Genomic DNA, 137688 nt, shown 5'->3' on the forward strand with positions numbered 1-137688 from the left:
AAGGTATTGTACTTGTTGAAAGTGAACCGAAATACCAACGCGTTTGTTGATCTAGCGGAACCTAACGATGATAGTGAATATAATAAGTGAATTTTCACTATTTTTAAAAATCGGACCTGGTATAACGACAGTTATTTCTTTTGCTCACATATGGGCGTTGGATCGCAATTTCTATTCCGGTGGATGCATTAGGACCGCCACTTATAATATTTTCGACGTAGAGTTTTCCGAACGCCTGGGAGATTTTAGTCTTCTAAGCAATCTCTTTAGGGAATGCATTTTCTGCAATCCTTTGGAGTAGTATTTTCGATGAAAACCCTTAAGTTAATGTATTTTACGTAACCTCTTAGGTTGGTGCATTAGATGTAACCCCTTGGGGCTATGATTTTGTATAGTCTTTAGGACTTGGTGAATTTTTTTTATGATCATTATGATTTGATAAAATTTTTATAGTCGATATGACTTCTTCTGAAAAAATATTTATAGTCGATGTGACTTTTCCTGAAAATTTTTTTATAGTCACTATGACTTCTTCTGAAAAAAATTTTATAGTCTAGCTCTATGAATTATTGGATTATTTATGATCGCTATGACTTTCTTGAATTGTTTATAGTCGCTATGACTTTTTTTGAAAAAAATTTATAGTCACTATGACTTCTTCTGAAAAAAATTTTATAGTCTCTATGACTTTTTCTGAAAAAATTTTTATAGTCGTTATGAATTTTTCTGAAAATTGTTTTATAGTCTCTATGACTTTTCCTGAAAATATTTTTATAGTCAATATGACTTTTTCTGAATTTTTTTTTATAGTCGCTATGAATTCTTCTGAAAAAAATTTTATAGTCATTATGACTTTTTTTGAAATTTTTTTTATAGTCGCTATGACTTTTTTAATTGTTTATAATCGCAACGACACTTTTGAATTGTTTATAATCACTATGACTCTTTCTGAAATTTTTTTCATAGTCGCTATTACTTTTTGAATTGTTTATAGTCGCTATGACTCTTTCTAAAAAATATTTATAGTCGCTATCACTTCTTCTGCAATTTTTTTATAGTCGCTATGACTTTCTGAATTATTTATAGTTGGTATGAATTTTTTAAATTGTTTATAGTCGCTATGACTTTTTGTAGCGCTCTAGGAGAAATAACGTAGTGCTTAACATGGAGTACTTAGGAGTGGATCAATTTCTTAAGATTTTGTCTTAGGGGAAAGTCCTGAACCCATTCTATTTTTTAGGTGGTGAGGTATCCACTGTATTTTTGTCGTCTTGACCTCTTACAGCATCGTGGCTTAGGTAGTCCTATAGGGCTGGCCAAGTCTATGATGGATGAGTAGCCTTAATGATTGCATGGGTCGTGACGTATGAGTTAAGCATTCATGATGTGAATCTTATGTATGAAAGGCAAAACGATTACAACGAATCGCACCTCAATTCGATAACAAAAGAAACAACGATTTTTCCCTATCTTTGAAATAATTAAGTTTGCAAAATCCACCTCTAGTTGAACTTGTAACTAGCAACAAATAATTGCGGAATAAACAATCGATCACAACGGGACCTTCAAAGGAACCTGTCTTTGACAACCCACGAAGATAATCAACCGACAAACGCCACAAAGTTGTTAAACTTTGATAAGTTTGATTTTGACAAAGAAAAAGCTTCAATAAAATTCTATAGAGAATTTTAGACTGATAAAAATCAATAATATGAACTATGTTATTCAATAATGAATAGTCTTGTTGTATTTATAATACAACTACAAAATAATAAAAGATATCGCAAAATAATTCAAAATATATCTAAAGATATCAAAGATATCTCCTAGAAGTTTCCTAGTATGCTTAAAAGACTCAAAAATAGGAATAAAATATCAAAATAATAAAATCCACCGAAACACACACAAACACGCCGCACTGTGTGTGTGCACGGACGCGCGGACGCGCGGTTTATGGCGCGGGCGCGCTGGCCTTGCGCATGAACGGCGCGGGCGCGCGACAAGTTGGCGCGGGCGCGCTGCAGGTTCGCAAATGATGGCGGGCGCGCTTAGGCTTCGAACCAAGGAATTCAATTTCGTGATTTCTTCAATATTTCCTCCATTTTCTTGCTTCTTTTGACCTCCGAAAACATTACAATAATTTTCAAAGTTAGATCCACGCTCTCCAACCAAGTTTTCATGGATCCCAAATCCTGCAATCCTTGATGGCAAATTAAGAGACATCCCTTAGAACAATATGAATCGTTGGACACCTCCTAGATTCATATCAATTCATTTACGAAGCTGTATTCACCTTTTGATTATTTATCTAATTTAATTTAATTATTATCTACTAGACAATAATACGGCCTTTTAATTGTTTTCCTTATATATTATACCATTTTTATTTATCTTAAATTACTTAAAGCTATATTTTGTGTATGTCAAAAACAAAATCTAATATTTAAAAAATTTATTGTATCATGATATTTAATCGCTAGCTAGCCGCCTCACACTGTATGCATCTGCCCTACCGTCATGGGTGGAGCTACATATTTAGCTCGGGTGGCACACATTTTTTTTGAAATATTTTATATATTGATTTTGAATAATTTTAGACTAATTTGATATTAGTTCGGGTAGCTCGATTAAAAAGATTAAAGCATTAGAGGCCTTAAAATTCTAGCCCGGGTAGATTAATATTTCTGACTCCACCGGGTTATGATATTAATTTGTTGATGTTAGTGTAATTATTTTGATGTATATAATCAGTTTTTCCCTAAAATGTGCTTGTGTACAACGATATTTCGTGACCAAACTGTTGGCGGGCAACGATGAGGGGCAGCGGTTCATTAAGGAAGTGTACGAGGCATTGACATCGAGTCCCCAGTAGAACGAAATATTATTCGTGATCGTATATGATAAACACGGTGGATTTTACGATCACGTGCCGACGTATCATCGGTGTTCCGAACCCAGATGGCAACGTTGGTCCCGAACATACAAGTTCAAATTCGATCGACTCGGTTTCAGGGTTCCTTTATCTTGATATCTCCTTGGATTGAACCCGGAACATGCAGGTAACTAATTAATCAAGATTAGGGTCTTGTCGATAATAGCACATGTGCTACATTCTAAGGTTCTTCTTTTTTCGCATTTGAGATGTGCATGTGAATATTTTGCGTGCAAAAAAATGATCCTCATTCAAGCACTGGACTCTGGAGTACTGCCCGAATGGTGTAGCATCCACAGATCTCAAGATTTGTTCTCGTTATGATTTTTAGTACTTCTGACTTGAAATTAATGTAATGAAGAGTAATTTTAATGAAAATGCAGTGTTGCATGCATGCGCCATCGGGACCTTATCGTACGTTAGAATACGAGCACTCATCGATTCCAGCACCTGTCAAATTAAAAAGATTTTCGATTTCATGTGTTTTGTGTTGAGAGTTGTGAGCAGTGTTTTAAAAACCGGACCGGACCGGCCGGTTCGATCGGTTCGACCGGTCACCGGTCACTGGTCCGGTCCGAAATACACCCTAAAAACCATTTTAACGGTTCAACCGCTCAGAACCGGTCAAAACAGGTCGAATCGGCCAAAAATCGGTCAAAAACCGGTCCCAAGAACCGGCTAGAAAACCGGTCGAATCGGTTTTTGAATTTTTTTTAAAAAAATTGGTTTTTTTTTAATTTTAAAATCTTAATTTAATATTTTATTATATATATACATGATCATTTGAAATTTGTACTTCGTTAAAAATATTATTTTTTATTATTATATTTTTTAAAATTAATTTATTTATTTTTTAAAATATAGTATATATAACTATAATTAATATTTTGAATATATTTATATAGTTATTTATTTTTTAAACTATAATAAATATATTTTTGTTTATTTATTACATCTTTTAGATTTTTAAAATTTAAAATATATTATTAATTATATTATATTATATAAACGGTTTTTCGATCCGACCGTTGGGTTAAAACGGTCGAACCGATTGGACCGTTTTTTTAAGATAGACCGGTTTCATCACCGGTTCGATTATGAAAACATTGGCCGTGAGAGTTGCTATTTGATTTCATATTATAAATTCAAATTGTTGTCTTGTACTTGTACGTCTTTTGCTTCAAATGCTTTGTTGTTTCTCCATAATGTAATAGTAATTTTGACATTAAGTTGTCCGAGACTCCCAGTTGATTGGTCGTGAGCGCGTAATAAATAGTTAGGAGTTCGATTTTTTTAATCAACTTCATCCGGCGAGCTGGTATAGTGTTCGCCCGATACAATTTAATTATTTGATTATCATGATTTGCCATTAGTTAGTCCGATAGTTTATGTAGTGCAAAGCGAATATTGTTTGTGGGCTCCCAAGTCATTCAAAACAGAAAGCTAATTGTTTCAATCTTGTATTTCGAAAAATACTGATTCTTCTTCTTAGCTTCAAGAAGTTGTAATTTCTGATTCTGACTTCGGAGTGATATATTTGGTTTCATCTCTCAAAAAATAAAAAGAGATCTTTATATAAAATATAATTAATTCACACTTCCAGAAATTGATTTTATAAATTTACCATTGTCTCGTAAAGATTTCAATTAACTTGTAAGTTGAACTAAATGGGCTCAAAATCAACATTTATATATATCTATTTCCTTGGAAATATGGCCCGAGTGGGTATTTAAAATTTTAAACTTTATTAAGAGGTTAGAAAGCCCAAGCCCACGACGACTTTATAATAGAAAGAATGTGGAAGAAACAATAATTCAGGAAAGTGACTAAAGGTTAGGAAGACCAAATCCCACTATGATTCTCCCTCATGTCGATTAACCGAGTAATTGGTATATATGCAGAATTTTTTTAACTAATATCCATGATAATATGCACCCAAAAAAATAGAGAGAATATAGTGAATTGTTTTGATTTAAATTTAATGTTATTAAGGTATTTTCTTATAGTTTCTGGGTTAATTAATCGCCAAAAAAAAAAAAAACTTGATGAAAATTGTCATGGGTGTTGAATTTAGAAATTATTCTATTTTCACTAAACAAAAATTTACTTGTACGAGCCTAAAATTTTTAAATTGTGATAGCCTAGAAACATCGCAATTATGAATCGAAAATATTAGATGATAATTAGGTAGTGTTTGGAGAGTTTCTAGGGAGCACTGCTCAGTTTTTTTTTTTTTTACAAAATTTTGAAATTTTGTTAAGAAAAAACTGACAAGTGCTTTCTAAAAGCTGAAATTTTGAAATTTAAAAGCTAGGTGTTGATCACATATCAATTACACGATATATAGTTTCCAAAACAATATTATTGTCTAAACGGGATCCTAGAGTGTGCCAATCAAGAAATTAACAACTTAACTCGTCTATTTTATATGGCGACTTGAACCAAGTTGGCGAAACATAGTCATTGTTTAAAGTAACAATTGATCAAGACCATATACGACTGCACTTTAATTATCTTTGTAACTTCATGCGTGATAAACTAATTTATATATCATTATTTTTCCCATGAGCTAAATTACATTATACTTGGCATATTGACTTCTTGAATAATGATATCTCAATCATTATTTCTCAATGAATTCGGAATAAAGAAATTACAAAAATACTTGTTAATTACGAATTTTATAATTATTTTAAGTTTCGAGCATGTTCTTGAGTTGAATTGGGTAAATTCCCTACAAAACAAGCTGGCACGGTATAGTTTGGTTCGGGGCAGGTTACATCGATCCGCCCCCATTGCTCCTACAAGTAACTAAATTACACGGGGTTTATAGAAATTATGTAGAAATGAGAAGAGATTTTATGTTATATCGACATAAATATTTATTTATCCTTTTTCAAATGTTCGAACGAACATCGTGTTTACAACAAAATAAAAATAGAAATACTGACAAGATCCATACATTTTTTTCAACATGAAATTCTTGCAAACATTTGGAAAAAAATATGTAAAAAGAGAGTATTTCTTACTTATTACAAGTTACAAATTTACAATATATATAGATATAGAATATCCCAAAAATGAGTACTACACACGGACAACACAAAATGACGAAATAATGGAATTTCTGCTTTCTAGTGGGAAATTAGGTTTATAGGGCCTACGTAACAGGATACCTGTTCTTTGTAGGACCATACAAATTTTCTGAATTTACGATTAATTAAAGTGCATGCCAAATTATGATATTGATTTGAAAAATAATACATGTATAATGAATGTTACACACGATCACATGTTAACTTTAAAATTATAAACTACTCTAATGAAGAAATCCTTCAACACACTTTAATTTGAGATATTTTTTAAATTTTAAAATAACATATAATCATATATACACCACTCATTGTGTATATAGCATAACTCTGATAATTTTTGTTCAAAAATAAGTTTTTTATATTCTAAAAAAAACAAAAATAAAATAAGTTTTTGAAACTTTAAGAATTGTGTGAAAGTACGAGTGCTTTAGACATAATTTATAATTTTCTTTAGTTGTTTGTTTATTTATTTATTATTTTTCGAGTTTATCCAGTTATATGGCATTAGGCGTGAGTTTGCTAGTGGACCCCAAATATGGATATATATTCCTTCAAAATTCAAATGCACAACGGAGAGCACATAAAATATACGAAATAATAAGACTAGTTGATGAAAACGGCGAAGAAAGCAACTCACCACCAATCAGATTCTACATCCCAATTGGCCCATCTTTTTTTTAGACAAATCCAACTGCAAAAGGAACTATCATCCATCCTAATAATACATTAATATATATATATATATATATATATATATATATATATTGGGAAATTTATTAAAAATACTATATACATATGAGTTACCTTTTCGATTATGCAACCACATAAACCTGATCTATTAAATTGGTAGAGTCGATAAGCATGAGTAAGGTCATCTCCAGAAATTTGGAGATCCTTATACTAATTGTTAAGAAAAAATTTCATATAATTTTTTTATTAGATAAAAATATTACATTCATGCTAATAATTAAATGAAACATAATTATCATCCATATCTAATTTAATAAATCAATATTCAACATTTTATTAAATCATAAGAAATTACATTTATAAATTAAATCCAATAACAAAATATTCATATTCTTTGCGCTTTTTTGTTGCACAAAATTATCAAATAAATTAAATATTCGTAAGCAAGTTTGGAAAAATAAAAGAAATGAGAAGAAATAAAAGTACAAAATTGACCACTATTTCAAATTTTTAACAAAATAAATTAAAAATTCATCCAAGAATTTTTAAAAAAATGTGAGGCCCCACTTAAGGAAATGCCCTGGGCTACCCACCTAGGATGCCTCCCCCTAGAACCGGGCTTAAGCACAAGTTCAATTATCTTTATTAATATTTTTTCAGTTGCATATGTCACACATGATATGTCTAGTACTGTTATTTACTTGGTAGGCGTTGATTATAAACAATTGATCAAAGTAGAGGGTTTTACTCAATCAAGTGCATACTTGAAAAATAGCGATTATGGATTATTATAGAAAATTAAATAAATAAAGAAGAAGAAGAAGAAGAAAAAAGATGTGAATGGATTGATACGTAAAAAATGTGACTATAGGATTCTTCTAATTTCAATACCCCGTTTAATATGAGATCGATGAAAAATTTGTTATATTTTCTAACGATTTGTATTCATCACGATAAAACATCAAAGACGACGACGATTCATTGTTTGCGATTTTGCTCAAAGGGCCTAAATGAATTCGAGATATGGTATAATTAATTATCCTTCTTAATTTAATAAATTTCACACATATAATCGGAGGAAATTATTCATTGTGATCATATGAATTTTAGTTGATTACAACCTCGTCCACAATAAATAAATCAAACCATTGAACCAACTCAATTATTAATCTTGAATTTTCATATCTTTCTTACATATTATCAATTGCTCAGTTGTTAATTAGTTGTTGTAACCACTGTATATACCTCAAAAAAAATTTCAGAGTACGTATCACGACAACAAGACATTACATGGCAAATTGTTGTACCGAGTTTATATTATCTTCCAATGAGATGATAAAATGTGTCTCTTAATTCCTAGCTTTGCCATGAATGGGGATATTTTATATTTAATATTTGTGTCCGAAGTTTAGACTTGTTGAGAAGTTTTCGAATTTGACCTAATGTTCTCTTTTTATTACAAAAGAGGGGGTGTGGAAGAATTTATGTCACTGTATCATATAGAAGATGGCTACGAAATAATTACCTTCTAGCAAATTAAATTTAATATACTTACATTTTCGTCTCGAGGGCGTGACAATTATAGGGTTCATACCGGCAATGACATACAAACCTATTCCAAACAAAACACGTACACACACAAAATATACAGAGAAAAAACTGCAATTTTTATGTTGTATGCTTTTTTTATTTATAATTTTGGTACTAATTTTATCAAATTCAGTTTTTAGAGGGTTTGGCTAAACTTATTAAAAGAAGCTTATATGCTTCTAGAGCTTAAAAGCTGTTTTACGAGCTTATAAGCTGTTAGAACTTATTTTAAAAATAAGCTGTTAAAGTGTTTGGATAAAATTATTTTAAATAACTTAAAGATGTTAATGTGTTTGGTAGTATAAGATCTTTTCATCGTCGAAATTACCAAAAAAGGTATAATTATATGAAAATAATATTTCGAGTTATACATATATGAAAATAGTTTTAGAATAAACATATATTAAAAAATAAAATTGTTATAATATTTTATTTTAGAAAAATTTATGTGATTTGAAATTTTTTTTAAAAATAATATTTAATATTTAATGGGTGGAGGATATGATGGAGATTTATTAAAATATTTAAAAATATTTTAGAGAGATAGAATGTTAAAATAAGATCTTTTTTAAAAAAAGTACATACCCTCTTATTTTTTAAAAAAACAGCTTATAAACTGTCAAATAGCTTATTTTGACAGCTTATAAGTTGTTTCTAAAAAAAATTACCAAACAGATCCGGAGAGCTTTTAAGCTCTAAAACAGCTTAAAAGATATTTTTAAGAGCTTAAAACCTCTCCCAAACACCCTATTAATCAATTATATGGTTTTTTTGTTTTGTTTTTTATATATAATTTCAGTATTTTTTGATGTGGTGTTGAAATGATCAAATATCACTCAAAACTTTCAATGAAAAATGATTGAAATTGACAAATATAAAAAAAATACAAAACTAAAATTAAAATTTGATTATATATATAATTGCAATTTTGGTCATCTACTTTTACAAATAATTAAAAGTATATGACCAAACTTGCAATTTCTAAAAAAACAAACACTTATATATATATATATATATTCTGTATCTAAAATACTGACATTCATAATTTCTCGTCCATGTTAATCATCCTTGATAAGGCTCGGTTTCTAACTTCAGATGTCACAATTGTACAACTGAGATTCATTTGTCTCGTAATCAATAATATTATATTAACATACTTTGCGTGTGAGAATGAAACAAAACCATCAATATTATAGCGACTAAGGCTATTTTTTTGCATGACAACTGTACTTGAAGATTATATTAGATTTGTGGTTATTATAAACTAATGGCATGCAATTATCAATACTATGATGAAAATAATATATATATATATATATATATATATATATATATTTGAACTCATAATATATATTTTCTAAAAAATAAAAAAAATCTAGCAAGTTGCATGCAAGATGGCGTGCCACGTGGACAGATGATGTAACTGTATAAAGAAAATTTGCTTTGAAAAAGTCATAGCCACCATCGATGAATTTTAATAGCCTTGTTAATTTAAGTTAGCAATACAGATAACCATCACACCAACACTTAATTTAAATAATTAATGCAATTAAATATTGTTTAGTATGGGGAGAAAAAACCCACCAATTTCATACTACTACTACACAATATATATTTCGCCGGTGATTTTTAACTTATATAGCCTCAATAATTTTTTGTAAGCCAATCAATGATTGCCTATATAGTGCTACGTTGAACACTTAATTTTTACGTGTTTAATTAAATCATAAATTTGGGTCAAACTAAACATCCACACAGTTAAGAGAAATCAATCATATAACTTGAATTATATATGAATGACTCGTAGCTAGCTAGGTAAAGGATTTATATTTGCAAAAAAAAAAAAAAAACAAATACAATATAATTTGAGTGATAATGGAATAAATTAATTTTGACTCAATTGTTTTTAAAAAATAATATGGAATATATAAGGACTCAAATTATGATTCGAATTTAAAACTAAAGGATAATTTTTAACCCAATTAGTAAATCTTGTCACAATCTTTTCTCTCCTTTTGTGTTGGTTTTAGTGAAAGTTGGCGGATTGGTTTTCTTCACAATAATGATTGATTGTTGTTCAAACTCATTTTTCAATCGATAATTGTCTTAATTTCCTTTTAATATAGGACATTTAATTCAATCCATTAGTGACAGTGATTAAAGCTGATATTGGCACGCTAAGTTGTTCAATGGTTTTCTGATATATTTGCCAAAAATTTGGATATTCGAAAAGATTACTGAAATTATATCATTTGGAAATTAAATCGAGTTAATTAGCTCATTTGGGCACTTCTATAATCAGCTCAAAATTTAATAGTGCTGGTGTAATTTAAAAAAGAACCTAAAAAGTTAGAGAAACAAATAGTGATATGTAGGTGTGCATAATTCCTTTTATTTCGTCTTTCAAAAGCAACCTTTCTTGTTGGGCATGTCACCCTTTGGTTTCCACGCCCTTTTTTTTTATCTTATGTGCGAAAACCTCTTTTCATTTTTTTTCCTTTTTTTTTTTTTGAAAAAAGGTTGTAACCCACAATACATCAATTAAATCATTAAACTTCCCATGAAGCATGTCTTAAAGATTACATATAAATTTTCATTTGCTTCCAAGAATTCTCAATACGAGTCCATTGAAAAGGATGGATTTTTGTTTAAAATAAAAAAAACAAAAACAAAAACAAAAGTTGAATTATGCAAAATGGGGTCAAAGACATTGAATGTATCGAGTGATGGAGTTTGAATTTGTAACAAAAAATTAATGACATCTACAATTTCAATTGATTTTCTTTTGTATATATTTTTTTCCATAGTGAAAATGTTTCCGTAAATGACCACGCTCATTTCTTCGATTCATATGAGAAATAAAGGAGAATCTAGAAATTAAAATAAATTAAATAAATATCCAAATATACGATGAAATCAATGGAACAAGTCTTTTAATTTATATTTCCCCATATCAAATAATTTCCATAAACACCCCGTAATTCCCATAAATACCCTTGATTGTAACTCCGATTTTTCTAATGTCCACTGATTAAACAAATGATCATTAGACCCAGCTCATATATCCTCTTACCAATTATTTTTTAACACAATAACACACGCAATTCTTTCATGACACACACACACACATATATATACAAGAAACTTGAGAAAGCAAAACAGTTGTAATAACACTACAAGACATGGATAAGTTCCCCTATTCTATGTCTTTCTTCCTTGTTCTAATTCAAGTATCATACATAACATTCGCTGCTGCAGGCTTCAACGTATCCACCATCCCGTTCAACAGAGGCTTCACTAATTTATTCGGCGATTCGAATATCGTCCGCTCCGCCGATGATCGGTCCGTTCAACTCCACCTCAACCAATTCACAGGCTCCGGTTTTAAATCCTCCGACCTCTACAACCATGGCTTCTTCAGCGCAAAAATAAAGCTCCCGTCGGATTATACCGCCGGAATCGTTGTCGCGTTCTATGTACGTATAAATATATATATATATATATAAATTTTTCAGCTGCCCAATTAATGATATTCACCAAAAATAAAAAAACAAAAACAACTAAAATCCGGTACGTCGGGAACGAGTTGGAAAAATATTGTTGGGCAGCTGAAATGTTATATATATATAACGTGTAACAATTTACATGGCTTTACGTACATATATACTAAATAGTATATAATTGATCATTATATATATGTATGCAGACGACAAATGGAGATATATTTCGAAAGACGCACGACGAATTGGACTTCGAGTTCTTGGGGAATATAAAAGGAAAAGCGTGGAGGTTTCAGACAAATATGTATGGAAACGGGAGCACAGATAGAGGGAGAGAAGAGAGATACTACCTTTGGTTCGATCCTTCCAAAGAATTCCATCGTTACAGCATACTATGGACCACTAACAAAATCATGTACGTAATTTTTTTATTTTTATTTTTTTAATTCTTATTTTTTAACCAAAAATTTCAAAACATATACATCTCCCTCTTGCAACGGACACTTTTAATTCACTTGTATAATTGTCAATTGCTTCCTCGCATAGAATTTGACCCATTCAAGGTTAATTTATACACTCGGCGTAATTAATAATTTCTGTCAATTAATTGTGTTCGTCATCTACTAACCGATACTAGGAAATAAAGTAATTACTATTAGATATATAGTTTAAAAAAGTATATTTGAATCAGAATACAACGATATAAGGAAACTGTCGCACAATCGATAGTACTTGAGTATAGACTCGAGATTTGCTTATTTCGATCCAAAAAATTACAAATAAACTACCAAATTTATATATCGAACACTAACAAACTCATGTACGTAAGTTTTTTTTTAATTTATTAAATTCTTATTTTTACCAAAAAAATCAAACATATACATCTCCTGCTTGCAACGGCCTCTTTTCACATGTATAATTGTCAATTGCTTCCTTGCATAGAATTAATTGACCCATTCAAGATTAATTTATACACTCAGCATAGTTAATAATTAATTTGTGTCAACGAATTGCATGTGGTCGTCATCTAATAACCGATAATAGAAATAAAGTATTTACTATTAGATATATAATTTAAAAAGTATATTTATGTGTCGAGATAAGGCAGGAGATGGTGGTTAATTAATTCAAAAAAAAATTATTTGAAATGAATCGAAAATAATGGATGCTCACATGCAAAAAGGGATAATATATATATGGGCATATCATTAATCAGCCTAAAAGGTGTTTTTTAGGTTTGATGTCAAAGGAAAACGTATGTGGTTCCATGTTTTAGCGTAATTAGGTGGTTATCATAAGCTCCCATCACCACTCATATTATATATAATTCACATTTTATTTCAATAGTTTTATTAGATTAACTTTCATATAATTTTATAATAAAGAAAAGAATATGTTGAGAATACATATAGATATAAAACTCATTTCATTCTTATTGTAGCTATTATGATTAATATTTGGAAAAGAAAATATTGTATATACTCTTATCATTACTGATATATAGGATCATTCATGGCAAATCACAATATCAGAAAAAGGAAGATATACACTCAATTATGATAGATTTTTTTTAACCGAGAAAGATAATTAATAATTAATATAGAAATACAATAATTTATGATGAATTTTCCACCTACGATCCGATCTTCTTGGCTTTTTCCCAAAAGTTTTATAAAGATGAAATAATCCAGCTATAGTGTTATAATTAGAGTCAAAAGTTGTTCTCTACATCAACCACACGCAAAATCATATGATGTTTTTGGGTCGGATATTAAAGTAGCTTGTAATCATAGTTGGTCACTATACCCCTTCAATTAATTCATTTCAATTTTTTTATAAAGTAAATATGTGAAACAGATCAATCCGATTAAATAAATATCCAATTCTTATTCTTGCAGATTTTATATAGACGATGTCCCTATCCGGGATATGGTACGTAACGAGGCCATGGGGGGCGATTTCCCGTCGAAGCCTATGGGATTATACGCGACCATTTGGGATGGCTCCGACTGGGCTACTTCCGGCGGCAAGTACAGGGCTAATTACAAGTACGCGCCGTTTGTGGCGGAATTTAACGACCTCGTTCTCCAGGGATGCGTGTCGGATCCGCTAGAAGAGGTGATCGACGCGGGCTGTGCTGAAAAAGATAGACAACTTGCAAATGCTGATTTTGCTAATATAACCCCTAAACAGAGGTTGTCCATGAAAAGATTTAGGAGCAAGTATGTGTATTATTCCTATTGTTACGATATCGTGAGGTATCCGGTGGCTCCGCCGGAATGTGACGTTGATCCGGCGGAGAGGAGACGGTACAAGGACAATGGACGGTTGAAGTTCGACAAGTTTCATAGGAGGAGTTACAAGAGAAGAGGTGAGATTTTGAGAGCTAAACGTTATGATCAAAACGAAGACGACGAAGATTGAATTGAAATTCATATCATACAACAAATTAAGTTCATGTATAGCGGTATATACACATGATTTTTTATGTTTATTTCTGTCTTTTTTGATTTTTTTTGTATTTAAAATTTGTTTGGGATATAAATTTACACGTGGGAGCATTAGATTGGAGAGAATATTCTTTTAGTTGTTTTTTTAGCTTGTAAAATAAAAGTATATTGTTCAAGGGACGTGGAATAAAGTTGTGTGCTATTTATGGAAGTTTTACAATATGGTCTCTAATATAAGAGTGTTTGCTCTTGCATTTGGGGGCGTGTCACCTATGCAAAGTACAAAATTTTAATATGAAAAATGCTGAATTAGTGTTTGCAAATTTTAAATATAAGTGATTATGAGATTTTTCTTCACAAATTTATTAAGAAAAAAAATTCATAATCACTTATTTTTAGAGGTTGCAAACATTATCTTAATCTAATTTCTAAATTATTCAAAGACGTGAATCCTGACTCAAACTTTACTGAAAAATGAAAAAAAAATCAAGTGGTAATGCTACTAAGGTAGTGTTTGCAACCTCTAAAAATAAGTGATTATGAAGATTCTTTTCACAAAATTATGAAAATAATATCCATAATTACTTATTTTTAGAGATTGCAAACACTACCTAAGAATTGAAAATAACAATGGCCACCACTTTCCTTTTGTCCCAATAAGCTGGAAACATTTATTGGGCTTTCACGCATTTGGTTGTGGGCTGAAATTTAATCTTTTTCTAGGACTAACAGGGAGATCCTTATTTTGAAAAGCACATAAGCTCTTTTTCCAAATTTCACAATAAAAATAATAATTAGATGTTTGAGGCAAGGCAGATAATTCCCGGCAGGTTAAATATTATTGGGCTGAAGCCCAGTCTAACACACACACAAACGCTGTGTAATTTCAGAAAACAGTTCTGAGACCCAATCTAACAACTGGGACTGAGTTTTATACACAAACATTGTGGGCTTAATTATATATGTATTGGGCTGATTTAAATAAATGTTTTTTTGGCCCATACAACTTTCTTTTTGGGTTTTTGAAATATGCCCAAAATTTATCCAATTATAAAGTGACGCATTTTGGAGAGTTACTACTGTTAGGGATGTAAATGAGTCGAACGGTTTGCGAGCTGTTCAAGTCTCGACTCGTTAAAAGCTCGTTCGAACTCGTTTAATGAGGTTCATTAAGGCAAACGAACCAAGTTCGAGCTTTACAATATTCGGCTCGTTAGCTCATGAATATGATCGTTAACAGGCTCGTTAACAAGCTCGTAAGTCATCTCTTAGACAGAAATAATAATAATATTGATATTTAATTTATAAATTTACATTTTACTTATGAAAAATATTGAAAAATCTATAAAAATAAATTTATTAGAATAAAATTACAAATTTTAATAATAATATTATATTTTTTTTCAAATATATAATTTTATTTTTAATTAATTTAATAAATATTTAAATTTATAATTTAAATATATTAAGCCCGTTTAGGCTCGATAAAAAATCGAAAAAACTCGCGAGCGATAAATATATTCGTTAAATAAGATCGGGATCGACTCGGTTATAAATAAACCGAGCTTGACTCACTCGGCTCGGCTCGGCTCCTCGGCTCCTCGACTCGAATCCTCGACTCGACTCCACTCGTTTACGTCCCCAGTTCCTGTCCTGTCCTCAGGTTCCCTTTGCGAGGCAGCCGAAGTTAAAGAGACACCATCACGGAAAAATTGGGAGCTTGTGATGGAAATTTACCCAAATTCGAAGAGAAACGGGAGAGAAATCAAGAATGGGGAGGGAAATTGAGATCAATATATTCGGTTTCGATAAAGATCCGTGTTTTGTGCTTCCAATGTCACTATCAATCAAAGAAAAATAAATATCCGAATCACACGCTTGCTTCTTCCGCCACCCATTTCAAGATTTCTAGTTTTGTAAGATTTTCCATTGTGTTCTCCGACTGGTAGCCTTCCCGAACCCATGGGACAGATTCTTGCTAAATTCCAAGGTAAATTTTCTTTAATCGCGCTTAATTGTTGGATGTCCCTCTTGAAATTACAAGGAAACTGGTAAAATTTGCGGGTTTCCATAATCGTTAAAGCTTTTTGACTTTTGTTGATATAAGTAGCGAAATTCTTAATGGGATTTTACTTTTCCGATCTAAGAGCTGTCGGATCCAAATTTCGATGCTTTCAGTCTTGCCTATTTAATTTTCAAAATTTCAAACCAAAATAAAGCAAATGGCCATTTTCTAATCCTTGGATAGTTGAATTCAAGCAGACTACAATGTTGATTTATCTATCCAAATGACAGAATCTTGTTAAACACAAGTCCCTTCAAGATTTGGGAACAAGATGTGAACTTGTCTTGTGAAACATCACCGAGCGGCAATCGTAGTTGTTCTAACAAAATCGATTGAATATTATGCTTATGCAGGAGAGGATTGGAAAGAAAGGCAGATACGAGCAATATCCAACAAAGTTTTTGATCGTGTGAACCGAGATTCCGATAGGGCTAGTCTGAGTTTTGAGGAGCTTTATATAGCTGTGTTACTCGTATATAAGTGAGAAGCTTCATCTGCTTGATGTCCTATCCATATCCATTTTACACAATAGCTCTGTTAATTTCTCCATTTTCCAAGTCTTTTACATTGTGGGGTGGTTCTGAAATTGTTAGATTCCATCTTTGCAGTGACATTAACAAGCGTTTGCCTGGTCCGCATTTCGATCCCCCCACAAAGGAACAAGTGAAGAATCTGATACTGGTAAGTTATAGACTTTCCATTTTCACATACATTGATGCTCTTCCATTCGTGTTTCGAAACGCTACCATGACTCCGTTGTTCCATCCATAACAAAACTGTTTCAAGTTCGCGTTAGACTTATATTGGAAATTATATTTTTTGTAACTTGTAGGAGTCTGATATGAATCTTGATGGTGAACTGGACCGTACAGAGTTCGTGAACTTCATCCAGCATATAACAAGAGATACATTTGTGACAGTGAGCCGGGGACTGATCATTGCTTTGGTTGCAGCTCCTACTTTGGCTTTGTTAACTAAAAGGACAACAGAGAACGTCCCCGGCGTGGGAAAGGTGGTGCAGAAAATACCCACTTCTGTCTACGCATCACTCGTGACGCTTGTGGTTGTTGCATTACAACAAAGTTCAGAGAATGTGTGAGGGGTTCACCTCCTAGCAAACTTGTTATTGCATCATGAATACTCATAAACTAGTACAGAATCTCAAAAGGATATATGCTTGAATTTAGCTATTTGGTTATAGTAGTCCTATTTTGTGGTCTAGGAGTCTGTAATAACTTCTGAAGTACTTTCCTCAGAACACTCTTTACCAGAAACAGAGAGTATTTGAACTAAGCTCACCAGTGTGCTTTGTAAAGTGAAATAATACGTTTGAAGCCGGTCTAGTCCTTGGGCTGAATTTCTATACATATATTGTGGGCCTGGTTGTTTTTTTATGAATAATATTTAGCCCAGATTGATCCAGCATGAGTTCAGCCCAAATTTGATCCAATCATTAATTCATGATGTGGATGGTTTGTAGAGATAGTGGTGGGCCGTGACCCCAGCCATTGGAGGGGAGAGCGACTGATATACTCATTAAAGAAAATAATTGCTAATAAAATTATTAAAAATCTAAGCACAACATTCCTGAGTGGCAAGGACAAAATACTCTGAAATAATAGTAAATAGTTTTTTTAATTATTAAAAAACAAATTTCACAAATATCTCCCTATAAAATCACACAAAATGCATGATCTTTGGACAGAAAAATAGACTCACATCCAAAATATAACGAAATTTACATAAATATCCTAAATAAATTAAAAATTAGACAAAGTGAAGATTTGATGATTGGTTCATGTTTTTTAAAGATAAAAAATGATATACTGATTTCAATGTTTCTTGTGGTTAGTGCGCACATCACTCTCAAACAAAAATGTATCCCAAAATTCCAAATCACGCGCTTTGATTGTTCCGACAATAAACTTGAGCCCATTAATTTCAAGTTTTGGAAGCTTCTTTTTCATTGTGCTCTCTCACTTGTAAAACTTGTGTCTTAAGTCCTCAGAAAGAAAACCATGGGACAGATTCTTGAAAAATTCCAAGGTAAATCATCTTTAATTACCATTCAATTGTTGAATTTCCCTTTTCAAATCACTTGGAATATATGTATTATATGGTATAACACATCGGTTTCTGGTTTCTTGCGTGGTTGAAGTTTAAGTAAATCCACCCCCAGCTTTTTGAGTTTTATTCATGTATATGTAGAAATTGAATTTCTAGGAGCTCTTGAATCCAAATTCCGATGCTTTTTTGTCTCGATCAATCAAGTTTCAATGTTCGACCCAAATTACAGCAAGTTCCCACCATCCAAATTCTTGGGTAGTTGAATCTGAAGCTGATTGTAACGTTGACTTCTACATTGAAATGAATTCAGTGATCCCATCACATAATCTTTATAGCTTGTTTGTATAGAGTCCTGTTAAAATACGAGTCCCTTTAGGATTTTGGAAGCCAAAAATCTAAAACCAGATGAAACTTCTTGTAATATCAAGCATCGAAGTTATGCTATTATGCTTATGCAGGGGAGGATTGGAAAGAGAGGCAGATTCGGGCGATAACCGACAGAGTGTTTGATTATGTGAACCAAGATTCCGACAGGGCTAGTCTAACGTTTGAGGAGCTTTATATTGCTGTGTTACTTGTATACAAGTGAGAGGTTTCATCTGAGCATGATGTCCTATCCATATATTTTGACAGTAATTTTGTTAATTTCTCCATTTTTCAATTTCATTGGGCTGTTATTCGGAATTGTTTTCATCTTTGCAGTGACATTAATAAACGTTTGCTTGGTTCACATTTCGACCCCCCAACAAAGGAACAAGTAAAAACTCTGTTGCTGGTGAGTATAATTTTTCCATTCTCACACACGCTATTATCGACTTTCCACTGCACTTGCTGAAAATGATGTTTTTTTTGTGACGTATAGGAGAGTGATATGAATCTTGATGGCGAACTGGACCGTGCAGAATTCGTGAATTTCATCCTGCACGTTACAAGAGATACATTTGTGACTGTGAGCCGGGGATTGGTCATTACTTTGGTTGCAGCTCCGACTGTGGCTTTGTTAACAAAAAGGACAACAGAGAATGTCCCCGGTGTGGGCAAGGTGGTGCAGAAAATACCCAACTCAGTCTACGCATCGCTCGTGACCCTTGTGCTCGTTGCATTGCAACGAAATGCAGATAAGGTGTAAGGGATCACTTGTGACTTGCGTTAATGTTCATAAACTAGTACATAATCTCAAAAAGGCATAACGCTTGAATTTAGCAATTTTAGAATAGTAATCATGTTGTGTGTTTATAAGAACTTCCAAGTCACTCAAAAGTAGCTCACAGATGGTTCGATCAAGCTTAGTCAGGCTACTGAAATAATTGTTCAAATAGAGCTCAAGAACATATAATCCAAAGTTCAGTTGAGCCAGATTTCTAATGTATATTAAGGTAGTTTTTGCAACTTCTAAAAATAAATAATTATCGATTTAAAGGTTGCAAACGCTACTTGATATTTTTCTTATCATAAATTTTATAGAATTTTATTAATACTCGAAGGAAAAAATACCCATTTCAGGGGGGTCACAGGCGGTAGTTGAACACATCTCGGTTCCGGAAAGAAGCCATTTTGTGATATCATGGGAAACTTTCGAGCACTTATCAAGGAATAGTTATTGCCTAATTCACCAAGTACATCATCTTTCATGCTTGCTAAAAATGGATCTCAGCAGATTACCTTGTACTATTCTGTAAATATTACAAGTTCCAAATGAAGAACGAAACTACAAGGGCCAAATAGCGATCTGCTCAAACCAAAACAATTAGGTACCTTGAATAAATGAACTTCATTCAAATAAACTACGAACAACTGCAAAACCTATAGGTACCGTTTGGTACATGAGATGAAAGTGGGATGAAACACAAATTTTTACTCATCTCATATTTCTCTCATTTTTTTTATTAACCCAATGATATCTCATGGTCCGGTATGAGATTAAATGTAGGCTTGATGACAAATACCTCTTCACCCATGGTATTAGTGGAGGATGAGTGTCATATAAGTGAAATTGTGTGAAATTGACAATGATAATTAAGAGAATAAACACAATAATCCTACAAAATCAAAAACATACAAAACAACATATTATTCATAACTATGTCTTGCTTATCCATATCTCATCATGTTTTTATTCATCTATCGTACATCTCATCCATGATACTATACAGTATCATAGAGGAAGTGTCACAAGGGTGGTTCTACATAGTAAGACAAAATAACAATATACAAAATATTTGATCATCCTTGTCACCCTTGTGATCACTGCTGATGTGGATACAGCACTCGTATTATGATGATAACAAGAGAGAGAGACACAAAGGGCGTTGATGACAGATACCCATAACACTCTTGAAATGGTTATACAGTTACCCATGACACCATTCGCCATGGGCGGATATGAACCAGGTTAATGGTATCAAGATGAACCCAGCTTTTGCAGCCTAGCTTTAGCAGTATCCAATTGTGCTGCTCAAATAATCAACATAGACAATCGCATCACTAGACAACATACAAAGACACAGAATATTGACATGATTAAGAGGACACTTACTTTGTTCTAATGCCGTTGCTTTTTCAATGGAGGTTCGAAAAAATATATTCCCATTTTTGTGATATACAGCCTGCATGAAGAACAAAATTTTTCTATAAAACTACCGTTTCTTGGAAAATTGTATGGTAATATTTTCTTCCTAGGAAACTAGAACTAATCAACTAATGCGAAATTGAAGTCTAGCTTCTAAAGTTATCAATGGAAAAAGTCGTGGCTGTCAAAATGGTACTAGACATAAAACAAACTTTTAAATACTAATATATTACCCTACAACTGCATATGGCACAAGTCTGAGTATCAGTATCTAGAACAAATAAATCTCAAATTTATCGAATTAAAACAAATCTGTTGGGGGGGGCAGATAATGTAATTTTCTCCCTTTCCTCCTGTAGTATCGAAATAAATTAAATAATCGGACCTATAATTGACTACTGACTACTCTAAGAAAGCATCCTGCAATGTGATTATTCTCCCTCTCCTACCACTTCATGATTTTGTTTTGGGCACTCTGCTTGTAAACTCACACAAAGCATTAAAAGTGACCTGGGTATGAACTAAGGTTCCCGAATAAATTTTGAGGATGATTTGAAAACCAGGCTCATGAAACGGGGAATAATTTGAGAAGGTGCAGAACTTGGATTTATGGAGAATAAATAACATGAAAATGTGTTCGTAGAACTACTCAACAGGTGGAACCAAACACAAGGATAACCAAAGTTCACATTCACTAGTCAACATGTATGCAATTAGGCACCCATAAAATTTATGCGAGCCTAGTTAAAATCAATAATAACTTTTACACTGAGGAATTGCCCAAGGTTTAAGATCAAATGCAGCTGGCAAAATGCGCAAGTGCATTGCCAATTATAAGCTGGATCAGAGTTCTTACTTTAATATTCCCTGTTCTTTACAAAAATGTTTCTCTTCATTCTCACACAATGTCGCAACCTTCTCCACATAATCAGTTAAAACAGTTTTCTTCCTCAATAATAAGTTAAGAATCTCTAGGGGCTCGAAACATCTTGGTCAACCAGATAGGTCCAAGAAGTCATTGAAGCAAATACCATAACTAGTACCACTGAATCTCACAAACCTAAACAACCGTGGACTCTGTTAAAAGATTAAGCTACTTAACGAGTGCCCATTCAAAAATAACAACCCAACATCATCGAACTGAGATAAAGATTAAATTTGTAGAATTCAAACCCAATTACAACACGTCGTTATGCGTCAATAATGCACAAAGAACCAAAATCAATAGAGTTAAACGACTTGGTGGATAAGAGAACCATACCCGAGAGGAAGAAAGGTTATTTAGCTCGGCTAAAGCAACTTCATGACTTCTAACCTGTGAGTACAAGTACACTATAACCCATTAATATTTCATAGACACCGACACCGGACACACAGGAAAAACCCAAAAGCTGGATTTACCAGAATTCAGCGGCAAGACTTATTTTTTAAGAAAATATTGTGAAATTAAAATTATTTCATATTTTCATTTGTGAGTTGATAGAGAAGTTGCAGAAGTGTGAACAAGATTTTTATTTTTATTTTTAAAAAAGGGTAATTTATACAGCCAATGTCAGTCCCCCACGCCACCAAAAAGCAAAGGAAAACAAAAAATTGATTCAGCCACGCCACAGCCATCTAAAATAACAGTAATCTTATGCATAAACGATACACTTTCATGCATAAATTGGGCTAATTGATTGAGATACCTGCTTGAGAAGATCGGAATAGGACGATGGATTTGGAGATGCTGGAGACGACATGACGAAAGGGGTTTTGCCAACGGAATTGTGATTCACTCGACTTTTTAAGGACGGGAACCCAAAATAATTGTTTTTATGTTAAAAGTATTACTTATTAGTATAAATATGGATAGGATTGATCCACTTCACGGATAAGACCGTCTCACATCAGTGTTACTCAAATAAATATTACTAACAATCCATATATGTATATTAGTTTGATTTATTTTTAAAAAAAATATCATAAAGTTGTACAATTTTACAAATTCCTATTAATTTTTTTAACCTGAAATATATACTCAAATTTGGTCAAGTTTGATAGGTATGATAATATAAATAATAAATTAATAAATAATATAATATAATAAAAAATAAATAAAAAATTATAGTTAATATAATATTTGATTTGATTGATAGATTATAAGTTTATTTGATTTGATTGATTAAAATTTATATAAAAATGATAATTACTATTTTGTTTTTTTAACAATAAATAAATATGAACAATATTATTTATAAGGAGCAATATAGTAATTTCAATTCAATGATTTGATTGATGTAAGATAAATAATTAAAATTAACATTCCTGATGTAAGATAAATAATTAAGATTAACACTCCTGTGAGACGGTCTCATCCGTGAGACGGGTCAACCTTACACATATTTATAATAATAAGTAATATTTTTGACATAAAATATAATACTTTTTAATTGATAACTCATATAAGAGACCCGTCTAAAAAAAATAACCCTTAAGACCGTCTTATAGGAGTTTTTGTCAATAATTAATGATTTGATTGATTTAAATAAATAATTAATATATGGATAAATAATATGACAAGAAGAATGTGAGATTGAATAAGATAAATTATAAATAGATTACTAAACTATCGTACCAAACGATAACTAAAACCAAAAATATTACTTTTTATTTTATTGATGCGTTAGTTTTTTTAACACACATGGAATTGTTGCAGGATTTTCTTCAACTCTTTTGAGACGGTCTCATGAATTCAAATATAAAATAAAAAGTAATATTTTTGGCTTAAAATATAATACTTTTTCACAAGTCAGAATTAATATAATATCTGTATCACAAAATTAAACCCGTCACATGATCTCACAAAGATTTCAATGATCTTTGTTAGTCCCTCTTGTCACGTACCACTCTTGTCATTTCGTTTTTCTATATATCTATATATATTCAGTTATTTTTTAAAAGATTTTAATTTATAATGAATAGCTAGCTAGCTAGCATGTTGCCATATTTAGCATGAAAATTGGCATATTTTGCATGAGAACAATAAATGATGAAACAATATATTACCATCCGTTTTGGACGTCTTTCCCCTCGTCGAATCCGCAGCCCACCATTTCATCCATCCTCCGCAGCTTGCCTGAAAATTAAACCTCGGAAGATTGCCAGAAAAGAAGTTAATTCAAAAGAAGATCATATTCATCAGAATCAAATTAAGATGCAGATGATCAAAATCAATGCCAAACAGAAAAAGATCAATTAGGATATTACACGTACAAAAGGAGACGACACAGAAACAACATTATAGACTAATTATATTAAATGGAGGATGGGAGGGAAGGAGACATCAGGGTCCCGTTGATCTCTTTCCTCTTTTGCCTCTGCCTCATCACCGGCGGAATATTCCTCGCCTTATACGTCTTCGTCCCCAATCTTTCCCAGCCCTGGTACCCCGTCGCCGCCTTCGTTCTCATCGGATTGCCCTGGATTTTCTGGTTCTTAACCTACATTTACGCCTGCATGAAGGGATGCTTCGGCCGCAGGGATGGTGGCGCTGTAGACAGCCGACAGATCTCCCGGAGGCAAACCACCCGGAATATCTCCAACACCAACTCCAACTCCGCCTCCGCCACGCAGAATCATGCAGGCGGCGGCGGCAACCAACAGAGCGGTGCAGGAGTGAATCCATCCGTCGCCTCTTCCAGGGAATCCGAGATGCCGTTGACATACTCTGTGTAATTATATATTCCAGCTGGTAAATTATTTTCTTCAGTTATATATGATCATGATTAATTTATGCATGCATGGACCAATCTTTTTAATCACACAAAAAGAAGTGAAAAATATTCAGTTTTTTTCTGAGGCAAAATCATAATCCATCTGACAATGTTTTAATTTCTATTTCATTAATTTTCGAGGAAAATATGCCGGTTGTTATCATCTGCAATCAGCTTGATGTGGATGATAAGATATTGATTGATTACGCATCCATGATCAACTGAGTGTATCATATCAACATAGTATTCTCTTAAAAAAAACTCCTACCACATACACCTTCCGTGCAAGTTATTAAGGACTAAATAATATGTCAAGAAAATGGATTTTAGTGCATTAGAATGAATAATAAACGTCATATATATGTCAATGTTTGACACAAAAACATTGATGTGAAAATATGTCTAAGCTTGGTGCATGCATTCAGCAGAAATTTCCATGTAAAATGGAGGACAAATACTAGTAGACATCAATGTTGGAAAGTGGACAGCAAATTAAATGAAGCAGAGTCGAAGTTTTTAGCATGATGTGGTGGGTCTGTGGAGTGGAGGCTTTATCTCCCGAAAAGGCAAGAAGTTAGCTGTATTTGGATGCAACTTGTGGAATTCTTGAACCCATGCCAACTAATAATTACAATTATTATTGGTTGTCTCCTATGTCTCCCAGCTCAATTTGCAATTTAGTTGTTTTGGAGGTCAATTATTATTGACTAAACAAGAATTAATTTATATTCATTCGATCATACGTAGTAAACTGTAGCAATTATTAGCCGCTGAAGCACACCAAGACTTTTTTCAAGTAAGGTCAATTGTAAACACTATGTACGTATACGTATTTGGATAATCAAGGATGATGATTATATCTGCATTGGGTAATACTAATACACAAAAATTATTCAAAGAAATACAAAATATATATGTATTTCATATAAACATTTTCTACGCATAAAAAAATTGTATATATATATATGTTTTCATGGAGCACCAATATAATTTAATGATTGCATGTCATGGAGCACCAACATAATTTAAGGATTACCTTTACGTCATAATATAATATTCAATACGCAAATCAAACATCCCACATGTACCTAACATGGTTGGCAGATTCTGAGCAGGGGGAATTGGTCTTCAAAAAGATGATAAAAGAGCACAAAAAGTAGTTTACTTTTTAAGATAAAGATGGCAACAACTCTTGTTCTTTCAGGAAAAAAACTAAAAAGTAGTAATCTGATGTTATTATAACTTAGTTGCTTCACTCTAAAGCACTTCTCCCAACAGATTTTAATGGTTAGTATTTGTCCTTCAATCCCTTTTACCATATTTCTATTCAAAGTACTGATAAACTATGATGTCCGCATTTGTTCTTATGTAAACTACTCCACTTGCCAATAAAAAGGTCCCATGCTTGCATCCCTTTAGGCTTTAACCCCTCGGACTAACATATTAGATCGAAATTCAATAAATACAGCATTACAAAATACAACTGCAAATTCAATATGAAAATGCTCATTTTCTTTACCAAAAGTTTGCGCCAATCATATTCAAAATAGTATTAGGTGAAATTGGGACAAAGGCACTGATGAGTTGAAGAGGTAACAAAGTGAAGTACCTGGTCCGTGGAAACCACTCTTATATATACTCCTGGTGGATAGCATGTTTCTATATTCATAAACAACATGAATATAGTTACAGAAAGCCACTACAAGAACAAAGATAAAGATATCGTTGATGAAAATGATGAAAACCTGCAAATAAACTTGCAAATCAAGTCGGTCTTACTACCCGGCTTACCTGACCACCTAGCTCAGCAATGTCTTTCAACTCTCCAACCTTCACTTCTCTACGACGTCTGTCTTTCATGGCGTCGACTCATATATTCTCCCTCCTTTCCTCCCTTCTTCTCTCTTTATGCAGTCCTTTGCGAAACTACCTCAACCAAGTATCCCTTCATAAAATCTGTCCAATTAGGCAGATGGCAATGCCAACCAAATTCAATTGCCTTCTTCTCTTTTGATCCCATTTCCTCAACATGGAAAGCACTCCCAACTCCTCCAACCGATCCACCCATGTGCATCCTACGTCAACATCCTTCTTTCATATCAAGAATTCTATCCATTCAATCTTTGACTGTGTCGGGGCGTTTGGTGCTTATAGCTGCAACCACCCACAAGCTACTCCCAGCTTTAACTCATCCATTAGTTTTCAACCCTTTGTCCGGTAAGTGGTACCATGGACCTCCATTCTCTAGTCCTCGGCGCTGGTGTGTTGCCGGATCAATGAATGGTGGAATATATGTGGCAAGTGGTATAGGCGCACAGTATAACGTTGAAGTAGCACGGTCCATGGAAAGATGGGACATGTCAAAGAAGGATGTAGATTGGCATTGGGAAACAAGAGTTCCGTTCAAAGATGGAAAGTTTAGTCGAGAGGCTGTCGAAGCATTAGGATACAGAGGTAAGCTATGCATGGTAAATGTAAAAGGTAAAGCGGTAAAAGAAGGGGCGGTTTATGATGTTGTGATGAATCAGTGGCAGGAAATGCCAAAGGGAATGCGGGATGGATGGAATGGGCCAGCAGCAGTAGATAATGATTCCATGTATGTAGTGGATCAAGAAAATGGGTCGTTGAGCCGGTACAATGCCGATGGTGATTGCTGGGAGGAGGTGATTGAGCCTTCCGAGCTTCTAAAAGGTGCTGAGCATTTATCAGCACATAAAGGAAAAATCTGTGCTGTTTTTGCTAATGGTGGAAAGATCATCGTGGCTGATATTTTGGCAAAACCGGCTAAGGTTTGGGTGGTGAATCCTCCACAAGGAATGGAAGTCATTTCAGTCCATGTACTACCAAGGATGAGTGTTCCTGAATATTGATACTCAATGTCAGGATAAAAGAGTCCAAATTTCTGCAACAATTTTCATAACACAATAACCATAATCTCCTTTCCAAAATTATTAATAATAACTATCATCTATTCAAAAGGTATCCAGCATTGTGCACTAATAGGACTCAAACATTTCTGGAGTTTCAATGCTTTCTGCTTCCTTGAGCTTTCAAATCCTGTTAAATCATCACAAAATTAAACGCTCGTTATATTATGATCTGTGGGAAAGTTTCAAGAAAATAAGCCAAGATGAAACCTCCACATCAAAATGTGAAAAAGAAAGTGGCTTTAGGTGCCAATTCGGAAAGTTAAGTTCTTTTTTTCCGTGAACTTTTTAAGAAAATTTTTTCAATCAACCCAGACTTGAATGATTTATGCTCAAACTACTCCCACTATAATGGGGCCAATACGAAAATCAAACTGTACTTATTTATTCAGAGAAGGTTCTAGGATGACTTGCATGGATACAAAAAATATATATATTAGATACCTTAATCTTTTCCACAACCAGAATCTTGATAGATGCTACAGTTCGTATTCTTCGCTTAAATTTTTTGAGAACATATGCTATTGGAATATAGCACTGGGCAACAACTACAGCTACATGCAATCCATTTTCCCAAAAGACCGTGTCATAGAACCTCATGTCATCTTCTTTATAAACTGGAAGGCTTGCAAGGACCCTTGTCCAGACAAGTGTGAATAGAACTGAAGGCAGAGGTAACTTAACTGCTTCCTACCACAAATTGGCAGCCCAAACTGTTTCGATGCAAAAGTTTCTTATTAGAACCTAGACTTTTACTTGTGATCATAGTTTTATTTCCTCAACTTCAACACAGGTTATTATATAATCTGATACATTAACAACATGAGGTCCCCTAACTTTCACTGGTTTCTAACTATATCCATGCCCAAAGATACTTCCAGTAGAAATTACATTCCAAGAAAAAAATACAGATAAAGACCTTTTTTTCACAATAAAACCAAAAAAGAAGCAAGTGTGATCTATGAAAACAAACAAAACGAACAGTGAACTGTGTTACTTATGTTTAGCTAATAGAATATAAAGATCAATGTTTTGTTTTTGAAAAAACGAAGTACATATCAATCATCTGCTCACCAGAATATCATCATTTGATCTCTGCAATTGCTTGAGGATATTACTATGCAACGATTCGAAAGACGTATGGTTCAGTATTATCTAATCTACCCAATTATTATTCTGTTTAAGTCAAAACTTTCTGTCTTTTATACGGCATCTCTTAGTTCACCAGCAGAAAGCATTCCACCATCCGATGATTGCTCTGTCTCAGACAGCACAACAGGGCTGTACTGAGCTTGAAAGAAGACTTGATGAGCAAATGCTAAATAAAATGAAACAAATTAAAGCCTCCTACATCAGGTGGTGTAGCATCTTCATTAAACAAAATCATCATTTTTACATTGGAAAATCTTATGTTTAGCAAGCTATCAATGCACAAGAAGTTCGTGTATCAACATTTCTCAGTTTCCATAACAATAACATGATGTCTCATCGACATGAATAAAAAAAATGATACTGGCTTATATCATATTACAAGACACCCATGAAATTTTTAATTTTTTCTTCCAAGGGAGATGGAACACATTTCAAGAGATTTTAGTCTTATTTCGCACAAATTCAATTAATCAAGGAGCCTCGTGAATCACCGCATTGTAATGTACCAAAAACTCATGCAGTTCCATATGCCCACACATTCTTCTGCGGCATTCTATCGAACAACTTGCGCATGTTTCTTGAAATGTACGCATTAAATAGATAAAGTCATGTATTTCATGAAACCGATAAAAAAAAAATTCAACGGATACTATCAATTAGGAGAATGTAAAGATGCATTACCTCTTCTCTCGGGACCATATTTATATTAGTCGAGAAGCAACATCGCGCATAACGGCAGCCTTTGTAGTTAGAAATTAGTTGTGTGAATCATGGAAAATGTGTGCAAGAGAAAACAATCAAAAATCTCGATGCAGAAATTTTCTATATATAAACCAAGAATTGCTTTAAATCATCTTGCAAATCAAATGGGTTCGGTTGGGAAGACAGGTGACAACACTCAAATCCTCCCTTCACAACGGTTGGTACAGAAAAAACTTTTGATCGTCTGCTGACATCAAACATGTGTGGCCTGAGTAATGGCTACATTTGAGTAACGTATGCTTCTTATGTTCTGAAATCTTCATTTGTTCGATTCATTTGCAGGTTATACGGCAAAGTCGCCGTCATAACTGGTGGAGCAAGGGGAATAGGAGCTGCGACGGCAAGACTATTTTCCGACAATGGTGCCCATGTCGTCATTGCCGACATACTAGATGATTTAGGCACAGAACTAGCCGATGCAATCCAGGGCAAGTACACCCACTGCGACGTTTCGAAAGAATCCGACGTAGAACAAGCAATCCATCTCGCCGTTCAATGGAAAGGACGCCTGGACATCATTTTCAACAACGCCGGCATATCCGGGCCAGAAGGAAGCATCACCAACCTCGAGATGGACCAAATGATGACCCTTCTAGCCATAAACCTGAACGGCATAGTACACGGGATCAAACACGCGGCACGCATCATGATCGAAGGGAAAAAAGGAGGCAGCATCATCTGTTCATCGAGCTCGGCAGCAATCATGGGAGGCCTGGCATCTCATGCATACACGGTGTCGAAAGAAGCCATCCTTGGACTGGCAAGGAGCACCGCATGTGAACTGGGCGTTCATGGGATTCGGGTGAACTGCGTTTCGCCGCACGGGGTGCCATCGGAAATGCTGCTGGGTGGGTACAGGAGGGTTCTTGGGAGGGAGGATTTGAGTGCAAAAGATGTGAGCAGGATGGTGGGGGAAAGGGGTAGTCTGCTGCGGGGAAGAGAGGCGAGGGTCGATGATGTTGCTCGAGGTGTGTTGTTTCTTGCCAGCGAAGAAGCAGGATTTATCAGTGGGCATAATCTGGTTATAGATGGAGGTTACACTTCTGGTTGCAGTCATATGAGTTTCATGTACCAGAACAAAGGCTGATGCTACAAGAAAGTGTATCTATCTAAAATCATATCCGACGAAATTATCTTCATCTTTTTTTATGAATAGTTGATGTATCAGTTAATCTATTATAATAATTTGTTAGGGATGTAAATGATCCGAACTGATTGCGAGCTATTCGAAGTTCGGCTCGTGAAAAAATTTGTTTGAGCTCGTTCGTTAAGCTTATCGAGCCAAGCCCGAGCTTAATTTTGAGCTCAAAAATATTCACGAGCCGAGCTTGAGCTTAAGGATGTTCGGCTCGTTAGCTCGCGAACATGTTCGTTAATAAGCTGGAAAGCTCAAGCTCGGTTCGTTTAGGTGGCTCGTTTAGTGTGTTAGCTTCGGATTTATGCTTTAGCTTTAATCGTAGGTTCAGTCTACATGCAGTTTATATATCGAGTTGAATGAGTTTGATTCATGCAGAATTTTAGTGTGCACTACAAACAAACTTGTTGTGCTTTGTATTGTCTTCCATTTGACGTTGGAATAACTTAATTTGATAAACATATAGATTATATATGATTTTCTGCTTAAACGTGTCAAAACTATATCCTGTATTTAACTTTGCGAAGATGTTTATTGTTTTTAGGCTTTACGAGTTCGAAAACGAGCCCACTTAACGAGTTAGAATACGAACCAACTAAACGAGCTAACGAGCCTAAAAACCAGCTCGTTTAACGAGCCAAAATCGAGTCACACTCGTTTAATACAATAAATGAGTCGAGCCTGAGCCGACATATGTAGTAAACGAGTTGAGCCGAGCTTTTATTGCTTTATGATAAAAGCTCGGTTCGGACTCGGGTACCAAATGAGCCGAGCCCGAGCCTAATCGTTTACATCCCTACCCGAGCCGAGCTTGAGCCTGAGCCTCGACATATACTTAACGAGCCGAGCCCGAGCCTGATGTTGTTCGGCTCGACTCGACTCAACTCGACTCGGCTCATTTGCATACCTATAATTTGTATTAATTATCTATACAAACCAGAAAGTCAAAAACGATTGGCTCAAAAAAAAAAAAAAAAAAAAAAAGTCAAAAACGATGGCGGGCCGCGGACCCTTGCGCTCTTCAATACATATATTCCTTCAACAGAAAATCAAAGGGAAATGAGAAACAAAAATGGCAGAAGATTTGAAGCTTTTCAGATCATGGTCAAGTCGATATAGTATGAGAGTGGTACACGCACTCAAGATTAAGGCCATAGAATACCAAACAGTAATGGAAGATCTTACCAATAAGAGTGCTTCACTTCTTGAGTACAATCCTGTACACAAGAAAGTTCCAGTTCTTGTGCACAACGGAAAGCCAATATGTGAATCCCTTGTCATTCTTGAATACATCGATGACACGTGGAAGCAACGCCCCCTCCTCCCTCGAGATCCTTGGGAGAGAGCCATGGCTAGATTTTGGGCAAAATTTGGAGATGAGAAGGTACCAAAACCACTCTTTACCTTTATGTACATATATGATCTCATCTACCATATTCATGGTCTAAAGTATAATTTCTGGGGATACATTTGAAATGCAGGTTATGCCATCAATATGGAGGGTGTTCATCTCTCAAGGAAAAGAGAAGGAGGAAGCCATTACTTCATCAGTGGAGAACCTGAAATTAGTTGAAGATCAGCTAAAAGGGAAAAAATTCTTTGGTGGTGACACAATAGGTTACCTTGATATAGCATATGGTTGGATGGCCAATTTGATCAGTATTCTGGAAGAGGTAGCTGAGTTGACAATACTTGATGCAGAGATATTTCCACTTTTATCAGCCTGGATGAACAACTTCTCAGATGATCCTGTAATCAAAGAATTGTGGCCACCACGTGACAGGATGGTTGAAAAATTTAAGGTTGCGCGACAACCTTATCTGTCAAAAGTTGTTTGAAAATGGATCTCGTGTGATTCAGTAATAACTTCATGGCAACTCTAAGTTTGATCATGTAATCTGTTTTCTAGTAAGTCTGCCCACTTCTTCACAAGTCCCTCTAATGTTGACACTCAATGTGCTTAAACCATTTAAGATATGGAAATGGTAGAAGAAATGCAGATGCTAAAATGGAAAACCAAATATATTATCCCTCAAAACAAACATATGTGGGGAAATGATGTCACCAATGATCTCCACAATTACAGGCTCCATCTTTAAATAGATGAAAACGATTTGCATCCCTGACTAATATTTCCCGATGCATGAATCTTGATATATACTTGGTCACAGTGGGGCAATCCCCACAAACCCGAAGATTTTTCATTACCAGCAAACTAGTACCAGGTTTTGTATGTAATAAGGCGTAAGCTATGGCCAGCCTTTCACTATGTCCACAAAGCATGTCTAATTTTTAATCCTCCTCCCATCATACAGGACATATTTGACATCAGCAGCATATCCTTCCTTAGCCATCAAAGAAGAGAGATAGTTCAGTAATTCCATCACTTCTTCGTGTTTTTCAAAGAATCGATCACCAGCTCCAAAATAGTATACCCTATTTTGAACCTCCACCCAACTACATCCCGGATCTTTTTTGAGTTCTCTGACTTTTAAAGATGTTCTTATCATTTCCACTTGATTCCACTTTCCCAAGGCAGCATAGGCATTTGATGTTAAAACATGATATCCTGGATTGTCCACATTTAGTTCAATAATGTGGTTAGACACATGTTCGGCCATCTTCATGTCTCCACTTGCTCTGCAAGCACTAAGCAACGCTCCCCATATACTTGCATCAGGCTGCAATGGCATTGAAACTATGAATTTCTCTGCTTCAATTAATAGGCCAGAGCGTGAAAGAAGATCAACAACACAGGCATAATGTTGAAGCCCAGGTTCAATATTGTAGTCTTTCTTCATTTGTTCAAAGCAATTTCGCCCTTCTTGCACCAAACCAGAATGGCTACATGCATATATTATGGCAATAAAGACGATGTGATCCATATGAATACCAGCTGCCTTCATATTCTCAAAAATTTCAAGAGATCTCCTATCTTCACCATGCATTCCATAAGAAGCTATCATCGTTGTCCATGAGACCACGGTAGTGTTTGGGAGAGCTTCTTAGAAGCACTTCTCGGCTTTTCCGTTAACAAAAGTTTGAAATTTTGTGAAATTTTGTTAACGACAAGCTCATAAGTGCTTACTAAAAGCTCTTTCAAACACTACCTACATCTCTTGCTTTCATCTGCTTGAAAACCGGCACTGAATTCCTTAAATTGCCTGTGTTGGAGTACATTTCAATCAAAGCATTTCCTATTGGAATAATGGACTCAAATCCCAATCTGAAAATGTAACCATGCATCTCCTTCCCTAAAAGTCTTGCAATGAGAAAGGAAAACAAAGGCACTTAATAACGTTGGTGCATCTGGAAACATTCCTTCCAATCTCATCCGTTTAAGTATGCTAAAACCAAGAATATCATTATCAGATTAACCACAAGCAGCGATAATAGAATTCCAAGAAACTTTATCTCGAATTTTCATGTTTTCGAACTGTTTCAATGAATCCTCCAATTCTCCACACTCGGCATACGTATCTAAAAGAGCATTACCCACAATCTGAACAGAATCAAAACCTTGTTTTATTATACCACGGTGGAGTTTTTCTGCCAAATTCATATTTATTAATTTTGTACAAATAGAAAGAAGTGTCACATATGTGACAGAATCAATTTCACAAATCATCCTCATCCTACTAAAGAGTTTTATTGCTTCCTCATAAATCTGGTTTTCAACATAACCTTTAATTAGAGAGTTCCATGATACAATATCCGGGCTTTTCATGCTCTCAAACAATTTGCTAGAACCTACCAAATCACCACATTTGGAATTGAATTTGGAATTCGTGGAATTGAAAGTCCGTTTTGGTGTTTGATAAGAATTTAAAATATAGTAGTGTGAGTTAATAATATAATTTTTAGAGAAATGATATTTTGTAAAATTTGCAAAGAAAACTTGAAATCTACGATTAAGTTATATAAATATATTTTTTAAAAAATTTATTATAATTTTTAAAACTCAAATCTTATGAAATCTTACGAAATTCAACCAATTTCATAAGAATTTCATTTAGTTAAATAAAATCTTATCAAATATCAATCTCATTTCGAAATTATTTTATCAAACACTAATGATATATGTAATTCCGAATCCTATCAAATTCAATTGAAATCCTGCATTCCAAACACACTAGTAGTGGGGGAGATTGGATTTGATCCAATCTTTGTTTTGTCCTTCTGATTTTAGATCACAAAAAAGAAAAATAGTGACAATTTTGTCCGTTCACATTTTTAATCAAATTCAATTTCTCTAATGGCTTTGTGCATAATAATAATAATAATAATAATAATAATCAAATGATATCTTATATAATCAATTAGTAAGATATAAGATTTATTAGCATAAATTTACATAAGTTCTAAGTTGGGGGGGAAAAAAAATTGAAATCGTGTGAAATGATTGAGGACGAAGAATAAAGAAACGTGGGTGGGAAATGGGTAGTGGGGGAGGTTGGGTTTGGTCCAATCTTTTAAGTTGTAATTTGATTAACATATGCTTCTTATGTTTTGAAATCTTCATTTGTTCGATTCATTTGCAGGTTATACGGCAAAGTCGCCGTCATAACTGGTGGAGCAAGGGGAATAGGAGCTGCGACGGCAAGACTATTTTCCGACAATGGTGCTCATGTTGTCATTGCCAACACACTAGATTATTTAGGCACAGAACTAGCCGATGCAATCCAGGGTAAGTACAACCACTGCGACGTTTCGAAAGATCCGACGTAGAACAAGCAATCCATCTCGCCGTTTTCAATGGAAAGGACGCCTGGACATCATGTTCAACAACGCCGGCATATCCGGGCCAGAAGGAAGCATCACCAACCTCGAGATGGACCAAATGCTGACACTTCTAGCCATAAACCTGAACGGCATAGTACACGGGATCAAACACGCGGCACACATCATGATCGAAGGGAAAAAAGGAGGCAGTCATATGAGTTTCATGTACCAGAACAAAGGCTGATGCTACAAGAAAGTATATCTAAAATCATATCCGAAAAAATTATCTTTATCTTTTTTATGAATAGTTGATGTACCAGTTAATCTATTATAATAACGTGTGGATTAATTATCTGTACTAACACAATAATTACTCTAAATTAAAATAATTATCTATACAAGACAGACAAAAAATAAAAAACGATGGCCGGCCGCGGACCCTTGCTATTCACGCTCTTCAATACATATATTCCCTCAACAGAAAATCAAAGGGAAATAAGAAACAAAAATGGCAGAAGATTTGAAGCTTTTGAGATCATGGTCAAGTCCATATGGTATGAGAGTGGTGCACGCACTCAAGATTAAGGCCATAGAATACCAAACCGTAATGGAAGATCTTACCAATAAGAGTGCTTCACTACTTGAGTACAATCCTGTACACAAGAAAATTCCAGTTCTTGTGCACAACGGGAAGCCAATATGCGAATCCCTTGTCATTCTTGAATATATCGATGACACGTGGAAGCAACATCCCCTCCTCCCTCAAGATCCTTGGGAGAGAGCCATGACTAGATTTTGGGCAAAATTTGGAGATGAGAAGGTATCAAGACGACTCTTTACCTTTCTGTATTTTTCAAGTTTCAATTTCATTCTGCTTCCAGAAACTTCTGACACTGTCTTTATGGATGAGGGACCCATGCTCCATCCCTGTGATACCGAGGATCTTGATTAGGAAATAGCATAAGAAGCTTTATAATTCATGGTCTAACGTATAATTTCTGGTGATACATTTGAAATGCAGGTTATGCCATCAGTATGGAGGGTGTTCATCTCTCAAGGAAAAGAGCAGGAGGAAGCCATTACTTCATCAGTGGAGAACCTGAAATTAGTTCAAGATCAGCTAAAAGGGAAAAAATTCTTTGGTGGTGACACAATAGGTTACCTTGATATTGCATATGGTTGGATGGCCAATTTGATCAGTGTTCTGGAAGAGATAGCTGAGTTGACACTACTTGATGTAGAGATATTTCCATTTTTATCAGCCTGGATGAACAACTTCTCAGATGATCCTGCAATCAAAGAATTGTGGCCACCACGTGACAGGATGGTTGAAAAATTTAAGGTCATGCGACAACCTTATCTTTCAAAAGTTGTTTGAAAATGGATCTCGTGTGATTCAGTAATAAGGAGGACACAACTTCACTCTAGGTTGAAGATGAAATTCCCAATGGGTTCTGAAATGTAGGTCTGATGGTGAAACGTGGTTGAAATAATACACTTTTCACACCTCGATTCCAAACTTACTGTAAACTATTTAAGTGTGAGAGTTAGTCAATCTGAATAACTTCATGGCAACTCTAAGTTTGATCATGTATTTTGTTTTCTAGTAAGTTCGCCCACTTCTTCACAAGTCCCTCTAATGTTGACACTCAATGTGCTTAAACCATTTAAGATATGGAAATGGTAGAAGAAATGCAGATGCTAAAAAGGAAAACCAAATATATTATCCCTCAAACAAACTTATGTGGGGAAATGATGTCACCAATGATCTCCACAATTACAGGCTCCATCTTTAAATAGATGAAAACGATTTGCATCCCTGACTAATATTTCCCGATGCATGAATCTTGATATATACTTAGTCACAGTGTGGCAATCCCCACAAACCCGAAGATTTTTCATTACCAGCAAACTAGTACCAGGTTTTGTATGTAATAAGGCGTAAGCTATGGCCAGCCTTTCACTATGTCCACAAAGCATGTCTAATTTCTCATCCTCCTCCACATCATACTGGACAGATTTGACATCAGCAGCATATCCTTCCTTAGCCATCAAAGAAGAGAGATAGTTCAGTAATTCCATCACTTCTTCGTGTTTTTCAAAAAATCGATCCCCAGCTCCAAAATAGTATACCCTATTTTGAACCTCCACCCAACTACATCCCGGATCTTTTTTGAGTCCTCTAGCTTTTAAAGATGTTCTTATCATTTCCACTTGATTCCACTTTCCCAAGGCAGCATAGGCATTTGATGCTAAAACATAATATCCTGGATTGTCCACATTTAGTTCAATAATGTGGTTAGACACATGTTCGGCCATCTTCATGTCTCCACTTGCTCGGCATGCACTAAGCAATGCTCCCCATATACTTGCATCAGGCTGCAATGGCATTGAAACTATGAATTTCTCTGCTTCAATTAATAGGCCAGAGCGTGAAAGAAGATCAACAACACAGGCATAATGTTGAAGCCCAGGTTCAATCTTGTAGTCTTTCTTCATTTGTTCAAAGCAAGTTCGCCCTTCTTGCACCAAACCAGAATGGCTACATGCATATATTATGGCAATAAAGACGATGTGATCCATATGAATACCAGCTGCCTTCATATTTTCAAAAATTTCAAGAGATTTCCTACCTTCACCATGCATTCCATAAGAAGCTATCATCGTTGTCCATGAGACTACATCTCTTGCTTTCATCTGCTTGAAAACCAGCACTGAATTCCTTAAATTGCCTGTGTTGGAGTACATTTCAATCAAAGCATTTCCTATTGGAATAATGGACTCAAATCCCAATCTGAAAATGTAACCATGCATCTCCTTCCCTTGACGTCTTGCAATGAGAAAGGAACACAAAGGCAATGCACTTAATAACGTTGGTACATCTGGAAACATTCCTTCCAATCTCATCCTTTTAAGCATGCTAAAACCAAGAATACCATTCTCAGAATAACCACAAGCAGCGATAATAGAATTCCAAGAAACTTTATCTCGAATTTTCATGTTTTCGAACTGTTTTAATGAATCCTCCAATTCTCCACACTTGGCATACGTATCTACTAGAGCATTACCCACAATCTGAACAGAATAAAAACCTTGTTTTATTATACCACAGTGGAGTTCTTCTGCCAAATTCATTTTTATTAATTTTGTACAAATAGAAAGAAGTGTCACATATGTGACAGAATCAATTTCACAAATCATCCTCATCCTACTAAAGAGCTTTATTGCTTCCTCATAAAACTGGTTTTCAACATAACCTTTAATAAGAGAGTTCCATGATACAATATCCGGGCTTTTCATGCTCTCAAACAATTTGCTAGAACCTACCAAATCACCACATTTGGCATACATATTAATAATGATATTAGCTGACGATGTGTTACACTCGTATCCATTACTAACCATGTAGTCGTGGACATATCTTCCTGATTTTAAGTCCCTAAGGTAAGTACAAGCACGGAGAACTGATGTAATTGTCAAAATATCAGGCTCCAAATGGCCCACCATATTTGTAAACAACCTAATTGACTCTTCATACAAAGCAGATTCACAACATCCACAAATCATAGTATTCCATGTAACCTTGTCTCTATCAACCATCTCATTAAATATCTTCTGGTAATTAACCAACATATCAAACTTTATGTACATCGACAACAACATATTATTGACAACCACATAACTACGCACTCCTATTTTCTCTACCAAGCCATGGACAATCTCACCCTCTGTAATCTGCCCAAGTCCACCACAAGCAAGTATAACACTCGAAAATGTAGAATAGTCCAGCACTGAACTATTCATTCTCAATTGAAAATATATTTCCAAGGCTTCGCTGAAGAATCCATTGGAAGTATACCCCGAAATCAAACTATTCCAAGAAACAATGTCTTTGTGAGGCATTTTATCAAACACTCCACGTGATCGATGCAATGCATTACACCTGGAATACATATCGATCAGAGCGTTATTGATATACAAATCAAACTCAAAACCCAATTCCAAAACATGCTCGTGTACAAATCTCCCCTTCTCAAAATCCGCCAAACCACCGCAGGCGTTGATAACAGAAGGGAAGGTATATTTATCGGGTTCAACATTTGACGTCCTCATTTTCCCGTACATTTCCAGTGCTTTTGCAAATAACCCATTATGTGTCATCGCCCGAATAACAGCATTCCAGACGTATGCATAGTTTGTAGAAGAATTGACACGAAATACTGACAACGCATAATTAGGATATTTGAATTGAGAATATTTAGAAATCAACTGACCTGAGAAAAGCAAAGACTTTTGTAGACCAAAAGTGATAATTTGGGAATGAACTTTATGGAGATCTTTTAATTTTGCAGCTGAAAGTAATGATTTTGAGAGTGAAGAGTAGAGCCCTTCGCTTCTTAGGTGTAAATTACTGCATAGCTTCTGGTGTTTCAGTTTCATGGAGGATAGAATTGAATTGCAGGCTTCATTTTGTTTGAATCACGGGTATAAATACTTCAATTTTTGTTCACAAGTTACACCTCGTAATTTGTCGAAATTGCAAATTACACCTTGAAATAAATGATAATTTAAAATTCGTTGTAACTAATACCCTATTTCCCTTGTGAAAAATTTGGTGTGTTAATACGATACCAAAATTTATTTCCAATTAATATTAAAACACTGTTTCAAGAACGAATATCCGATCTTCATGCACAAGCTAAAGCAATTGAAGAGAATTCACGTAAGATGATAGAAGAGCATAATTTAAAACTTATTTAGGTATTCTTACTCCAAAGTATTTTCTTTCATCGTTTATATTTGAATGTACAATGTTTTTCGCATTGACATTTACAACATAATTCGTGTTCTTATACTCTTATATCTTTTATATTTAATCATTTATAATATCAAATGAACATGGTACTCTTAACATAATATATATAACACATAAAATCAATATATATAACTTTAGCTTTGCTACAACTCGGAGACAAAATCCACCAACTTCATCGATGCTCATGCACCTATTGAAAGAGTGGGTGCCCGGTGAGCCAACTTGTGGCTAAGGGCTTTTATGACTCTATGTATAAATAATCTTTTATTTAATATAATTTACACTTTTATAATGACATTGACTTTATCTTTCTTCATACTGTTATATTATGATATACTATTGTTGTTTTGATAAAGACCTTGAATATACTATAGTGTATATAAGATGTGATAGGACATGGGGATGACTATGATGAAACACATCTTATAGTCACTGTATATTCTAAACAGTTCCTAGTCAATTGAGCCGTCCGATAATAAGGATAATGATCGCTTGAGATTGAAACTAGCATTTGCGATGCCGAGTACCACGTTTCATTGGTATGTAACATAGAGATGTTCAAAGCATGCAAATGGATATTCATATGATGAATGATCGAACTACCCTATCCGGACTTTCCAAGTGGTTATCATTTATCGAGTGGATAAAGTCCGCGGTTTTGGTTGTACACCATTAGTCCTTACTACTTGAAACATTATTGAGACTCTATATGCTAGTACTGTGCTTTGACTCGTTTACCGACTCTATTGGGGTCATCAGATGTCGGGATTGGATACAGTTACGACACATATAGGAGTCAATGTTTTGTTGTCAAGGATTCACCACATACTTGCGAGTGTGGATATCCTATGCGATATGAGGAGATATTAGTGTGACGAATCTCTGGCCAGAGTACATGATGTGTTTTAGGTTACTCGGTGTTCCTAGTAACACATGCGATGTCACTATTTGATCTCCAAGATGTAATGCATAGTTATCGAATCTCGAACGACTCTCGATTTACCAATGGTTGTTGATTCGATCGGGATATATGGATAAAGGAACTGTACTATACGCTAACCAAAATCTATTGGTTCTTGCAGGCACTATCAGTGATACCTAGGAAATCATGGGGCGATGTTGCTAGACGCTCTTACCATGATTCGATGGGCAAGTCGGAAATGGTTGTTCCGAGTCACAAGGAGTTGTGAGCCCACGGCTAGCTGTATCCCTGAACCATTGAGGGTTACACAAGTAATGGATTTCTAATCCGCGTTGAGATAATTAAATTTAAAGAGTTAAATTTAGTGAATGAAGAAGTGGGACTTCTTATTTAAGAATAGAGGGAGTAAGATTTCCTAAAATGACATAGTGATGAACACTTTTGAAAATCACTGAATTCGGATTCAGAAAATTTATCTTGACTTTAAAAGATGCAGAAATGGTTCCTGTGCACATTGGTGAAATTGGTTTATTAATCTGAGTCACGATGAATTTTATATTAATTTCTGAACATGTGAGCTTTGTTTGTCAGGCTTGAACTTATGACTAATGGGCCCTAAGCTGTTAGCAGCCCACATTATAAATAAGTTATTGCAGTGCAGAAATTACACAACACAGTCATAAAAAATTCAAAAACCTAGAGCCTCCTCTCTTAGGGTTTTCGGCCGCCTCTCTCCCCTATAGAGTTCGAAATTCAGTCTGCAAATTTCTAAATTTGCAGTCTGATTTAACAGATCATATTTGTTCTATCTCATCGTAGAAACTTCTGATAGACTTTTTAGTGCAGTCTATCAGAGGGATTAAACTTCTGTTCGTGGACCTGATTGAAGAAACGTTCGTTCATCAGTTCTTGGGATATACAACAAGAGCAGATTATTCTGTTGGTGTTCATAATCTTGCTTCGAGATTTCAAGGTAAAATTTATATTGTTTAAATTTTATGTTATCAATTTTAATCGTAGGAATTTGATACCCATGATATGGAATCGTTCCATATAAAATTTTAAAATTTTCGCTGCACCGGGTATCACTTTCTTTTTCGATCCGGAGAACGACAGTGTTTCAACACCTATAACGCGATCTCAAGATACGAGTGTACTCTCCATAAAAGCATATATATAGAAACAATATGATCCAATGATTTTGAGATCATGTCATGTAGTTCTCCATGAGTATAAAAGTCTGGCTCCGAAATGGAACCAGACAATAAAAAAACTTTACCTGGATTTTAGATCTCATATGTGTGATTATTGACACTTTTTGCCCCGTTTGCCAGATTACCGAATTCTCCATTTCAGCCGTGGTCGAGCCTAGAGTGATCGTCTCGGCCGCAAACTCACCCACACTATAAGAGTCATCAGTCATCACCATACAACACTTCGTAAGCAAAATGTGCTTAGTTATGTCGCAAGAAGATCTTGGAAGCTCGTTGCATGGAATATCAGCCACAGCTAGCGTTTCGACGCGTGGCTGCCAAGGTAGATCTCATGAGGTACTCCCCATTGCCGGGAATAACATCACTGGAGGGTGATTGTTTGTGATAAAATCACAGCACGCTAGAAGGAGATTGTAAGGAGTCTCTGTGAATGAGATCAATGGTGAAACCGGTTGCTTCACTTGCATCAAATGCGGCAATGGAAATTTTGAGGATTTTTGACATACAAGCAATGGGCCCATTTATAGAGCACATTCAATACATTTTATTTTTAGGGAGTGTTTGCAATCACTAAAAAAAAGTGATTGTTAGCTTTTGACTTAAAAAAATCATTTTTGTGTGTTTCTTAAACCTAAATTATGTGTTAGCTTATGCTTAACTTAATTAAAATCCAAAAGCTAATCATGTGATGATTATAATTCTCCAAAAGTGATTCTAATAAAAAAGTCATTGCTAAAATTATTCTAATCACTTATTTATCAACCACTACCCAACTTTAATTTTAGATTTTCACATTTGTTTTCAAACACTACCAACTTTTGATTTTTCTTAACTTTTTTATAATCTATAAATTAATCACTTCTATAAAATCACAATCTATTGCAAACACTCCCTTAATTTAAAAAAAAATCATTTTATACGTGTCTTAGGATAAATTGATTATAATTTTCATTGATTTTGTTATTTCATTATAACCAATTCGATTGTTTTTAGAATTAAATTTGATCAGTTGAATTTTCAGGTTTTGATTTAAACTAAAAATGAATGTGCCCATTTATAGAGCACATTCAATACATTCACCACTCAATGTTTTGACCCCACCAAAAAAATGGAAACTAAATAATCGAAAAACAAGAGCGGCACGCATGTTCTCCCTTTCACTTTCAGACAATAGCCTCTTCGCCCTTCTCACGAGCGATGGAAGCAGAGAGAATCGCAAGATCTCGGTTCAAGAAGGTTAATGCACTTTCACATTCAGAAATAATTCTCATTACAGAAGATGGCTCGCCAGCCACTGTTTCTGAAGATCCAATGGCAACTGCTGCATATGAATCTCGAAGGTTCTTCAAGTTACCCAGAAACTGTAAAAATTAAACGAGAAATGAATGTCTCACAATTATCTTCCAACTACTAACTAAATAATAGGGCTACTGTAAGAAAATACAGCCTTTGACAACACACATAGCGTTAGGACTAACAAATCTGTGTACTCCCGCAAATAACACAATTTTAGGCACTCAATCTATAATCCTCGGATCATCTTAGCTGCAAAGTGAATGCTTATGGATTTCTTTAACTGACTGAATGTGCAGTCATAAAAGTTGCACAAAGAAAATCCATGATTGATAAGGTAAAATTTAAACAAGTACAATAGCCTTCCTTTGCATTATGTCATTACATTACAACAAACTAAAAATAGGAGTTTGGGTAGTTTGGGTGCAAGTTTTAAGCTATAGGTAAGAGGTGAGAAATAATGACACAACACTAGCTGTGATCGATAATTCAACATGTACGAGTTTGAGCTAGCTTGTAAAGCAAAAGTAAATATGGATGATTCTGATCTTTTTTCCAGGCTAGAGATATGCTTAAAAAGACATCACATACTGCAATTTTATGTTTTTAGTATTTGAATAAATAGAACTAAGACCAATGAAGCAAGTCATTCAAACTCTAGAGATATTAAGAATAGTATCTCTTCAATCGAAGCACGAGGAAAGCGGTGAGTGTTTATATTTGTTAAAAACACATCAAAACTCAAAAGCGTGCCAGCAATGACCAGTCAGTTACTTCCCAGATGCAAATTAAAGTTGGCGCACCTTCAAAAGCATCTTATACGCTTCCAACAATCTATTTGCAGCTGGTCCAAACCCATGAAGTTGTGGTACCTCCATCATGTGTGTCCAAGGACGTATTTCCTGCATACGACGTGGTAAAAAGGACAAGCTGATACTTTAACAATGTATGACATAATGTTGAACTGAATTGAATGTATTTATACTTCCGTTCATCTCAAGCATTTAATGTAGAACATAGAGGTTGCAGCCTTTTAGGTAAAAACGACAAGCTGAAAGTAAGTTTATCCTGGGTCTAACTTGTCGAGGGACATTAATTTTACTTGAAACAAGCAAATCAGTTCAAGAATCATATATCTGAGCTATGTGATAAAACTTGGAGAAAACTGAGAACGAACCTTGGTGTAAATTGTATTAAAGGATCTCGCAGTTTCAAGAAAAGATTCAAGATGTTTCCGTAAATTTGATTCGGCTTCAGTGTAATCTTCATCAGGATTGTATGGATGCTAAAAATTAAAGATAATAAATGACAATTGATCACAACGATGTATCCAACGGCAATGGTTTAAATAGTTGAAGTTTAACTTTATATGGCAAAACAAGGTAGTGAAGAAAGTGTCTGATAACCTTTGAGGCCAGATCATCAACCATCTCTTGAAGGTTCAGAAGTCGATTTGATTGATCGAACAGCTGTTTTTCCAAATCAGATATATCTGGCCTACAAAAGAACCTTTATTAAGTGAATATAAAATAAATTTTCATGTCATCCGGAGATATTTTCTGTATAAAGATGCTCTCTTTGAAGAGGACTTGTAAAAATTTGAATTATAAACAATAATCAAGCTTATTGGTAAGAATCTAATATGAAACCACGAGACACCGAATTGGTATTGAAGACTCAACTAGGTCAATAACAGATAATACAACAAAACAAAACCAATTGGTGCCTGGTGTACGTGTCCAAATTAAAATACATTATAAGCAATCTCTTGATGGCATGATAGCACATCGTAAAAACAGAAGGTCATACATAAGTTCCAGGAAGACAACTTAACCAGATGTCTGCCATAAATAATATTCTATGCTGAAATATGAGCCTAAAGAAAAAGATTTAATAACACTCAAAGCAGCATAAACAGGAAAACAATTACTTCTTACAATGGATAAATAGATTGAATCTGCACATCTGCAGGAAACAACTTGCACTCTTCAGAGAATATCTGGGCTTGTCTTTCAGCAATGGCATCTATTAATTGTATGTCTCTAGCCACTTGCATATCTAAACTAAGAAAGGCAACAAGCATTTCATGCAGTTGATAGATATTTTTAAATACACAGTAGACTGCTCAAATAAATTTGTTATTGACATTTTTCTATAAGCACCTCCACTCAGGATTATCAGCATAGATGCTTGCCTCCACCAAATCCACAATAAGACGCAACATTTCCGTCCGATCTTCGTAGCTTCCCCGACCCTGCAATGAAAAAAAGGTACAACATGTAGTTATTAAAATCCCACAAAGTATGTACGTAGGCCAAAGATACAACAAGACTCGGCCCCTGCGGTCAGCCTGGCTGATTAAGCTTTCGTAGCATAAAAAATAATCTCCACACCTGGTAATAGTGCATTGAGAAAACACTAATCACAGTGCCCTTACATGTGGAGAATGGGAATGGAAGACAGTTGGAACTTGGAACACACATAAATTTTTGTCTTTTTCGTTTAGATTAAATTAAACCTGTATATATCTTTACTTTAAATTTTTTTGTTTATTTCTTCCTTCAGCAAAGGAAATTCAAAAGCACGGTCATGAGATGAGGTTTCATGTCACTGTCTCACTGAAGTTTAAACTTTTGAAAAACATACTAATTGGCACAACCCATAATTAAATATAGCATTTTTTCCGATAGTAAACAATTTGATGATCGAGATGCCATAATTTAAACTCACTTGGATGGCTTCGGTGTCTATTGTAGTGGTAATACCCAGAAACTTTGCTATTTCTGCCAAATCTGCAAAATTCATAGAACAATTTCATAATTAGTTCACAGATCCATTCAAAACCCAAATCAAAAGGTCGCTTCGAGTCGCAGTATAAACTGTAAAGGCGACATTTTATACATTAAGGCCCAAGTAAAACAGAAAATGCCCGCGGAGAGTTTAAAGAAGCCACATTCTCACAACGAAAGGTTCCAATTTTAATATCGACCAAAACAAAAATGTCAAAGCCGACTAAATTAGACACATATCCTACCACATAATTATTAATCTTTACGACACAGAACAAAGAGAAAGGCAACCCGAAGTCAAAAGTAGGAAATACATTGTATCCGAGAGGTTTCCTCGTCCCGATCCACGGCATCCCCTTGTAGATTTTGCTGTGAAAATGGAGACTTGTCTCCTAACAATCTGCAAAATCGGCAAAAAGATTAAACAACCATTCACGTTCCAGCTTTTTTACAGACAAATATTAAAAAAAGACAACATTTTACTTGAAGAATAGCCATTCAAGTAGAGCATAGCGTTCCATGCCAGCGAAAAGGAGTGACTGCGCTGGAGCATTGGCTCTCGAGTAATTCAGCATCGCTAGTTTTCTCTGCACTTCTTCCATTTGCTTCGACGCCATTCTCTTGAGCGCAATTCCGACGAATTCAATTACCGTAATTCCTAATTTTTAGGGCTTGAATTTTAGGAATTTCTCCCTACAGTACTTATTTGAATTCTTTATCAGTAATTGATTGTGGGTATAAGAAATGACAAAGATAGAGAGCCGCCCATATATATATTTTAGTAAAAAAAGTTGACTTAATAATGGAAAGTGAAGTTTGCCAAAGAAAGTGAAGGATTGTTTTTATAATATTGTTTAAAATGTTTGAGTTTAAATATGTCTATATTAAAAGTTTTTTCTCTTCAAAATCCAGAGGGAAAGATATTCGAATTAAGGACATATTTGAGTATTAAAGTAAATTTCAACTTAGTATATGAGTAATACCTCAATAATAGATTTAATGTCTCATGATTTGCATGTCAACAATATATAATTAATTACGCTTATGTGTAAAAATATAAACCTTTGAATCCATGATTTAGGTATTACCCATATGCTATGATCTCATCTACCGAATATTAATATCGATTGATGCAACATTTTTTTTGTTGAATAAACAAAAACCACGTAGAGAAATTCATTTCAGAGATAAATTGATGTTCACGAATGTGTTCATCATTGATTTTCAGGAAATCCAACCTTATATAGTAAAATATTCCGATCCATATGCTTTCTTTTTTATATTATATTATATATATATATATATATATATATATATATAAAACAACAATGGGGATAAAAATATAGTATATAGTTATATATAGACTATGGCAAAATTCGTGTACCAAAGTGGAAATCATTTGAAAATATAGTACCAAAATGTAATTTATGCTGTTATGAAGGAAGAGGTGCACTGGATTTTAATACTGAAGCGGTAACCTCAGCTGTACGAAGTGAAGTGGTGACTCGTAAGTCTGTACGCGAATCTCTTCGAGATAACGAAGCTCTATAAAACGGCTGCGTCTGATTCTCTCTGTCCTTTTTTCGATTTCTAGGAGTTGAAGAAGAGAAAAGTGCGCCGAGATGTTAGGGTTTGAGGATTCCGGGAAGCTATTGAGACTGTTGAATGGCGGAGAAGAAAGGACCTTGGAACAGATCGTGGCGGATTTCGACTCCAACTTTCCCCGCTCTCTCCACTTATATGCCTGCTCCGCCCTCGAATTTTTGTTGTCAGACCCCAAGGTTAGGGTTTTTTTGTACTTTATGATCTCAATTTTCTCTGTCGCTGAGAATATTGCTATTGAAACAATGTTTTCAATTGCCGTTGCTGCAGGAGAAATTGCTCAGTCCAACTCAACGGTTGATTGCTTTTGCGATTATTTATCATGCATATGCGTCTCAGCAGCCTTCTTCCAACCCTTTCATCACTAAGCTTGTGGATGTAAGCACATAGTTCGTTGCATTCTGTGATTCTATTTTATGATTCATAGTTTTACAGCTATGATTTAGGATGTGGTTACAAAAGACTTCTTTTTTATTGAACGCATATGACTTTTGTTTTTTTGCTCATTGACTTGCCAACTCGTTTCGACATTCTGTTTCCGTTTCAATCCTTATGTGTTTAATTTACTTTGTTTCTTATACTGTAATTTGTTCTTAATTAATTGATAACATTGGTGTCGGAACTTCTGTTTGGTTTTGCTTTACTTTTTTTTCCCTTCATTATTCGTAGGCAGCTTGTGATGAAGAAGCAGAGAAGTTTGAACGGGCATTTGTTCTTCAGTTATTAGGCGCTTCCACAACCGGGAAAAATAGCAGAGAGGTTTCATTTGCTTTTCTGTTTCTCTTGTTTCCCGTTAAGATCAACCATTTGTTGCTAATACAGGATGGCAACCATCCAATACTACAAAATATCAGTTCTAAACTTCTATTAGGTCTGAAAAATTATGGCATGCTTATGCTTGAAAAATTATGAACACGTCTGAAGCATGAGAAAATGCTTGAGCTTATTCAAATTTTTTTTTTTTTATTGAAGTTTCACCTGAGCAATTAAAGCTGTTTATACTTGTGTAGAAAGCCAAGTTCAACTCCTTTGCAGGCCTAGAATTTATTGATATGCCGCCTTTAGTAGTTTTATGCAATTAATCATTACAAAATGCATGATGCGGTGTAATCCAGGTGACTGTGATGATTTGAAATTCATGCTCGATTTTGGGCTATTTTGTCTATTTCCTGAGTAGGAGCCTTAAGTGTAATTTTATACAGTTCAAGCTCACTGCTCACATGTTTCTACGGTTCATCAAATTTTTGATGGTGTCCTCTTACCTCTTTTCATTGCCCACTGTTTTGTATCAATCATAACTTCTGGTGACCGTATTTTCTTCCCTGCAGCTTCTCAATCACTCTGCAGCTGATTTCGTCAAATCTTTTGACCTTTCATTACATGTAAGTTATGCATATATTGAATTTTCTTACATGTGCAAATGGTAATTGCTTGCATTTTCTAACATGCTTTTTGCTTGCCCTGTGTTGTGTTGGCCCAAAAATATGCTTCAATTTTTTCCGTTACTTGTGTGCTTGAAGTGATCATTCTTGTTTTGACCTTCCAGTCTTTTCCACAACATGAGCATATGCAGCAACAGTACTGTCCCAAAATTCAGCCAGAACCATTGAAATGTTCATTGAAGGACAACTCCGTGAACAATGTGATACCTGATCCTGATGTGCCCGATGGATGTAATAGCAATTCGTCAGAGTATGTGTTATCTTCACATTGTAGAGTTCTTTGACAATTTTGTCATTTCTTCTCTTGAAACTGGGAATCGAATTTCAGGTTCGATGGACCCGGAGTTACATCTAAAATTGGATCTGGGAATAGGGATGAAACTATTGCTGGGTTGTTGCCCTCTATCTCATTGGAGGGATTAACTCCACAATGGATCAGGCCTTTCCCACCAAGGCTTCCCATAACGGATGGAGAGGTAAGGGAATCAAGCACCAACTGTAATTAGCCAATGAATAGACATTGGAAACTTTCAGACGTGCGAATATTCCAACAAAGTCTCCAATGTTTTCACAGCTATGTTGGCTGAACCCGGATTTCAACCATGAGCTTTTATGGGACTACGGTATGTGTGCTGATACAAGTAGAGGGGCAGCGGTGAGAGATTTAATTGCAAAAGCTTTAAAGGGTGCACTTGTCCCTGTTCAACAAGAGGTAGCATTTTTTAGTTGGTCCTTGGTTATTACAGTAAGGATTTCCAACAAGGAATTTTAATTATAGAATCAATACTCTCAATGGAACCATGTAGTAGGATTCTAAACTCCTCCAGGAATCAATGTGATGTACTGATGGCAAAAGGGGGAAAGAAAAAATGAGCATCCTTGATGATTTTATCTGAGATATGGGTATGAAACTTATAAAATTTCTAACGGGGCAACATAAGGTTCTAAAGAGTCGTATTTTAAGTGGATCGTGGATGTACCAATCATGGCATTAAGGTTATACAAAGACGTGACAAAGAGTCGTATCTTTAATTTCCAAAATAATTTTTTTCTTAATTTACAATACTGGTGTGGTTTGTCATAGAAGATCTGGTGGGTTAATGCTGAACATTTAGACAAATTGGTTACTCTTTGGTTGTCGTATATAGAACTTAACCCTGGTTATAAGATTTCTGAAAGTTGAAAAAAATAATAATAGAAAGAAAGGTTTCATTTCATATACGAATTTCATTCCACACCTCATGTTGTGCTTGTTTTACGATGCATGACGGGGGTAGTCCTTGACCTTCACGTGCATTTTCGCTTTAATATTGCAACTGTAAATGTATCACTTCCCTGGTTTCTGATCATCGAAATTTTTGGTTGAGTATCGAAATTCATTCTAGTGGTATTCATAACGTTCTTAGCTTGTTCATATCTTTAGAGAGTTTTGGTGGAGTTGGCAAATGACCCAAAGCTGGTATATCACTGTGGACTGACCCCCAAAAAGCTTCCAGTATGTCAATTTCCTGCTTCCATTTATTTTCCATTTATTGTTAGGAAGTTGTGGCCAGGTTTTTTTCTTATCTATATCAATGGTGTCAGGAACTAGTGGAGAATAATCCTATGATTGCGGTTGAAATTCTCATTAAGTTAATCAATTCACCTGAAATATCAGAGTATGATCTTGCGTGTTTTGTTTTGGCTTTTATTACGGAACCAAGCATTATTGTGACCCTAATATTGCAGATATCTTTGTCACAGATATTTTACGGTTCTTGTTAACATGGAGATGAGTCTTCATTCCATGGAAGTAGTGAATAGGCTGACTACTACAATTGAACTTCCCACCGAGTTCTTACACACCTACATTTCAAACTGTATAAGTGCTTGCCAGGGTATAAAGGTTAGCATCTGCATCTTTATTCCCTTATTAGTTTCCATATTAATCAACTCATTGTCTTTTTCTTTTCGTACTGGAATAATACTTGCCCTTTTTCTCTATCTTCTTTTCCAGGATAGATATATGCAGAATAGACTTGTGAGATTGGTTTGCGTTTTTCTGCAAAGTTTGATCCGAAACAAAATAATCAATGGTAAGCAATTTAAAAGTTGGTTTATAGAATTTGATGGCGCTATCGGATGCTTTTCCCTTTTTACCATAAACTGAGTATTGCTTGATTGCCAAAGAAAACGAGTTAATTAACCTTGTATTGTTGGTAGACATTGACATCATTAAACAACTCATATATGAGCAGATTCTAGAAACTTTTCTCTTTGCTTATTTATGGAGAACATTTAAATCTTCAGAATCGGAGATGAATGCCACTGTTTTCAAGTTTCAACTCCCTTGCCAGTATTATTTGATACTTATTGGAAACTGGAAACTGGGTTTTAGAGGAGATTATAGAGTATTTGATGGGGTAAATGATCTATTTTTGTTTCTGAACGACAAGAATTTTTTTTCTGATGCTTGATAGCTATTTCTTTGTAAAACGTGATTGGCATCCAAAGGTTCTTATTGCTTGGTTTTCCTGCTAACTTTCTGAAGCATGTCAGATCAAATTACTTCTTTCCTTCTCTATTACAATTTGTATCGATTTTAAAATCAACTGATCTTATATTTCAACGACGACCCTATATGATGTGAAACTGGATGCAACATTGTAGTTGAAATTATACAAGTTGGTGGAATTTTCCTGAATTATTGCCGCTGTGTTTATGTGTGCCAATGTGATACTCGGTGTGGTTGTCTTTTATGAATTTAGCACGCATGGCATGTATCAGTATTGCCTGGTTATGTGCGTGTTACTCTAATATTTTTGTTGTTTTCAGTTCATGACATATTCATTGAAGTGCAAGCATTCTGCATCGAGTTCTCCCGGATAAGAGAAGCAGCGGGATTATTCAGGCTTCTCAAAACTTTGGAGTAGATGTCTATTTTTTATCAATCTTCTCCATCCCCTTTTTGAACATTTTAATGCATCGGTTATCTGTATATCTTCTTGTTTCTCTTCAACTAGGCGTGGTTTTTTCCTTTTTGTGATAAAGGAGGATTTTCGCCAACTCACGATTAAGGTGACTCGAACCCCTGACCAGTTGTGTGCTAGGTGTTTGTTAATAAGCAACTTTGGTTCAACAATTAGGTGTTTATTAGGGAGAAGACAAGTGAGACTAGCGCTGGCAAACTTTATTTTCGTCTGGATTCCTCTTGAATCACAGTATGCTCTCTGTATCATAGTTGACTGACAAGCGACAAGCTTGGGTTATGGTTACTCATATTTTTAATTTTTATATTTATATTTGTACGAGATTTTGATTTTTACATGTCTTTTGACTTAGAAGTCGATCTTGAACTTCATGCTATACACAATCATATTAAAAGCAAGCAAGCAAGCATTTTCAATCATTTCTTTCATGAAAGCAGAGGGTGTCATTGGGTTGGAATTTGAAAATGAGCCCAACACTTCGTTCTAAATCCTTATAACGGAATGATAATTATCACTGAAAACACGATCAGCGTATTCAAAACCAATTGAAATGTAGAGGTGAAAATATTTTTTCTTTTTTAATTATAAATTGTCTCAGGCTAACCATGTGTAGGTTTCGCGTCTCCTCTGTGAAGTAATTAGTTTTTCGAAACTATTTAATAGCAAGTGAATCGATGTATTGAATTTTTAGAAATCATGCATAAAAAGATTTTTATCTTTTTGCAGAAGTATAAAGTAAAAAAATTTATTTAGAGGACCCGAGTTTTAAAACTTCGGGCCCTATTTGTATTACAATTTGACAACTATCATTATATATTGATAGGGGCCAAAATAAACATGTTTCAAATAGGGCGAGGCTTAAACTTTAAACCTCGAAAAAACATTCTTTTTTAAAATATTATTTGATATTTTATTATTATTATTATTATTATTATTATTATTATATATATATATATATATTTTTTTTTTAAAAAAAATCCCTCATTCCGAAGGTCACGTGTCAACGTACTTTTGTCAGAAGACTCGGAACTCAAACGTCTATGCTACCGCTTCGGTCCGAATCTTAAATTTAGGCTGGTTTGATTTGATGTATGCTATAAATAATATATAGATAATTAATATAATATAATAAAAATAAATAAAAAATAATAGTTAAAATAGTATTGACTTGATTGATAGATTATGATTTATTTGATTTGATTGATTAAATTTTATATAAAAATGTTAAATAACTATTTTGTTTTTTAACAATAAATAAAATAAAAATTATATTATTTATAAAAGATAATATAATAATTTGAATTCAATGATTTGATTGATATGAGATAAATAATTAATGATTTGATTGATGTAAAATAAATAGTTAATATATGAATAAATAAAATGAAAAGAACATGGGATGAGATGTGATGAGTTATACATATATTAGTAATACGGTGAATAGAAAAAGGTATTAAAATGTCTCCCTTTGCTTTCCCTGTCCTTCAAAATGGATTCACTCTCTTGTTGATGCCAAGGAAAAGGTTCGTATTATTTCCTTTTCTTCATGTATGAATTGAATTGTGCATTTGTGGAGATAAGTGGGTGTGTTCGGGGAAACTGAATTTTTGTGTATAGGATATGCATTGTTTCAGAATAATAAATTTGTTTTTATATATATATTTTTAGGTGTACACAAATGCAGTAGTTGTTGTTATATGGTTGTACTCCGAATTCTGAAAAAACTTTTACAGCAACAGCAAATAGTCGAGGCGAGAGAATTTCTCTATCCGCAAGACGAAATTGTCCGTTAACAGTGCTAAACGTTGGCGGCAATCGTCTCTAAGATACAACGACTTCTGAACGAGATATGGCAGCACAACGAATATCTCAAACTTCAGCGAACGAAAATATGTATGAACTTGACTTTTGTGAGAGTTGGGAGAATTTGTAGAGAAATCAGAAATCTAAAGTTCAGATGTTATCTCTATATATTCTGCGTATATCATCAGATATATATATACACGGACGCCCAAAGAACATGTCTTAAGGCCTAAAGATGCACCCCATGACAGAAAAGGCCCAAAAAGAGTCGTGACTTTTCATTGCACAGAAGGCGCGCTCGGGCGGTAATATTCTACCGCTCGAGCAGCCAACTTTTAGGCAGCCTACTGTCTCGCACTTTAAGTGTCGCGCGCGGTAATATTTTACCGCTCGGGCGCAAGCCACTTTGAACGATGCGCTCGATCGGTAATTTATTACCGCTCGGGCGCCCACCTTCTGCCAAGTTTCTGTTCCGCATATGAGGTGATGCGCTCGAGCGGTAATTACCGCTCGGGCGCACTCAATAAAATAATAAAATATTATTTTAAATAAATTTTTTCCAAAAAAGATAATCGGATCAGAAGACCTCGCCCCGCCGCGCCGAGCCGGCCGGCCGCGCGTGTGTTTGATTCATCGATTAGCGTTTTGCCCCTTTACAAAATATTCGATGCCCTAAGGGCCCAATCTCATAAACCAAACATGGGTTATTTAAGATGAGCAATACATTGAAGTTGTTCCAATGTGGGACAACTTTCCCTCCAATATATTTCACCAAATTCAAATATTTGGGACAAGACTTTGGACAATCCCAAAGGCTTTGAACAAGGCTTTCAACAAGGCTTAATTCAATCTCCAAGGCTTTAAATTCATTCAATCTTTTTCCAACAGTTGTTGCTTCTGGAAGCATATTGAGCCATCTGAGGGGGAAGCAATGCAAGGCTTCGTTTGGATCGACCCCTCAATCACCTCCAGTTGAAGTAGAAGATGAATATGTAGATGAAGATGAAGATGAATATGTAGAAGATGAAGCAGATGAAGCAGAAGAAGTTTCCCATCTTCTGGGTGTACCATTTTTTGATGTTATTTTTACAAAATCACATGTTGAGAAATCATGTGCATTGGTAAATAAATATCATTCACACATTTCATTTGTTTCAACTATCTGTTTGATCGAGGTATTATCGTGAATTCCCCTTTGTTCCCAACAGTACGTACCTGCCCACATGGTTCAATTGCTTCCTCTGTCGACTGTCCCAGTGATTCTCACAAATAGGGGCAAGGATTGGAACATATCTTACCAATGAGACCATGGTCACCTTTCGTTTGCGTTCGACTCCGAGTGGAGAGGATTTCTCTCGGATAATGATCTCAAGTGTGGAGATGGTTGTGTGTTTGAACTGGTGCAGAACAACAAAAACAATCTCAGATTCAAGGTGCATATCTTTAGGGGTGATTTGCCACCTGAGCTGGTGGCCGGGGAATGACCTTCGATTCTCCCATAGTTGTTGATTAGATTATAATGTTCATGGACCCAAGTTTCTCCTAGTTTCATCATTCTGTGTATGAGCCGCCACCTGAGATTTCCTTGTTTGGTTATCCAAGTATGAATCTGGTATCTCATGCATTTATGTTTTCTTTGCATTTCGACCAGTCTTCTTGCTGCTAGGATTATGTCCGTATATTAAGTAAATTTTATTTTTAAGTTATGCTACAAACTAACCAATCATGTATTATGTAATATGTTTGCGATAGATCCAAACAATTTAATTACAAATGAATGTAAAAGCAAGAAAATTGGTGTAATCGAGTACTCACATATCAGCAACAGATTACCATTGAAGCAACAATTATTTTTACAAACCCTGGAGGTGGTTCAACAAGGCCTCTGCTACAACAGCAGATGCAACTTGTTCCATTACAAAGAATTTGGTACATCGATCGTAAATAAAATGGAGCAACAAGCCTCCGGACATCGAGGAAGTACCGGAATGAAGAGCTGGACGCCTCCAGGCTTCAGCAAATTGCCGAATCTTGAATAATTGTTAAGAGGGTCGCCTCAGCTCAACATAGGCAAATCTTCAAATAACATTGAAGAATCATTCGACTACTAAGGACGCAATAACATGCATGGACCATGATGTCAACTGTAAAAAACATGAGAAAAGTAATAGCCACCAACCAATATCTGTCTGTCATGCTCATGCACAACTGCAATGCCCTTAGTCATAAGGTTATATACCAGTTATCCCTGTCTCTGGTACATTCTTCGATAAATTCTAGCACCTTCGAATTCTGCATGGATCTCTCGTTCAGTTCTTATTCCCATTGGATTGCTCAACAACCATCCCTCATCGTCGCACGGCATGTTAGGGTCAATTCTGTCTATGTGTATGAGTTTGTCCGAGTTGCCTTCAAAATAGTCCCTCATGTCTACTGCCACTTCCAGAACATCAGATTGAATGAAGACCTGTCCAACAAAAATGTGTCATTCAAGTGAAATGCACACAATCTATAAACATGCGGTATTATTGTTAAGTGATACTAAACATCAAAATAATTCTGAAAACAGAAAAGGAATTCTAGGAATATGGTGGAATACATATATCTTGTATATATAGACACACATATATGTATAACCTTTTTTCCTAAAAATGAAGAATCTGACTGTTTCACAATTTAACCAACGGGCAAGTTTTTGAAAAAATTAAAGGTTCCTCATCGGTTGGCTTGATTGATAGGAAATCTAGCCTGAAGATGATATAAACCTCTCGAAAGTAGCAAACCAGAAATATCATATGAAGCAAGTCATAAAACGCTGATCATATGTAAAATTGTAAATAGCTGTTGAAAAGCTCAAGGTGCAACCGTATACAAGAAACTGAAAGTTTATACTCGTACCTGACCCCCAGGCACTAAGCCATCTACAATAGATTCAACCAGAGGCTTCTGCACTACCCTTCTTTTATGATGTTTTTTCTTGAAATGGGGATCTGGGCACTGCATAGAGCGATGAATGTTAACTGTTTAACATATTTCAAAAGATAATTTATTCTAAACGAAAGGAATATCTTTCTTAAATCTTCACGTCCTTATAAATATATAGAGCTGAAAAGATGATCTCACCAAGATAGACACAAAAATCAAAGGGCCTGGATATGTGGATACAAGTTGTTTGAAGGAGATAGTCGCATTAGCAAAAATAAAATGTCTGCATTTACATATACATCAGGCACCAATTTCAGTGACTTCCAAGAGCCGTAATAAACTAAAATTTTGAATACCTTACATGTTCCTTAGAGCCAGCTCATTCACCCAATGTTCAGCACGTTTGGCCAACTGCACAAGAAGATAACTGCAGCTTATGATAATCGATTTCATGTTTTTGAGTTTCCACATAGGAAGAACTGCACTTTAAGTTTATACATATAGATATACATGTATACATATCTGGGTGTGCATGTGCAAAACAACTGAGGAACCTGTTGCCTACTTTTGGCCGTATTTCCAATCCCAGGTAATTCCTCAATCCTGAATTTCTTCTAGCAAGCCAAATGAGAAACCTGCCACTACCTGAAATTTTCATTATCTGTCTTAAGAAGACAATCACCAAATAGAAAATTTGAACTGAAAAGTATCACGTTACATTTATTCAGAAGGTCAAGCTCATTTTGTATTAAAGAGGTGATAAAGATCAATATCTTCTGTGACTAAAAAAATTGGTTCCCAAATGGAAAGACCATAAAACTTAATGTAATGCACGTTGTCAGTGATGCTGACACCAGTGTATACAGTCGGAATAAAAATATGTGTCGGCTACCAAAGCATAGATTAACATCCACACAAGGGTTACTGACATTGACATGCCCGTGGAAAACAAATCGATAATAAAATAAGAAGCGAACAACATGAAGGGCTAACTGAAGTGCAGAATAATCACTATTTAAACATAAGGCAACTTTTCCAACATTCATGACACTTCACCCCAGTATATTTTGCTCCAAAAGCTCAAGGTGCCTGGCCTTGCACCAATTAGGTAACTAATGATTAAAGTAATACCACAACTAGCAACTAAATGAAGACTGTGCTAATTAGAACATTGCAAGCAATTTGGAAGCATTGTATATACAAACAATGAAAAGTACAGTATTGACAGATAACAATACTTGTTGCATATCACATAAATCATAGATTAAAACAAAGCAATCAATAAATCATGGGAGGACATTGCATTAGATGAATAACACGTCACAAAAATATTTTACAAAAAATGTTTAGATGTCAAGAGAGGTAAATAAGGTCCTACCACTACCAATATCCACCATCAAAGGCAACGTCGGATCATCATACACCATACTCCAATCAGGCAATTCAACAGGAATCTACACACCAAAAGTAAAAGGTTAACTTTTTTTACCGAGTTGGAGAAATCATAAAATTTTTAAATACCAAATCGACAACGGTATAACTCAGAACCTCTCCTAGTCCCTATTCATTACTCATCCCGCGCACAAGCACTCAACCAACACAAAAACAAAAGGGCGTGAGCAAAAATCTGCTCCCTCTCAGAGAAATTACCATGAGTGTGGAACGAAGAGGATTGACATGCTGGCGGATTCTCACATGACCCACCTCCTGCAACAGGCCAATTATATCAATAGAAGTAGTGATTTTTTTTTCTCGGGCAAATAACAAAATTTAATGATAAACGATATAGAAACTTAAACACATAAACCCCAGCTGAAACACCCCGCAAATATTCAGCATTACGCGCTAAACCAACATAAAAGTAAACGAAACTTAGACACAGCAAGGTTATAAGAATCAAGCGCAATATCACAGGGCCGCATACACATGAGTGCGTATAGGGTCCAAATATACAGAGTACAGGCCTGGCAGAATTTTTCAGAGAGATCAAGATCCGCGTATTCCCGAGCGACGAGTTCTGGGCTTCTGATTTCCTGTTTTTCTGATATGGATAAGGGAGTAGACGCAGCCGTGCCCGCCGCAGAAGCCGAAACAGCAAAGTTGTGGAACGCGGGGAAAGATAACGTCTTCGGTGGGGCAAATGAAGCTAACAATGTTTTCTCAATACAAAGGGCAGAGCTTGGTCGGAGACATCTCGGAATTCCGGAAAATATGGAAGCCATCAGCGATTTCTGAAAAATCTACAAAATTCCACAAATTCGTATTTAGATTTTCTAAAGCATTTAAACATCCAAACATCAATTATTAAGCACTAAAACTGAAAATTCTTAATTGATAAATCTGAAATTTCGAATAATACTTACATAAATTCCGAAAAATAACCAATATGTCCAATCGGCTCAAATATTATACTTCAACCAACAATTTAACGTATATCAATTATAGGAATTCAAATGAACCGAAATACCCAAATTTCAAAATGTACCTCAAAGCTTCGAAATAGAGCTCCAAACAACCTTCCTCCTAATCTAGGCGACGGTCGGCGACGAAAAGGCGGCGAACGACGGCGGATGGGAAAAACGGGTTCGACGGAACGAGCTCGAAACTTATGAACATAGGTATCAATAGAAAGCTTACGTCGTTTGCTTTCAGAAACTACTATTATTTTCGAAATCTAGCCACGGACGAAGAAGTTATGGGCATGGTAAGAAACGTAAATGTTGAAGGAAAAAAGAAAAAGAAAGAAGATAGGAGAAATGTGCGGCCAAGAGGGAGAGAGAATATGAATGTATGTGTGTGTTTTTTATTTATTGATTAAAATATATTTTGATACACTAATTATTGAAAATGTTTTAATTTGTACATGATAAAATAAAAATTCAATTTTAATTTTAATATGAATTATTATTATATTGCTTAATTTTAAAATATGATATTTATTAAAAATTAATATATATATATATATTAATAAAACCACAAACTTAATAAATAAATCATATATGCATGTAGGACTAAAAATACTTATTAATAAATTATTTATAATTTAAAATATAAATAATTTATTAATAAAAAAACAATCATTAATAAATTATTTAAATTTTAAAATAAAATTTAAATAATTTATTAATGAAAAAATACTCATTAATAAAATTATTTATTTTTTTTAAAATATAAATAATATATAATGAAATTATACTTTTTCTATCAGTGTAAATAATTATTCATTTAAAAATTTGATATAAATTATATATTAATAAAACCAAAAAGTCAATAAGTAAATTATATGTATGTAGGACTAATATATATTTAATAACGATAAAATATAATTAAATAAATATTTATTAATTAATATTTAATTCAAGTGCGATTAAAAGTACAAATTTATAAATTATTAAATCAAGTGAAAAAATTTTGGGTTATTAAAACTACGTAAATCGAAACAATGAATGAAGTTTTTTTTTTTGAGATTTGTTTTTTCATGATCTAATCTGTAATGTTGAAATTTTTGTATCAAATATTAAAAAACTAAAATGGTGAATATGTTTGTTTCAATCATTTAAACACGAGATCAGCATACTTCGGCGATCTATATTTTTATCATAACAATATATTACAATATTTGTTGTATAATTTGAGTTGACAATTATTTATCATTATATATATATATATAGTTTTGATATTGTGAGCACCTATCATGTGCACTTATGTGTACATCTGATGATGTGACGTTCACCTATTTGATGTAGAGGATGTCACGTCAGCGATGCACACAAAAGTGCACATCATGGGTGCTCATAATATCAAATTTATATATATATATATTTATTAATTTTTAATAAATATGATATTTTAAAATTAATCAATATAATATTAATTCATATTAAGGGTAAAATTGACCTTTTATTTGGATCATATACCAATTAAGCCATTTTCAATAATTCGTGTTCCAATATGACATTTTACCAATAGTTCATGTACCAAAATACATTTTACTCTTTATTTATTTGCGCCATCAACTTTGCTGATCTATATTATTTCAACACTGCTATAAAAATTAAATATATATTTTTGTATTATTTATTTTTATTAATTCATATGTTTAACATGCAAATATATTATTTGATTTAATTATTATAATTTAACACTTTAAAATAATTAACTAAGAATCAACAGTCCTTACAATTTGCCTTCACTTGAACAACTTCTATCTCTATGCTTACGCATAAAAATTGATACACGTTTGCACAAGTACTTGTACAAATGAAATTTTCATTTATTTTAACCATTATTAAAAAGAACATCGACTTCAATTTTAAAATTATTGCAAACACTTATCAACTTATTTAACATTTTATTTATTATTTATTTATTTATTTATTATATATGGAAAAGCAAGTGGAATTTAATATGTAAGCAAAGGTCATTTGCAAAGAAATATACTTTCATTTCAAAATTTACACATAATGCACTTTAGTATGTAGATCTATTATTCGCCTTCGAAAAAAAAATGTAGATCTATTATTCAAAATCATCTTGCAAAATGTATTCTCAATTTCACAGATTTTCTAGAAATTTTATTTATTTAAGCGTATTGTTCATATATTTATGAAATATAGAATAAAATAAAAATTGAAATAAGTTGATGGATATTTTAAATTTTAGTAGTCTATTTTGTCATAAGTTATCAAATCAATTGATGTGATGATTAATCTAAACATATATTTAATGAAATAGAAATAGAATATAATAAAAATTGAAATAAGTTGATGGATATTTTAAATTTTAGTAGTCAATTTATCATAAGTTATCATCAAATTTAAATTTTTTTTTTTTGAAATAAGTTATCAAATTTAATTGATGTCATGTGATGATTAATCTAAATTAAATTGATATATATATGTAGTGAAATGTTTGGAAAATGCCAGATGTAGGGTTGAGTTGACTGGTGACTGTATTCTATAGTCTAGAGAGAGAAGTCGAAACATTGTAGAGAGAGAAAATGAAAGGAGGGAAAAGGAGAAGCAGCAGTGCTGAGCCCGTACAATCCCCTTACCCACCCTCATCTCCCACCCCAACCGACGTCAGCGACGGCGGAGTTGCGACTGAGTGGGTGGAGGAGAAAGAGGGTCTCCATAGTGGAGAGGGGAGCGAGAAATTCGAAGCTGCCGAAGATGCTTCCGAAGAGAGAGCAGGAGAAGATGACGATTCGGCAGCTGAGAAAGATTACGAGCCGTCGGAACCCTTTAGTATTGCAGAGGAGGCCGAGGGTGACAGGGTGAAGCTTGCTGAGGGATACTATGAGATTGAGAGCGTCCGCAGAAAGCGCGTCCGAAAGGTGAGATTTTTGGATTTTAATTTTTAGATGTTATCGATTTTTTTACTGAAGGTCATTGTGATTGATTTTGGGTTTTCTGTTGTTACGCTGGGGCTGATTTGGAATGCGGAAAAATGAAGGGTCAAGTTCAGTATCTCATTAAATGGTGAGTAATTTTCAACAAGAATGTAACATGTGAAAATGGGATTTTCACATCGTCAAATTGATATGAGTGGGTGGGGTTTCTTTTGTGTCCATGACCTGGATATGGTTTGTTGCTAATTGATGTTCGATGTGTGTTTGGGAAGGCGAGGCTGGTCGGAGGCGGCAAATACATGGGAACCTCTCGATAATTTGTTGCAGTGTTCGGATATTATTGATGCATATGAAGAAAGGTTTTTTTCTAAATCTTCTTCAGTTCTTGCTGTATCTCGTATACCATTTTGTGCTAATGAGGTCTTTGATCTGCTTGTAAACTAATAACTTGGTGCTATTTTAGCAAATCATGATTGCTGATTTATCTTATCAATTTTTATTTATTTTGGATTCTTTGTGGTTTTGTTGTGTTTCAAGTTTGAAGACCGGAAAAGGTAGGCCAACACGCAAGAGGAAGCGCCAAACTGGCATTACCCATGCTCAGATTAGGAAAAAGCAGCATTTCCCCAAGCAGAAGTTGCCAAAGCAGCAGCAATCCCCTGCAGCCGCCACTTATAATGTGCCTTCTCATGTTGTCAGGATCACTGAGGACCCTATTTCCTTTCCCAGGCTGAATGACTTTAGCAGCATACATAATAGTGGGGAGACAGACGTAAGCGGTGGAAACAGCATTGAAGTGTCCAAGTGGATGAATGAGAATGATGAGAGAGTAGTTTCTGTTGAGAGGGGAGAAGAAAAGGAGCTAAATGAGTTGAATTTGAAGCTTTGTGAACTGAAGGGAGCAACATCAATCGGCATGGAAGATGCTAATAGGATTGCTATTACTCCGGAGGAAGGTCAACCGAAAGGAGCAGATGTGCTGCCAAATGGATCGAGTAAAGCTGATGCTCTGGATGCTTACCAATCAGGTCGTTGTACCGGGGCTAAAAAGAGGAAATCTGGTTCAGTCAAGAGGTTCAAGCAAGATCTAACATCATACTCTATGGATGGTGCACAAAATGCACTGGCAACATGTACTGAAACAGAACCCGTGTTTGTTCAACATTCAGATTTTCTAGGGAGTTATACGAATTGCCAGAATAAGTATGCTGATTCCAAAACAGCTTGCTTCATTACTCAGATTCTCAAGCCCATAAGCTACAAAGCTTCCATATCAAACAACGTTCAAGAAGTCTTGGTAGCCTTCGAGGCAATGAGGTTTGTGATCAAACTCCTAATTTTCTTAGCGAATCTTTATCTAATGATTTATATAAAATGTTGATATTGAAGATCCAACATGAAAGTGAGTTTTTTTAAATATAAGAGGATGTACGACATTGGAAGAATAAGATTGTCAGATAGCAATTTATTGATCATCAGACCTTTGAAGGGTGTGGAACTATTTTCTTCCAATTTTTTTATTAGTCTGAAAGGGTTTTAAAAACTATCTTATTGTCCATCTCAGAGTTAATCATGCCCTAGAATTGTGGTTTCGTTAATTATTGTGTGCATTCTATGGCAAAGGTTATTTAGTGAAATTGATGGTTTGGAAAAGGTAGAAAGAAAAAAAAATATAATTTTGTCGTAACTGAGTTTAAACAGCATATTTGTTTTTTCAAACGACAAGTTGACTCAGGGGCCTGGAAAAAGATTGTAATAGATTGGAAAATTTCATCCCAAAACTCGAACCGGATTTTGAAACGCCAAAGTCTGACGTAACCAAGCCAAGCAGTGAACAATACCTTAGATGCTTGTTACCTTCTTGCGGGAAATTCTATGCCACCCCAAGGGCACTGCCCTGGGGTGGCGTGGCAACCCGTGATTGGGGCCCATTGATTTTAATCAATTATACTCTGCCACGCCACCCCAGGGCAGTGCCCTTTGGGGTGGCATATAACTTCCCCCTTCTTGCATGGGGTGCTGTCTTACGTGCGTTTTACAATTTATGTAGTTCTGAACACATCAAATCATCGATTAGCGTGTACTCATAATTCTTTTGCTTCATGATCCTCATTGCCATGCTGCCTGTAGGTCTGATGGATCTAAAGTTACTGTGGATAACAAATTTTTGAAAGCTAACAATCCCCTCTTGGTAAGCCTCATAATCTTGATAGTTTACTGTGTTCTTCGACCATAAAAATAATATTTCATTTTAACCAATACCTCAAGTCCTCCCCTTTATGATATGAATCATCAATGGTAATGTTTGAATTTTCACTGGCACCATTGTTTTCTCTTCTGCAGCTGATAGACTTTTACGAGAAACATTTGAGGTATAGTCCAACACGATGAATCCGGTTAGCCGGTTAAAGCCGAACAAGAGTAGAGTCATATATTGTTCCTATATGTGTATAGTTGTAACATTTTGTACCAAAGACTATTGCAGGCCATGCAAGCACAGTATCCATTGGTAGGATGGTAGATAGTGTTAAGCTGGAATGTACCACAACACTGATATATATGCTCTATTGCATCAATTTACCCCTTCATGCAGTTGAAATTATAGTACAAGTTATATTTATTTTCATTTGAAATTTTAGTTCTTCGCGTCTTTCAAGTCGTCCCATTTGGGTTGTTTTTTAACTGTTTGGTGATATTATGATATTTTGAGTTTGAGTTCTCAGCACATGGATAGATCAACACTTTTTGTTTATTTTGTTATTAGAATTGGGTGGGGTTTAAGGGTTTTGTTTCAAGGTAAATTCGAACTCACATCTTGACATGTTTATGTCACTGTACCGATGCATGATTGTTTATTTCCTTGTGAGGTCATGTACTTTAGTTGTATCATGATCTCATTTTCGATATCTGGGTATTTATTCCAGTTAGATTCAAATTTGATGATAAACATCTTACTAATTGAAATTGAAATATTCAAAAAAAAAAAAATTAGTAGCATAAAAAGTTATGTATTCAAGTACGATTTATCCAGTTTGTTACTTTATCTGATTTCACCCACAAAAAAAACAAATCCTAGCGTAACAAAATTATACTTTTAACAAATATATTTATGCCTCATGAGCTTATTCGAGCTTTTATCGAGCCTAAACGAGCTTAATATATTTAAATTATAAATTTAAATATTTATTAAATTAATTAAAAACTAAATTATATATTTGAAAAAAATATAATATTATTATTAAAATTTGTAATTTTATTCTAATAAATTAATTTTTATAGATTTTTCAATATTTTTCATAAGTAAAGTATAAATTTATAAATTAAATATCAATACTGTTATTTTTTCTTCTAAGAGATGACTTACGAGCTTGTTAACGAGCTTGTTCACGAGCTAACGAGCCGAATATCATAAAGCTCGATCTTGGTTCGCTTGCATTAACGAGCCTCATTAAACGAGCTCGAATGAGCTTTTAACGAGCCGAGATCCAAACAGCTCGCGAACTATTTGACTCATTTACATCCCTATCGCTTAGCATTATATATTTATAGCAATATATATATAGAGTTGTTTTATGGTGCCCAACAACTATGCCCAACTCATTGCCCACCATGTATAAGTCAACTCACCAATTGTGCTGGTCAACTCACCTATTGTACATGGTGGACACGAAGTTGAACATAGTTGTTTGGCACTATAAAAGAAATATATATATATATATATATATATATATATATAATTTGAAAACTAAAAACATTCGTCCCCAGTTACATTTATTTTTCAAGACTGATATAAGTAATAATATTCATGAAACTTGCAGCAGTGAAATTTCATGCACAAGATAAGAGAAACACACATTTATTCAACACGAAACAGCATAACGAAAAACAGGGAACAGCTAAAGATTCAAGCTCATAATATCTTCATCTTCCTCCATGAGTTCAGCATATAAAATACCACAGCACAATAAGTTCAGCAAGTTCACTCGTTGTTTAACCAATCCTGCAAAGAGAAAAAAAAAATTATGTTTTTACTTCATCAGTTCAAGAAATCAAGAAAGATTTGATTATAGGAGAATGGAAAGCACTGAAGGTCATTACTTGGAGCAATCAACATCTGGCGAAATGGAAAAAGCCAACGAAATCCCGCAATTAGCCGGAAGAGATTGAGCAAGCTCGGGCTTAACATTAATGGCCTTGGAAGCATTCTTGAGACAAGTGCAAGCAGCCTGCTTATCTGCTGAGGTTGTGGTAGCTGCAGCAAGATTCGATGCGCCTGTACAGCAAGGGTCCGGTGGCAGTCCGCTGCCACTCCTCAAGTAGCTGATACAGGGCTGCATGTCCTTTATCACATCACTGCACTCGATTGCAGCTTCGGAAGATGGAAGTAGGACATAGAGCATGAGCAAGAAAGCTGCGGCTAGGGAACGAACAATCGGCATTGAAGATGTTGCCATGGTTGATATGTGGAGGTTTGAAAAATCAGGTGCCAAAACAAGTGGATTTATAGGCCAAGATTCGGTGGATTCGTGACAAGAATATGTTTAGTTATGTGATTGAGTGCAAGAAAGAGTGTTGAGGATCCGAAAAAGTCAGAGTATATAGTGCACTCGAGGACAAGAGAAATGGTTAATGTTCTCAAGTTAATGCAGCTGTGCGAGCATAACTTGCAGAATTAAACATAAACCTACTCCATGCATGTGGCGTAAAATATTCCATTTTTTATAAAAATAAAAGGCAGATATGGGAAGCAATTAGTTGTTTCACGCACATATTTTATCAAAGAAACTACAAAATCGTATAGCTTCTTAAGAAAGAACAGTTGACCACGATGAATACGAAGATTTTTCTATTTTCTATCACAGAAATTTCCCAGCTGTTTGACAAATAACATCATCGCTTTATTTGTTGACTCGAGTTTCACTCGACAAATACGTTTCTTGCCGCTTTTAACAAAGTAGAGCATGGTGTTTGTTGGTTTTGACTCATTGTGTAGTTTTATACAAGATGTTCACGTGAACGTCTTGCATAAAAACTAATAATGTGAGGTTTATCGACACTTTTTTGTTTTCAAATCAAAAGACGCACATCTTGTGTAAACTACACTAGTTACTCTATGTTATACTACACTATTTACTCTCCGTATAACATAGACAGAGCCAAGTTTGTTGACAATGTTCTAAAAACCTTGATTAAGTTTCGCTTAATCTCGCTTAAGCTTGAAGCTTCTCTAAAACGTTTCGCTTCGGCCAAAAGCGGTAAAAAAAACGGTCAGACATAGGTTGATCATGTCAAGTATCATTAATTACGCTTAAATGTGATTTTTCTAAAAACTAAAATTGATTAATAAGACGAAAATAGATAATAAATTAGCGTTTTTACTAATGAGTGATTGTTAGCAATGATATAAATGTATAATAGTGTATGACTTAGTGTAGCGATGATGCATATTGAGGGATTTTACAGCTAATGTTTTAAATTAGACCAATTAATTTAGTTTATGTTCGATGATACGGGATATGAAATAAATGATTAAATAAATTGAATAAGAATCTCTCAAAGAATTAATCTATTACACTTAATATGTTTGAGATGACTAAAATTATAGTTTAAATTAAAAACGATTTTCTACGTTTAAGTTCGCAGTAATCGCACTTAAGCTTAAAAAGCTTGAAGTTTGGCTCTCACGCTTTTTAAAACCTTGGTTAATATTATATTGTTCGGGCAATGACCAAAACAATAGCATTGTGGAAGTAACTTTTTTTTTTTTTTTTTTTTTGAAAAGGAAATATCTAATATACCACCAAAATTCAAATGTCATCGAGTACAACGTCGTGAAGCCATGCCGGAAAACCAGAAAAAGTCCAAGTAAAGGACGAGAACAAGAAAAAGCATGCTTAGCTATACAATGAGCAGCAACATTAGTCTCCTTACGCGAATGTTTGAGACCCAAAAAAACATCCTCCAAAAGAAGATTTCCAATGATATTGATGACGCTTCCATCAGGACCCAAACACACCGAATCATCAAGAATAGCACGAGTCGCCTCCAACGAATCTGAATAGATCCAGACTTTAGAAATATCACACATCTTGCGAAGCCTCATACCATTCAATATAGCCCTCAATTCACCCGCAAAAACAGAACCTGGATTTCGAATTGGGCATGCTTGGGCAGCCACCGTGGAAGTAACTTAGAGAAGGCCATATTGGGTTTCTTCGTGTGCAATAGCCAATAGTTAATGGCTAATATCGTGATAGAACATTCACTCACTGTACTCTCTAATCATCTTCATTGTTCGCAAAGCTTGGCTAGATCTCGACCGTGACCAAGCTCAAGTAAGTGGTTTCATTTCTAGATCAAATCCCAAAGGCCCAAGTCGAATATTTTCATATTTACAAATTAAATCTCTAGAACTCGAGTTATGGAATTTATTTTTTGAATTTTTAAAAATATTAATTAGATTACTATTCGAAAACCAATCAATCAAAATTGATTCAGTGGTAAATAATAAGTTAAAACATCGACGAGAAACCTTTGTATCCTGGACAACTAATCATATGTTTGCAAACCACAGCCTGAAAAGATTAGCATCAGAACAACTAAATTTGAAAGTTCTTCATACAAATATCTCAGCGACACCAAATCCTCAAATTTCAAAGCAGACAAATACTGAAATACTGACAACAATTGCCAAATAAATAAAAGAAAACTAAAGTCTTGAAGAGTATCTACATCGGATGAACAGTGTTACACATGCCTGGATTCTTGATACACCATAGTGGCTGAATAGGTTCAGCACCAATTCCCCGAGTCACCATCCTGTATCTCCACTCGTTCAACCTATCAGTAGCCTCTACAGATCTTTTGTTTCCTGTCTCATCTCGATTCCCTGACCATAAAGTTTCACCCAAAGCTGAAGCTCGAGGCCAAATCCGGGGATCCATGACCGTCGGATCTGCTTGCTCTGACCATAATGCCACTTCCCCTCCTATTACCAGCTTCAACTCCGCCTCAGTCAGTCCGTAAGTTATGTCATAGTTGTATATGGTTTGCCATGTTTTAAACGGTCCACACCATGATCCGCCTTTACCTTGATCAGTACCAGGCGGCAGATCATATTGACTGTCGTTCCCCAAAAAGTCTCCATGCCCACAATCCAAGTAATAAAAGTCCGAAGACGAAACAATAGCACGATAACCAGAATCGACAATCCTTTTCGTGTTGCTTGGCCCATTGTTCCACGATTGTAGAATAACATTTTCGGGTGGAAGCAAAGAAGGGTTCACTTTGACATTAGCGTCCAACAAAACATCCTCCCAATAGACCACTGTTCGGTTCAGAGCAGTGATGTAGGGCAAAGTCGAATTAACAAACGTTTCAAGAATCTGACTCAAGGTTCCATTTTTAGCGAGGAAAGACTGTATTAAAGGATCGATTTTCCAGCAGTTGGGAGTGATTTCATCGGCTCCTGCATGATAAAGTTGATCGGGAAACATGGCAACAACATCATGGACAACATTCTTGACAACTTCAAGTGTCTTAGGATTCAAGGGATTCAGTTGACCAGTTCCCGGCTCAGCTGCGAACCGATCATCCCAACTAGATTCAACAGGCCACCAGAACTTATTTGCACAAGAGACGATTTCAGGGTAGGCTCCAGCCCAGGATCCCGTATGTGCTGCAAACGTGCAAATTCAGAGAATTGAGCAGTTGCAACAGAACAGTTGGCAAAATGCTACCAATTTAATTTGACATATAACTAAGATTTTAGTCCAAAATTCTGTCGCATGACATGTTTCGGTAAACAATAAAACTCGGGGCTGGACTTCCTGGACTATGTTTAGCGAACCTATGACGTTAGCATAATGAAACACAAACACACACATTTCGTAGATCAAACATTAAAAATGATTATTAATCTATTGAACAGATGGTTCTCTGTGCAATTGGCAGCGGATATTGTATGTTAAGGGAGGTAAAGGTAAAAGTCTTGATTTTTTTGAAAAAAAAATAGAGAAATTAGTTTGAGACAAAGGTTGTTCTTTTCTTACCAGGCATATCGATTTCCGGCACAACTCGAACTCCATAATTCATGCCATACTCCACCACAGTCTTCACATCCGCCGCCGTGTACGTCATATCCTCGCCGTACGCCCCCTTCGCCGCCAATGTTGGCTCTGACGGCACCACGATCGGGAACGAGTGCGAGTCCGTGATATGCCAATGAAATACATTTAACTTATTCATACTCAAAGCCCGAATCAGCCTCAGCAAATCCTCCACGCCATAGTAATTCCTGGACGTGTCGAGCATCACTCCCCTGTGCACAAACAGCGGCGCGTCGGAAATGTACAGCCCGCACGCAACTCTCGAAGGGTTCGAGAACACGAGCTGGGAGAACGACTCCAGCCCACGCATTGCCCCCCATGCTGTTCCCGCCGTCAACACGGCGTCGTCTCCAGTCGACGGGATGGTGAGTGTGTATGACTCGTTGACGCCGTGGGTCAAGGCGGCGGAAGGGTCAGAAATCGTGACGACGAGGGTCTTCAGCGGCGGCGATGAAGTGAGGTTGAGGAGTGGGGTGACGAGAGGGCGGTGGTGCTCCGTCAGTACCTGGCGGAGGTAGCGCTGGACGGCGGGGGAGAGGAAGCGGTGGTCGGGTGCGGAGATAGTGAAATCGGGAGAGAGTGAGATAGCCTGCGGTTGGGTCCACTGGAATATGGTGGGCTTGGGCCAGATGTTGAGTGGATAATTTTTAACGGCTGAGATTTGAGGAAGAGACAATATGGAAGCGCAGATCAAGATTGAGAAGAATGTGTGAGCCATTATTATTTGGTGGGTTCAATTGATTTTGGATTTCAAACCACATTTTTGCATATATATATAGTTTGTCTGAATCTTACCATGTCTTTTAAAATATTGACTACTTTGTTAACTCATCAATTTTACATGACTCATATCTTATTCGATTCGATTTTTTAAAAATATTATTTTAAATATCAAAAGGAAAAAATTATCACTTTTTTGTTTATATTGATTAAGTCGACCTGTCTTACGAATATAAATATATAAAACCGTTTTATGAGATATCTATTCATCACAACATTGTTATTGGAATCAATTATATTGAATTATGTTTTGGTAAGTTATACTTATGTAAAACTCAGAATCAATAATATTGCATTATGTTGGATCATTGATTTATTTTGTTATAGATATAGGTTAAACCTTATTTTTTAAATTTCTTAAGTTTATTTTGAAAATTATTGGTTTCCATTTTTGGGATTTTGGTTGATTTTATTTCGTGTTTTTTTAATTAATTATACACACTTGGGAAGTAAAATTGTGATTAATAGTTGCTGTATTTGAATCATCAAATGTAAATACTTGAAAGCTAAAAACAGCGTAGCTTAAAAATCAAGGGGTTGAATTTGAACACGACATAGCAAGAGTTTACAACTTACTTCTCCCTTGTTTGCTTGTGATTTGGAGTTTTTGGATTGTCAAAAGAATTTTTGTTTTTAATAATATACCAAACACCAACTATTTCATTTATTTATAAAGAACAAGAGTCCATTTTCTTTAGATTTCACTTAAATCTAATCACCACTAAAAACTCCAATTAAATTCGTCCATTTTTTAGCTTTTCCAAATAGATTTATTTCTTCAACGTTTCGTTTGTAATGTAGTGTTATTAATATTGATATTCGGGCTCATTAAAAATTATTTTTTAAATATAATCTATAATTCTCTCACCATTTTTTAATATAATGGTAATTTTCGTCTATTGAAATAAATAAATATAAGTATATAAGATTTTTTTTTTTAAAAAAAAAACCTTATATATAGATAAATATATGGCCGGCAGCAGGCGCTATCTTGCATTATGATTCTCTACGAACATATGGAGAATTTGTTTTAAAACCCAAAATATCTTGACACGAGCTGTTGCCAATTGTTTCCTTGAACGATGACTTCGACTTTTCACTAATTATAATTATAATATTTTCCACTTTTTAAATATTCTTTTTAATAAAACATTAGTATCCTATAACACTGAATGAATCTATTACTTATCTTTATATAAACATAAATATGGTTCCAATGAGAGATTTGTCACACTCAAATATTCACAAGGCCAGCTTTGTTTCCATCGGTGGCTTATTAAATATTAGGCTATATTTGGAAGGAGATTTTGATTAGAATGAATTTTTAGCGTGAAATGAATTTGAAATCTACCCGATATACATTTTAAAAAAAACAATCAAATAAATTTAAAATTCATAGATTTGAAATTCATTATTTTAAATATTTCCATCCAAATTCATCAGTAGTGAATATATTAAGAATAATGCTAAATGTACAACCAATATATCGTACAACGATAATTACAACAGTTATGTCGTGATATTTTGTTATTATCTCGTGAGATTTTGATATTATATCGTGAGATTTTGCATTCAATGTATCATAAGATTTGATAAATTAAATTTTTGTATTGAATTTTTTGTGGTGTAAAAATTATTGTATAAATTCGTTGTAAATGTTGCATTGCTCATATACTAATATGATCAGATGAATTAAATGGAACTTTGGTAATTATTGAATACAAGTATACATTATTATATGGGGAAAACAATAACCGGATATTCGGTATTACAATAGATCCTAGGCCCAAATTATATGGGCCAGTACTACCTAGGTCTGGGCCTATAAAATTCCTGGGCTTGTCAGCGGAATCTTGGTATTACAATATACAAAGACACGTGGACTTACAAAACGTAGGCCCATACCGTCTGTTAGTGTTCACTGTTCAATGTTCATCGCTATCCACAAGTCCCAAAAAGTCGTCAAAATAATAAATTAACATTAATAGGAAAAGGAAACCCAACTCCCATATTGTCACAACCATGGTAATTTTCAACCAATTATCATCCACAAAATGGCAAATATTGATAGAGCAGACTTAAAACAACCACCTGTTATTTTTGTACTCTATATATATTCAATGGTGGAGCCATGATTACTATTCCACACGACTTAGAATATTAAGTTCTCGAATTAAATTAATATAAAATGAATCAAAATTAATATATACAAAACTTTATTAAAAAAAATGGGCCATCAAACGTGGCTCCGCCCTTATATTCGAGGGCCTTCCCGAATAATCCGATTTATTTTATGTTGAGAACTAAAAAATTTTACATTTTTCTTCCAAAAAGTTGGATTATTGCAAAAAAAAACTTGATCTTATTGTGGCCTGGTTTGCATTACTGGAATTATATTGTTACAGAGCTTAACGTAAAAGAAAAGTGTTGCTCTATTCGTTAACACAGAGAGGGGGAAAAAAAGTACTTTTAAGCATTGGAAACTTACGTAAAAGAATTAATACTCGAAAACTTGCACGAAATGTAATAACTGATATATGGATATATCTTGCTTGGCCATTGGTTTTTGTCTCTTCCTCAAAGAATATACTAAATTCTTTCCTTCTTTCTTTATCTTATTCAAAACGAAATCATTAATCACTCATTATATCAATTAGTTCACATACCAGTACACTTAGGCGTTGCAATGATGGGGAATCGACTCAATGTTTTGTCTAAGATTTCCGATCGTTTCAAGAAAAAGAAGCAGCCTCTTCCTATCGAAACCTCGTTCAAGCTTCCTTCTCAACTACCCTCCTGGCCTCCAGGTGATCATCATCAGTCGCTTCTTCAACTGAAAATAGTGAAAAATTTGATCTTTCGCGCACATTTTTAATATATATATCTTATATGGTACTGTGAGCTAGCAAGATTAACTCTTTCATGAATGTTTTTTTTTTGGGAATACGGTTTAGGTGGAGATTTTGCACGTGGAACCATTGATCTTGGAGGACTAGAGATATGCCAAGTATCAGCATTCACCAAAGTTTGGACTGCGCACGAGGGAGGACCGGATAATCTCGGTGCGACGTTTTTCGAAGCTTCTACGGTGCCGGATGGATTCTTTATACTTGGTTGCTACAGCCAACCGAACAACAAGGCGTTAAACGGATGGATTCTTGCAGCAAAAGACGTGACTTGTGATCCTTGTCGGAATGTGCTAAAGCCACCAATTGATTATTCTCTTGTTTGGAGTAGTGAATCTTTGAAAATCAAGCAAGATGGTGTTGGCTATATATGGCTTCCGATCCCCCCTGAAGGGTATAAAGTCATTGGACATGTTGTCACGAATTCGCCACAGAAACCGGCTCTTGATAAGGTCCGATGCGTGGAAATAGATTTCACGGATGATTGCGAAAACGGGGCGTTGATTTGGTCTTTAGAGACGGGTGTGAATGTTTATATCTCGAGACCGAGAGTCAGGGGAGTTGAGGCCATGGGAATCCTGGCAGGCACATTCGTGGCTCGAACGAATGGCGTCGAATCTGATGTTTTAGCCTGTTTGAAGAATGCTGACGGGAGTAGAAATGCAATGCCTAATGTAGAGCAGATCAAGGCATTGGTTGAAGCTTACTCCCTCCATATATACTTTCACCCCGACGAAAACTACTTCCCTTCCTCTGTTACATGGTTCTTTCGAAACGGGGCGTTGTTGTACGCGAAAGGCGACGAATCGAATCCTGTTTCCATCGACGAAACAGGTTCGAATCTTCCTCAGGGTGGCGGGAACGACGGTGCTTTCTGGATCGATCTTCCCACGGATGACGCAAGTAAAGAAAGAGTCAAGAAAGGTGATTTAGCAGAAGCATGTGCTTATTTGCACGTGAAACCAATGTTTGGTGGGACATTTACGGACATAGCCATTTGGGTGTTTTACCCTTTCAACGGCCCCGCGAAGGCTAAAGTCGAGTTTTTCAACATTTCGTTAGGAAAAATCGGGGAACACGTGGGCGACTGGGAGCATGTCACACTGAGAATCAGCAACTTGGATGGTGAGCTGAAGAGTGTGTACTTTGGCCAGCATAGCAGAGGGATTTGGCTGGACTCATCCGAGTTGGAATTCGAGAACGGGAACCGGCCCGTGGCCTACTCGTCGTTGAGTGGGCACGCGTCGTATCCGAGGCCAGGGCTCGTGTTGCAAGGAAGTGGGAATATAGGGATAAGAAATGACAGTGCTAAGAGCAAGGTTTTGATGGAGGTGGGGGCTAAGTTTGTGGTGGTGAAGGCAGAGTATTTGGGATCGATTTTCGTCGAGCCGGCGTGGTTGAACTATGGAAGGGAATGGGGGCCAAAGATCAGGTATAGCATTGAGGATGAACTGAAGAAAGTTGAGAAGGTATTGCCAGGGAAATTGAAGAGGTTGTTTGATAAGATTGTGAGGAGTCTCCCTAATGAGGTTTTGGGTGAGGAAGGGCCTACTGGACCTAAAGGTAAAGATAGTTGGATGGGTGATGAAAGGGATTGATTGATTCTTAAGTAAACTTGAAATATTTTAGCTTCTTTTCTTCTTTAAAAAAAATAGAATGGAAGAAGCTATATTTGATGTATTTATTTAATTTTCTTTGTATAAATTTAGGTGAAGTTGTAAAGAAAGACAGAAGAATAAAATCACTAATAATTATTTTTATATATATAAGTTAGAGTGCATTGGGATCACACAAAGTCACAAACTATATGGTTTCAATATTTTTATAGAAATACTGTATAATACTATATCAAATTTATATAATAGAGTACAGTTTTAAAATTTGAAAAATCCGACCTCACTTACCTTAAAAATTTTAATAAATGTAATATTATTATATTACTAAACCAAAATATGGAAAAATGAAACAATAAGAAAGGAGCCGAATTTGGCCATATGTATGTCTTATCTTATAATGTAAACAGAAACATATGGAGTTTTTTCTAATTACCTAATTATAATTATTTGAAATAAATTCTGCTCCGGAAAGTAAATTTTATGGTAATGTAATCGTTATTCGTTAGTTCGTTAATTTGCATATTTTTTATTTTACAATGCCTACATGTGCGTTCATGAGGATTATATAGGTTTACATGTACGTTCTATTTGAAGTTATAATTTTTTTTTAAAATGCATTTGAAAGAGTTTTTCCAAATAAATTATAGAGATAATTTTGTGATATTAAATGTAAATTTTGTGATTTCAAATGCAATATATAATTCTCAATGTACATGTTGCATTACACATTTCCTTTGAAGTTACAAAATTATCTCTCAACTTTATTTCGAATCAATATTTCAAAATACATTAAGGATAGTTTGGTAATTTCAAGTATAATGTATAATAATCCAATGTGTAACTCTTTTTTTTTTACGCTCCAATATATAGCTCTCAATGTACATGTACCATAACTTTTTTAATATTTTTTGGAAAAATAAGTTTTAGTCCATTAACGTGTTCATGTTTTGGTTTTGGTCCATTAACTTTTTCGATGTGGGTTTTAGTATAATATTTTGCATTTTCAGTGTTTTTTTTGTTCAACTGCATACATGTCAACTTTTGATTGGTCCAAAATGATGACGTGGACCAATCAAAAGCTGACACGTATGCAGTTGGACCAAAAAACACTGAAAATGCAAATTTAGTGTACAAGAACCCACATCAGAAAAGTTAATAGACCAAAACCCAAAGAGGATAAAATTACTAGACCAAAAAACTTATTATTTTCCCATAATTTTTTTACCTGAATGTCGACGTGACATTGGACATGCAGGTAATGCCATCATCATATCAACATTTTCATTAACAAAAAACTAAATAGAAAATATAATTTTAAATTTGTGGATTGATATCATAAATTGATCAGCAACATGACAAAAAAAATGTATACGAACTAGGTACCGAATATGTAATTTCCGGATGAGTTCGTGTTAGCATAGATCTACTATCCTAATGTTGAATCCAAGCATCCAAAATTAATTTGGATAAAGAAAGAAAGAAAGAAAGAAAGAATTAATTAGTCCCAACCAATCATTAACATACCAAGACCCTCCTAGCTATATATAATATTCGACAGATCATATATGTTTTTGTGTATAATATATATCCATATCTACTGAATTATATACCTCACCTTCCATAATTCCTTATTCTTTTCCAGAACTGCTCATCTGTTGCTATCGATATATTTTCATTTTAATTAATGTAATAAAATTAAAATAACGCCATAAAATGTAACCCGATGTAGATAGTAGTGTTTGGGATTGCGCTATGAAGCACTTTTGAGTTTTTTTTTCATAAAATTTTGAAATGTTATAAAAAAAAAACTCAAAAGCGCTTTCTAAAAACAATTTCGAACACTTCCATAACTATGATCAAGCTGCTGGGTAGATAAAAAGTTGATGCTCATACTCGTTACTCGATAGTCAACTCGTTATTTTAATCCATCTTCTTTATGGTTCCTAAAATTAACGACATGAATTATATATTTGTTCTGCGGCTTCTGCCTTGTTTTTCAAAACAAATAATGTATGTTTTATTAATTTATATTCAAATCATGTAAGTAGTATTTTCCTGTAGTTGAAACGGCACGCACGAATGTTTCTGTCAAGATTTCAACGTCAAATTAATGAATAATTCTAAGGTATGATATTATATATAAGTTTATAACCCTCTTACATGATTAAATTTTACGTAACACTTTCGACGTTTTAGCTTCTCTTTTGTCTTTACGCATATATGTATATATATAGTTCGTATTTGGCGACTATAAACATCCATCCAACCTTCGTCAAAAGAAATTTCTGTCTCTAGCTAGCTAATTATCATGTTCCCGTCTCGTCTCGTTTCGTCTTAATTATCTGCTTGATCCGACTCACTAGGCAAGAGTTTTAGATTTTTCATGCTGTAGGAGACATAGATCAGCTAGCTATGATGAGGAGAAATTAAGAAGCTTTCTATCAATGGAAGAAAGGGCGGCCTTACAAAACCAAAGAATAATCATGAAAAGGTCAGGCTGGCAATATATGATCAATATATGCACTTGCATGTATATCTGTTGTCATTTCTTTGCTTTTAGATACACACGAAAACTAATCAAAGGTATTTGTTAAGCCACCACCCTTTTTCTGAAAATAAATATAATAATCATATTTTTTATGTTTTTTTTTTTACTAGAAGATTTTGTTGTATTGAAAATTTCGGATCTGGTATCAGATGAGCTACGATTGAGTTTGTATTTGAGAGATATTTGAAGGAAATATTTGAAATTTGAGATTGATTTGATTGTCATGACAAACAATATATAAATCCACAATTAATCACCTCTTGATCGTTACATTGGATTATTAGGTTTGTTCTTGAGTTGTGAGTGTGCATAATGTAAAATATGGTTTTCCAGTTTGCAATATTTTTTATATTTAATTTCGAAATGGCAAAAAGCAAATTATATTATGATCAATATCTGCACTTGCATGTCATGAGCATGTATATCTGGTGTCATTCCTTTGCTTTTAGATACACACGAAAACTAATCAAGAGTCAATTTCGTGAAACGTACATGCATGTCTCTTAATATATTGGGTATTAATTTTTACGTTAAAAATATTACTGTTTATTGCAAATATGAGTAAGGTTGATCTGTCTCATGGATAAAGATCTGTGAGAACGTCTTACGAAAACCTACTCGATATATATGTTTCACTCTTTAATTTCTTTTTTTTTTCCAATATTCATATAAAATATCTTATATATCTACATTCTTGTAGCACCCTTGTGTAAGTAGGTCACCATGAAGAATACAAAAAATTCCTGTGTCAAATATTGTAACTTCGATATTCCTAGTAGCTAAGGGTTGTAATTCCAGCGCCTCATGTGCTGCAACTTGCAACAGTCTTATGTTGAATTTTGGGGTTCGATTTTATGCTGAGATTTGATATTTACATTCTATATTCTGTTATTTATACTCAACTTTTGAAAGATATTTTATACATAAAATGTAGTGTAGAGAATAAAAAATAAAAACTAAATATCAACTCGTTATTTATTGTAGATTTGAGTATAATATTGACGAAAAATACTTGTTTACTAATTACTACGATGATACAACAAACTAAAATATTTTCATTAACTATTAATGTCCATTAAAATATTATTCACAAAAGTTATAATATTTACGTCATGCACTAAAATAATAATAAAAAGTTTATTTCTTCTTTCTGTTTACATAAATAATTAGTTTGCTACAAACAAGCCTGTAATAATAATAATAAACAAATTAGCGCTACAAATTATATGCCAAAAAGGACAATTTACCTAAAACAATAAACAAAACGCTACAACAACGTCGGACATATATGCTCCACCTGTTCATTATTATAACGCGAAAACCTAAAGGAAATTTTAGAAAAAAACACCATGTTTCCGGTGCTCCAAAATTGAATAAATGAAAAATGTCCAATCACCTAATAACGATTAATTAAACCACTTAAAAAATAGTCTAATTTTCAAATTGTCTCCATGTATCATGCATGTAGTGTGTAGATTCAATAATAAAAATCGAATCAATATACATATCATTACAATAATAATGCTATTCAATATTTCTCTAGCTCCCCGAAACTTACTCCATTTGCACTTGCTTCCCGCTCTTCTTTATGTACCCATTAAATTCAAAGAAGCAAAAAAATAAAAAAATCTCAATATCATCATCATGAATTGTATATTTGCCATAAAAAGGCGCAAGCTATTCAAAAACATGATGAACTTTTTATACCATCATATATAATTATAATTAAAGAAATAAAAGTGGATCATTGTAAAATAATAATGCATGCAAGAAGAAAGTTTCTTTAATGTGGGCAAAAGAGAGAGTCAAAAGCTGCCAAAAATGCATAACAATATCGCGGGAAATCAGACAACTTATTGAAAGAGACCAAGTTTTCCCTTTTCATAGCTTACTTACAGATCTAATCCAACCTTAATATATAAAAAAATTAACCACATTTGGGATTAAACAAACTAACACTACTCTCTTAGTTCAATGATCATCTCGATCCGCGTGAGAATTTTCTTGTTTCCATACTTTTCTATTACCAATACACAAGTATGTTTGTTTTCATGGGGCCTGCGAAAATCCATGCATGTTGCACTGATTTTTTTTTAATGGTTGAAATATACACTAGAAAAGTGTCTATTTCCACCACCCTTTTGCTTTTTTCTTATTGCAGGCCGGCACATAACCAAGAATTCTGTCTAGGGAACTTCTTTTATTTGAAAACAAAAGAGAGTTTTTTGAATTTCTTTTGCCTGAAAAGATATATAGATAGATAAGAGGGTTGCATGTGTGTCCTTAATATGTGACATGTGATTTCTTGATCTTTAATTTGACAGAAGATTAATGGAGACACAAGCTGGGACTGGGGCAGAAGTGAGGCGGCTCAATGTCGTCTACTTTCTTAGTCGAAAGGGTCGTATCGAACACCCTCACCTCATTCGAATCCATCATCTGTCAAGAAATGGGGTTCGCTTGCGAGGTCTTTTTTTCATTAGTTTGAGTCAATCTGTTCGAAAACTCGAAACGAATCACGCTTGTACGTGTCTGATATGTGTGGATATTTGTATATGACTTAGATGTTAAGAGATGGCTGGGAGATTTGCGCGGAAAAGACATGCCGGAATCATTCTCTTGGTCATACAAGAGGTATAAATGTACTTGGTACTTTTTTGTCTCAACTTTTGCCATTTGGATGGGCCAGTCTTTTCTCTTCAGTGACTAATTTCTTGATCAAATTCTAAGGGGAAATGATTCATTAATTTTGTAATTTTGACCTATAATTTGACAGGAGATATAAGACCGGCTATGTGTGGCAAGATTTATTCGATGATGATCTTATTACTCCAATATCAGACAATGAATATGTTGTCAAAGGATCAGAGATTTCATCCTCTATTATCAACAGAGGTAAACTAATTTTTAGATCAGTCTACCAAAAGTTTAGATTCTGGTATGAAATTCAATTTGAGCTGTTTCTTTCATGATATATACTCTGACAGATTCTGCATGCACCCAAAAAAAATCTGCAGCAACTCAAAAAGATAAGCAACCAGCAAAAGACCGAAAAACAGAGGAAAACCAAAGCCATTCATCAGAAACTTCGTTCAATGTCCCAAGAAAATCTTCATCCGAAATCGAAGAAGAATCCCTCGTCTTCGGCTCCGAGACATCAACGTTGACGGACGACTCTACGAAACTCGAAATGGAGAAGAATTCAGACACAGCAGCACACAAGAAACAAGAGAAAAAACCCGAAAAAATCGAGACTTCTTCGTGGACTTCCGACGACTCCAAGCTCAAGAAAGACAAGAGCAGAAGCAACAGAGTTAAGATTAGTACCACGCCAGCTGATTCATCCAACAGCACTTCCTCCTCCGAGCCTCGTTTTACGAGAAGCAAGAGCTACTCTAGTGGCGCATCGAGCATATTTCGGAACTTGATGAACTGCGGTGCTTTGAGTACTAATGATTCAGCAGTTGTGATGGTCAATAAGCAACACAAATACCCTTTATTGAATGTGTGTGGTAGTGATCAAAGAAATGTTGATTCATCACTAATATGCAAAAGGGATAAGCTTGGAGGCTCTCATAGGATCTTTGGGACTCCTAAATTGGCTCATTCCCATTGGATTAGTGGCAGGTATTTCAAGTTGAAGCATTTATATATCCAAAAATATCCTACAATTTTTAGTTTAAAGTCAAAAAGTTTGGGTCAGTTATTGTACATTAGGGTGGTTAGTTAGTTACAATTGTTGGATAACAGGAAGAGTTGCGATGGGGTGATGGATTCAACAAAGAACAAGATTGAATTTAAAGATCAAAGGGTGCCTTGTGCTGCTAATTTCAAGCCTATTAACTGGCCAAATTGCTCGTAAGTACTTTCTCCATTTGAGTTCTATACAGTATTCGACTGATTATGATTTGAATAAGCTGGTTCAATTGTTGGTGGAAGTTTGGTGTCATTACACACACAAAATATGGACATTACTTTGCTCCATATAGAATATTGAATTTGACAGTCGCACGGATTTTTATTACTTGGACAATGACATTGATGGGTTATTATAACAATCTTACACAAATTCAATTGTTTTGAAAGAAATAAAATATGGAAATTGTTATGCGAACACATCATATAATATTTACCGAAAATTATAGCTCGTGTTAGTATTATAATTCAAAAATTTTAAACTCTATGGCAGCAATATTGCATCATATTTGGTTGACTAATAGCTTTTTATTGCTTGCGTATGTATTGGCAGGCAATGTGGGAAGCCATTCAAGCCAGAAAAGCTACATGTCCACATGAAATCTTGCAAGGCTATCAAATCAAACTCCAAGGAAGCTGCAAACTCTCCTGCTCTGAAGATCAAGATTTAGCGTATTGAAGTTTTCTAGCTCATTTATTGTAACAACAATTTTATGACCAAGAATTAACATTTAGTGGTAATAAATCTTTCTTGGTGGCAAAGAAAAAAAGTTTCGTTTTAAACTTTGTTGTTCAATATGTTTAACCCAAGTGAAATAATTTTCATCATGAAATAATACATCGGCTCACTATCCCTTAAAGAAAAGAAAAAACTTGCACTGATAGACGGCTACAAAGTACATACGCATCATGAACCCATGAGTTTCGAATTTTACTTTCGATGATTGAATCTGGAAGACTCCGCGACCAACCTCGATGAACTTCTGGTTTTACTTCGATGATTGAATCTGGAAGACACCGCGACGAATCTAGATGAGCTTCTAGTTATACCTCAACGATTTTGAATCTGTATTACCTCAACGATTTGAATCTGGAAGACTCCGCCACCAACACATTTCAATTGTTTGCTGTTTTTTTTTGTTTACAAGGATAAAAAAAATTCGAGTCTTGAACCTGAGAATTTATCTCCAATGTTGTCAGATTGGTTATTAATGATTGGCAACCATTTGCCTTTATATTCATAGTTTTTTCCTAATTCGGAAAACTAAAAAAAAAATGAACTCACATTTTAATACCACCTATGGGAAATTTGGGTAGCTATGTGGGCTTTTTGGGAATTGTTCTTCATTATAGCTCAGCAAACAAATTATAACTTACTGATATGAAATAAATCAAGAACTTCACTACTACAAAAAAGTCCACTGATTGTCAGTTTTTTTCAAAAAAACGTCGAATATAGAAAAAAAATTAATTATTTGTGTATAAGGGGCAGAAACAGAGCATAGAAAATTACAAAACCAACGGAGAAATGAGCATCCCCAACAAACTTTCCCACACTTGCTACGTTAGAATATAACTGGACAGAGGGACTTTCATATTTCAAATGCTTATTTGTACCCAGCACCACCTCATCTAACTTGAGGTTCGAAACTTGCCGGAGGAGACATCTAAGCACCACAAAATGATCGATTCATACGAACATCAGTGTCAGTAACTTCATGCTCACAAGAAATAATCCGGTGTTCTTCGAGTTACGTCAGGTTCTCCTCTCCTTGGAGCTGGCTCAAACTGAGATGAATTTAACAGAGTGAGTTGATATCAACTAAAGATCACTAACATGCACCAAAAAAGAAAGCATAATGTCTGAATATACAATACGATCATTATTGCAGTGCTTGTCAATGAACTTAATTGACATAAAAATGAAAAGACGGGCAAAGAGTAAAACCTGGATAAATGTGTGCTCTCTGCAATCATCTACTTCCAAAATGGATGCCATATTTCCGCAGCGATAACAATAATTTGGAGCACTAAAAATAGTGACGACCTTTTGTTCCTGTAATAGGGGTTCAAAGGTTAATTCATAACAAGCATCCAGTCCTGGGAAAGGTAATTAAAAAATTGTGTTCACAATTACGGATTGCAATGATTACATGTGCCCAGTTATATCCCTCCATAACTAGCTGATGAGCTCTAGCAATAAGCTTTAAATTATTGGTGTGATTGAATTGCTCTGATATATCCTGAAACAGTATGGTACATGATTAATAAAATGATTGGAGAAATGACAACAAGAATATTTGGTTAGTTGTTCGATGGTTGATATTTACCTGGCCAAAAGTGTATCCAGCGCCACGAGGGGAGATGCCCCAACCACAACGATCATCAGGATCAGACCACAACAAATCACACATTGGACCTTCATGTGGTACTTCTTGAACACGATCAAAGTTTCTTATATTATCAAGGGTTTCGATAGAGGGAGATAATCCACCGTGCAGACAAAATATTTCTGATTCAACCTACGCAAAGATTACAAATCAATTTGAATGCCTTCATACACCAAAGTTTTTTAAAAAAACAATAGCATGACAAGGGCCTCAAAAGTATAAACTGCATACGATAACTATAATTTTGTTCACTTCCATTTACTCTGGCGTACACCAAACAAGGAGAAAAGAACTGCAGGACCAAGGACTAGCTTTCCACGTATATTACACAAACAGGTCCGAAAAAATAGAAGGATCTAAAAAAGATAAGTAAATTTACTAACCAAAGCAGTCAGAGGGAAATAGTCAAACAGATCCGTGAATGTCTTCCATACATTAGCATTCCCATATCTATAATCCAAATGAAAATGTCAATATTTTTTCATTGATATGGGATGAAAAAGGAGGGAAATAATATGAAAAACAGGTACATGATAAAACAATTGGTCATTTAGATACTTTCTTTTCATTCCTATAATACACAAACTAAGATTCCAAATGAGATGCAACCTTGTCAAACATACAGGTCAAGTTTGTTACATTCTCATGGAACTCGATATACTGCTGGGAGGGATCGTAGCATGCCTCAGAGATGCAACCATGTCAAACATATGGGTCAAATTTGTAACATTCTCATGGAACTCGATATGCTGCTGGAAGGGAATGCAGCATGCTCTGAGGCACGCACTTACTCAAGAGCTTTATCCATTAGCCCTGTTGTGTCATTTCTCATTTCCCCATGCTTAATCTTATTTCTCGACGCTTTACCTATGTACTCTTCTAAAAATCAATTGTCTTAAAACTATTCAAAACATTCAAATTAACATGTAGGCATATGACACCAAAATAAATACACACAAACTACAGCCAGCAAATCTTTAGACTCGTAAATCTCTATGGTGCTCTATTTTAATTTGGTATCTGCTTCAGTTATCTAAGAATGCACAATCTGGTGAAAAATTTAAAAACAATTGCATCTACAACTGGTGCTTTGTATACAATAAAACTAAAGTGTCTTTCAACTACTCAAAACAACACACTGGATACCATGTAACATTTAATTTCAGCTGTAAGCATGCAAAAGGAGTAAAGGCCATTATTGTGACAACTGGACCATACCAATCCTACGCGAGAACATTTTTCCCAAAAAATCTTCAGACTATCAAACACTAGTACTGTAGTACATGATACAAATTTTTGAACATGGCGTGAAGAAAATAATATAGGAACAGAATGAACTCACTTTCGCAAGCATTCATCATAAAACCCATAGACTTGAGTTATCTGCAAGAATAAAATAGTTGTTTGACATAACATGCAGAGCCAAAAAGTTTTATAGTATAAAAAACACATCAAGATCGCAAATAAATTCAGTGTAGGCTTAGGAAAAAACACAGTCAACTTAAACACAAAAGGTTAACTTAAAATATTTAGCATACATGCCACAAAGTTTGAATGTATCTCAACAATAAAATTAACTGAATAAATAAGGAGAGGATGGTAAAGTAGAATACTACAAACACATTAATCCACACACAATAGAAACCCTGCAATGAATTGTCTCGGTTTTTAACATAAGCAAAGCTAAAAGTAGTGTTTATTTAATTGCAATCAATCAGAACCAGACCACACATAAATAACACCTTTCAGATAAAAGTAAATGAAGAACTAGCGGGAATTTGATAAAATAAATTAATACCTGTCTACTTTCATGATTTCCTCTGAGAATTGTGATCCGTTGTGGATAGCGCACTTTCAGTGCTACTAGAAGCTGCAAGAAACGAGAGGACAAATATCTCAAATTTCAATATTTCTGTTTCAAAGCAGAATGGAAGGAAAACTGGGCTACCAATATTTTCTGATTCGAATGTATAGTCGTTAAGCTAGTACTTACAGTTACAGTTTCAACTGAATAGTAACCCCGATCAACATAATCTCCCATAAACAGATAATTTGTGTCCGGGCACTGTCAACGAGTAGATTAATCCGTATTAGATACTCAAAACGCACCTATACACATCAATTAAATGAGGTATGAAGTAGAAGAGGTTGAGAATAACAACCTCAACAAGACAAGTTAATAGCATCATACCAAGAACAACCCACGCCCCACCTATTTCTCAGACTAACTCACATAGAAATGAGACTAAAAGGAACCAACCTTATCCAAATAAAATGACAGTACAGATATGTTACCAATTTCAAGCAAACTTGACCACAAACCCCACATAGAAACACCAACATATACCATTCCCTATTAATTGTAACTTTTTTAATAATTACCACGATGATTGGTTTAATATGTCAACACTCAGTATCTTTTTTTTTTTAGTCGAACACACTCGTAATATTATAGAGAAATATAATTGTCCAACATTACAAGCTTATTCAACCAAACTGGAAAATTTCCTGGATCCCATACAAATTGGGAAGACGAAGAAATAACAAAAGCAGCTAAAGCGTGAGCAACCGTATTAGCCGATCTCCGAACATGCATAAAGTTGATATCACCTTGTCAACACTCACTATCTTTAATGGTGGCCAACTAGATAAAAAAGTATGCAGTAAAGCAGGCATCACAAACAGAATCATTAAGGGCAGTTATACAACATATGTGAAACATGATCAGAAAAAGAAACCTGTAATAAGAAACATTCATCAAGGGCAGTTATACAACATATGTGAAACATGATCAGAAAAAGAAACCTGTAATAAGAAACATCTATAGAAACAGAAATAAACAGAATACCAATCAATATGTCTTCATATTTAAAAAGAAAAGTAATATACTATGATCCAGGGTAAAAACTATTTTTTCCACTTCAAATTGTTATCATATCATAGTTATTTAAGGCGCAAGACACATGAGGATCCTGGAGCCTGAGGCGCAAGGCGCAAGGCACAAGGTGAGGACTGAAGCCCGACATCGAAGAAAAGGCGCACTACGCATAAACTGTTCGAATTCGCGTACTTAAAGCAATCTTACTAAACTATTATATAAATTGAAATAGATTTCACAGGATATTAAACAATGATATCTAATAATTAAATCCCTCTTCTGTCTTCCTACGGAACACATTAGATGAAGAGTTGGAGAGGTTTTGGAATTTAACAAGTGTCTGGAACTAAATAGCAGAGAGAGAGAGAGAGAGAGAGAGAGAGAGAGAGAGAGAGAGAGAGAGAGAGAGAGGCTGCTAATATATTTAAGTGCCATTAAAATAAAATAAAAAAGAAGACAAATCATAAGGTGAAAAAAAATAGAAAGGGAGTGTTGAAGTAATTCATGGAGTAATATAGAAAGAAGCATTTTAAGTGAAACTGCAAAGGGAAGAAAAAATAAAGGCTGCGCAGATTGAAATTAGGAGAAAGGTAGTGCTCTGTGCTTAGAGTTTTAATGGGAATAAAAGTCTCTCGATACATACATGCAGTATTTTCTAATAATCAAATGTTTGTGGGATTGGCCTTATTGGGCTTAAAATCATAGGATGGGCTTGGGTTATTTTAAAGTTGAAAAAAGAATTAGCTGACAAATAGTTTCACAGAAGCTAGCTTTTTCTCGCCTAAAGTGAGCCTTGCACCCTGCAAGAGGTGTGTGCCTGGGCTCGCCTCTTGCGAGGTCTGCGACTGGGTAGTTACCAAGCCGCACACTTTTTACAACTATGTATCATATACAAGACATCTCCAAGTTACACTCAAGTTCTTTGATATCTCGGTCAAACATCGATTAACCAGCTCAAGACAAAAGGGTAAAGAACATGTTAAGTGTCATAGAAGACTACAATACCTTCCCTCCAATTCGGAAGAGTTCAGCAAGATCATGAAATTGTCCATGAATATCACCACAAATTGTCACAGGGCTTTTTACAGGCTGCATAGAGCAACAAATAAATCAACATAGTATCCACTGACAAGGGAACATCAGTTGCTGAAACTCGTGTGAGTGTCCATACAAGTGTTAATTAGGATTATACGATGAAACACCTCGGACATGCTAAACCAGACCATATGATTAACTAAGAAAACATCAAAATGAGCCAAAACATTTAGAAAATACTGCTTAAACAACACATTCTGGAGGCATCAGCATCCAATATTTATATATGATTAAGATAATAAAAAGGTAGGGTCAGGAAAATAATCAGTAGGCCAATTGGAAATTTTTCCCCTCTGAGATCTTATGGCATCAAACAATCCGTAAAACTAACCTAGTTTCTTTACAGAATCTTTTCTTAGATAAGTATAAAATTATGGACTAATAGAATGAATTACAATTCAATCAATTCTCTCCGTATAAACTATAATATTGTACAGAGACAGCTTGTGTCAAATAGGTGGTGGATGTCAAGTTCCAATTCATACTAATCAGGTACCATCTTTTAGATAGCTCAACCTGAGTACATCACACCAAATAGCAGCCACGTACAAGGCTTTGGTATGTCAATTCGTGATAATGAATAAAAAGTAGAGTAAACTGTTATCTTCCAGGTTAATAAGAATACTTCGAGTTTCAAAAATAACCTAAACTAATATAGATAGTAACACTAAACGGTGAATTGTTTTCATACCTGGACATTGCTCTCCGTCATTAGTATCTCTTTTGCTTTCTCGCATAAGGCCCTAACCTGAAATAAATAAAAAATGAGGTACCCTCATATTCTACACCTTGTTTCATATGATGAATGGATATTATGGGATCAACTTGAAAAAAGGAAACAAGAAGAGACAAACTACAGGATCAACTCATTAGCTAAATCAAGCATAAAGACACTGATATACATTTGCATTTAAATCACATTAGAAGCAACAGGCCGATTTCTAAAAATCAACCACTTAAGAAAAATGCATAGAAGGCCAATTATAGTTTCAACAAATTTCTAACTTCCCCTGAATCTCTACAATCCAAAAGTTATCGACTGGTAAAACTGGAGAAGGGCAATTCATATCAATCATGGGCACATGTGCGGGGCAAAAGACAATAATTCACGACATTACAAATAAGTTTTACGACAGAAAATAAAAATTGAAAATTCATCCTACAACTGCCATTTCCTTCCTCACTCCACACCCATTTCACTTTCAGCATCCATCTGAATTTCCTGGCATGTATAAATGATGTTAAGAAACCATCTCCAAATGCCACAGGTTACTAAAACAAGATCCAAAATTTCCAAGATTTTGTCACTGTTTCTCAGGTAAATATAACTTCAAAGATAAGAATCCAATGCATCCATCGACCATCAGTCATTCCGAGAAAATCCAAATGATCTCATCTACAAACTTCTTGACAAAAGATTGAAAATCAATCGAATTCCTATCGACTTCTCTCACTTAACATACAAAAAATCACATCGACGAGAACGAAATCTAACATCTGAAAACCGAATAATATATCCAACAACAAAACGTGCAGAACAAAGAGCCGAAAATCCTCCACTCCTCAGCAAATTCAAGTCCACAACACGCACCAGATCTGTAAAAGACGACGACAAAAACAAAATAGAAAAATAAATTAAATAAATTAAAAGGGACGAAAGAAAACCTCGGGCTCAGACAAAGGCTTGCACTGCATAAGCTGAACAATATGTTCGTCCAGATTTCCATTCGCGCTCGCAGCTGCCAGATCCGCGCTCATCTTGGTCTATGTTAATGTTCCAATATTGTGTATCAAAAAAGGCAACCGGCGAAGAAATTTCGTAACCCTAGGCCAAGATTCAGGTGATAGATAATCTTCGGAGGAATTGTGCGTGTGCGGGGGATGAGAGAGAGCTCGGCTGAGAGCAGATGGTGGAACCGAGGGAGATGGAGATGGGAGGAGGAGCCAATTTTCTCGATCTGCTTTTATTTAATGTTATTGTTTTGTACTTTGTAAATTCATATATATTATTCATAATCTTTATAATATCACTGATTGAAAATAATATTTATATGGCTATTATTGAATTTTAATTTAAAATTGGTTTTTTTTCCTACAGAAACTAATAATTAGCCACCACAAGCGCATGCAGGTGTTACGTGTTTATTTATTAAAACTTTTGAGTGGATTGATTGATTTGCTAATAATAATAATTTTGAACACCTGTTTTTATCCATACATAATTTTGAGCTAACACGATAATATCTAAATTATATTAGACAGATAAATTGAACGGCAGACTTGCTTGAAAAAAAATATATTTAGTTTTCATAAATAAAAAAATATTATAATTAGAGATAATATATGTAAAATTACATCACTATTCAATAAATTTATTTATGTTGTGAAAAAGTAAAAATTTACGGTAAAAAGTAAATATTCCAAAACTCAAAATATATCAAACTCTGCACTTTATAATATTTTTCTCTCAACTTCAATTGTATTTTTCATCACAAATGAAAACCTATTTATAGATCCACATTTGAGATTAGTTCAAAAATTAAAACATCATCATCTACATCATCACACACTAATTTTCCACATTTTACAACTCAATATTCAACATTCAATATTCAATATTCAACATAATAATAATATATTTTTCAACACTCCCCCTTGTGATGATGACCGTGATATGATGACTGTATTCATTACGTATTTTATACTGCCTCGTTAAAAACCTTACTAGGAAAAACCCAGTGGGATAAAAACCATAGTAAGGGAAAAAGAGTGCAGCCACGTAAACTCCCCCTCATGTTAACATGAGTGATTCTTCACATATTCCGTAGATTGCGCATCCCAATGTTGTATATATGCTTTCTGAATATCGTCGTGGGAAGAGCCTTTGTGAAGAGATCTGATGAGTTCTCACTTGATTGAATGTAACAGATATCAATATCTTTATTCTTCTCAAGCTCTTGAGTGTAGGCAAAGAATTTTGAGGGGATATGTTTGGTTCTGTCACTTTTGATGTATCCTTCTTTCATTTGAGCAATACATGCAGCATTATCTTCATATAGTGTCACAGGCTTCTTTTCTACTGTCAATCCACACGATATTTGAATATGTTTGGTCATTGACTTTAACCATACACATTCACGACTTGCTTCATGTAATGCAATAATCTCGGCGTGATTTGATGAAGTTGTTACGAGTGTTTGTTTCTGTGAACGCCAAGAAATTGCGGTGCCTCCACGAGTAAATACATATCCGGTTTGGGAACGTGCCTTATGTGGATCAGATAAGTATCCAGCATCAGCATAACCAATGATACTTTGATTGGTGTCTTTTGAGTACAAAAGTCCCAAATCTGTCGTTCCTCGTAGATAACGGAATATATGTTTAATTCCGTTCCAGTGCCTCTTTGTTGGATATGAACTGAATCTTGCCAATAAATTTACAGCAAAAGATATATCAGGTCTAGTGCAATTTGCAAGATACATAAGGGCACCAATGGCACTTAGATATGGTACTTTTGGACCAAGAATAACTTCATCATCTCCACATGGACGGAATGGATCCTTTTCTATGTTTAATGATCTTACAACCATTGGAGTACTTAATGGATTTGATTTATCCATATTAAAACGTTTAAGGATCTTTTCTATATAATTTGCCTGGTGAACAAAAATTCCACATTCTTTTTGTTCGATTTGCAAACCCAGACAATACTTGGTTTTTCCAAGATCCTTCATTTCGAATTCTTCCTTCAAGTACATCATAACTTCTTGAATTTCTTTATTCGTTCCAATGATGTTTAAATCATCAACATATACAGCAATAATTACACATCCGGATGTTGTTTTCTTGATGAAAACACAAGGGCATATTGGATCATTTACATATCCCTTTTTCATCAAGTGCTCACTTAGCCGATTATACCACATTCGGCCGGATTGCTTTAACCCATATAATGATCTTTGCAATTTTACAGAATAAAATTCTCTGGGTTTTGAACTTTGTGCTTCAGGCATCTTAAATCCTTCAGGGATTTTCATGTATATATCACTATCAAGTGATCCGTATAAGTAAGCTGTAACAACATCCATAAGACACATTTCCAAATTTTCAGACACTGCCAAACTAATCAAATATCGAAACGTAATTGCATCCATAACAGGAGAATACGTTTCTTCATAATCAATTCCAGGCCTTTGAGAAAAACCTTGTGCAACAAGTCTAGCTTTATATCTGACTATTTCATTTTTCTCATTTCGCTTTCGAATAAAAACTCATTTGTATCCAACAGGTTTTACACCTTCAGGTGTGAGGACTATAGGTCCAAAAACATTACGTTTATTCAGCGAATCCAATTCAACCTGGATGGCATCTTTCCATTTGACCCAATCATGACGAGTTTTACATTCACCAAAAGATTTTGGTTCATGATCCTCATTTTCATTTACGATGTCACAAGCCACATTATAAGAAAATATATCATCAATATCTTCTATGTCTTTTCGGTTCCATATTTTTCCAGTATTAATATAATTGATAGAGATTTCACGATTCTCGTCAGTTTGTGGTTCTGACAGAATATTTTCATCATCAGGTGATTCTTCTGGAACACCATTTTCTATTTTATGATCGTCGTGTTTCTCTATGCCTTTTCTTTTCCGAGGATTTTTATCCTTGGAACCGACTGGTCTTCCACGCTTCAAGCGTTTTATGACATCATGAGTGTCTTCAATTTGTTTCTTTGGAATTTCAATTCGAGCAGGGGCATTTACAGCATGTATATATGATTTTGTTACCCCTTTTGTGTCTGCAAATGCATCTGGCATTTGATTTGCAATTCTTTGCATGTGCACAATTTGCTGTACATCTTTCTCACATTGTTTGGTCCTTGGATCCAAATGTAACAATGATGGTACATACCATGTGATTTCTTTTTCGATGTGTTTCTTTTCTCCCCCTAACACTGGGAAGATTTCTTCATTAAAATGACAATCAGCAAAGCGTGCTGTAAACACATCGCCTGTCTGAGGCTCAAGATATCTAATGATTGATGGACTGTCATAACCGATATAAATACCGATTTTTCTTTGAGGACCCATTTTTGATCGTTGAGGTGGTGCAATAGGCACATACACCATACATCCAAAAATTCTCAGATGAGAGATATTTGGTTCTTTACCAAATGCAAGTTGCAATGGGGAGAATTTATGATATGCACTTGGTCTGATTCGAATTAATGCCGCAGCATGTAAAATTGCATGTCCCCATATAGAAATAGGGAGTTTTGTTTTCATAATCATTGGTCTAGCAATCAGTTGTAGACGTTTAATCAATGATTCAGCTAATCCATTTTGCGTATGAACATGAGCTACAGGATGTTCAACAGTGATTCCCATTGACATACAATAATCATTGAAAGTCTGGGATGTAAATTCTCCAGCATTATCAAGTGTTATTTTCTTGATTGTATAATCTGGAAATTGATTCCGCAATTTTATTATTTGAGCCATTAATCTTGCAAATGCCACATTTCGAGTTGACAATAAGCATACATGTGACCATCTGCTAGAAGCATCGATCAATACCATAAAATATCGAAATGGTCCACATGGTGGATGAATTGGCCCACAAATATCACCCTGAATGCGTTCAAAAAATATGGGTGATTCTGTTTGGATTTTAGCTGGTGATGGTCTTATAATAAGTTTTCCAAGAGAACATGCTTTACATTGAAACTTATTATTCTGAAAGATCTTCTGGTCTTTCAATGGATGACCATGCGTATTTTCAATAATTCTTCGCATCATTATTGAACCAGGATGTCCCAATCGATCATGCCAATTTGTTAATATTGAAGAACTATTAACCACCATATTTGATTCGATTGGCCTTATATGTGTATAATGCAATCCAGTAGGGAGCATTGATAATTTTTCAACCACATATTTTTTCCTGATTTATATGTGGTAAGACACATATATTTCTGATTTCCATCAGTTATCGTCTCAGTATCATACCCATGAGAGTATATGTCATTAAAACTCAACAAATTTCTTTTCGATTGTGGTGAATATAAAGCATCATTTATCAGAAATTTTGTACCATTAGGTAACAAAAAATGTGCTTTTCCACAACCTTCAATCAAGTCTACAGGACCTGATATGGTATTCACCATTGTTTTTGTTGGTTTTATTTCCAAGAAATATCTTTCATCTCGCAGAATAGTGTGTGTTGTACCACTATCTGGTATGCAAATTTCCATGATATTATTTCCATGTTTGCTCATAGCATTTTCCATATCAAACTTCACAAAAAATGCAATAAAGAAAAATTAAGTACAATACAAATGCAAAATATAACATGCTTTATAATACAAGAATGCATTAAAAATACAAATTTGTTACAATATAGTCCCACCAATCTTTTAATCAATGTCTTCGAAATCATTCAAAAAATCTGCAGCATTGAAACTAGTTGAGCCAATTAAATGGTCACTATTTTCAACAAAATTGGTCTCTTTTCCTTTCCCTTTTGTCGATTCTTTATAAAGCTTACATAGATGCTCAGGGGTTCGACAAATATGTGACCAATGTCCTGGAGTGCCACATCTATAACAAACACTCTCAGATCTTTTTGAGTGATTTTCATTTTCACTCGGGTTTTCATGCTGCCTTTTTGGTGGGTGGTTCGCGACGTTCTTTTGAGATGAGTTATTGAAGTAACTATCTCTATTATTTTCATATCCACGGCCGCGACCACGACCGCGATCATTTTTACGTCCACGTCCACGTCCACGCCCACGTCCTCGACCTCGTCCACGACCAAAATCTGGTCTATGCCTTTGATTTTGATTTTCATTTTTCATTACGACATTTGCTTCAGGAAATGCCGTTGATCCAGTGGGTCGGGATTGATGATTTCTTATTAACAATTCGTTGTTCTTTTCCGCCACAAGAAGACATGCAATGAGTTCGGAATATCTCGTAAAACCACGTACTCTATATTGTTGCTGTAGAGTTATATTTGATGCGTGAAAAGTGGAAAATGTTTTCTCAAGCATTTCCATCTCTGTGACTTCAAGTCCACAGAATTTTAATTGTGAGACTATTCGATACATTGCAGAATTATATTCACTGACTTTTTTTAAAGTCTTGGATTCTCAACGAATTCCATTCATCACGGGCGGTCGGAAGTATCACTTCCCTTATATGCTCAAATCTTTCTTTCAACCCTTTCCATAAAATCATTGAGTCTTTTTCTGTGAGATACTCACATTTCAACCCTTCATCAAGATGTCGGCGTAAGAAAATCATTGCCTTTGCTTTATCTTGTGAGGTTGATATATTAATTTCTTTGATGGTATCACTTAGACCCAATGACTCAAGATGCATTTCTACATCGAGAGTCCATGACATATAATTCTTTCTAGTGATATCGAGCGCAACGAATTCAATCTTTGCCAAATTTGACATGGTGGTACTAGAAAAATAACAATACATTTTATTAGTTAATTTCCATTAATATGACAATACAAAATAATGGATAAACGAAGATTACAAGTGCGTATACAAATAGAGAAAAAATAGGTGGTGAAAAATCGCTGGTGAGTACAAAACTCGTGAACATGATGATCATAGTCGTTATGAAAAATATCCTTAGAAAAGCCAAAAACTCCATCTTCTTTTTCGAAAAAAACCGAGGAGAATGTTTTGAGATGAAGAATGAATTTTGGTGTGATTGAAAATGAGTTTGAGTGAACATATTTATAGGCAAAAAAACTAGCCGTTTATGACCGTTTGTGACCGTTGAGGGTAAGAAAAAAATGATTATGTGTTGAATAAAAATTCGTGATAATCATGTGATGCGTATAATGATAATCATAATTAAATATACGCAATAAAATATATATCATATCACGTTATTATAAGGTCAGTGTCCTAGACAACCTCTTATATAATAACATGAAATTATATATTGATATAGTTAGTATATATACATATATCATATCACGTTATTGTTTAAAAACCTTAGAGGCTTTTATACTTGTCGTATCCCTTACCGAGAGTGTGGGATGTCGTCTTAACATCCTCCCAGGATTTATAACAAGTTTTTAAAAACTAATTTTTTTTTTCATAACATGATAATATATATTAAATATATACACAATAAACAATAAAATAATTATTCTTACTTGTTGAATATTTTTGACTTCTTCTTGTATTTTGGATCGTCGGAAAATATAGAGAACCTTCGAGCGATCGTGCTGATAACGTGTTGTGAAAAAGTAAAAATTTACGGTAAAAAGTAAATATTCCAAAACTCAAAATATATCAAACTCTACACTTTATAATATTTTTCTCTCAACTTCAATTGTATTTTTCATCACAAATGAAGACCTATTTATAGATCCACATTTGAGATTAGTCCAAAAATTAAAACATCATCATCTACATCATCACACACTAATTTTCCACATTTTACAACTCAATATTCAACATTCAATATTCAATATTCAATATTCAACATAATAATAATATATTTTTCAACAATTTATAATTTTTTAGTATTTCCGTTAATTCTTGTACTTGTTTTTTTTAAGCAATTTTCCGTTCATGCATCTTTGGTCTATTGTCTAGAATTAATATTAATGAATAATGACCCATGATGATTTATGTCAATAGTTGAATTGAGATACATGTGGTGATGCGGTATAAATTTATTTTCATGAAGATTAAAAATATTATTGAAAATATAAAGTTCATAAATGAACTTCTTCTTCTTTTTTTTTGTATTAAATTGAAAAGTTAGATTATATATTTGTGATAAGTGAAAACGAAAAATGAAAGTTATGTAATTGGGAAGAAAACAGTAACAATTTACAATTTAAAATTAAAGCTATAGCTTTAAAGTTATCGCTTTGTATACATTATTGAAGAAAGTGCTCGAAAGACTTCCCATATATAATTTGGAACAAACATGTGTCAGGCTGGTGAAGTTGTATCACGCTGACGACTACTTGACAAATTTGTGGTAAGCCGTTGATAACGAATCATCATGATATAAAGAATTCAAGACCTAGTAAGTAGTAACTATAATATTGTAATTGAACTTGACCCACACTTGGCGCGCATTATATAAAAAGATTGTTAAAAAAAAAAAAAAAATCTAGATGGGGTATATACATGTAAAATCAATATCTTAATTGTATGTGTAAGTAAAAAAATTAATCTCGTTCAATTGCATTGGGTTGATGGAACTAAATTCCGCTGGCAAGGCATGTAAAGTTTGCAGATCTTGGTTCATACTGCGGCGACCATCGACGTCTGCGCGTGTATCAAAACTAGATGTGCTCGTTGCACCGCTGTCAAGAAACTGCAATGAGTGTCTTTACGTTTGCTCTTATGCCAGCAGAGTATCCGACAAAGGCGTAAAACTGGGATCCGGGAGCTTCATGCAGAGTGTTACCAACACCCCGACAAGGGAGCAAACTGCGGGAACGAGGCCTAGTCCGTATCTCGTGACAGAGAAATGGAAACTTGGATGATGTGAGTTGCTCACTCCTGGAAAGCCTGCAAGAAAATGACAGGATATTACCAAGAGGAAGATATGCTGAGGGAGACATCGCGAGGAAATGTCATTTGACGAGCAAATTATGCTGTTTCGATCAGGGGAAAGGTTACAAGAAGAAACAGGAAGCGAAATGACAAATAACATGGAAAAAGAAAAGAGCAGTTGGGAAACTTTTAAGTTTTACTGACAGAAACAATCGAGCCGAGGGACGAATATAACATCTCCATAAAACTTACTTTCATAAGACTCAAGAATACATAATGCCAGTCCACATGATACTTTGTCCATAAAGCTCAAAGATCCATACACGAAGGCGCATCCGTTGAGATCTGTGCCAACAAGAAAACTCTGCATGCTCACCCCAGAAACCTATTATGCCGAAAAGAATTTGTTCAGAGTCGCGAAATTCCAGGAATGCTATAAATATTCGTCTGAACCATGCAACAGTAACCAAGAGTGCAAATAAAAAGTGAAAGCTCCTCCTCGTCGCTTTTAGGTGAGTCGTGGTGAAATAAATCTAGTCTCAAACATCCCAACGTTTGTTATCTATTTTATATTCCACTAAATATCGAATTAAACTACCACATATACCTGATCATAGTGCATCCTGCCGCGCTTACGAAGCATACAAGGAGAAAATATGAATCAAAATGAATGTATTGAAGTGAATTTTCCGAGCATACTAAAAGAAAATCCATAATGATAGCTTTCAAAAGAACAATAAATGTTCTGATCCAAATGCGAAAGTTAGAGAGGGAAACTTGGTCCATACCATCATCAAAGCATTTGCAGCTCCAATCACTATGGATAACATATACATAAAAGAACTCATGCTACTTGGAAGAAAGAAGATCCCTGCACCAGAAATTATCCAAAGAAGCCCTCCGACAGAATATAGCACCTTAGAACGTTGACCTGTCCAGGTTATCTCCTGCGTAATGAGTACAAGACAATATCACTACAAGATGGGAAATTTTCAAAAAAATAAATAAATCAAATGTTTTCGATATAATTTAGTTCTGATAAACCTGTAGGAGGACTGATACGAGGAAGCTGCTAATGTAGATAACAGCAGGAACCTATGCATGAATATTGAACATGATAACTAACTATCAAAATTGGTATCCTTTTCCCCAATAATCAAATAGAAGTAGTAACGTAAAATCAAATGTAGTACCACAGCTTTTGAGGATTGGATCATTTGCAGATCATTAATGACATAGAAAGCTAGAAATGCCTGTGCCACCAAGTAAATGTTAGAAATATATCGTCTGAAGCACTCCTTTTTAAAACTATTGAGCCAATGTCAGGAATTTTGTTCGATAAATGTGTCATGACCTGGGAAACATTTGTAACGAGTCTTGTTAGCACATAAACAAGGGCCACTTGGTAATACAGCACTTTGTTAAACCAGTACGCCCAAGAAACTCTGGCATTACCATTTTCACGTGCTTCTCTTTTCAATCTGGAAGAAAGGAGTGAAAAATATTGAAGCTCGGCAATCATATTTCCCGTCACATAGCATGAAGTGGAGGTACAAATAAATATGAGATTAGATATCTCCTGCAAGTGTGATAAAATCACAACACCGGTTACCAACCTTGGCTCTTCAGTGCCAAAATGAAATATACCCGCGAAACAGCATCCAATGAAGATTGATAAAAATGCTATCCAGCGGTACTGAAAAAAATTGACAGTCAAGCCAGTAAGCACCCAACTAGAAATCTCCAAAGACCAAAATCACACCTATAGCGTAACATACCTGATTTTCAACATTGATACCTGACCTTATTGTGTCGATGTTGAAAACCACAAAGGCAACAGCATATAAACTAAGATTGGCAAGCTTCAGGAAAATTAAACTTCAAGAATGGGAATGATACACAATACAAGGTTACTTGACAAATACACAAGAAAGCAAAATAAAGCAAGAAACAACGAAATAACTATTAACCATCGTAAAAGCATTGCGACAGCTCGCCAAAACTGCTCTGCTTGTAGAATTCAAAGTGATGCAGTTCACCATCGACCTAAAACAAAAGCAAACTGTATATTTACTGGTTTAAAAAATTTTACAAACTGTTCTGCAAATTGAGGGAGCAAGAAGTTAATGGAATTTAAAACTTTTTGTGTGTTTAAACCCGTCCAATCAATTCATTCGTACTTGATCTACCATTGTGTCAATAGAATTGCATCCAAAATTCACTTTTAGCTTGAATTGCTTAATGAATTAATGGGACACGTTAAAAATTACATGAAGCACATTTCTTGATAAGTAACAAGATGGAAGTCGCTGGTCTCATATTTTTCATGACAGAAGAAAAATCATTGACTGATCAAAGACTTTCATTACATGTGAGATACTTGCGTAGCTGCCCAGCCGACATTGAAGATTGCAGCAAAGAAGCTATAACTCATGGTTTCAAAATATAATGAATTGGACCCGGTGATTTTGCAAGGTAAACAACCACCAAAGACCGAAGAAAATGAGACAGCTACCAAAATTGATCCCGCACAATGCCATAGCTTAAAATGGCCATATCTGTCTATCTGTCAAAAAAGTCATATTTGCAGTAGTATCAGGCACCTCAATCAGTTAAGAACAGATTTTGTAATAATTTATGAGTTATAACTGACACATAATAAACTACTCCATTTCGCGACATAGATGTGTTTCTACTTGCAGTAGTGGAAAACTTGCATGCTGCCTTTCTCTCATTACACCGCCGCTGGCCCAGTTCTCCACCCTAGCCCCCCAAAGTAAATAATAATGAAAGAATGAAACCAAACTTATAATAACCAAATGACATTTTTTGGTTCATAGTTAAATTTTAAAGTTGTAAAAAAAAAATCCCAGCAATGACCAATTCACACAAGGAAGTAACATGTTTGTACCTTGTTGCCTAAAGAGCAACTATCTCTATTTCTAGGTTATACATTGGATATCGATTCCTAAATATGGTTTATCGGACCCTTAAACCCAACTAAGGAAATGATTCAGTGATGCCTCTCAAGAGCGGATTCCGTTGACCACCAAAGTTCAGCAGTACTAATACCATACTCTAACGGACTCTAGTAATTATTAATTAAGAATGTATATCACAATCCTGAGCGCTATGTAAGGTACACAATGCATATGCTCGCCAAACTATTTGTTGTGTTATTTCTCTGTGTTACTTTCTGTAGAGCACAATATTTTTCACTTTGTCTGCACTTACCAAATCACCAGCAAATATGGCTGTGAATCCATCAGCAATTTGACCCGAAAGCATGACAATTGCAGCATCACTGTTGAACAAAAGGTAACGCATGGAGCATAAATCGACAGGAAAAAACCCAATTACATCTCAGGAAAAAGCATGAATGACCACGTTATAAACGAACCAAGTATCACAAGCTTCTGTTCCAAATCATTAACAGTAATACTTAAACCATGTAATGTATTATAATGACTTCTCTGTGTTATATATCTCATTTTCTGGACTATAAAATCGAAAGAAAATATTTTTTCTTCGTCATATATAGTATACAACAGTAATTGAAGCAGAGATCAAGCCGATAGAGCACAAACCTTGGAGCCAATCCAATATCAGTCAAAAATACCAAGAGATACGTAAACCAACAGGCAGCTGTTATATCATTCAGCATATGTCCCACCCCGTAATAGAAAATAGAGCTCCTTCCAAGGGGATTGGTGCAAGGCTCCTCCTCAGTGGCGCCCCCTGCCATACTCTTTCACGACTGCAAGATTTTTCCGAACCGGAGAGATCCTACAAACAGATTCTTGTCACTTCAACAAAAACGGAAACAACTGTTGTTTCCTTTAACGCAAAAAACCCAAAACTTATATTTATTCAACTTCAAAAGTACAGGAAAATGTACGCAGATGGATTCATTTATTCAGGAACTAGAAGTGGTCGTTTGTAAATTCAGTTTCGTTGCCCTCCGCCACACAAAACGACAGAAGAAAGATACAAATGTTAATTCTTTGCGCAAAAAAAAAACTAGAGAGATTTGAATGTCAACCGTCCAATATTTTATCATCAAGCAGAAATCAACCATATTATATGCTGGATGTAAAACCAAAAAGAAGAGCAATGCAAACCAGAACACAAAACAAACACTTTAAAGACAGCCATTTTCCATCGTACGCAAATCCCGATAAACCAAAGTGGAAATTCTTGCCTCTGTGCGTGATTCACACAAAGCCCATCAACTTTTCCGGTACAAAACACTTTCTCCGACCGAAAACAGGCGTGAAAATGAACAATTTTATGAGGAAAATGGGGTCGGTCAGCTGCCTTTGTTATCCATTATTGTTTTTGCAGCTTCTCTTTCTTCTTAAATTTCATGATATACATATTTATATGCGTACGCCGCACAGCCTGACTCGAGGAAAGCACCGAAGAAGTCTGAAATTATGCAAAGGTGGTGCTATGCAACTGTGACGGACATTTTGAAAAATTTTGAAAAATGATCTTGGTTAATTAAATTTTTTGATTTATGATCTTTTTTCAAAAAAAACTTTATAAAATAACCTTTAAATATAAAAGAAATGCAAAAAACCAAACAAAAAAAAAATTAAAGAGGTTATATTTTTAATGGTCAAACGGAGTTTATTTAGTTAAATAAATTCCAACGTAACTAACTTATGCAAGAGTCCAAAAGCACAATGTGAAATTACACAAGGGTCCCTTTTTCTTTTTCTTTTTTGTTAACAGAACATGGCAAGTAAATTAGTAGTAGGTAATATAAGGTAAATGGGCAAAATCTATTTGATTTTGGCAATCAATTTAAATTATAGATTCGAGAATTTTAAATTTAAATCACTCCAATGGTGCGAACATAATCCCTTACATTCCGAAAAAAAAAAAAAGCATAATCCCTTACATAATTATTGTTCTAAATTAATCACTTACATAATCTATGACTAATTATTAATGGAGAATTGCGTATACAAAATAATGGCGAGTAAACTATATATTACGATGGAAACGAAAATTAATTGAAAGTTACCCAACTCAATAAATAGATAAATAAATTGATATGCTGATGAATTGTGTTTTCTTTGTGATGAGTGTAACTCATTTTAGTTATTGTAATTTAATTATGAAAAATAGGTCATCCTAGTTGAATAAAAAGAGGGAAAATACCCAATTTGTAACATTTATTTCTTAAAGAGCACAATCGATGATATTTAGATTTATATATAAGGGTCTGTTTTGTATTTTTGGACCATTCAACTATCTCTATAAATGCATAGCATTCTCACCTTTTGGAAAATAAGTGACTTTTAATTCTAAAAGTTATCTCTTTTCAATTATATTCTTGAGATGATCGCTGACTTAAGCGTAAGAGGATTTTCGTCGAGTGATCTCGACGTTTTTGTCATTCGTTCATGAAACAGGTGACAGTATCGAAAAGATCAAATATGGACTTTAAATATGTTAGCTAATCCGTGGGAGTAGGAGATCATCCAAGTTTTCGGACTTCCTGATCACCCAATCAGCTAGATTGGGTGATCAATTTTTTGCCCACATCACTTTGTGTAACTTAATATTCGGGGAAAATGATTTTGTTCAGGGGCGGCCCTGGCCCTAGGCTGTCAAGGGCGCGTGCCCAGGGCCCCACTCTTGTATGGCTCCAAAAATTTTTATTTAAAATTATTATATATATTTATATATAAATATTATATATAATGCTATCACACAAAATCAATCCACACAAAATAAGGGTTTGAGTTTTAAATTTTGAGAGTTTCGATAACACTTTGTCATTTTTGTCAGTTTGTGGTTTTGTGCTCGCGGTTACGTGATATCGATGCTCATGATCTATTTTTAGAATTACAAATATTGCAAGAGATGCTACATCTGGAAGCATATGGCACAAATAAATCTTGGACATCAATTAAAATTTTAGAGTTTGTATTAAAATGGATATTTTCATATGATTGTGTTTGCGTATCAAATTTTATTGACTATTCCTTTAAATGTAGCATCAGTGAGAGAAGTTTTTCCAAGTTAAAATTATTGAAATCTTATTTAATAACCACAATGAGTCAATAGAGTCTAAATGGTTTGACGATCCTCTGCATCGAAAAAGGCATATTGAAAGATATATCATATGAAAACATAATTGATGATTTTGATACAAAAATGCAAGAAGAGCTAATTTTAAATAATATTTATTGTTGATTAAATTATTTCGAGAAATTATGTAAACCTTCTTTCATTTGTGTATTTTCTTGATTTATGTATTTTGGTTTATTTTGATTATGTTATTCGGATTTTTAATATATATATATATATATATATATATATATATATATATTTGAGTTTTCAAGTTAATATGAAAGAGCCCATATTTTAAGTTTGAGTTTTCAAGTTAATATGAAAGAGCTCATATTTTAAGTTTTGCCCAGGGCCTCGTTTTTCTTAGGACCGCCCTTGATTTTGTTGGTCCATCAAATTGTTCGATTTCTTTGTTTATTTTATTGAGTTTTCAAATTTTAATTTTGGTACATTAACTTTCAATTTTCGACTATTTTATTTCAAATAATGACATGACACCGAAATATATTATTATTACATCGAAAAATGTTGACTCGATTAATGTTGTTAACTTGTCTAATGTCACATAAAAAATAAAATTGAAATATCTGAAAACTAAAACTAAGTACACCAAAATCAAATCAACTTTGAATATTTAATAGATCGATCGACATCTAAATTGGACAAGTTAGCAGAACAAAATAAATATTTTCCCTTAACATTTCATGTATTATAAATTTATAATACTAAAATTTATTGAACTAAAACCCTTTTTGAGCATTTAATTTTTATTTTTTAATTTATTCAAACATTAGGATACATATTTTGAATTCCTAAATATCGATCAATGGAGTAAAAAAAAACTTGCTAGTGAATGTAGATGAAATCGAGGGCATGTTCGATCGAGCAACAAATGAGACTTGATAACTTTCATTGACGTGCATCGTAGTTTGTGTACGTTGGTTGTGTCATGCTACTTTGGAATCCATGCCATTCTTATGAATTTTTGTGAGCGGATAACTAACTCTATATTATATATATATATATATATATATATATATATATATATATATATATATATATATATATACACGCTTTAATTTGTTTGTTGTTATTTTATTTTACTTTTTTGGCCTTTTAAATGCGACTTATTCGTGTTATTATTTGGCTGTTTGTAAAAGTGATGCGTGTTCGACATATTTTGGTCTTTTGATTAAAAGATTTTTGACTTTACTGTATGATGTTGCATATATGAATTCAGATCTTGGTTCTATCTTTAACAAATTAGCTCTCTTTGTACGTAGTACTCTATGAAATTCAACATGATCAGTGGGCATTCATTATTGACAAATATTATATATAGGTGAGCGCAATATATGCCCATGCTGCAATAATGCCGTCTGCGGAGAAGCTTGCCGCAATGCCATACAAACTCAATCCAGAAAATCCAGAAAAGATAAGATGTATGTTTTAAAGTATTTGATTTGATCGAAAGCAAATGTTACTTGTTTTTCCCAAGGAATGCAGTCGTATACTTTTTCTATAAAATAAAACCACAAATACGTTTGTAACACGATCTCACGTGTCATATAAAATCGAGTTATGATTATAAGTGAGCTATATAGAACATTAAAAATATGAGAATATGAAAAAATATTTCTAAAAAAATAGCTATATAAGGTTGAGTACTCGTGAGTGAGATAGAACATTAAAAATATGAAAATATATACATATATATTAGTATACAAAAAACTCTTATGAGACGATTTTGCATATCAATTTTGTGATATAGGTCTTTTATTCAAATTGACACATGAAAAAAATGTTATGTTTTATGCTAGAAGTTTTATTTTTCGTTGTAAATACGAGTCGTATCAACCCGTCGCACAAAAGACATATTATGTATTTTATAAAAGAGGGAAAGCCTACTCAAAATACTCGGGATCCAAACCAAAAATAAAGGACGTTTTAGGTTTCATGTTTCAACCACACAATTCACATAAAATATTAGTATGCATAAAATTATAATATGTCTAATATCTAGATTCTAAACCTACTAATAACATTATTATTATTATTACATTATATAATATCGCACCAACCACTCCGAATAACTAACTTAACCATTTTAATATAAATAAGCAGAAATATTCATACTTTAATAAATCAATACATTTTTATTTATCACTTATACTCATCATCTTTTGTATTTATTAATTTTTAATTTTAAAACAACTAAAACATTCATCAGCAAGACATCGTTTAGATGTAAAACAAAGTGCCGGAAAGGCTTTTCCCACCAACTCCATCTTCATCACTAATTCGTTCTAATTATTGTAAGAACATTTTGAAAATCAACATGTAAGGCGGAATCCGCACTCGTATGTGGACATCTAGAATTGTTTTTCATTTCATACCTCTCCTTTATATATTACCATATGATTCTTTATAAAAATCTCGAAGCCATGTTTCAATGAAAATAAAGTTTACAGAACCATGCATCTTGATCGTATACCATTAATGAGTCCAACGAAAGAGTCGTCCTTATCAGGAGGCATAAGATATTCGACTCAAACCCGTTTTATTAGAAGGCTCATAATTTTGAAAAAAACAAATCTATTATATAGTTGTGTAAATGAGTACATTATTAATTTATTATTTCTACTTTTTTTCTCTTACATATCACGAAAATTTATTTTTCTGGCCTAATATAATTTTTTTTTAATTCCTAAGCCTCTTGATAAATTTATTATCTTTGCCTTCTTGATAAATTTATTTCCCAATTTTTCTGGGATCAATATTAGAAAACATCTCAAAATTGGCATAATATGAAAACCTATCGCCTTACTCATAAGAGTTGTTTTGATATTAATGGGGATAAATTATTTCAAAATTGACATTTTTGAAGAGTTCATTACAAGAGAAGATGAATCAATTGATATATTGAAACTTATAAATCTTGTTCACTATCCTAGTTATAGCAGCAAGTGCAGAACGAAGTTTCTCAAAGTAAAAATTGATCAAAAGTTTTTCATTATCAACCATTTCACAATAAATGTTGAACTAATGGACTGCGTTATCAATTGAGAAAGAGACTACAGAACAACTTGTTTATAAGGTACCGTTTGGTACATTGGATGAAAGTGAGATGATCCATACATTTTTACTCATCCCATGTTTCTTTCATTTTTTTTGTTAACTCAATGTCATCTCATGGCCCAGTATGACATTGTATGTGGGCTTGATGAAAAATCTCTTTCAACCCATGGTATTAATGGATGATGAATAGAAATTAGAAAAAATAATTAAGAGATTCTATAGTAATAAACACAATAATCCTATAAAATTAAAAACATACAAAACAACATATTGTTCATATCTATGTATTGCTTATCCACATTTCATCATATTTTTATTACATTTTTATTCATCTCTCATACATCACCTCCATAAAACCAAACGGTGTCTAATTATATTAATAATTTTTAGCTCTAAAACTATAAAAATGAGCTTTTTTTAGCAATAATTTAGGATAAGTTTGATCCGATATTCAATTATAATAGAATATTTTGACAACTGTTTATTGTTTGATTTTTTATAATGTCTTTGATGAATTAACTTAAATTGAAAATTTTGTTATGAAACTAAGAAAATATATATGCACCGTGTTATGATTTAGACGTCTTTTTTAAAAAAATTGAACTCCTATCCAAATATTGTTAGGATCGATCCTGCCGACAAAACCGGACCTAATCTCAGCAACATTTTAAACCTTGAATAAGATGGATCAATTGTAACTTTTTGTGTGCAAAATCATTTATCAACCATGGACTTAGATGGATCCATCGTAAGTCGTAACTTTTTTACGTGCAATATCATATATCTGATCTACGGTCGAGAAAAAAAAAAAACAAAACAAAACTTTAAAAAAAAAAAAACAACTAAACTAAACTAAAAGGGGGGAAAAATAAAAATAAACCGTCGCCTGAGAGATTCGAACTCTCGCGGGGAAACCCCATGTACTTAGCAGGCACACGCCTTAACCACTCGGCCAAAGCGACCATTTGATAAACAAGTTGATAATTAAAAAATTATATAATATTATAACGAGTTCTAATAATTTTAAAAAAATAAAAGCTGGTCGTCGCCTGAGAGATTCGAACTCTCGCGGGGAAACCCCATGTACTTAGCAGGCACACGCCTTAACCACTCGGCCAAAGCGACACCATGACAGTATGATACATGATTATTTATTTAAAATTATTTACACCAACGTGTTCCATAAGCACCGTCACCCAAACGATTGGGCCCCAACCTCACTTCACAACTTTCTTCATCAAACCAAACTCCGAAGCAATTGTCATTCATCCCCTCTACCCAACTCCAAAATCACCCAACCACCTAACGATCCCTCCTCCGCCACTTCCGCCGCCGCACCATGTCATCCAGCCCGTCAACCACCACCCCTCCCCGCCTCTTCTACCACCCCGCCTTCTGGTGCCACTCCTGCGACATGAGCATCGGCCTTCCGCCCTCTCCCACACCCACCGCCCTCCTCTGCCCTCACTGCCATCGCGACTCCCTTGAACAGATGGATTTGGAAGATTCTCTCGCCCCACCTTCCCCCGCCTCCCGAAACCCCTTCTCCATGGACCCCCACAACGCCACCTCTTTGACCTTAACCCCTTCCGATGACAATTTCCTTCTCAACAGCCCATACCTCCACCGCCTCATCCACCACCTCACCACCACCGCTACTGACGTCGAAAACCCACGTTCGAACCCTGCCCCGAAGGCGTCCATCGATTCATTAGAAGAAATCACGATTACCCTCGATAATGACCCTACTTTGCTTTGCCCGGTGTGCAAGGACCCGTTTGTTATAAACTCTGTCGCCAAATTGATGCCTTGTAAACACACATATCATTCAGAGTGCATCGTTCCTTGGCTCGAGATAAACAACTCTTGCCCCGTGTGCCGATACAAGCTACCCACATGCCTGGAGAAGGGAGCGGAGATCGGTAGGGAGGATGTGCGATTTATGAGGCTTGAGGAATTTGTGGATGATGAGGTGGATTTATATGGGTTTAGGAATACGCTTAGGCATATTGTGCGAAGGCAGGGGTGGAGTGAGGAGGGAAACGTTGGCAGTGGAAGCGAGGAGAATTTTTTCTCGCCGACACAGGTTGGGGCGGTTGAGAGAGGAGATGAGGTTTTAGAGAGGGAAAACAGTGTGGAGACAGTGTCGAGTTGGCCAAGGTGGCAAGTGGATGAGGATGGGGGAGGGCATGGCGATGCCGGTGCATCTGCAAGAACTTGAAGTTCGGTCAGAGCTTCTATTTCATAGTATTCTGTTCCGGCATAGATTAGCGGTACAATATGCTTGCTTTCCTTTTATTTCCGCGAATATTTTGTTCTGCCTGCGATGTGTTCACAATTTTGGTAAGATATTGTTTAATATGTAGTTGACAATAAAAGGAGTTATCAGAATCAGTTCACACTCACAGCTGCAATGTATAAGAATGGAACAAATTGTGATGTAGCCATTGCTCTTGTTTTTAGTTTACAAAACATAGTACGAATCAATGATATAATAGTTCCTATTGATGACGATAAAGGAGAAACTAAATAAGATTTGTCTGCATATACAAGAACTCAGGAGAGAGTCTTCACTAAATGTTCAAGAGACAATTAAGTTGGATTATGTTGGCAACTACGATTTGAACACATTAGGACCTGGTATTTGGAGATCCTTTGAAAACGTTGGCTAGATTATGTTGAATTTCATAGTGAGATTTGAAAAACTTGAGGGTGTATTTGAATGTGTGAGGAGATTTCAAAACTAGTGTTTGAAACACAGATTTCAAATGACTAGACTGATGAGTGGATTTGAAATCAAAGCAAGAAAGTATTGGACCAATAAAAGGGATTTCAAATCCCTATTTAATTTGAGCCAAAAGGATATGATGTATTTGAAATCAAATCCCCTCACCTTAATGCACTCTAGATCTTATATTGACCGTACATGAGGGATTTGAGTTGTGAGTTTGACACAAAATCATTCTAAATTGTAAATACTCATGCCTAAATGTAGTGGTGGCGGACCGGCGGTGGCGAGGTTTACATGAATGCTCCCTGTTAATCTTTCTCAATTATTGGTGGGGAAGAAGTTGTAATCCTTGGTTGAAATATAAATGATACACATCAATTCATGTTGTGCTCATATTTTAAAATGAGTTGATTTGAAGTTGTTTATGTCTTCATTGTCTTGGTTACCGACATGTCTCATGTAATGCCTTACTTTTGATCTGTTGACCTCTTGGACTATTTGTCAACAGTTGTCACTGATAGTTATAAACAAAATACCGATTACCCCAAACGAATTGTCACTAACCATAAAGATAATGGTCAGGGCACTCGGATCTTGAAAAGTTCCCTTTTTTTTCTGCTGCCTGAATTACTCAGCTGGGACTAGAAGTACTAGCTTGGTATTATGAGTCTGTCTTTGGAACTTGATAATCAATTGTGGTAATTGCACGCTGTCTATGGCTATTTCGTATTTTCATCGTAGTTGATGCATGTTTCTTTGGGTGGTCGGTGTGTGCTTTCTCGACAATATGGTCTCATTTTTGATGAGGTCTCTCTGATTCCTTTACTCAAATCTTTCATTCTAACATTCTCAATCGTACTGTCTTTCTAAGATTTAGATGTATCGGCACTATAATTTAAAAGAACACGAAGTAGTGAGGGCTCATATTCTTGGACAACATATTTAGAACCTAACACATGCGTTGTGTCTTCTGGCGAAAAATGAAATAACTAATGTGGTTTCTTGTTGTTTTCTATTTGGTTCGTGGTGTAGATTGGAGAATAGTATATGAAATTACTCATATCTGAAAAAAAAAATTCACATTCATTTTGTTTTCAGGTAATGTACATCTCTTAAAGCGGCCTGAGGTATCCCATCACCAATAATGGTCTTGTGAAGTGTATGGATGACTGTTCTGTTTAATGACCTAAAAGTGTGGATCTTGCCTTCTCTTCTCTCCCTCTCCCTTGCCCCCCACTGTACTTTTTCGTGTAGCATGAAGAGTAAGTAATCCTTGTAATTGCATTCGAAAACTTTGTGCTGCAAATTTTGGTCATGATTAATAATTAAAAATGTTTGATGCCTCTCCACACTCGGCATTGTTGACCACTCTACAGTAATTTACCCTGCAGTTTTCAATTCATGATGTTTTCCCATCTCTCTGTTTTGTACTTGCCCATGTGCTCTGGACGCCGGGACTATGAACCCAAATGCAATTTTCAATAAAATATCAAACTTTTCAATCTTAATACTTTAGCAATTAATAAATAATCTAAATAACAATAGCAATAAGGCGAAGCATTTGTGAATATTCAGAGAAATTAAAGATGAAAAATGGTTATAGAATTTAAATCGTGATTAATATTAGCTTTTAATTTGACATTCATGATCATTGACCGTTAACCTAATAATAAATTGGGTTAGAAAATTACAAACCATATCTTTTATATATATATATATATATATATATATGTTTCTTAATGTCATAGAGTTAACTAATAATTCTACTACTTGGACCGGTGACTATGATAAGTTGCTCACATTTTACCTAGAACCGTCAAAGCGGATCGGGCCAATCCACAACCTACCAAAAAACCCGTTGGCGGGGTGGGGCGATCCGGCCCACTATTTAGGCAGGTTGGGAAATTATCAACCCAACCAACCTATTTGGCAGTGTGGGGTGGGTCGACCCGCTAATTTTTAGTTATATTTGGCGGTTTTTGACGGGTTGGCTTACAATCCATCACAACCCATCACTTGACGGGACGAGGAGTCGACCCATTATTTAGGTGAGTTGAGAATTTGTCAACTAAACCTGCCTATATAGCGGGACGAGTCAATCCAATGAGTTCGACTCACTTTGAGAGCATGCCCAATGGGCGATCAAGTTGGGGCGATCAAACCAACTTGATCGCCCATTAATTCTCGCCCCCTCCAAGGGGCGAGAATACCGCACGCGGAAGTTTCCGCGTGCGGTGAAGATGGTGGGCACCGCGCGGTGAAGCCCACCAATCTTGTTTTTCTTTTTTTTTTAATTTTTTTTAAACATGGATCAACAGATCAGATCATTTTAACCATTATTTTAATTTTAAAAAATGATTTTAATTAAAAATAAATTAAATGAATTATAAAAAAAATCAAAAAAAATCAGAATAATTAATAAAAAAATAAAAAAACCAACGGTTATATTTTTCATAATCCATGAAATTTTCAATAAATACACTATTTTTTCATTTTTTTTTATTTACTTGTGTCAAGTTTAATTCATGTATCTTTTTTTCATGTGTTTTTTTATTTTGGAATATTTTGTAATGCTTTTAAAATTGTGTGTTTTTTGTTTTAAAAATATTATTTTAAATTTTTTATATTCATGTTCATTTTTTATGTAATTTTTAAATTTAATTATATTTATTTTTAATTTATTATATTTATGTGTATTTTTATTGTGTTTTAAAAACATTATTTAATGGATTAAAAAAATATTATTTCAACATCACCATCACTACATCACCATATTATTATAGGAACAGATAATGAAGTTATCAACGTTGACATCATCATGCGATCAAGTTATCAATTTCATCACATGAACTTTCTCACATCCTTGTATATGCTCTGACAACTCTAATTTTAACCGGCAAAAGTATTGTCTTTAGAGGCAAGTATGCAAAAAAGAAAAAAAGAAAAGAAAAAAAGAAGTGTTTTACAAGCAACCATGCAAAATAAAAAAATGAAAAGAAAGAAAGAAAAAAAGTAGTGATCGATTGAATGTAATATAAAATATAATTCTATGAGAAATAAAATATCGTGTAAAATATAAGTTGGAATAATGTTCTATCTAATTCTGTATTTGAATTAATTTTTTTGTACAAAAATAGGGTTATTATAAAAAATTGATTTTAATATTAAAAAATCAATATGCTTCACATATATCTCATTTAATTTAATATTAGTAGTTCAGTGCATGTTTTGCGTATTTATACAGATCAATTTTTTATGAAAAAAATAGAGCGTAAAATTTTAAAAATGCAAAAAAATAAATGTTTTTGTTTCGAAACATAGTATATACATTAATTTTATAATGATGAGTGATTTTATTTGAAGGAATATTTGAGTGTTTTTAAATACACCTAAAAGGCTAGTCTTTATTATTATTATTATTATTATTATTATTATTTTTAAATGGTTTCTTGACGAGGTTAATTTGTTGGGAAAAAAATAAAGAATTTTCAAACTCCAAACTCAAAATTTATCAAATTCTACACTTTATAAAATTTTTCTCTCTTCACAATTGTGTTTTTCTACACAAATGGAGAGACCTATTTATAGATCTCAATTGGAGATTAGTCAAAAATTAATACATCATTAATTACATCATCACACACTAATTTTCAATATTTTACAACTCAATTTTCAACTTTCAACCTTCAACATTCAACAATAAATAATAATATATATTTATATATATTTTCAACAGTTCGGAGATAGTAAGAGATATTTACAAAATCGTGTCACAATCAGCACGATTTCACCGGTCTGTACCTACATTTTTTGGAAGTCAAATAAATGGAGGCGCATAAACAGAAAACAAAACACAGAAGAATTATACAAATCTAGAATCGCCAGCCGTTGATCATCATCAAGTAAGGCCTTTTACTCGTTCCTTCTTTCACAACTCGCACGATTTGGCCAATACAGTACTCATTTCCGTCACGTCTCTTGCTTTATCCTCATCTATTTCTTTGTTTTCTGGATTAATTTGTCATTTTTTTAAAAAAATTTTGGTTGCTATTTCGAAGTATTGAGCGTTGAGTTTCTTCGCTTTTCGCGGCAAGCATCTGGACGAATTTTTAGTTATTCACTTTGTTGAGCTGATCGAATTGGTAAATCTGATCTTTTGAAGCCAATGTTTATAAGCTTCACTTGGTTATTGTGCTCTGATATCTATTCTTTGAGTCACATTTGATTGCAATTTACTTTATAATTTGCGATAATTTGAAGTACCGGCATTCACTTTTTGAGGTAATAATCATGTAGAATTTTCAGGCTGATAGTTTCCAATGTTTATGTTTGGTCCACTGATCTGCTGAAAAATCTCTGAACGTTCTAATTTAAAATGAATATATAGAAGCTTTATCGTGATTCATGCGTTGTAATATCTGCTCTGATGTGGTAATTTGTTGTTTGCGTTTTTTTTTTAAATTCAGTGTCTGGACGATTTTATGTCTATCATTGTCTACTTCTATCTTTTGCTTGGGTCATTTGATGAAAATCTATATAAATTCAATTTTCATAATGAATGGTTTGAAGCTTTACAGTGATTGTGCATGAAATTAGATGTGCTAGTTTTGAGTCATTTTTGTCTAAAGTAATCGATTCTTTTGGTACTAACTGATTTGATGCAGTACAATTTTGGTTTCGGTGTGCAATGGTGTTCTATAAAAGCATTTCTCTATTATCCAGGCTGCGTTCACGAGCCGTAAGTAATTTTTAGAGACTTGGCTGCTGTCTATTATTTTTCTTGCAGTTGTGTTCATGTACAAAGTACAGAAGATGTGGAATAGTTGATTTTATATGATAAAATTGATCTGTTTATATGTTGTATAAACAACAGATTCAGCAGCCAGGTCTCAGCACTTCTGTTCGCTGGCTTCAAATCCAAACCTCCTCTGATGTTGTAAGCATTCTGTCAGTAAGCAGTTATTTAATTTGTAGTTCCCACTTAGATCAGTGAACATGAGATGATCTTCTGTAGTGGATATTTTATTGATTTGTCGCAGATATCAGTCATTTTTTGGCAGTTCAGTGGCATTCAGATGTCTGTGCTCCAATTTCAGCAGTAGAATTATAAGAAACAGCTTAGGATAAAATTCAAATTTAATTTGTTTCTTACAATCTATTGTGGTAATATGTGGTTTGAAACTTTTGTGTGCTAGGGTAAGAAGGAAAAGATAAAAATTTGAATTTGTTTTTTCCTATGCTTACTATGCTCATTAGGTATAATTAGGAGGAAAAGAGCAGGTTTTTAGGTGGATATGAGCTCATTTATCTATAACAGCATGGATAGTTAAGAGCCATGACGATATTGTTGATCCTCGGTGTTTAAAATTGTTTTATGTATAGATCATTTCGTTGCTAGGAAGAATCCTATAATGATTTGGGGATGTTAGTCAGTGTGGACTACTTTTCTAAGATTATAAATTCTTACAAACTAGTGGTATGATATACCCACTGGAATAGAAATAGTGCTACTGCAGAGGGAAAAACCATGCTTAAAATTTGGTGTTATGTGATCTGGGATGAAACTGGTTTAAAAGGGTTCTTGAATTGCATAATATTTTTTTGAGTTCCACTCATTGCCAAATGTTTAAATCCTCGCGTTGTTTTAGTTTTCATGTTGAAAGCTAAATTAATTGTTGGTACTCATGCTGTTTTTGCTACCGACCTTTTCTAGGATCTCCATTCTCAGCTGAAGGAGTTGATTCCAGAACAGCAGGTACTTTTACCAGTAATATGTTAATTACAAATTAAAATAACTGAAAACGGATGGACAGATATCTGACCATGTACTTGCACACTTGTTTGATAGTTTTTTTACTTTGATGAATTGATCAAACTACCGATGTCGGAAGGGATTTTGATGGGATGATGTTAACTGCACCCTCCTTTTTTGTCCACAGGAACGCCTAAAAAAACTTAAGTCTGAACACGGAAAGGTTCATCTGGGAAACATCACAGTCGATATGGTCTGTTTTTTTTGCAGTTATTTTTTCCTCTCAGTTATTTTATGGTGATAGGGAAGTTGACAGCTTGTAAAAATTGTGTTTGCAAATTTACAAAGGTACTTGGTGGGATGAGGGGAATGACTGGATTATTGTGGGAAACCTCGTTGCTTGACCCAGAAGAGGTAAATTACTGGCTCGATTTAAGATTGTTATCCATGCAGTTCTGAGTATTTAAGGCTCATGGCTTGCAGAATTAGTAACTCCTTGTAAAGTAGGTTGTTTAGTGTTTAATTACAAATGTGTATCACTGTTCAAATCATCCATTCAGGGAATTCGTTTTCGAGGTTTGTCTATTCCTGAATGTCAAAAGTTGTTACCTGCTGCGAAGCATGGTGGAGAACCATTGCCTGAGGGTCTCCTCTGGCTACTTTTAACAGGGAAGGTTGGCTGCTAAACGCCTTCAGTGCATTTTTTTTTATCTCTGCTTTATTTTTCCTGGAAAGTACAAGTATTGCCTATTAATTTGTATGTTCAGTTAGCTAGTAGTTTCGTTTTCTCGACTGCTCAGAAGTTGGTTTGCCGTTGACCTTCTGATTGACTTGCTGTGCTTTTCAGATTCCGCTATGCTCTTTTGACATGTTTAAAAATTACTCATTTTGTGTTTTTCACTAACCTGATTTAGGTTCCAACAGAAGAACAAGTGAGTTCGCTGTCAAAGGATCTGAGAAGTCGTGCTATTGTCCCAGGTTCCTAAATCCACAAATTTACCTCGAACTGCTTATCCTATGATCTCACATAAGAGGCTTCAAACAAACTTGCCTTATGTATACATCAAACTCTAAAATCTGTTTATGATATGAGATGCCTAATCATTTCATTCAATCCAATCAAGTTTTTTGTTTATGCAAATTGATTTCTCAATGAGAAGAAAGCTCCTTCACTTCATATGCTGTGTTATTTTTATTCACCACTTTCTTTTTTTGTCTTTGAGGTTTTTGTGTCTGTTTTCATGCAAGTTTATAGTGTTTATATATGCCAGGAAATTATTCCATCTTTGAATTCTCATACTTGATTGCAGATCATGTGTACAAAACTATTGATGCTTTACCCGTTACTGCTCATCCGATGACTCAGTTTGCTACTGGTGTCATGGCTCTTCAGGTGGATTGATGAATTGCTGTATTTATTTGGCCATGAGTTATGTTTCGTAGCTGGTCTTGATAGCCTGCATTTTTTTTTATTTATTTGGTAATACTAGTAATAGTGCTAACTGAGGGAGCGAAAGAAAAGAATCAGGTTTGTGGTAATGTAGCTGGTCTGGAGTTTCCTTATGGGAGTAATGAGACACTCGGATATGAATGATACATAATTCCTGACTTCTTGTGCTGTATGATTACAGAAAGCATTTAGCAGTGATATCTTGGATAAACTTTAATTCTTGGTTAAATGCTGATTGTTTCTTCTTCCTTTAACAAGATGGCTCATAGACTTAGTGGCTTAAATACTCTCTTTTGGGCTTGTTCTATATGATGTATTTTAAATCTTTTCTTTTTGTTCAAGATGTGATTATATTTCTTGCTTATGTAGTAATACTGTAATAATTTATGGAAAGATTTCACGATTCTTGATTTTATTTAAGAAGTTATTGACTGAAAATTCACTCACATGTTTCATGAAGGTTCAAAGTGAATTTCAGAAGGCATATGAGAAAGGGATCCACAAATCTAAGTAAGTTTTTTTCTAAGATTTTGTGTTCTGACTTTAGCTTCATTTTGTATTTTGATGCTACTGGTTTGACCTTCAGGTATTGGGAACCAGCATACGAGGACTCCCTTAATTTGATTGCTCAAGTTCCCATTGTAGCTTCATATGTCTACCGCAGGTTGATAGTTGGAATTTAACCTTGTGTAACTGAACTCATTAATTTATTGCATTTGTATGCATATCTTTATCTGTAAAAGTTGATAGTCTTCTGATCAATTTTTTTGGGTAATTGTATGCATCATTTTCACGTAAATGTTGTTTGAAATTGTGAAGGATGTATAAGAATGGAGAAGTTATACCAATGGATGACTCCCTTGACTATGGTGGAAATTTCGCCCACATGTTGGGCTTTGATGATCCGGCCATGCTAGAGCTTATGAGGCTTTATGTCACCATTCATAGGTGTGTTAAGTGATTTACACCACGACATGCATTTTCGCTTACTGATTCTGAATCGGCTTATGTGGAACAATATTTGTGCTTTTTGTTCAGTGATCATGAAGGTGGGAATGTTAGTGCCCATACTGGTCATCTGGTAAGTGGTTTTCTATTCCTATGATTCATATGTAAATGATTTTAACGATTCATGATATTTTCGATCTTTTTTTTCTGGCATTTAGGACATAAATTTTTTGCAATTACCTTTGTTCCCTTGGATTTTGTTTACTGCTCGACAAATTGTCTTATCATTGTCAGGTTGCGAGTGCCCTCTCAGATCCATATCTATCATTTGCTGCTGCATTAAATGGTCTAGCTGGTCCACTTCATGGTTTGGCTAATCAGGTGCTAAAATGTTTCTGATTTGTGGGTGTGGCATGCATTGCTTAATTGTCATTTATGATGCTGAAGTGATTGATCTATTCACTTCTTGCGATAATTTTGTAAGAGAAACTTCTAAAAAAAATTTATGTTTTCTATCTGACCATCAAATTGATTTGAATATATTACGTATTAATTATGAAACTGATTTTTACAACTGAATTTTACCCTTTGCTTCTCTTGGTGCATAAAAGGATCAATACCATCAAAGAACAATTATAGGTAATGTAAAAGTTGGACTTGTGGTGATGTTGTGCTATGTGGACTTTTGCTTGTTAATTAGTTAGTATTTACTTCGTAGGATTGTATGGGGCATACTTCAGAAACATATTGTCATATTACATATGGCTTCTCCTTTTACTCAAAAATGTTCGTAAATCAGTACAGTGGAACTTAGAAAACATTTCCCTTTTCCAAAGACTATGTTTGTTTCTCCTTCTATTATGGGGAAACGTAGATAATATTATCTTGTATATAAAAACTTACATTTCGTGGATTCATTTGGAGGGCATGCGACTAAAAGATTTTTTTATGAAAATTAGAGGCCATAATTCATATCCCATGAAATATATGAAAGTGCAAGGTCGTGAGCTTAATTTCTTAGAAGGCCAATGATGTTATATCATTCTATGATATTGTATGGTTAATTTCCTTGGCCAATGAAGTTATATTTCTCACATATGTAATGAAAATACACATGCTTGAAAAAATTAAGCTGAGCATTTTCAAGCATGAGGTATTTCACTGCACGAGTAATCATTGAAGGTTTCTTTATTGCATTTCTTAAAAATTGTCAAATATTGTGGACTCCTTTTTCTGGTAGCAAGCAGAGGTTCTTATATCTCATTGGCTGCTCTCTTTGGTTATTGCAGGAGGTGTTACTGTGGATTAAATCTGTCGTAAAAGAGTGTGGGGAGAATGTTAGCAAGGAAAATTTGAAAGACTATGTATGGAAAACATTGAACAGTGGCAAGGTAGTGTGTGACTATTCTTGAAATTGTTAATCTGACTTTATGTGAGAATGCGCATGTTAACAAGCTTCCTGTTTGTCAGAATTGCTTCGTTTTTTATAACTAAATGTAGATCCATTTTATCTTGAATTTCTTTTCATTCGACTTGTTGTTTACTTGTTAAAAATAGCTGCAATTTCCCGTATGTTGACACACTATTTCTTTACCTTGCCATTTTAGCTCAAAAGTAGTTGAAGCTCGAGTGATCTTATTTATGAATTACTAACAGAATCTCCATTATTAGCCTTAGTAGTGATGAACTTGAACTTTCCACGGGAAAAAATAACTTTCATTTGAACTCTTGTTACCGTGACTGTTTGGGGGAAGAGAAATACAATATGCAAACCTTATCCTATCTCATCTGGATTAATATCGACATGATATACTAATAACACAAAATTGAAACAAGCGTTGAAGCTCGCCAAATAGTCTTGTAAACCGAAGGAGTTTTCTGTCTTAGTTTCAGATATGTACAGTGCAAACTTTACTGTCTCTTTTTTCCTCACCGTTTAAGAATTTCACGCGTCTTTGTTCCTTAATACTAAATTGAATTGTTGACTTTGTCACACCTGCTGTGCTTCTTTTGTTTATCTTTTTTTGGCTTATTTCTTTTATATCTTCTCTATTTGGGGTGGAGGGTAGCAGCAAGCTGGAGAGCAAATAATATAGGAATGATGGAAAAGCTTCAATCTCCCAATTTTATTCTTAATGTGACTTTCTCATCTCATATTGGTATTGAAGGTTGTTCCTGGATTTGGGCACGGAGTTCTGCGCAAGACAGATCCAAGATACACATGCCAGAGAGAATTTGCTCTGAAGCATTTGCCTGATGATCCACTATTTAAACTGGTTTATCTTTAGCCTTAAAAACATATAGTTGTCCTTTGAGGCTCGAAATTGTTCGTTCTTTTGTGTAACCTTCATTTTATTTCCAATGTAGGTTTCACATCTTTATGAAGTGGTACCCCCTATACTGTTGGAGCTAGGCAAGGTAAGTGGTGACTATTCTACAACAGGAAATTTCTTGTATGCAGTGATAACCATCTGGGCATGTGATTGAGTTTCTTTATATAGCCTCAAAAAGATTAGACGTCAAATTAGTTAGAGAGGATGAAATAGAGTTTCAACTTGCGGATTACAATATCAAAATTAGGTCCGGTTGATTCAATGAATGGTAATTCCTGTCTAAAGACAGTGGAAGTTGCAACATTATGAATTGTGAAAACTGACTCTTTTCTATTTTTCAATTTTCATTATAAAAGTAAGCCAATCTCCTGTTTACATGTTCATCTTGTGGACTTGGTTTTGAACATAATCTCTATTCCATCTCACAGTGGAATAGTTTTCTCGTTCTTGCATTATCTGGTTGAAACCATACTCTTAATGAACCTCTGAGCCTCTCAGTTTGTGGACCTTTTCCTGTTATTCGCCTCTTTCTCATCCGACTTTTGTAGGTAAAAAATCCTTGGCCCAATGTAGACGCCCATAGTGGAGTGTTGCTTAATTACTATGGCCTAACGGAAGCAAGGTACAAATTTCATATTCTCCAATATAGAATAGCTCTCCATCCTTGTCCGTTTTAATACTTACCCAAAGTAAAAAAAAAAAAAAAAGAAAAAAAGACAGGATTATGCATGTAACGATCTTTCTATTATTCCGACAGATATTTCACTGTTCTCTTTGGTGTGTCAAGAGCTATTGGCATTTGTGCACAGGTTATGTTTCCATATCAGTCTTCCTCTTATTAGTATTTCTTTATTTTCCATATGTAAATTAAACTGAGATTGTTTCTATTACTGTTTTTTTTGCTTAGCTTATATGGGATCGAGCCCTGGGATTACCCCTAGAGAGGCCGAAGAGTGTTACAATGGAATGGATTGAAAGCTACAGCAAGAAAGCAGCTTCCGCTTGAAGTTTCACAGAACTCTGCGGAATTATAACAACTCCAATAATGAATGCTTGGGAAAAGCATAATTTTTTTGTCGGAAATGTAACAAGTTATTTCTCATTACATTGTTGATTTGGGAAGTAGAATCTACTAATACCCCAAATTTTGAATGCCATCCAATGCATGAAAATTTCTGTGTACTTGGTACAAAAACAGGCATGTTCCACATTTTCATACGCTTGTCGGAATCCCTTCACCCGTGGGGGATCCATCCTCAAATCGACTTGGATAGACATTTTTTTTTTTTTTTTTTTTTGAAAAAGAGAAACATCTATTAATAAGTCAAGTCCGGTACAATAGCTTTTGAAATAACAGCAGGAGAGGGAACTAATCTACCCACTAGATCAGGCATAGAAACAGTCTCCCTAGCTAAAGCATGGGCAGCCTGATTCGCTGATCGTCTGGCAAAAACAAAAGTACAAGATGAAACATCTCGAGCGAGAAGTTTGCAGTCTTCTATGATGAGATTCAAGGCTGAGCAATCCAGAATAGAATTATTAAGAGCATCGATAATTGTTAACGCATCTGATTCCACGATGATTGAAGGGAAATGAAGATCCTTTATCCAACTAAGAGCTTCACGAATGGCTAGAGCTTCAGCCAAAGCTGGATCATTACTGCCGTGGACTCTGCCGTGAATTGCTGCTAGAACAATACCATAAGAGTCTCGGACGAGACAACCGAAACCGACAAGAGGAGGATCTGGAAGGAGAGTGGCATCAACATTGCATTTGAGAACATGCTCAGGAGGTCTTTGCCATATGCAAGCACCAATCGATTGGTTTGCTCCATGATTGAGATTAAGTTGGGAATGAGCTTTTTTCCATTGTGAAAGAAGATCAAGTGCTGACCGATAGACATGAGTGGCCGAGAAGCAAATGCCATTCCAGATCACATTATTTCGGTTGAGCCAAATGTTCCACATGACTGCGGCAACTAGTTCAATCTCCCTGGCATCCTTGGTAGCAACCAAATGATTCCACCAATCTGAAAATGATCTCGAGAAAGTTATAAAACCCCCAACGGATGAAATATTCCAGATCGATCGGGCATAAGGACAATACACTAAAACATGGAGCACGTCTTCTGGATCACGGTGGCACAGAGGGCAAGTAGGCGGAATATTAACTCGTTTGGATTGCAACGCATGTAGAGTAGGCAGACAATCTGAAAGAGCTCTCCAAACGAAATTGCGAACCTTGTTTGGCAGGTTTATCTTCCACACACGATTCCATAAAATGGTTGACGAAACGGGATGAGAATGTCTAGCACTGAGCTGAGCTTTGTACCCGCTTTTCACAGAGTAAATTCCTTTCTTATCTTCCACCCAAAGCCACGTATCCGGAGCCGTATGTCGACTCAAGGGGATAGAGAGAATAAGATGTCGATCTCTTTCATTAAAAAGCTCGTGGATCAAATCCAGATTCCAGCTCCTATCTTCTGAGATAATTAATTCACTCACATAATTTATGGAAGAATCGGGGGGGGCCGACCGAAGTGACAAAAGGGCTGTCAAAATCTGGAAGCCAAGGGTCGCTCCATATCTTCACTTTACAGCCTGAACCGATGCGCCATCTCACACCCTTTCGAATGATATCTTGAGTTTGCATAATGCTTCTCCAAACATAGCTCGGATTGGCACCAATTTTAGCATCCAGAAAAGAACCAGTAGAATAATAGCGAGCTTTGAGGACCCGAGATGTTAGAGAGGAAGGATTGGCCAGGAGCTTCCAGCTTTGTTTGGACAATAAAGCCAAATTGAATTCATGGATCTTCTTGAAACCCATTCCTCCTTCTGTCTTCCTGCTAAGATTCGTCCAGCTCTTCCACCTAATTCCACCTCCATTTTGCCCAGACTTGCCCCACCAAAAGGAGTTCATCATCCTCTCCAACTCCGTACAAAGCGTTAGAGGTAGCGCGAATACACTCATTGCATATGAAGGGATGGCTTGGACCACAGATTTTAACAGAACTTCTTTTCCTGCTTGAGATAGAAGCTTTTGTTTCCACCCATTCATTCTGGACCATGCCTTTTCTTTAATAAATGCAAACACTTCAGATTTCTTTCTACCAATAAGAGAAGGGAGGCCTAGATAATTGCCATGGTCTGAGGTGTATCCCACCCTTAATTCAGAGCAAATTTCGTGCTTCCTCTGATTTGACACGTTCCTACTGAAGGAAATAGAAGATTTCTCAAAATTAATGATTTGGCCAGATGCTGCTTCATACTCTCGAAGACAAGTCTTAATCCGATGGCATTCTTCCATACTAGCTCTGAAGAAGAGGAAGCTATCATCCGCGAAAAAAAGATGAGAGATGGGAGGAGCAGTTCTGGCTACCTTGACTCCATGTAAATTCCCTAAGAGAACTTCATTATGCAGCAAAGAAGACAACCCTTCAGCACAGATAAGGAACAAGTATGGAGAAAGCGGATCACCTTGACGAAGCCCACGTTGAGGAATAATTGGACCAATCTCATGTGAATTGTTGACCACTGTATATCTGACAGTAGACACGCAAAGCATTACCAACTGAATGAATTTACTAGGAAATCCCAATTTAGCCAACATATTTCTGAGTAATTGCCATTCTACTCTGTCAAAAGCTTTAGACATATCCAGTTTGAGCGCTGCTTCGCCTATTTTACCTTGAGTCTTGCGCTTTAGATAATGACCAATTTCGAAGGCAATAATAACATTGTCGGTTATAAATCTCCCAGACGAGAAAGCACTTTGAGGCTCGGATATGATCGAGTTAATCACACGTTTCAAGCGATTAGCTAAAACTTTAGAGATAATCTTGTAAATGACATTACATAAAGAAATAGGCCGCAAATCAGTGATCTTAACAGGCTTTTTCTTCTTAGGAATCAGCACTATAGTAGTGTCATTAAGATTATCTGGAAAATAGCAATTGTTCAGAAAATCCAAACAAGAGGCAGTGACATGCTCACCCGTGATATCCCAAAATTTCTGGAAGAACCCAGGATTCATACCGTCAGGGCCAGGCGATTTATCAGGGTGCATTGAGTGAAGAGCAGCATGAACTTCCGACTCATCAAAGGGCTGAATTAATGAATGGCACTGATCTGCATTGAGGCGACTAGGCACTGAAGATAAAAGGTGATGGTCAGCGCAACCACTAGTTGTAAACAAACCTTGAAAGTAGGAGAGGATGAGCTCTGAAAGTCCATCACCCCAAGAACACACTTTGCCCTGATCATCTTCTAGTTGCTTTAAGGTGTTCTTCCTGCGTCTAGAAGAGGCATAATAGTGGAAAAGTTTAGTATTTGCATCACCCGCTTGTAGCCAAAATATTTTAGAGCGTTGCTTCCAAAAAATTTCTTCTTGAGCAAGAAGAGAGTGCAGCCTGGATTTTGCATCGGCAATTCGCTGGTCGGCATCGACAAATCTCCTTCTTTTCAAGAGCTCTAATTGAGCCCGACACTGATCAATTTTAGCCTTAAACTTAAGCCTCAAATTTTCCCCCCATCTATGAAGATCAATCCCACAATTAGCGATGCGACGTTGGATGCTTGATCCAAACTCAATATCCCAGCCATTTTGGACCACTGTCCGACACTCAGGATCTAAAAGCCAAGAATTTTCAAATCGGAATTTGCGATGTCGAACATGAGAGATTGTCTCTGGTGTAAGAAATAAAGCATTATGATCCGAACTAGCTACCTCGATGTTACGAACCTCCGCTGCGTTAAATAAATCAAACCATCGAGAATTTGCCATAGCTCTATCAAGGCGCTCTTCAACAAAATGCGGCGTGCCTCTGCTCTTTTCCCAAGTGAATAAATGCCCTTTCATTCCTAAGTCAATTAACCCACAATCAGCTACAGTCTCTCTAAAACCATCAATAAGAGAGGGTGGATGAGGAAGACGACCTCTTTTCTCTGATTGAGATAAAAGATCGTTAAAATCTCCGATGCAACACCAAGGAAGGGAAGAGCGATGCGAGAGAGTACGAAGTAAAGTCCAAGATTGTTGTCTACGGCTACGCTCCGGGAAGCCATAAAAGCAGGATAACCTCCAATCTTCTCTTCCAGTAGAAGAGACAATGACGTCAATAAAATTGGCTGAGTAGGCTAGAAGCTTGACCAAAGACTGATCATGCCAAAAGAGAGCTAGACCACCTCCATTATTAAAACCAGGGACCATGAACAGACCCTCAAAACCCAGCTGAGATTTAATCCTCTCTACTTTCTGCTTGTTAATTTTTAGCTCCATTAAGAAAATCAAATTAGGCTTAAACTTGGATACAAGACCCAAGAGCTCCTGAACTGTTCGTGGGCTGCCCAGCCCACGACAGTTCCAACTTAAGATATTCATAATTCTCGGCGGGCCTGGGAACCAGGGCCCGCCACTTCCAAGTTTTTTGAGTCCACTCTTGACAAAATAAAAGTTGGGCTTGAAGGCCCAATAAGTGAAAGGCTTCCTTCAACACTATCATCCACACGTCGACGCTTAGAGTCTAAAATAATTAGACCATCCCGATTATTGTAATCAGGTGGGACCATGAGATCTTCTACAGAGATTAAACTTTTGCCCCTCACATCAGTCTCATCTTCACCCATACCTTTCTTTGCTTCTGCAGTAACAATAGAGTATTGGGAAGGGTGCTCATCATGAGAGAAACTAGTAGGATGTTGACCTGAACAATCCATCATCCGGCTTTCCGATCCCAAATTCCGATCACTGGCAGTTGCTTGATGAGTTTCAGATCGAAGCCACCTCTCTCCTAACTCGAAGTTCGATTTTCTGTTTGGTGCTCTTAACCAGATACCAAAGAGCTTTTCCACTGATTTATCTGGGTAGTCGAAAAATCTTTCGCAAAATTTTTCGGAGTGCCCAAGAAGACCGCAAAAAAAACAGAAAGTTGGTAGTTTTTCATATTTGAAATTTGCCCAGCACCATTCCTCACCTGCTTTCTTGATTTTTATCTTCCTTTTGAGGGGCTTTCGAACATCCAGAGAGACCCGGATGCGCATGTACGAACGCCAGACTCCGGTGAAGTTATTCGGATCAGCTTCCATGTATGTTCCAATGAAATTGCCAACATCATTTGCCACTTTTTCCGACATGAATCCAGATGGGAGATCATAGACTTGCACCCAAAAGGAAACATGGAATAGAGGAACTTGTTGTGGCTGCATTCCAAACTCCAGATTAGCCATCACTAGAATATGCTGATCAAAGCTCCATGGGCCATCTCTAGTAACTCGGAGTAAATCTAGCTCATGGTAGAATTGAAATAGGTACAAGTTAGGTCCTAGAGTCTTGATACAGACTCCCTTCACTGGACGCCATATAGAAGCTAGAGTGTTCTTCATAGCGATAAAGTTGAGGGATTTATTCGTTTGAAGTTAAAGATGAGATAATAATATGAAAATAAAGTAATAAAAATAAATAAAAATGATTGTTAGTGTTTAAAAATTAAAACTCTCTGGACGTACACCTAGTAGAAAGTACCGTAAAATGGGGAAAAAAACTTGAAAACTCAAGTCCAACTCTAATTCCACGTGTTACACTCCAAGAAGCTTATCTAGCTTCAAAAATCGGTTAAAAAATCGAAAGTAAGAAAAAACAAATTATTTCGCAATCTGAAGAAGGTTTTTCTGTTTGCATAATCATATAAACTTTAGAGCATACTTGATTTCTTAGTTTAACCAATTCAATATCGAAAGTAATGCACCAGATTCGACATTTCTGTACGAGTATCCTTGACATAAATTGCAAGGGAGGAATTAATCCATTGCCATAGGATCGATTGCTATGCAGAACCATTCCCTTGATCTTCACTACCGTTTTCTTCTCCGACCGTGGAAGTAAAATTACGCCTTTCATCAGATGTTGCAGTAATAACCGGAATCCAAACATCGGCCGTGCTGCTTAAGAGATTCTTGACCTGTGGGTCTGAAGCAATTGCTGAGGATATCATCTCATCCACATCGTCTAGTTTCGCTGATAATTTGTCCAACTCCTCTGCTATCTCCATCTGAATGGATAACTCAGATTGAATAACGACTTATCATGTATCACAGAACGTTGAATGGATTAAAAAAAAAAATTCTGCAACTGATCTTGAACTACCTCATTAAGATGTTTAGCCGATTTGGGAGGAACTTTCCTAATCTCCAATCCCAGGGATTCGATCTTGGCACGCAGCTCGACTTCTTCTTGATTGGTTAACGATTCTACCTAAAAATATTAAGGTGAATATGAAAAACGACCAAATTAAAATTTAACATACATACATAAGAGAGAAGAACATGTGAGATGCGAAAAATAGATTCCAAGAGAAAGAGAGGGCCTAATTTAGATTCATCGGAAACTAAGGAAGCTGATTTAAGTTAATTGGAGATTGACGAGAGTTTTTAATTACAAACAGAGCACAATACAAATGAGGCCCAAACATTTCCGGGTTAGGTCCTATACGGATTATATTTCACCCATTTTAATTAATTTCATATTGACTGAGGCCAAGCAGGACTCGATTTACAATCAACATCACATATGGCACTACAAATGAATTGCACATAGACACCAGTTCCTGAGCATAGTACTCCTTCAAAGAAGGCAAATGAGAACCAGTTTGCACTGTACTCATCTTGACTGTACTTTATTTATGTAAGCATATCGATCTACATACATTATAAAACCATATGCATCAATTTTTTTAAAACTGTAGTAATGTATGCATTAAATTTAGGATCTTTTGAACTCAACATTTATTCTTCGATCTAGTTCTTCTTTAAGAGAGAAGCATAGTGGACCTATTCTATACATAAACCAGTTCCCAGAAAAGATCAAGATTGCATAAAACTCATTTCAATTTCATTTTGCAAACCAAATCCATAAACTAGGTTTGCATCACACATCATGCATGGAAGACAACAACAACTTTCATCATTTCAAATAATATGAGTCTCATATCTTAGAGGGCCTCTCTAAGCACATGGCATCATCCGACGCACGTGGAAGCCCCAGTCCTTGTAACAGAAATCTGCTCTACTCTTTTAGAGCCAATTTAGAAACTAGTAATCACAACATGACAAGAAACAAAAATATTTATGCACATCAGCTTTCTCTGTACACTGCCGTCAACTTATAATGTAAATCACCAGAGTTAGGTTTTCTCTAGTCTTGCAAACAGAATATAATCATTAACTTTGATCGATGCCACAAATTAGAAGTAATATATCTTAAAAATCAACTCTTTGTACCATGAATACAACAAAAATGATGAAATTTCGAAGGAAATAATCTACAAAAGGCAATATCTAAATAAAAAAAAAGACAAATACAATATACCGTAAAACACAAAGTAATTTCGTGCATCAGTTTACGTCGCATTACACCAAAATTCACGTATAAATCACCATAAAAAATAAGAGCTGTACCAGTATGAGTTTATCTGCTAATTTTCTCAACTCAATAAAATATTGACATTGACATGGATATATTGGATCAAGATTAACAAAATTCCGCCTGAAACTACCCCATTATACAGATCCCGCAGCTAAATATCCTTCAAACAACAGAATTAATCAAAATGATGTCCCCGATCATCAATCCAATCTAGTCCAATGATCTTAAGCATCCTTAATCGGAGACCTAAAACCGAAACGAAAAGGCAAAAGCGCGCACACAGAAATAATCACAAACATGTTCCACATAAATTTCGGATTCGTGCACCTGCTGAAGAAGATTGGAGAGCAGGCCAAACAGCTGGGCGTCGGCCGCGACCTCCGGCGGCGTTGTTCTTCCATTTTCCGTCATTACTCTTCCGATGATTAAAAAAAACACGATCTTAGATACGTGAATTCAGTACTGTTCTCAGATGATAGCGGCGCTTTTCCTAACAGCTGGCTCTAAAATTAGTAGATTATACTAATATAATTCGACTTTATAAAATATAAAATATTTAAATAACTTGATTCGTCTTTAAGGTTGGTTCGGACAAATATTTTACAAAACACTTTTGAAAAACAAAAATGTAGTTATTGTTGAAAATATATTATATTATATTAGAATTATTGAAAATTGAGTTGTATTATTTTGAAAATTAGTGTGTGATGATGTAGATGATGATGATTTAATTTTTGAACTAATCTCTCATTGAGATCTATAAATAGGTCTTTTCATTTGTGTAGAAAAACACAATTTGAGAGAATAAATTTAAAGTGTGGAGTTTGAGAATATTTGGAGTTTTTGAGTTTTATAAATTTTACTTTTCACAACACGTTATCAGCACGATCGCTCGAAGGTTCTCTATATTTTCCGACGCTCCAAAATACAAGAAAAAGTCAAAAATATTCAACAAGTAAGAATTTTTATTTTACTGTTTATATATTTTTATTGTGTATATATTAATATATAATATCATGTTATGAAAAAATAAGTTTTTTTTATCAAAACTTGTTATAAATCCTGGGAGGATGTTAAGACGAAATCCCACACTTCCGGTAAGGGATACGACAAGTATAAAAGCCTCTAAGGTTTTTAAACAATAACGTGATATATATTTATTATGTATATATATTAACTATATTAATATATAATTTCATGTTATTATATAAAAGGTTGTCTATGACACTGACCTTATAATAACGTGATATGATATATATTATTATGTATTTATATACTAACCATATTTGTATAATCTCATGTTATTATATAAAAGGTTGTCTACGACATCGACCTTATAATAATGTGATATGATATACATAATTATTTAATTATGATTATCATTATATGCATTGCATCATTATCACGAATTTTTATTCAACACATAATCATTTTTTCTTACCCTCAACGGTCACAAACGGTAACAAACGGCTAAATTTTTGCCCTATAAATATGTTCACTCAAACTCATTTTCAATCACACCAAATTCACTCTTTCTCTCAAAATATTTTCTCCTCGGTTTTTTTTTCGAAAAAGAAGAAGATGGAGTTTTTGACCTTTCTAAGGCTATTTTTCATAACGACTATGATCATCATGCTCACGAGTTTTGTACTCACCGGCGATTTTTCACCACAGATTTTTTATCTATTTATATACGCACTTGTAATTTTCGTCCTTCCATTATTTTGTATTATCATACTAATAGAAATTAACTAATAAAATGCATTGTTATTTTTCTAGTACCACCATGTCAAATTTGGCAAAGCTTGAATTCGTTGCACTCGATATCACTGGAAAAAATTATATGCCATGGACTCTTGATGTTGAGATGCATCTTGAGTCATTGGGTCTAAGTGAAAGCATCAAAGAAAATAATATATCAACCTCACAAGATAAAGCAAAAACTATGATTTTCTTGCGCCGACATCTTGATGAAGGGTTGAAATGTGAGTATCTCACAGAAAAAGACCCAATGACTTTATGGAAAGGGCTGAAAGAAAGATTTGAGCATATAAGGGAAGTGATACTTCCGACCGCCCGTGATGAATGAAATACGTTGAGATTCCAAGACTTTAAAAAAGTCAGTGATTATAATTCTGCGATGTATCGAATAGTCTCGCAATTAAAATTCTGTGGACTTGAAGTTACAGAGATGGAAATGCTTGAGAAAACATTTTCCACTTTTCACGCATCGAATATAACTCTACAACAACAGTATAGAGTGTGGATTTTCGAGATATTCCGAACTAATCGCATGTCTTCTTGTGGCGAAAAAGAACAACGAATTGTTAGTAAGAAATCATCAATCCCGACCCACTGGATCAACGGCATTTCCTGAAGCAAATGTCGTAATGAAAAATGAAAACCAAAATCAAAGGAATAGACCAGATTTTGGTCGTGGACGAGGTTGAGGACGTGGGCGTGGACGTGGACGTAGAAATGACCGTGGTCGTGGATGTAGTGACCCTTACCCGAATCACCTACTAAACAGAACTTATGCATGCAAGTAACTTAATTAAACAGATATCAGAATAAAACTGCGGAATTCAATAACATTATACAATCCCAAGAATAGGAATCTGTAATTATCCAATAATATACAACCAAATCGAATAGCTGTATAAACCCAAACAACAGTAATAAAACCTAGACGAAGCTCCAGCTGGCCAACCACTGACTAGCCCCTCCTGGATCCACCCTCCTCGTCCAATCGCAAACCTGCCCCATGGAATAGGGTGTCCAGAAAATACAGAGTACGAGACGTGAGCATAAAACGCTCAGTGCGAGAGTATGAGTATACATGCATGCAAAGTGAACTTCCTATAGACTCGAGGTCAAGGATCAGATAACAGAGACAGACCGGGCCCTGGTATGTAGCACGCTGTGCCGTCGCTTCAGGAGGTGGCTCCCATACCGAGATAACCGTGGAAACGCCGGACCCAAATCGATGGAAGTCCATCCACTAACAGGATAGGGTACAACCCTACTAACAGACATCTTGAAGGAGATACATCAAGATGCAAATGAATGCAGCATAATATCATGGCATATAAATCATGCGGTCACATAATACATGCATACTCAGTCAGGATATCTCGAACAGTACTTTCGTACCTCAATACAGTGCAAGCTCTACCAACTCTAGGTCCACGCCTATAGTCTGCTCTATACTGCCAAATGATACTACTATCATTAAAGTGCTCTAAAAGCCTTAACTAAACTATTGCATACTCCTAAATATTTATAGGAAGCAAAAGCTATACCTTCGTCCGTCGTTAGCCCTTTGATGTCGATGCCTCCAGAACTTGGGCACAACTCCGCTACGACTACCGAACGCCTCGCCAACCTCCGGACCAAGCCTAAGAAGACTAGAACAGCTCCAAAAGGACTAGAAAGGAAAGGAGAACTCGGAATTGGCAAATGAAAGTGAAGTCTCGGCCTTCTATTTATAGACAACGATCGGAACTTCCGATCCTTGATCGAAACGTCCGAACCTCGATCGGAACGTCCGATCCTGCCATCGGAGCTTCCGAAGATCCTGATCTGCCACGTGTCAAAATATCACTTGTTGACTCCGGATAGGGGTGATCGGAGCCTCCGGTCCTGATCGGAGCTTCCGATCCAACCACACGTCATGCCTGACGTAATAACATCGGTGCCTCCGATCGCTCATCGGAGCTTCCGATCCTGTTCGAAGCTTCCGATTGTGCCTTCGGAGCTTCCGATCCGTCCGATACCTAATTCAATTAATTAGCATTAATCCTTTAATTACTCAATTAGGGCACGGGCTACTACAGTGGATATGAAAATAATCGAGATAGTTATTTCAGTAACTCATCTCAAAAGAGCGTCACACACCACCCACTAAAAAGGCAGCATGAAAACATGAGTGAAAATGAAAATCACTCAAAATGAACCGAGAGTGTTTGTTATAGATGTGGCACTCCGGGACATTGGTCACGAACTTGTCGAGCCCCCGAGCACCTTTGTAAGCTCTATAAAGAATCAATAAAGGGGAAAGGAAAAGAGACCAATTTTGTTGAAAATAGTGACCATTTAATTGGTTCAACTAGTTTCAGTGCTGCAGATTTTTTGAATGATTTCGAAGACATTGATTAAAAGATTGGTGGGACTAGATTGTAATAAATTTGTATTTTTTATGCATTTTTGTATTATAAAGCATGTTATATTTTACATTTGTATTGTACTTAATTTTTCTTTATTACATTTTTGTGAAGTTTGATATGGAAAATGCTATGAGCAAACATGGAAATAATATCATGGAAATATGCATACCGGATAGTGGTACAACGCACACTATTCTGCGAGATGAAAGATATTTCTTGGAACTAAAACCAACAAAAACAATGGTGAATACAATATCAGGTCCTGTAGACTTGATTGAAGGTTTTGGTAAAGCGAAATTTTTGTTACCTAATGGTACAAAATTTTTGATAAATGATGCTTTATATTCACCACGATCGAAAAGAAATTTGTTGAGTTTTAATGACATATATTCTCATGGATATGATACTGAGACAATGACTGATGGAAATCAGAAATATATGTGTCTTACCACATATAAGTCAGGAAAGAAATTTGTAGTTGAAAAATTATCAATGCTCCCTACTGGATTGCATTATACACATATAAGGCCAATCGAATCAAATATGGTGGTTAATAGTTCTTCAATATTAACAAATTGACATGATCGATTGGGACATCCTGGTTCAATAATGATGCAAAGAATTATTGAAAATACGCATGGTCATCCATTGAAAGACCAGAAGATCTTTCAGAATAATAAGTTTCAATGTAAAGCATGTTCTCTTGGAAAACTTATTATAAGACCATCGCCAGCTAAAATCCAAACTGAATCACCCATATTTCTTGAACGTATTCAGGGTGATATTTGTGGGCCAATTCATCTACCATGTGGACCATTTCGATACTTTATGGTATTGATCGATGCCTCTAGCAGATGGTCACATGTATGCTTATTGTCAACTCGGAATGTGGCATTTGCAAGATTGATGGCTCAAATAATAAAATTGCGAAATCAATTTCCCGATTATACAATCAAGAAAATAAGACTTGATAATGCTGGAGAATTTACATCCCAGACTTTCAATGATTATTGTATGTCAATGGGAATCACTGTTGAACATCCTGTAGCTCATGTTCATACGCAAAATGGATTAGCTGAATCATTGATTAAACGTCTACAACTGATTGCTAGACCAATGATTATGAAAACAAAACTCCATATTTCTATATGGGAACATGCAATTTTACATGCTGCGGCATTAATTCGCATCAGACCAAGTGCATATCATAAATTCTCCCCATTGCAACTTGCATTTGGTAAAGAACCAAATATCTCTCATCTGAGAATTTTTGGATGTATGGTGTATGTGCCTATTGCACCACCTCAACGATCAAAAATGGGTCCACAAAGAAAAATCGATATTTATATCGGTTATGATAGTCCATCAATCATTCGATATCTTGAGCCTCAGACAGGCGATGTGTTTACAGCACGCTTTGCTGATTGTCATTTTAATGAAGAAATCTTCCCAGTGTTAGGGGGAGAAAAGAAACACATCGAAAAAGAAATCACATGGTATGTACCATCATTGTTACATTTGGATCCAAGGACCAAAAAATGTGAAAAGATGTACAGCAAATTGTACATTTGCAAAGAATAGCAAATCAAATGCCAGATGTATTTGCAGACACAAAAGGGGTGACAAAATCATATATACATGCTGTAAATGCCCCAACTCGAATTGAAATTCCAAAGAAACAGATTGAAGACACTCATGATGTCATTAAACGCCTGAAGCGTGGAAGGCCAGTCAGTTCCAAGGATAAAAATCCTCGGAAAAGAAAAGGCATAGAGAAGCACGATGATCATAAAATAGAAAATGGTGTTCCAGAAGAAACACCTGATGATGAAAATGTTCTGTCAGAACCACAAACTGACGAGAATCGTGAAATATCTATCAATTATATTAATACTGAAAAAATATGGAACCGAAAAGACATAGAAGATATTGATGAGATATTTTCTTATAATGTGACTTGTGGCATCATAAATGAAAATGAAAATCATGAACCAAAATCTTTTGGTGAATGTAAAACTCGTCATAATTGGGCCAAATGGAAAGATGCCATCAAGGTTGAATTGGATTCGCTGAATAAACGTAATGTTTTTGGACCTATAGTCCTCACACCTGAAGGTGTAAAACCTGTTGGATACAAATGGGTTTTTATTCGAAAGCGAAATGAGAAAAATGAAGTAGTCAGATATAAAGCTAAACTTGTTGCACAAGGTTTTTCTCAAAGGCCTGGAATTGATTATGAAGAAACGTATTCTCCTGTTATGGATGCAATTACGTTTCGATATTTGATTAGTTTGGCAGTGTCTGAAAATTTGGAAATGTGTCTTATGGATGTTGTTACAGCTTACTTATACGGATCACTTGATAGTGATATATACATGAAAATCCCTGAAGGATTTAAGATGCCTGAAGCACAAAGTTCAAAATCCAGAGAATTTTATTCTGTAAAATTGCAAAGATCATTATATGGGTTGAAGCAATCAGGCCGAATGTGGTATAATCGGCTAAGTGATCACTTGATGAAAAAGGGATATGTAAATGATCCAATATGCCCTTGTGTTTTCATCAAGAAAACAACATCCGGATATGTAATTATTGCTGTATATGTTGATGATTTAAACATCATTGGAACGAATAAAGAAATTCAAGAAGTTATGATGTACTTGAAAGAAGAATTTGAAATGAAGGATCTTGGAAAAACCAAGTACTGTCTGGGTTTGCAAATCGAACAAAAAAAATGTGGAATTTTTGTTCACCAGGCAAATTATACAGAAAAGATCCTTAAACGTTTTAATATGGATAAATCAAATCCATTAAGTACTCCAATAGTTGTAAGATCATTAAACATAGAAAATGATCTATTCCGTCCATGTGAGGATGATGAAGTTATTCTTGGTCCAGAAGTACCATATCTAAGTGCCATTGGTGCCCTTATGTATCTTGCAAATTGCACTAGACCTGATATATCTTTTGCTGTAAATTTATTGGCAAGATTCAGTTCATATCCAACAAAGAGGCACTGGAACGGAATTAAACATATATTTCGTTATCTACGAGGAACGACAGATTTGGGACTTTTGTACTCAAAAGACACCAATCAAAGTATCATTGGTTATGCTGATGCTGGATATTTATCTGATCCACATAAGGCACGTTCCCAAACCGGATATGTATTTACTCGTGGAGCCACCGCAATTTCTTGGCGTTCACAGAAACAAACACTCGTAACAACTTCATCAAATCACGCCGAGATTATTGCATTACATGAAGCAAGTCGTGAATGTGTGTGGTTAAAATCAATGACACAACATATCCAAACTTCTTGTGGATTATCAGTAGACAAGAAGCCTGTGACGTTGTATGAAGACAATGCTGCATGTATTTCTCAAATGAAAGAAGGATACATCAAAAGTGACAGAACCAAACATATCCCCCCAAAGTTCTTTGCCTACACTCAAGAGCTTGAGAAGAATAAAGATATTGATATCTGTTACATTCAATCAAGTGAGAACTCATCAGATCTCTTCACAAAGGCACTTCCCACGACGATATTCAGAAAGCATATATACAACATTGAGATGCGCAATCTACGGAATATGTGAAGAATCACTCATATTAACATGAGGGGGAGTTTACGTGACTGCACTCTTTTTTCCTTGCTATGGTTTTTATTCCACTGGGTTTTTTCTAGTAAGGTTTTTAACGAGGCAGCATAAAATACGTAATAAAGACAATCATCATATGACGATCATCATCACAAGGGGGAGTGTTGAAAATATATTATATTATATTAAAATTGTTGAAAATTGAGTTGTATTATTTTGAAAATTAGTGTGTGATGATGTAGATGATGATGATTTAATTTTTGGACTAATCTCTCATTGAGATCTATAAATAGGTCTTTTTATTTGTGTAGAAAAACACAATTTGAGAGAATAAATATAAAGTGTGGAGTTTGAGAATATTTTGAGTTTTTGAGTTTTATAAATTTTACTTTTCACAACAGTTATGTATTTGGACAATATTTTTGTAATTTTTTTTAAAATTGTTCTTCAAATAGCGCGGTCGAAATGGGTTAGCGGAGCGGGCCATCCCACAACCCACCAAAACTCGTCGATTGACAAGACGGAACGGGACGGGGCAGGCCGGCCTACCATTTAAGCGAATTGAGAAATTATCAACTTAATCCGCTTATTTGGCGGTATGAGACAGGTCAACCCGTCAATTTTTAGTTATATTTGGTGGGTTGGGGCGGTTAGCCCGCAACCCACCACAACCCATCACTTAGCGGGGGCGGGCCGACCCACTATTTAGGCCGCCGGTTGGAAATTTGTCAACCCAACTCACCTATATAACGGGATGGGGCGGGCCAACCCAACAGATCTAACCCACTTTGATACCTGTATCTCTAAATATAATTCTTAAAAAATAATTGAGATATATATTTTGATATTTTTAGAATTAAAAGTATAAGTAGAAATCAAAATATATTATTTTTAACAGTAAAAACATTTTAATAAAATAATTCTTCAAAAAATATTTATATTAAAAAATTCAAACAATATTTTATAAAAAATTGTAAAAAAAAGTATTTTTATAAAAAAATATTTGTTAATATTTG

General features: G+C 34.9%; 22 protein-coding genes, 2 long non-coding RNA genes, 2 other non-coding genes and 1 pseudogene across 33 annotated transcripts; 13 read left to right on the plus strand and 14 right to left on the minus strand.

The window, feature by feature from the left end:
- The first annotated feature begins 11417 nt into the window (after positions 1 to 11417).
- LOC140880396 (probable xyloglucan endotransglucosylase/hydrolase protein 30) lies at positions 11418 to 14468 on the plus strand. Its single transcript, XM_073284792.1, has 3 exons — positions 11418 to 11783; positions 12014 to 12222; positions 13706 to 14468. The coding sequence occupies exons 1-3, from the start codon at positions 11490 to 11492 to the stop codon at positions 14229 to 14231; spliced, it is 1029 nt and encodes a 342-aa protein (XP_073140893.1). The 5' UTR covers positions 11418 to 11489; the 3' UTR covers positions 14232 to 14468.
- A 1472-nt stretch (positions 14469 to 15940) lies between these two features.
- Positions 15941 to 17665, plus strand: LOC140884262 (uncharacterized). The gene is made up of 4 exons (XM_073290964.1): positions 15941 to 16247; positions 16676 to 16802; positions 16931 to 17003; positions 17155 to 17665. The coding sequence occupies exons 1-4, from the start codon at positions 16220 to 16222 to the stop codon at positions 17419 to 17421; spliced, it is 495 nt and encodes a 164-aa protein (XP_073147065.1). The 5' UTR covers positions 15941 to 16219; the 3' UTR covers positions 17422 to 17665.
- Positions 17666 to 18217: 552 nt separating this feature from the next.
- LOC140884241 (uncharacterized) lies at positions 18218 to 19791 on the plus strand. The gene is made up of 4 exons (XM_073290932.1): positions 18218 to 18368; positions 18848 to 18974; positions 19092 to 19164; positions 19252 to 19791. The coding sequence occupies exons 1-4, from the start codon at positions 18341 to 18343 to the stop codon at positions 19516 to 19518; spliced, it is 495 nt and encodes a 164-aa protein (XP_073147033.1). The 5' UTR covers positions 18218 to 18340; the 3' UTR covers positions 19519 to 19791.
- Positions 19792 to 20441: 650 nt separating this feature from the next.
- LOC140881060 (uncharacterized) lies at positions 20442 to 22994 on the minus strand. Its single transcript, XM_073286055.1, has 4 exons — positions 22647 to 22994; positions 22220 to 22273; positions 20926 to 20995; positions 20442 to 20840 (listed from the first exon to the last, which is right to left on the minus strand). Exons 1-4 carry the CDS (start codon positions 22698 to 22700, stop codon positions 20791 to 20793), a joined length of 228 nt encoding a protein of 75 aa, XP_073142156.1. The 5' UTR covers positions 22701 to 22994; the 3' UTR covers positions 20442 to 20790.
- Positions 22995 to 24529: 1535 nt separating this feature from the next.
- Positions 24530 to 26644, minus strand: LOC140881062 (uncharacterized). Of its 2 annotated transcripts, none has more exons than XR_012149798.1 (3): positions 26505 to 26644; positions 26323 to 26412; positions 24530 to 24667 (listed from the first exon to the last, which is right to left on the minus strand). It is a non-coding gene; the product is annotated as an uncharacterized lncRNA (long non-coding RNA). The 2 variants fall into 2 exon arrangements; XR_012149797.1 differs by having other exon boundaries at positions 26323 to 26372; positions 26505 to 26635.
- On the plus strand, positions 26645 to 27769 carry LOC140881057 (F-box/kelch-repeat protein SKIP25-like). Its single transcript, XM_073286052.1, has one exon. The coding sequence runs from the start codon at positions 26780 to 26782 to the stop codon at positions 27581 to 27583; it is 804 nt and encodes a 267-aa protein (XP_073142153.1). The 5' UTR covers positions 26645 to 26779; the 3' UTR covers positions 27584 to 27769.
- Positions 27770 to 28992: 1223 nt separating this feature from the next.
- Positions 28993 to 35769, plus strand: LOC140881056 (short-chain dehydrogenase reductase ATA1). Of its 2 annotated transcripts, XM_073286051.1 has the most exons (3): positions 28993 to 29711; positions 29837 to 30600; positions 35615 to 35769. In XM_073286051.1, the coding sequence occupies exons 1-3, from the start codon at positions 29563 to 29565 to the stop codon at positions 35653 to 35655; spliced, it is 954 nt and encodes a 317-aa protein (XP_073142152.1). In that variant the 5' UTR covers positions 28993 to 29562; the 3' UTR covers positions 35656 to 35769. The 2 variants fall into 2 exon arrangements, with proteins under 2 accessions (XP_073142152.1, XP_073142151.1); XM_073286050.1 differs by lacking the exon at positions 35615 to 35769 and having other exon boundaries at positions 29837 to 30641.
- Positions 31740 to 32686, plus strand: LOC140881058 (glutathione transferase GST 23-like). The gene is made up of 2 exons (XM_073286053.1): positions 31740 to 32073; positions 32171 to 32686. Exons 1-2 carry the CDS (start codon positions 31762 to 31764, stop codon positions 32525 to 32527), a joined length of 669 nt encoding a protein of 222 aa, XP_073142154.1. The 5' UTR covers positions 31740 to 31761; the 3' UTR covers positions 32528 to 32686.
- LOC140881055 (pentatricopeptide repeat-containing protein At3g03580-like) lies at positions 32751 to 34455 on the minus strand (annotated as a pseudogene).
- Positions 35770 to 35824: 55 nt separating the features above from the next.
- On the plus strand, positions 35825 to 37134 carry LOC140881059 (glutathione transferase GST 23-like). The gene is made up of 2 exons (XM_073286054.1): positions 35825 to 36231; positions 36433 to 37134. The coding sequence occupies exons 1-2, from the start codon at positions 35920 to 35922 to the stop codon at positions 36787 to 36789; spliced, it is 669 nt and encodes a 222-aa protein (XP_073142155.1). The 5' UTR covers positions 35825 to 35919; the 3' UTR covers positions 36790 to 37134.
- On the minus strand, positions 36200 to 36711 carry LOC140881061 (uncharacterized). Its single transcript, XR_012149796.1, has 3 exons — positions 36574 to 36711; positions 36420 to 36510; positions 36200 to 36338 (listed from the first exon to the last, which is right to left on the minus strand). It is a non-coding gene; the product is annotated as an uncharacterized lncRNA (long non-coding RNA).
- A 35-nt stretch (positions 37135 to 37169) lies between the features above and the next one.
- Positions 37170 to 39858, minus strand: LOC140881054 (pentatricopeptide repeat-containing protein At3g03580). The gene has a single exon (XM_073286048.1). It carries the CDS (start codon positions 39849 to 39851, stop codon positions 37170 to 37172), a length of 2682 nt encoding a protein of 893 aa, XP_073142149.1. The 5' UTR covers positions 39852 to 39858.
- A 3491-nt stretch (positions 39859 to 43349) lies between these two features.
- On the minus strand, positions 43350 to 47172 carry LOC140883193 (AUGMIN subunit 7). Of its 2 annotated transcripts, none has more exons than XM_073289560.1 (9): positions 46929 to 47172; positions 46760 to 46845; positions 46387 to 46448; positions 45819 to 45910; positions 45594 to 45719; positions 45063 to 45153; positions 44834 to 44941; positions 44460 to 44558; positions 43350 to 43724 (listed from the first exon to the last, which is right to left on the minus strand). In XM_073289560.1, the coding sequence occupies exons 1-9, from the start codon at positions 47060 to 47062 to the stop codon at positions 43527 to 43529; spliced, it is 996 nt and encodes a 331-aa protein (XP_073145661.1). In that variant the 5' UTR covers positions 47063 to 47172; the 3' UTR covers positions 43350 to 43526. The 2 variants fall into 2 exon arrangements, with proteins under 2 accessions (XP_073145661.1, XP_073145662.1); XM_073289561.1 differs by having other exon boundaries at positions 46922 to 47145.
- Positions 47173 to 47845: 673 nt separating this feature from the next.
- LOC140880838 (uncharacterized) lies at positions 47846 to 52789 on the plus strand. Of its 2 annotated transcripts, none has more exons than XM_073285652.1 (13): positions 47846 to 47952; positions 48040 to 48226; positions 48318 to 48425; positions 48717 to 48806; positions 49376 to 49429; positions 49594 to 49739; positions 49818 to 49965; positions 50064 to 50201; positions 50913 to 50984; positions 51074 to 51147; positions 51233 to 51374; positions 51486 to 51564; positions 52304 to 52789. In XM_073285652.1, the coding sequence occupies exons 2-13, from the start codon at positions 48068 to 48070 to the stop codon at positions 52399 to 52401; spliced, it is 1308 nt and encodes a 435-aa protein (XP_073141753.1). In that variant the 5' UTR covers positions 47846 to 47952; positions 48040 to 48067; the 3' UTR covers positions 52402 to 52789. The 2 variants fall into 2 exon arrangements, with proteins under 2 accessions (XP_073141753.1, XP_073141754.1); XM_073285653.1 differs by having other exon boundaries at positions 47939 to 47956.
- Positions 52790 to 56077: 3288 nt separating this feature from the next.
- On the minus strand, positions 56078 to 59949 carry LOC140882055 (uncharacterized). Its single transcript, XM_073287800.1, has 9 exons — positions 59672 to 59949; positions 59151 to 59426; positions 58837 to 58893; positions 58565 to 58640; positions 57752 to 57831; positions 57548 to 57597; positions 57385 to 57469; positions 57160 to 57258; positions 56078 to 56728 (listed from the first exon to the last, which is right to left on the minus strand). The coding sequence occupies exons 2-9, from the start codon at positions 59406 to 59408 to the stop codon at positions 56504 to 56506; spliced, it is 930 nt and encodes a 309-aa protein (XP_073143901.1). The 5' UTR covers positions 59409 to 59426; positions 59672 to 59949; the 3' UTR covers positions 56078 to 56503.
- A 2180-nt stretch (positions 59950 to 62129) lies between these two features.
- Positions 62130 to 65157, plus strand: LOC140882449 (chromo domain protein LHP1). The gene is made up of 6 exons (XM_073288459.1): positions 62130 to 62521; positions 62641 to 62666; positions 62809 to 62895; positions 63074 to 63853; positions 64667 to 64727; positions 64880 to 65157. Exons 1-6 carry the CDS (start codon positions 62186 to 62188, stop codon positions 64925 to 64927), a joined length of 1338 nt encoding a protein of 445 aa, XP_073144560.1. The 5' UTR covers positions 62130 to 62185; the 3' UTR covers positions 64928 to 65157.
- Positions 65158 to 66264: 1107 nt separating this feature from the next.
- Positions 66265 to 67007, minus strand: LOC140884992 (non-specific lipid-transfer protein 8). Its single transcript, XM_073291902.1, has 2 exons — positions 66635 to 67007; positions 66265 to 66536 (listed from the first exon to the last, which is right to left on the minus strand). The coding sequence occupies exons 1-2, from the start codon at positions 66988 to 66990 to the stop codon at positions 66527 to 66529; spliced, it is 366 nt and encodes a 121-aa protein (XP_073148003.1). The 5' UTR covers positions 66991 to 67007; the 3' UTR covers positions 66265 to 66526.
- Positions 67008 to 69053: 2046 nt separating this feature from the next.
- LOC140883486 (beta-hexosaminidase 2) lies at positions 69054 to 71362 on the minus strand. The gene is made up of 2 exons (XM_073289976.1): positions 70588 to 71362; positions 69054 to 70214 (listed from the first exon to the last, which is right to left on the minus strand). The coding sequence occupies exons 1-2, from the start codon at positions 71360 to 71362 to the stop codon at positions 69265 to 69267; spliced, it is 1725 nt and encodes a 574-aa protein (XP_073146077.1). The 3' UTR covers positions 69054 to 69264.
- A 2437-nt stretch (positions 71363 to 73799) lies between these two features.
- LOC140883743 (hypothetical protein At1g04090) lies at positions 73800 to 76094 on the plus strand. The gene is made up of 2 exons (XM_073290324.1): positions 73800 to 74231; positions 74379 to 76094. Exons 1-2 carry the CDS (start codon positions 74111 to 74113, stop codon positions 75926 to 75928), a joined length of 1671 nt encoding a protein of 556 aa, XP_073146425.1. The 5' UTR covers positions 73800 to 74110; the 3' UTR covers positions 75929 to 76094.
- A 4402-nt stretch (positions 76095 to 80496) lies between these two features.
- On the plus strand, positions 80497 to 82935 carry LOC140884878 (protein SOSEKI 1). Of its 3 annotated transcripts, XM_073291760.1 has the most exons (7): positions 80497 to 80531; positions 80819 to 80961; positions 81059 to 81128; positions 81271 to 81389; positions 81482 to 82121; positions 82245 to 82352; positions 82744 to 82935. In XM_073291760.1, the coding sequence occupies exons 2-7, from the start codon at positions 80826 to 80828 to the stop codon at positions 82859 to 82861; spliced, it is 1191 nt and encodes a 396-aa protein (XP_073147861.1). In that variant the 5' UTR covers positions 80497 to 80531; positions 80819 to 80825; the 3' UTR covers positions 82862 to 82935. The 3 variants fall into 3 exon arrangements, with proteins under 3 accessions (XP_073147861.1, XP_073147860.1, XP_073147862.1); XM_073291759.1 differs by having other exon boundaries at positions 80528 to 80961; XM_073291761.1 differs by having other exon boundaries at positions 80528 to 80961; positions 81512 to 82121.
- A 636-nt stretch (positions 82936 to 83571) lies between these two features.
- LOC140877521 (serine/threonine-protein phosphatase PP2A-2 catalytic subunit) lies at positions 83572 to 90538 on the minus strand. The gene is made up of 11 exons (XM_073281060.1): positions 90219 to 90538; positions 89245 to 89301; positions 88464 to 88547; positions 86574 to 86645; positions 86379 to 86450; positions 85923 to 85963; positions 84964 to 85030; positions 84521 to 84712; positions 84344 to 84433; positions 84139 to 84246; positions 83572 to 83978 (listed from the first exon to the last, which is right to left on the minus strand). The coding sequence occupies exons 1-11, from the start codon at positions 90309 to 90311 to the stop codon at positions 83913 to 83915; spliced, it is 942 nt and encodes a 313-aa protein (XP_073137161.1). The 5' UTR covers positions 90312 to 90538; the 3' UTR covers positions 83572 to 83912.
- A 7131-nt stretch (positions 90539 to 97669) lies between these two features.
- Positions 97670 to 102471, minus strand: LOC140882995 (uncharacterized). Of its 2 annotated transcripts, XM_073289278.1 has the most exons (13): positions 102306 to 102471; positions 101692 to 101890; positions 101339 to 101408; positions 100474 to 100670; positions 100075 to 100150; positions 99883 to 99966; positions 99721 to 99800; positions 99459 to 99585; positions 99298 to 99357; positions 99149 to 99199; positions 98893 to 99051; positions 98357 to 98489; positions 97670 to 98119 (listed from the first exon to the last, which is right to left on the minus strand). In XM_073289278.1, exons 2-13 carry the CDS (start codon positions 101847 to 101849, stop codon positions 97950 to 97952), a joined length of 1365 nt encoding a protein of 454 aa, XP_073145379.1. In that variant the 5' UTR covers positions 101850 to 101890; positions 102306 to 102471; the 3' UTR covers positions 97670 to 97949. The 2 variants fall into 2 exon arrangements, with proteins under 2 accessions (XP_073145379.1, XP_073145380.1); XM_073289279.1 differs by lacking the exon at positions 102306 to 102471 and having other exon boundaries at positions 100474 to 100666; positions 101692 to 101725.
- A 5678-nt stretch (positions 102472 to 108149) lies between these two features.
- Positions 108150 to 108231, minus strand: TRNAS-GCU (transfer RNA serine (anticodon GCU)). Its single transcript has one exon. It is a non-coding gene; the product is annotated as a tRNA-Ser (tRNA).
- An 81-nt stretch (positions 108232 to 108312) lies between these two features.
- On the minus strand, positions 108313 to 108394 carry TRNAS-GCU (transfer RNA serine (anticodon GCU)). The gene has a single exon. It is a non-coding gene; the product is annotated as a tRNA-Ser (tRNA).
- A 109-nt stretch (positions 108395 to 108503) lies between these two features.
- Positions 108504 to 111349, plus strand: LOC140882064 (probable E3 ubiquitin-protein ligase RHC2A). Its single transcript, XM_073287812.1, has 2 exons — positions 108504 to 109542; positions 111099 to 111349. Exon 1 carries the CDS (start codon positions 108609 to 108611, stop codon positions 109488 to 109490), a length of 882 nt encoding a protein of 293 aa, XP_073143913.1. The 5' UTR covers positions 108504 to 108608; the 3' UTR covers positions 109491 to 109542; positions 111099 to 111349.
- Positions 111350 to 113821: 2472 nt separating this feature from the next.
- On the plus strand, positions 113822 to 121665 carry LOC140877135 (citrate synthase, mitochondrial-like). The gene is made up of 20 exons (XM_073280662.1): positions 113822 to 113902; positions 114665 to 114738; positions 114874 to 114936; positions 115714 to 115755; positions 115940 to 116005; positions 116101 to 116166; positions 116313 to 116426; positions 116667 to 116730; positions 117063 to 117145; positions 117663 to 117712; positions 117789 to 117866; positions 118022 to 118150; positions 118241 to 118283; positions 118445 to 118531; positions 119440 to 119541; positions 120319 to 120426; positions 120518 to 120568; positions 121032 to 121105; positions 121241 to 121292; positions 121391 to 121665. Exons 2-20 carry the CDS (start codon positions 114688 to 114690, stop codon positions 121487 to 121489), a joined length of 1422 nt encoding a protein of 473 aa, XP_073136763.1. The 5' UTR covers positions 113822 to 113902; positions 114665 to 114687; the 3' UTR covers positions 121490 to 121665.
- A 5342-nt stretch (positions 121666 to 127007) lies between these two features.
- On the minus strand, positions 127008 to 129411 carry LOC140884355 (uncharacterized). The gene is made up of 3 exons (XM_073291089.1): positions 129232 to 129411; positions 127627 to 127734; positions 127008 to 127531 (listed from the first exon to the last, which is right to left on the minus strand). The coding sequence occupies exons 1-3, from the start codon at positions 129313 to 129315 to the stop codon at positions 127307 to 127309; spliced, it is 417 nt and encodes a 138-aa protein (XP_073147190.1). The 5' UTR covers positions 129316 to 129411; the 3' UTR covers positions 127008 to 127306.
- Positions 129412 to 137688: the final 8277 nt, after the last annotated feature.

The sequence above is a fragment of the Henckelia pumila genome, chromosome 2 (assembly GCF_033568475.1).
Source record: "Henckelia pumila isolate YLH828 chromosome 2, ASM3356847v2, whole genome shotgun sequence".
Classification (NCBI taxonomy): Eukaryota; Viridiplantae; Streptophyta; class Magnoliopsida; order Lamiales; family Gesneriaceae; genus Henckelia; species Henckelia pumila.

What these genes read in the sequence shown, in the direction of transcription:
- LOC140880396 (XM_073284792.1), top strand. Translation starts at nt 11,490, where the DNA reads ATGGATAAGTTCCCCTATTCTATGTCTTTCTTCCTTGTTCTAATTCAA. An exon ending in GAATCGTTGTCGCGTTCTAT is followed by an intron (nt 11,784 to 12,013) that starts GTACGTATAAAT and finishes ATATGTATGCAG; the next exon opens with ACGACAAATGGAGATATATT. An exon ending in TGGACCACTAACAAAATCAT is followed by an intron (nt 12,223 to 13,705) that starts GTACGTAATTTT and finishes TTATTCTTGCAG; the next exon opens with ATTTTATATAGACGATGTCC.
- LOC140884262 (XM_073290964.1), top strand. Translation starts at nt 16,220, where the DNA reads ATGGGACAGATTCTTGCTAAATTCCAAG. An exon ending in GCTGTGTTACTCGTATATAA is followed by an intron (nt 16,803 to 16,930) that starts GTGAGAAGCTTC and finishes CCATCTTTGCAG; the next exon opens with TGACATTAACAAGCGTTTGC. An exon ending in AAGTGAAGAATCTGATACTG is followed by an intron (nt 17,004 to 17,154) that starts GTAAGTTATAGA and finishes TGTAACTTGTAG; the next exon opens with GAGTCTGATATGAATCTTGA.
- LOC140884241 (XM_073290932.1), top strand. Translation starts at nt 18,341, where the DNA reads ATGGGACAGATTCTTGAAAAATTCCAAG. An exon ending in GATTCTTGAAAAATTCCAAG is followed by an intron (nt 18,369 to 18,847) that starts GTAAATCATCTT and finishes ATGCTTATGCAG; the next exon opens with GGGAGGATTGGAAAGAGAGG. An exon ending in AAGTAAAAACTCTGTTGCTG is followed by an intron (nt 19,165 to 19,251) that starts GTGAGTATAATT and finishes TGTGACGTATAG; the next exon opens with GAGAGTGATATGAATCTTGA.
- LOC140881060 (XM_073286055.1), bottom strand. Translation starts at nt 22,700, where the DNA reads ATGTCGTCTCCAGCATCTCCAAATCCATCGTCCTATTCCGATCTTCTC. An exon ending in ATAACCTTTCTTCCTCTCGG is followed by an intron (nt 20,996 to 22,219) that starts GTATGGTTCTCT and finishes TTCTTCATGCAG; the next exon opens with GCTGTATATCACAAAAATGG. An exon ending in AGCAACGGCATTAGAACAAA is followed by an intron (nt 20,841 to 20,925) that starts GTAAGTGTCCTC and finishes TTATTTGAGCAG; the next exon opens with CACAATTGGATACTGCTAAA.
- LOC140881057 (XM_073286052.1), top strand. Translation starts at nt 26,780, where the DNA reads ATGTGCATCCTACGTCAACATCCTTCTTTCATATCAAGAATTCTATCC.
- LOC140881056 (XM_073286051.1), top strand. Translation starts at nt 29,563, where the DNA reads ATGGAAAATGTGTGCAAGAGAAAACAATCAAAAATCTCGATGCAGAAA. An exon ending in CAAATCCTCCCTTCACAACG is followed by an intron (nt 29,712 to 29,836) that starts GTTGGTACAGAA and finishes ATTCATTTGCAG; the next exon opens with GTTATACGGCAAAGTCGCCG. An exon ending in AGATGGAGGTTACACTTCTG is followed by an intron (nt 30,601 to 35,614) that starts GTTGCAGTCATA and finishes AAGGGAAAAAAG; the next exon opens with GAGGCAGTCATATGAGTTTC.
- LOC140881058 (XM_073286053.1), top strand. Translation starts at nt 31,762, where the DNA reads ATGGCAGAAGATTTGAAGCTTTTCAGATCATGGTCAAGTCGATATAGT. An exon ending in CAAAATTTGGAGATGAGAAG is followed by an intron (nt 32,074 to 32,170) that starts GTACCAAAACCA and finishes TTTGAAATGCAG; the next exon opens with GTTATGCCATCAATATGGAG.
- LOC140881059 (XM_073286054.1), top strand. Translation starts at nt 35,920, where the DNA reads ATGGCAGAAGATTTGAAGCTTTTGAGATCATGGTCAAGTCCATATGGT. An exon ending in CAAAATTTGGAGATGAGAAG is followed by an intron (nt 36,232 to 36,432) that starts GTATCAAGACGA and finishes TTTGAAATGCAG; the next exon opens with GTTATGCCATCAGTATGGAG.
- LOC140881054 (XM_073286048.1), bottom strand. Translation starts at nt 39,851, where the DNA reads ATGAAACTGAAACACCAGAAGCTATGCAGTAATTTACACCTAAGAAGC.
- LOC140883193 (XM_073289560.1), bottom strand. Translation starts at nt 47,062, where the DNA reads ATGGCGTCGAAGCAAATGGAAGAAGTGCAGAGAAAACTAGCGATGCTG. An exon ending in TTAATACAATTTACACCAAG is followed by an intron (nt 44,559 to 44,833) that starts GTTCGTTCTCAG and finishes CGTCGTATGCAG; the next exon opens with GAAATACGTCCTTGGACACA. An exon ending in CGTATAAGATGCTTTTGAAG is followed by an intron (nt 43,725 to 44,459) that starts GTGCGCCAACTT and finishes TAATTTTTACAG; the next exon opens with TTTCTGGGTAACTTGAAGAA.
- LOC140880838 (XM_073285652.1), top strand. Translation starts at nt 48,068, where the DNA reads ATGTTAGGGTTTGAGGATTCCGGGAAGCTATTGAGACTGTTGAATGGC. An exon ending in TCATCACTAAGCTTGTGGAT is followed by an intron (nt 48,426 to 48,716) that starts GTAAGCACATAG and finishes CATTATTCGTAG; the next exon opens with GCAGCTTGTGATGAAGAAGC. An exon ending in TGTAATAGCAATTCGTCAGA is followed by an intron (nt 49,740 to 49,817) that starts GTATGTGTTATC and finishes ATCGAATTTCAG; the next exon opens with GTTCGATGGACCCGGAGTTA.
- LOC140882055 (XM_073287800.1), bottom strand. Translation starts at nt 59,408, where the DNA reads ATGGCTTCCATATTTTCCGGAATTCCGAGATGTCTCCGACCAAGCTCT. An exon ending in GATGGTGGATATTGGTAGTG is followed by an intron (nt 57,832 to 58,564) that starts GTAGGACCTTAT and finishes TGAAAATTTCAG; the next exon opens with GTAGTGGCAGGTTTCTCATT. An exon ending in GATTGGAAATACGGCCAAAA is followed by an intron (nt 57,598 to 57,751) that starts GTAGGCAACAGG and finishes CTTCTTGTGCAG; the next exon opens with TTGGCCAAACGTGCTGAACA.
- LOC140882449 (XM_073288459.1), top strand. Translation starts at nt 62,186, where the DNA reads ATGAAAGGAGGGAAAAGGAGAAGCAGCAGTGCTGAGCCCGTACAATCC. An exon ending in GTTCAGTATCTCATTAAATG is followed by an intron (nt 62,667 to 62,808) that starts GTGAGTAATTTT and finishes GTGTTTGGGAAG; the next exon opens with GCGAGGCTGGTCGGAGGCGG. An exon ending in GTAGCCTTCGAGGCAATGAG is followed by an intron (nt 63,854 to 64,666) that starts GTTTGTGATCAA and finishes TGCTGCCTGTAG; the next exon opens with GTCTGATGGATCTAAAGTTA.
- LOC140884992 (XM_073291902.1), bottom strand. Translation starts at nt 66,990, where the DNA reads ATGGCAACATCTTCAATGCCGATTGTTCGTTCCCTAGCCGCAGCTTTC.
- LOC140883486 (XM_073289976.1), bottom strand. Translation starts at nt 71,362, where the DNA reads ATGGCTCACACATTCTTCTCAATCTTGATCTGCGCTTCCATATTGTCT. An exon ending in GCCGGAAATCGATATGCCTG is followed by an intron (nt 70,215 to 70,587) that starts GTAAGAAAAGAA and finishes GCACGTTTGCAG; the next exon opens with CACATACGGGATCCTGGGCT.
- LOC140883743 (XM_073290324.1), top strand. Translation starts at nt 74,111, where the DNA reads ATGATGGGGAATCGACTCAATGTTTTGTCTAAGATTTCCGATCGTTTC. An exon ending in ACTACCCTCCTGGCCTCCAG is followed by an intron (nt 74,232 to 74,378) that starts GTGATCATCATC and finishes AATACGGTTTAG; the next exon opens with GTGGAGATTTTGCACGTGGA.
- LOC140884878 (XM_073291760.1), top strand. Translation starts at nt 80,826, where the DNA reads ATGGAGACACAAGCTGGGACTGGGGCAGAAGTGAGGCGGCTCAATGTC. An exon ending in ATCCTCTATTATCAACAGAG is followed by an intron (nt 81,390 to 81,481) that starts GTAAACTAATTT and finishes ATACTCTGACAG; the next exon opens with ATTCTGCATGCACCCAAAAA. An exon ending in ATTAACTGGCCAAATTGCTC is followed by an intron (nt 82,353 to 82,743) that starts GTAAGTACTTTC and finishes ATGTATTGGCAG; the next exon opens with GCAATGTGGGAAGCCATTCA.
- LOC140877521 (XM_073281060.1), bottom strand. Translation starts at nt 90,311, where the DNA reads ATGAGCGCGGATCTGGCAGCTGCGAGCGCGAATGGAAATCTGGACGAA. An exon ending in TGACGGAGAGCAATGTCCAG is followed by an intron (nt 88,548 to 89,244) that starts GTATGAAAACAA and finishes TGCTCTATGCAG; the next exon opens with CCTGTAAAAAGCCCTGTGAC. An exon ending in GAAATCATGAAAGTAGACAG is followed by an intron (nt 85,964 to 86,378) that starts GTATTAATTTAT and finishes TTATTCTTGCAG; the next exon opens with ATAACTCAAGTCTATGGGTT.
- LOC140882995 (XM_073289278.1), bottom strand. Translation starts at nt 101,849, where the DNA reads ATGGCAGGGGGCGCCACTGAGGAGGAGCCTTGCACCAATCCCCTTGGA. An exon ending in TCGTTACAAATGTTTCCCAG is followed by an intron (nt 99,358 to 99,458) that starts GTCATGACACAT and finishes TTGGTGGCACAG; the next exon opens with GCATTTCTAGCTTTCTATGT. An exon ending in CTGCAAATGCTTTGATGATG is followed by an intron (nt 98,490 to 98,892) that starts GTATGGACCAAG and finishes TCGGCATAATAG; the next exon opens with GTTTCTGGGGTGAGCATGCA.
- LOC140882064 (XM_073287812.1), top strand. Translation starts at nt 108,609, where the DNA reads ATGTCATCCAGCCCGTCAACCACCACCCCTCCCCGCCTCTTCTACCAC.
- LOC140877135 (XM_073280662.1), top strand. Translation starts at nt 114,688, where the DNA reads ATGGTGTTCTATAAAAGCATTTCTCTATTATCCAGGCTGCGTTCACGA. An exon ending in CCAGGCTGCGTTCACGAGCC is followed by an intron (nt 114,739 to 114,873) that starts GTAAGTAATTTT and finishes TATAAACAACAG; the next exon opens with ATTCAGCAGCCAGGTCTCAG. An exon ending in CTTTATGTCACCATTCATAG is followed by an intron (nt 118,151 to 118,240) that starts GTGTGTTAAGTG and finishes CTTTTTGTTCAG; the next exon opens with TGATCATGAAGGTGGGAATG.
- LOC140884355 (XM_073291089.1), bottom strand. Translation starts at nt 129,315, where the DNA reads ATGACGGAAAATGGAAGAACAACGCCGCCGGAGGTCGCGGCCGACGCC. An exon ending in TCTCCAATCTTCTTCAGCAG is followed by an intron (nt 127,735 to 129,231) that starts GTGCACGAATCC and finishes TAATATTTTTAG; the next exon opens with GTAGAATCGTTAACCAATCA. An exon ending in CGGCTAAACATCTTAATGAG is followed by an intron (nt 127,532 to 127,626) that starts GTAGTTCAAGAT and finishes TTATCCATTCAG; the next exon opens with ATGGAGATAGCAGAGGAGTT.